This window comes from Heterodontus francisci, chromosome 16 (assembly GCF_036365525.1).
Source record: "Heterodontus francisci isolate sHetFra1 chromosome 16, sHetFra1.hap1, whole genome shotgun sequence".
In the NCBI taxonomy this organism is placed as follows: Eukaryota; Metazoa; Chordata; class Chondrichthyes; order Heterodontiformes; family Heterodontidae; genus Heterodontus; species Heterodontus francisci.
In genome coordinates this window covers 54130673-54259456 of record NC_090386.1, presented here as the reverse complement: position 1 = coordinate 54259456, position 128784 = coordinate 54130673, and the positions used below count along the sequence as shown (strand labels likewise).

The window sequence follows — 128784 nt, the reverse complement described above, 5'->3', positions numbered from 1 at the left end:
TGGTAATAGACTTCAAGAGGACATAGGCTGGTGGAATGGGTGGACATGTGACTGATGAAATTTAATGCGGGGAAGTGCAAAGTGACACATTTTGGAAGAAGAATGAACAGAGGAAATATAAACTGAAGGGTACAATTCTAAAAGGGGTGCAGGAACAGAGAGACCAGGGTGTATATGTGCACAAATCTTTGAAGGTGACAGGGCAGGTTGAGAAGGCAGTTAAAAAGCCATATGCAATCCTGGGCTTTATAAATAGAGGCATGAAGTAAAAAAGCAAGGAAGTTATAATGAACCTTTATAAATCAGTGGCTTGGCCTCAACTGGAGTATTGTGTCCAATTCTGGGCACTGCACTTTAGGAAAAATATGAAGGCTTTAGAGAGGGTGCAGAAAAGCTATACAAGAATGGTTCCAAGGATGAGGGGCTTCAGTTACCTGGAAAAGCCAACGTTGTTCTCCTTAAAGGAGAAAGCTGAGAGGAGATTTGATAGAGGTTTTCAAAATCGTGAGGGGTCTCGACAGGGTGAACAGAGAGAAACTGTTCCCATTGCTGGAAGGGTTGAGAGCCCAGAGGACATAGATTTAAGGTGATTGGCAAAAGAACCAAAGGCAACATGAGGAAAAGCTTTTTTTTTTACGCAGCAAGTGATTATGATCAGGAATGCATTGCCTGAAAGGGTGGAGAAGGCAGATTCAATCATAGCTTCCAAAAGGGAATTGGATTAGCACCTGAAGGAAAAAAATTGCAGGGCTCCGGGGAAAGGGTGAGGGAGTGGAGCTAGCTAAATTGCTCTTTCAGAGAGTTGGCATGGGTTTGTTGGGCCATTTGCTCTCCTTTTGTGCTTCTATAATTCTATGATTCTATAATTGATTCAATGTTCAGTCATATTGAGTTCCAGCTGTGTATGCAATATTACTTTTCATTCACCTGACATTGATCCCTGTCACAAGATTTGAACTCCTGGTTACTTGGATTTACTTCATCATGCTGTTCTTTTGAAGCAAAAAAAGGTTTGTTCCACTGTGAAAATGTATTTGCTCAATACAGACTTGCAAAGTATTCATATTCTCTGGTACTGGATCAGCACAAGTTTTCTCCAATTAAACACTGGGAAGACTGCAACCATTGTCTTCAGTCCCTGCCACAGTGAGTGAGTGGGCAAAAATTTGGCAGAAGGAGTATAATGTGGGAAAATGTGAGGTTGTCCACTTTGGCGGGAAGAATAGAAAAGCAGAATATTATTTAAATGGAAAGACTGGAGAATGCTGTGGTAGAGAGAGATTTGGGTGTCCTTGTACATGAATCACTAAAAGTTAGCATGCAGGTACAGCAATTAATTAGGAAGGCTAATAAAGTGTTGGCTCTTATAGCAAGAGGATTGGAGTATAAAAGTAAAGAAGTCTTGCTACAACTGTACAAGGGATTCGTGAGACCACACCTAGAGTATTGTGTACAGTTTTGGTCTCCTTACTTAAGGAGGGATATACTTGCTTTGGAAGCAGTTCAGAGAAGGTTCACAAAGCTGATTTCTGGGATGAAGTGTTGTCTTATGAGGAAAGGTTGAGCAAGTTGGGCCTATACTCGTGGGAGTTTAGAAGAATGGGAGGTGATCTTATGGAAACATTCAAGATTCTGAGGGGGCTTGACCGGGTAGATGCTGAGAGGATGTTTCTCTTCATGGGAAAATCTAGAACTGAGGGTACAGTTTCAGAATAAGATGGAGATGAGAAGGAACTTCTTCTCTCAGAGGGTTGTTAATCTTTGGAATTCTCTTCCCCACAGATTAGTCGAGGCAGGGTCAATGAATAAATTCAATGCTGAGTTAGACAAATATTTGATCTACAAGGGAGTCAAGCATTAACGGGGTGGGGGGAGGTGGGGGCAGCAGTAAAGTGGAGTTAAGGCCACAATCAGATCAGCCACAATCTTATTGAATGGTGGAGCAGGCATAAGGAGCTGCAGAATTCCCAGCCTCTGACCTCCTCTCCTTCTCCAAGACCACCTACTTCGACCAAGGTAGCATCACTGTATCCAGCCCTGCCTCAGCTCAACTGCTGCTGAAACTTTGATCTGAGCGTTTTTTTAACTCTAGACTCGACTATTCTAAAGCTCTCCTGGACAACCTCCCACATCGCACCCTCCATAAACTTGAGCTTATCCAAAGATTTGCTGCCTGTATCCTAACTTGCACAATTCACACATCACCCCAGTGCTTACTGACCTACATTGAGTCCCAGTCTGGAAACACCTTGATTTCAAAATTCTTATCTTTGTTTTCAAATCCCTCATGGCCTCACCCCTGCCTATCTCAGTTACCTCCTATAATCCTCCGAGATCTCTGCATGCCTCCAATTCTGACCTCTTATGTATCCCCAATTTCAAGTGTTCCACTATTGATATCCGTGCCTTCAGCTGCCTGAGACCTGAGCTCTGGAATTCCACCCCTAAACTACACCACTTCTACCCCTCTCCTCTTTTAGAACACTTCTTAAAACATTCCACTTTGACCAAGCTTTTGGTCACCTGTCTTAATATCTCCTTATATGGCTCAATGTCAAATTTTGTTCGTCAACACTGCTATGAAGTAAATGCCTTGGGATGTTTTCCAAAATTAAAGGCACAATATAAATGCAAATTGTTGATGTTGATTGCAAAGGTCATTCAGAAATTAAGATATTCAGAATCTTGCACCAAATGACAGCCTTTATTTTTTAAAATCTGACACAGTAGGTTGAGCATGGCCTTTCCAAGAATGAGGTACTGGAAATAGACATTAGAGCATGGCTATCCGATCCAAACCAGACGACATGTGCCGGGTTCAGGTCAGGTCTCTCTTCCGGGTCTGGCATTCGAGCTTGGGTCGGGCCGGACCGGACCGGGTCGGACACAGTGCTGCCTTTTGGTCAGGGAGAGAAAAGTTTCAAAATTTGCACAGCCAGGATGTCAAGGTGGGAAATGTGCATCCAGACTCCGCACTAGTCTGCAGTGAGTGATTCCATCCAAGGTAGAGCACAACCTCTTTGATTTAATCAACTTCATTCTGGTAGTCTGGTCGGGTTGGGTCGGGCGCGGGAAGAAAATCAAAGGACTCGGGCCGGGTCGGGTTTCAATTGCAGACCATTACTGGTGGATCTTCTATGGCATCACTTACTGTAAGTTGCAGGATATGCATCTTATCTGATGTGGACTTTGTCCAGGAAGCTTCTACTGTCAAAAATTTAAAGTAAGTGCTGGTTTTGACATGTGGTTAAAAGCAGAAGCTTTAAAACACAATATTTGCTATTCTGAAAGCAGGCACCAAGAAGCTTACAAAGAAAATAGAAATACTTATTGGCCATCTTTTAAATTAGATGGGGTGGAGGCAAGCTAATGTCTGTGCTTAAGAACAGACAGGATAATGCAAGTGATCAGAAGCAAAAATACATCATCACAAGGAGTATCAAAATTACTGAGTGCACATTTATGTTGCTGGTCCGGCTTTGGGAGAGCAGCACCATACCAGCTTGTCAGCACTGTTTTCTCCTGCTTACAATGCTACATACCATTCTTTTTCAGACATTGACCTGTACAGCTGCTATATCTGGTGGAAGTTTACAAGATCCATGAAAAAGTATGTCTCTGCTGTGCCCAAGACAAGGTAAGTTGCACATTTTATATTTCAAAGTGTAGCCAACAGCAGGAGAATCAGGTGTATGCTGATTGCAAATGTCTTGCAATTTTAGAATATAAACATGCCCAGAACACAGAGATTAGACAATCAGATAAAGACAATTAGGGGGCAAAGACTAAAATTAAATGTACTGCCTATAGTGTTGTTCAACTAGTGAAGTCTGAGAAGAAGCATAACTGCATGAGCAGAGAGCAATCTAAAAGGACTTAACATTAGCCTCCTGGATTGAGTATAGCAAGTCAACAAGATAGGAAAATCCATGACATTCTCTGACTGCATATGTGTAATGAGAAAGCTGCAAGACAACATTCTTCATTTGCTGCAGACTGTCAGGACAAATTAAGGAAAACACGTTGCCACTTCATCAATAGATCAGAAGGGTGACCGAGAAAAGGAAAATAGTATTGATGGGGGATTTGAGCCTGCCAGGCAAGATTGGGCATGTCCACATGGGAAGTACTCTGAGCTGTACTGCACAATTACATCCTGATTCTATGCATCTCTATCTTCTTGTGAAGGAGTTAAACACTACTCAGGAATTAGAAATAGTTGAACTATTAGTCAATAGGAATTGCAGTACTATAACATTCAAACTGACATGAGAATGTTTTTTGCACCAAGCTACTTAGAAAATTACATCGGTAGTTTATGTTTGCCATATGGAACACCTGGTCTCTCCCTGCAAGGATACACTTCCTTTACCTAACTCCAGTAGTTAAGGCACATTCAGTTCATCAGCAAAGAACACTGATAAATTTCCATTGTTTCTCTATTTTGGAAACACTTTACTCATTGGTATGATGGTTAACATGGTCATACAGGAGCAAATTAGCAGTCATTTGGACAAATGTGGATTAGAAAGCCAGCAGATTTATTAAGGGGAAATCGTGTTTAACTAACTTGATTGAGTTTTTTGATGAGGTAACAGAGGGTTGATGAAGGTAATGCGGTTGATGTGGGGTACATGGACTTCCAAAAGACATTTGATAAAGTGCCACATAACAGGCTTGTCAGCAAAGTTGAAGCCCATGGAATAAAAGGAACAGTGGCAGCATGGATACAAAAGTTGGCTAAGTCACAGGATGCAGAGAGAACTGGTGAATGTTTGTTTTTCGGACTAGAGGAAGGTATTTAGTGAGGTTCCTCAAGGGTTGGTATTAGGATCACTGATTTTCTTGATTTATATTAATGAGCTAGACTTGGGTGTGCAGTGTACAATTTCAAAATTTGAAGATGACTAAAAACTTGGAAATATTGTGAATTGTGGGGAGGATAGTGATAAACTTCAAGAAGACATGGATAGGCTGGTGGAATGGGCGGACATGTGGTAAATGACATTTAATGCAGAGAAGTGTGAAGTGATACCTTGTGGTAGGAAGAATGAGGAAAGGCAATATAAAATGAAGGAAACAAATCTATAAGGGGTGCAGGGCAGAGGGACCTGAGGGTATATGTACACAAATTATTGAAGGTGGCAGGGCAGATTGAAAAAGCACTTAATAAGGCATATGGGATCCTGATCTTTATAAATAGAGGTATAGAGTACAAAAGTAAGGAAGTTATCATGAACCATTCTAAAATACTAGTTCAGCCTCTCAACTGGAGTATTATGTCCAATTTTGGGCGCCACACTTCAGGAAGAATGTGAAGGCATTGTAGAGGATGCAGAAAAGATTTACAAAAATAATTCCCAGATAAGAGACTTCAGTTTTGTGGATAGATTGGCAAAACTAGGGATGAGAAGGTTGAGAGGAGATTTGGCAGAGGTGTCCAAAATCATGAGGGATCTAGACAGATAGGGAGAAACTGTTTCCATTGGTGGAAGGGTCAAGAACCCAGAGGACACTGATTGAAGATAATTGCGAATGAATGCAGCGAGTGATTAGAATCTGGAATGCACTACCTGAGAGCGTGGTGGAGGCAAGTTCAATTGAAGCATTCAAAAAGGAATGTTGCCACCGAGGCAGGAAGCGTGCACTGTTTATTTTAGTTCCATTTCTCCACAGGTCACAACATATATTTAAATTTTCCCACTTACTGATATTGTCAATCATATACAATATTTTTCCCAGAATAAAACACACTAACCACGTTTCTTTCATGAACAACAAAATTATCAGTTTATTATGAAACAAGTCTTAGCCAGTAATGAAGTAAAGTATAAACACACAGGCTGAAATTTTAAAGTTCCCTTTTTACCCTAGGCTGTCACCCTCTCTCACACACACACACCTGTTAACTGGGAAAAAGGGATTTTTGTTCTGAGCTGTTACAGACAAAAATACACTTGGGCTGAATACTTGCTCATTCCTGAAGAAAACAGCAGATGAGATATGTTGTGTTCCAAAACTGGCATAGTCTAGCCTCTGAGTACACATAGACGGGTCCCTGGGATCTTTTAGAACAGTTCTTTTCAGGCAGCATTGAGAATTAATTTAGCAGGCTTTTCTTCAAAGACAGGAGACGAGATGAGTTGACACAGTGGACTTCTCAGGGTCTTTTAGAGAGGTACTGGAAAGCTGAGCTGGGTTGTGGTCTTCTCTCCTCCTTCTAAAGGTTTGACTCTTGAAACATTCAGCAAGAATCTGCTCTCTTCCTCGATGACAATTCTTCAGCAGCAGGCACTAACTTTATCTCATTCTAGAAGATAGACACTGACACTACAACCAAAAGCTTGCATTGCTGCTCCTGGGCTTGTCCTGTCAAAGGGTGCACACTGTGACTTCTCTGCCCACATCTTCCCCAGTTACCATGGTTTCTATTCTATTTTTAACTTGAGTCATGTGACAACCAGTAAACATTGTTGCCAAACCAGTTCTTTCAATATCTTTTGGTGACCCTCTTGAAAAAAAACTGCTCCAACATTTCTTCAGCTTGACTATGAATTGCTCATAAAATATTTTAACAAAAACAGAATCACTTTCATAACAGGAATTAAACAGTTATATGAAAAGGGTTACGGGGAGAAGACGGGAGTGCGGCACTAGGTGAAATGCTCATTAGGAGGGCCAGTGTGGACACAATGGGCCATATGGCCTCCTTCTGCATGGTAACAATTCTGTGAAGCAGAGGCGACATGAGGAAAACCTTTTTTTGATACAGTGAGTGGTTAGGATCTGGTATGCACTGCTTGAGGGTGTGGTGGAAGCAGATTCAATCGTGGCTTTCAAACGGTTATTGGATAAGCACCTGAACAGAAAAAACTTGCAGGGCTTCAGGGAAAAGGTAAGGGGAGTGGGACCAGCTGTTGCTCATGCAGAGAGCCAGCGTGAGCACGCCGAACCCAACCATGCTCTGATTCTATACATACTAGCCAAGTGCAAAGAATCGCAGCCCTCTATCGCAAGTCTATTCCATCAAGTCCAATGAACAGAGCAATAAGTAATCCAGTCTTCCAGCGGCCAGGCTGTCAGAACAGACCAAGGCCTCTCAGGTAAGTGATGTATGAGCAGCCCAGGGCACTCTGGGACTTGTAGTTCCTCTTCCGGCAGGCAGACTACAATCTCCCGGCAGGCTGTGCTGAAACTGGAAGTGCTGACGCAGTCAGGAAGGGGATTGTGTGATTGATGTGAAGAGTGAAGTTCCACAATACCTGCAGAACATCATTGAAGGGGATGGTGGCTGGCATTAACCTTGTGGTGGTTACTCTCTTGCTAAATGCTTGTTGCAGCAGCTGCGAACTGTTGAGTGAGCGTGAGGCCAGGGATGGGCAGGTAGCCTCTGGTCCTGGGACAAAATCTTCGTTGAGCACCAGCGACAGTCAGCAGCGAGATGATGCTGCAGCCCGGCGGGACCCCGGTGATCCTGGATCTACCAACAATGGCAAATCTACGGAAGGTGGAAGTAAAGCTTCGAAAGGACAGCAAGACAGGTGAGGTAGAATGGACAAGTTTAAAAGGGTCCAAAGTCGCTGCTGCCGGGTTGGTTGGACTTCTGTATCTGCTTATGGTTTGGAAAAACATTGTCAATCTTTTAAAACGAGATGTAGGCTTTTTGAGGACTTTAAAAATATACAAAAGTGCATTTTTAAAAGGTGAAGGTAAAGACACTTATCAGTGCTAATTAAAATTTTAAGATAACTAATGTATTCGGCAATGCAGAATGCTCTGGTTCCTTTATATTAAGTTAATACCCAGATCATAGGAAATAGGAGCAGTAACAGGCCATTCGGCCCATTGAGCCTGCTCTGCCATTCAACAGATCATGGCGGATCATCTACCTCTGCCATTTTCCCCCTCTATCCCCACATCCCTTGATGTCATTAGTATTCAGAAATCAATCGATTTCTGCCTTAAACATGCTCAATGATTGAGTTTCCACAGCCCTTTGGGGTAGAGAATTCCACAGATTCACGACCTTCTGAGTAAAGAAATTCCTCCTCCTCAGTCTTAAGTGGCCTGCCCCTTATTCTGAGACTGCATCCCCTTGTTCTGGACTTTCCAGTTAGAGGAAACATCCAATCCCCATCTATCCTGTAACACCCTGTAAGAATTTTGTAAGATTCAATGAGATCACCTCTCATTTTTCGAAATTCTAGAAAATATAGACCCAGTTTCCTCAATGTCTTTTCATAAGACAATCCCACCATCCCAGGGATTAGTCTGGTGAACCTTTGTTGCACTCCCTCTACGGCAAGTATATCCTTCCTTGGATAAGTAGATCAAAACTGCACATAATACTCCAGGTGTGGTCCCACCAAGGCTTTATACAATTGAAGCAGTACATCTTTATTCCTGTACTCTCATCGCCTTGCAATGAAGGCCAATATTCCACTTGCCTTCTTAATTGCTTACTGCACCTGTATACTTGCTTTTAGTGACTCATGAACAAGGACACCCAGGTCTCTTTGGACATCAACACTTCTCAACCTCTCCCCATTTAAGAAATACTACCTTTCTGTTTTTTCTACCAAAGTGGATCACTTCACACTTATTCACATTACATTCCATCTGCCATGCACTTGCCCATTCACTTAGCCTGTCTAACTCCCCTTGAAGCCTCCTTGCATCCTTCTCACAACTTGCATTCCCTGCTAGTTTTGTGTCATCGGCAAATTTGGAAACATCACAATTGGTCCCCATATCCAAATCATTTATATAGATTGTAAATTGCTATGGCCCAAGCACTGATCCTTACGGTACCCCACCAGTAACAGCCTGCCAAGCTGAGAATGACCCATTTATTCCCACTCTGTTTTCTGTCTGTTAACCAATTCTCAATCCATAGCAGTATGTTATCCCCAATCCCACGTGCTTTAATTTTGTTTACTAATTTCCTGTGTGGGACCTCCTTAACAAAAGCTTTCTGAAAATCCAAATAAACCACATCCACTGGTTCTCCTCTGCCACATAGAAAATAGGAGCAGGAGTAGGCCATCTGCTCCGCCATTCAAAAAAGATCATGGCTGATAGTCTAATTCAGTACCCGGTTCCCACTTTCTCCCCATATCCCTTGATCCCTTTGGTATTAAGAAATATATCTATCTCCTTCTTGAATAGATTTAATGACTTGGCCTCCACTGCCTTCTGCAGTAGAGAATTCCACAGGTTCACCACCCTCTGAATGAAGAAATTTCTCCTCCTCAGTTCTAAATGGCATACCCCGTATCTTGAGACTGTGTCCCCTGGTTCTGGACTCCCCAGCCATCAGGAACATCCTCCTTGCATCTAGCCTGTCTATTCCTGTTAGAATTTTATAGGTTTCTAGGAGATCCCCTCTCATTCTTCTGTACTCTAGTGAATATAGGCCTAGTTGACCCAATCACTCCTCATATGTCAATCCTGCTATCCTAGGAATCAGCCTAGTAAATCTTCTTTGCACTCCCTCCATAGCAAGAACATCTTTCCTCAGATAAGGAGACCAAAACTGCACACAATACTCCAGATGTGGTCTCATTAAGGCCCTGTATAACTGCAGTAAGACATCCTTGCTGCTGTACTCAAATTCTCTTGCAATGAAGGCCAACATACCATTTGCCTTCCTAACCGCTTGCTGCACCTGAATGCTTGCTTTCAGCGACAAGTAACATCCTCAAACAACTCCAGCATGTTTGTCAAACATGATTTCCCGTTCACAAATCCATGTTGACCCTGCCCAATCATATTTTCCAAGTGTCCAGTTATCTCATCCATTATAATAGATTCTAACATAATGCCTACTAACATGTCTGTAGTTCTCTGTTTTCTCTCTCACTCTCTTCTTAAATCGAATTTGCTACTTTCTAGTCTTCAGGAACCCATCCAGAATCTATAGAATTTGAAAGATAACCACCAATGCGTCCACTATCTCTACAGCCACCTCCTTCAATATTCTGTGATGTAGCTCATCTGGTCCAGTTCAATCCAATTAATTTTTTGAGTGCTACCTCTTTATTGAATCACAGAATCGTTAAAGTGCAGAAGGAGGCCATTTGGCCCATCATGTCCACACTGGCTCTCTGAAAGAGCAATTCCCTCAGTTCCATTCTCCCACCTTCTCCCCGTAACCCTACACATTCTTCCCTTTTCATATAATTCCCTTTTGAATGCTTCAGTTGAACCTGCCTCCACCACATCCTCAGACAGTGCATGCTAGACCTTAACCACTCGCTGTGTGAAAAAGTATTTCTTCATGTCACTTTTGTTTCTCTTACCAAATACTTTAAATCTGTGCCCTCTCGTTCTCGATCCTTTCATGACTGGGAACAGTTTCTCTTTATCTACCGTGAACATCAACGCAAGCTCGAAGAACAGCATCTCATCTACCGATTAGGCACACTACAACCTGCCGGACTGAACATTGAGTTCAATAATTTCAGAGCATGACAGCCCCTCATTTTACTTTCATTTTTAGTTGTTTTTTCTTTTTTACATTCTTTTTTACATTTTTTTACAATCTTTTTTTTGCATTTATTTCATTTCATCTTAGTTTGTTCAGTTTGCTTACCCACTATTTTTTTTTCAGGTTTGCACTTGCTGCTGTTCAATAATCAGTGCATTAACACCTAATCTGTACTAATGCTTTGTCTTTCAACACACCATTAACATATTGTTTGCCTTTGCTCCATGACCTTTTGGTCAGCTATGTGGCCTGGTCCAATCTACACCTCCTTTGTTATCTCTTGCCCCACCCCCACCTCACTTGCTTATAACCTGTGACTTTTCTAATATTTGTCAGTTCTGAAGAAGGGTCACTGACCCGAAACGTTAACTCTGCTTCTCTTTTCACAGATGCTGCCAGACCTGCTGAGTGGTTCCAGCATTTCTTGTTTTTATTTCAGATTTCCAGCATCCGCAGTATTTTGCTTCTCTTTATCTACCGTGTCCAGACTCATGATTTTGAATACCTTTATCAAATCACCTCTCAGCCTTCTCTTCTCCAAGGAGAACAGTCCTAACTTCTCCACTCTAGCTTCATAACTGAAGTTCCTTATCCCTGGAATCATTCTTTTGAAACTTTTCTGTACTCTCTCCAATGCCCTCACGTCCTTCCTAAAGTGCAGCACCCAGAACTGGATGCAGTACTCCAGTTGAGGCCGAACTAGTGTCATATACAAGTTCAACATAACTTCCTTGCTCTTGCACTCCATGCCCCTATTAATAAAGCCCAGGATACTGTATGCTTTATTAACCACTCTCTCAACCTGTCCTGCCACCTTCAGTGAATTGTTCACATATACACCTAGGTCCCTCTGCTCCTGCACCCCTCTTTAGAATTGTATCCTTAATTGGTACTAATTAATTTCAGTTTCTCTTTTTATAAATCCCTTGGTTCCCTAGTATTTCTGGGAGGTTTTCTGTGTCTTCATCTGTGAAGACGGACACAAAGTAAATGTTTAGTCTCTCTGCCATTTCCTCATTCTCCACCACAAACTCCCTTGTCTCCACCTGCAGTGGACCCACATTTGTCCTTGCTAATCATTTCCTTTTCACATACCGAAAGAAGCTTTTACAGTCCATCTTTATGTTTCTAGCTAGCTTACATTAATAATCTTTTTTCTCTATCAGTTTCTTGGTTCTCCTTTAGACTCTAAATTGCACCCAATCCTCCGGCTTACCACTTTTTCTGGCGACCTTATAAGCCACTTCCTTTGACCTAATGCAATCTTTAACTTCTTTTGTTAGCCGTGGTTGATTCACCTTTCCTATTGGGTTTTTATGTCTTAAAGGAATGTATATTTGTTGTAAGCCATGTAATATTTCTTCAAATACTAGCTATTGCCCGTCTACCATCCAACTTGCCTCTCGTACCTTCATAGTTTCCTTTTGTTCAGATTTAAGACCCTCGTTTCAGAATGAACTATATCTTTTTCAAACTTAATGTAGAATTCTATCATGTCGTGGTCACTATTTCCTAATGGCTCCTTTACAGCAAGGTTATTAATCAGCCCCTCTCATTGCATAATGCTAAATCTAAAATAGCCCGATCCTGAGTTGGTGCTTCAACATACTGTTCCAGAAACCCATCTCGAACACACTGCAGGAATTCATCCCCCACAGCATTAGTGCTGATTAGGTTTACCCAATCTATATGTAAATTGAAGTCACTCATTATTACTGTATTGCCCATGCTACATGCAGCTCTAATTTCCTGATTTATACCATGCCCAACATTACCATTAAAGTTTGGTGGCCTATAAACAGCTGCCATCAAAGTTTGCTGCCCATTGCTTTTTTTTTTAGTTCCACCCAAACTGATTCAACATCTTGCTCCTTCAATCTAAGATCCTCTCTTACTAATGTACTTATTTCGTCCCTTATTAACAGCATGACCCACCTCCTTTTTCCCTCTGCCTATCCCTCCTAAATGATGAATATCCCTGAATATTCAGTTCCCGGCCTTTGTCACCCTGTAACCACGTCTCCGTAATGGCAATTAAGTTATACCCATTTACCTCTGTGCATTCAAATCATCTACCTTGTTGCGAATTCTGCGTGCATTCAGATAGAGTGCCCTTAAACTTTGTTTTAACATTATTCCTCATTCTGATCCTATTTCATGTTTGCCTTCATCTCGTCAGCCTTCCAGTTTTGCTTACTATTTCTCTACTTCATGTTACCAGTTTTGCTTCCCTCCAATCTGAGGTCCCTCTTAGGTTCCCGACCCCCTGACAATTTAGTTTAATCCCTCCCCAATAGCACTAGCAAATCTCCCTGCGAGGATGTTAACCCGGTTCTGCTAAGGTGCAACCCGTCCATCTTGTACAGGTCCCACCTACCCCAGAACAGATTCCATTGCCTCAGAAATCTGATGCCCTCCCTCCTGCACCAATTCTCCAGCCATGTGTTAAATTGCTTAATCCTGCTGTTCTGATGCTCACTAGCACATGGCACTTGGAGTAATCCTGAGATTACTGCTTTTGAGGTCCTGCTTTTTAATTTCTTTCCTAACTCCTTAAACTCTGCTTTCAGGACCTCATCCCTCCTCTTACCCATGTGGCTGCGGAAATGTCTGTCTGTTCCTCTAACTAACGAATCCCCTATTGCTATTGCCCTTCCACTCCTCTTCCTCCCTCCTGTGCAGCTGAGCCTTCTGTGGTGTCGTGGACTCGGCTCTTGCTGCACTCCTCTTGGTTTCAACAGCAGTACCCATGTCCAGTTTACATGCCTGTGGATCTCCCTTTCAAAATGTTAATGTTTATTGTATGTTCATGCCTATAATCTGATATACAATAATTCATACACTATAACAGTACAGAATTATGAAGACTTTAAGATCATATTCATTTATAGACTATAGAAGGAGGCCCTTCGGCCCATCGAGTCAATGCTGGCTCTTCATGGAGCTATGCAGTCATCCTGCTTGATCCCCTTAGCTCTGCAAGTCTCTTCCTCTCAGGTGGCCATCCAACTTCCTCTTGAAGTCAGTGATTGTCTCATCTTCCACCACCCTGTGGGCAGCAAGTTCCCAGTCAGTACCACCTGCTGCATAAAAATAGTTCTTCCTCATATTCCCCCTGCATCTTTTGCCCAAACTTTCCATCTGTGTTCCCTTGTCCTTGTACCATTTGTTAGTGGGAACATTTTTTCCTTGTCTACTTATCTAAGCCTGTCATAATCTTGCACACTTTGTTACGATCTGGTGAGAAAGGGGTCTAGGGGTTCCCTTTCAGCCTTTTCCTGGTTTGACTGTAACAGGATTTAATTTTTAGTTTTTAGCTTCCCCTCAGTGAATCCTTGTTCACTGCTCTCAAATTGTAATGGCAAAGAAATCAACCAGACAGGTTTTCTGTGATTTTAAACAAGAAAGGTGTAAATTTATTAACCTTAAAACTCTAACTCGGTTAAAACTACTAAAAATATGCGACGCGACCATGCTAGCATACACATGTGATAAACACACACAGATAGGGACAGAAAAGGAGAAAAGAATCAAGGAGAAAGGTTAGAAGCAGTAGTTGGAGTTCATTTACTGTCTTTTGAGTTTGATGTAAAATCGTTGACTGCAGTTAAATCTTGCCATCTTGTTGGGGCCCAGTGCACCCTTTCAAACTTATTTCGATGGTTTTCTGTCTTGGCTTAGTTTCTTCCATGGGTCCCTGTCTTTGCGTGAGAGGGAGGGAGAAAGAGAGACATGGAGATGCTGTCTTCCTTCAAGTTCAGTTGCAGTCTGACTCAAACTGTTCTGTGAGCAGAATTCAAAACTCCAAGTTGGCCAGCTGGTTCGTCATGTGACTAACCCCTTATTTGGAACAACTGCGGTTGTGGATTGTCCATCTTAACAGACTCCCTCAGTGGGGGGCGGGGGGGAGGTGTGGGGAGGAGGGAATGGAATGCTGGCTTTTTATGCATTGTGTCTGGTGATCAAAATCCATTTGGGTTAATTGAATCAGGGAGCAGTTCCATTGTCTTCTCCAGGCAACTATCTCTTAGAATGCAAATGTTTCCAGCCACTGTCCTTTTAAAATGCAGGTACAGCCATATTTCAGTCTAGTAAGAGTTTAAAATTAATGTTCCATATGACAAAATTAATATGCCTCATTCTTGGCAGGTGTGGTTTTCCTCCCAACTTATTTAAATTTCCCCTCAATCTCCTTTTTTTTTTCAAAAGAGAACAAACCCAGTTTTTCTAACCAACTTTTTAATTAAAATCCTCCATCCCTGGAATCATGGTGGTAAATCTCCTCTGTAACCTCTTAAGGACCCTCACATTCTTATGCTTTACTAACCACTCTCTCAATATGCCTGCCATCTTCAAAGATCTGTGCACATGCATTCCTGCACACTCTTTTGAACTGTGCCATTAGGTATATATTGCCTCTCCCTATCCCTTCTGCCAAAATACATCACCTCACACTTGTCAATAATAATTCTGTGCGCTTTCATATTTGTTAATCTCTTGTGTGGAACCTTATCAGATCATTCCTGGAACATCCATTGATATTCCCCTATTCATCATGCTAGTGACCTTCTCAAAAAATTCAATTAGGTGAGTCAGACATGATCTACACATAAATTCATGCTCTCTGTCTTTGATCAGTGCATATTTGTCCAAGTACACTGTCAATTTGTCTCTGAGAGATTCCATTAACTTCTCCACAACTGTTGTCAAACTGACAGGTCTGGTTTCTCCTTTTATCCCTTACAGTTTTTCAATCCAAAGGCTCTGATCCTGAATTTAGAGTGTTTTGGAAAATGGTATCGCATCTCCAATTTACTCATCTATTTCTTTTAAGACTCGAGTGGAAACCATCAGCTGGCGGAGATTTGTATATCTTAAGTCCCATTTTTTTTTTACTCTGTTACCGTTTCATTTTATATAAACTTCTTATCTTTAAATACATATAGTTGTTTATTATTTCAGATGGACTTGGTATCTTTATTACCCTTGCTGATCATATCTCTGTCTCCTAACCATCTACTCAGCAGTTCTGGCAGCATGTGTGGTGAGAAATAGTTGATGTTTCATGTTTGATATGACTCCGGGTTCTGAAAAAAAGTCATATGAAACATCAACTCTGTTTCTCTTTCCATAGATGCTGGCAGACCTGCTGAGTACTTCCAGCACTTCTGTTTTTATTCCTGCTAGACCTCAAAGCTGTGGAACATATTGCATCCCTCAGTCTTTCCTTCCTACTACGATCAAACATCAAAGCTTGGAAGCACTTCTTGATTTAGCTGATGTTTCAGTCTTAATCAACCTTATGTCTTGACCCTTCATCCTTTTTTTTTAAACTTGAAAAACACCCCTTCTCTCGGACCCCTAACAATTTCTTTGTGCAAGCATTTCTTTTTGTAAAGCCATCAGACAGTTGATGACTTGCATCCACACACTTTAATTTTAGAGACTTCCATTCTCTCCAGCATTTGTTTCAAGCCAGCAAAATCAATCCATAACCATTTCTCTCTCTCAAGTTTTGTAGAGTGCACAAGGAAAGATTATCTACATAACATTCAATGCATATATAATCTTCAGTACGCCCCTTGTATAGAATCTCTTGAAATATGACAAATACAATCCCAAAACCTCTGCCTCCACAATCAGTGTTCCTGCAGCTAAAGTACTTTTAACAACCCTTTTTATGTTCTTTGCTTCCTAAGCGAAAGGGCAACATTGCCCATTTTCACCCATCAGAACTGTTATAAAACCAGCTGCACTCGAATACCCATCAGGAAGTATGTGAAGCATCACGAAAAATGATGAGTTTCATCATCTTTGGGAACTTAAGCACGCATTATTCCAGATTTATTTTTCTTAATGTTTATTTGCCCTTAAAACATTCTCGATTTTAGGGTGTTTCATTGTAGTACTTAATTCCAATGCATCAAAACTAGTGTCTGATCTCGTCTCAGTGCACAACCAGTTCAACTGACCAATGAAGCTTCACAATGGCTTTGTCTCTTCTTCAGATACATTATCTTCCTGTGATAACCTAGAACGATTAACCAGGATGGGAGTAACATAAGTAGGATTCTTGATTCAAAGTTATTGCAGACTTAGTTGCCCAGTTCCTAAACCAATATATTTAAAAGCCCCAAAAGCCTGATTCCCAATCTTAAATTCTACTCCAACCTTAATAACACATTTCTTAATTCATGCGATGGTACAGCATCAATGCTGTATCAATGTGCATCAAGATGCCTGAAAGTTTCCCTTTGTGGTACCAATAAAACACAGCGGGATCTGCTTTTAGTTGAACACAACCTATTTTCAGCAAAACAGATCTCTCCAAAAAATACCATGGCCTAGAAGCATCATTCAAGCCATAAATGCATTTGTTCAGTTTCCCTTCTGGATCTGCCTCATTGGGTGGTTTTGGAAATGCTTGTCTCTGAAAACTATCACCCTGCAGAAAATTGGCTTCTGTGTCAAGTGATCTATACCCCAGTGAAGATGTAGCTAAAATCATTTAAAATTACCTTTTCCAGCTGTGCGTAAGTCCACTCTAACATCTGTATCACCCAGTTGCTCTTCAAAATTCCTAGCAACTAACCTATCAGTCTGATCTGCAAGGACTTTTTCAGTACAAATCCACCTATGTGACAAGTCTGGTACCTCAAACTCCAAACTTTATCCAAATACCTTAATTCCTTTCGTTTTGCCTCTATCATTAGTTTATCCTCAAGTTTATTGATAGCCATCAAAACTTCACAGTCATGGGAACTTCTGCTTCTAGTTCTGTTCAGAGACTGTTCTGTAGGCTTCATTTCATTGTGTAATCTAATCAAGCTAAGGTCTGTACTTGCATTTGATGTCTATCTGGACTACTATTATGAGATCTCTTTCTTGCACTAACTGAGGCTCTTTTTTTTAAATTCTTTCGTAGGATATGGGCGTTGCTGGCTATGCCAGCATTTATTGCCCATCCCTAATTGCCCTTGAACTGAATGACTTGCTAGGCCATTTCAGAGGGAATTTTAAGAGTCAACCATATTGCTGTGAGTCTGGAGTCGCATGTAGGCCAGACCAGCTAAGGATAGATTTCCTCCCCTAAAGGGCATTAGTAAACCAGTTGGGTTTTTACAACAGTCGACATTGGTTTTATGGTCATCATGAGACTAGCTTTTTAATTCCAGATTTAGTAATTGAATTCAAATTGCACCATTTGCTGGAGTGGGATTTGAACCTATGTCCCCTGAGCATTAGCCTGGGCTCTGGATTACTAGTCCAGTGACATTACCATTACGCCACCACCTTCCCACCACCTCTCTGGTATGTGATAGTTTTCTGGCACTAGAACCACTTCCGGACCCACTATTAGAACTTGCACTGCACTTTCTTACTCTCCATTCCTTCACCCCATTCTGCCAGTCCATGGCCCTCACTTATTGGCCATCTTCCTAAATATTCAACCAATATTTAAACTCACCAGTAGCTTTTCCTGCACATCTTGTAATTGTCGCATCCCTCCATTCATTAGACTCTTCGGGAATGTGTCACCCGGGTGCACACTCTGGGGAGGCAGTGGCGTAGTGGTATTATTGCTGGACTAGTAACCCAGAGACCCAGGGTTACTCTGGGGACATGGGTTTGAATCCCACCACAGCAGAAGGTGGAATTTGAATTTAATTAATGAATCTGGAATTAAAAGCTAGTCTAATGATGACTATAAAACCAATGTCGACTGTTGTAAAAACCCAACTGGTTTACTAATGCCCTTTAGGGAAGGAAATCTATCCTTAGCTTATCTATCCATGTTGAACAGGAAGCACTGAGGGTGGGAAGGGCACAAAATGTACTCTGGGTGGGGGACTTCAATGTCCATCAACAAGAGTGGCTCGGTAGCACCACTACTGACCAAGCTGGCAGAGTCCTAAAGGACATGGCTGCTAGACTGGGTCTGCGGCAGGTGGTGAAGGAACCAACACGAGGGAAAAACATACTTGACCTCGTCCTCACCAATCTGCCTGCCGCAGATGCTTCTGTCCATGGTAGGAGTGACCAGTGCACAGTCCTTGTGGAGACAATGTCCCGCCTTCACATTGAGGATACCCTCCGTCGTGTTGTGTGGCAGTACCACCGTGCTAAATGGGATAGATTTCGAACAGATCTAGCAATGCAAAACTGGGCATCCATGAGGCGCTGTGGGCCATCAGCAGCAGCAGAATTGTATTCGACCACAATCTGTAACCTCATGGCCTGGCATGTCCCCCACTCGATCATTACCATCAAGCCAGGAGACCAACCCTGGTTCAATGAAGAGTGCAGGAGGGCATGCCAAGAGCAGCACCAGGCATACCTCAAAATGAGGTGTCAACCTGGTGAAGCTACAACACAGGACTATCTGCGTGCCAAACTGCGTAAGCAGCATGTGATAGAGCTATGCAATCCCATAACCAACGGATCAAATCTAAGCTCTGCAGTCCTGCCACATCCAGCCGTGAATGGTGGTGGACAATTAAATAACTAACTGGAGGAGGTGGCTCCACAAATATCCCCATCCTCAATGATGGGGGAACCCAGCACATCAGTGCGAAAGATAAGGCTGAAGCATTTGCAACAATCTTCAGCCAGAAGTGCCGAGTTGATGATCCATCTCGGCCTCCTCCTGAAGTCCTCAGCATCACAGATACCAGACCTCAGCCAATTCGATTCACTCCGCGTGATATCAAGAAACGACTGAAGGCACTGGATACTCCAAAAGCTATGGGACCTGACAATATTCTGGCAATAGTACTGAAGACCTGTGCTCCAGAACTTGCCGCGCCCCTAGCCAAGCTGTTCCAGTCCAGCTACAACGCTGGCATCTACCCTGCAATGTGGAAAATTACCCAGGTATGTCCTGTACACAAAAAGTAGGACAAGTCCAACCTGGCCAATTACTGCCCCATCAGCCTACTCTCAATCATCAGTAAAGTGATGGAAGGTGTCATCAACAGTGCCATCAAGCGGCACTTGCTTAGCAATAACTTGCTCAGTGACGCTCAGTTTGGTTTCCGCCAGGGCCACTCAGCTTCTGACTTCATTACAGCCTTGGTTCAAACATGGACAAAAGAGCTGAACTCAAGAGGTGAGGTGAGAGTGACTGCCCTTGACATCAAGGCAGCATTTGACCGAGTATGGCATCAAGGAGCCCGAGCAAAACTGAGGTCATTGGGAATCGGGGAAAACACTCTGCTGGTTGGAGTCACACGTAGCACAAAGGAAGATGGTTGTGGTTATTGGAGGTCAATCTTCTGAGTTCCAGGACATCACTGCAGGAGTTCCTCGGGGTAGTGTCTTCGGCCCAACATCTTCAGCTGCTTCATCAATGACCTACCTTCAATCATAAGGTCAGAAGTGGGGATATCCGCTGATGATTGCACAATGTTCAGCACCATTCGTGACTGCTCAGTTACTGAAGCAGTCCGTGTAGAAATGCAGCAAGACCTGGACAATATCCAGGCTTGGGCTGATAAGTGGCAAATAACATTTGCGCCACACAAGTGCCAGGCAATGACCATCTCCAACAAGAGAGAATCTAACCATCTCCCCATGACATTCAAAGGCATTACCATCGCTGAATCCCTCACTATCAACATCCTAGGGGCTACCATTGACCAGAAACTGAACTGGAGTAGCCATATAAATACCGTGGCTACAAGAGCAGGTCAGAAGCTAGGACTCCTGAGGCGAGTAATTCACCTCCTGATTCCTCAAAGCCTGTCCACCATCTACAAGGCACAAGTCAGGAGTGTGATGGAATACTCTCCACTTGTCTGGATGAGTGCAGCTCCAACAACACTCAAGAAGCTCGACACCATCCGGGACAAAGCAGCCCGCTTGATTGGCACCCCATCTACAAACATTCACTTCCTCCACCACCCCGATGCATAGTGGCAGCAGTGTGTACCATCTACAAGATGCACTGCAGCAATGCACCAAGGCTCCTTAGACAGCACCTTCCAAACTTGCGACCTCTACCAACTTGAAGGACAAGGGCAGCAAATGCATGGGAACACCACCACCTGCAAGTTCCCCTCCAAGTCACACATCAATATGACTTGGAACTATATCGCCGTTCCTTCACTGTCGCTGGGTCAAAATCCTGGAACTCTCTTCCGAACAGCACTGTGGGTGTACCTACCCCAAATGGACTGCAGCGGTTCAAGAAGGCAGCGCACCACCACCTTCTCAAGGGCAATTAGGGATGGGCAATAAATGCTGGCCTGGCCAGCGACGCCCACATCCCTGAAATGAATAAAAAAATAAATTAGTCTTTGGATGTGAAATCTCTGTCCTGTGCATCATGATCACTCGCATTACCACTATCCAGCCCTTGATCGGCCATATTCTGTTTCTCAGGAGCTTTACCACAAAACACGTGAGTATTTGATGTACAAGGTGCCTAATTTACTTCTACCAGATGCTCAGTCTGAAATTTTGTAATTAATTCCAATTGTGAGGAATATACTTTAACAGTTTGGTTGCCATGTTTGATAAGTACTTGCTTACCATCATGACCTCTTAGCTTACCAGGGCTTTTCCATCCTCTATGACCCTCTCTTTTAGAAGACAGCAAATCTCTTGCACTAAATTCTGCCTTTGATGGTCTTATACAATGACTCAGAGCTCTCTGAGTTTTCTCCGAGACCTCAGCCTTGTTGAAAGCTCATCTCCCTCTGTGAAAAACATTCAAACATGCAGAATAACATGGAACTAATTGTAGTACTTTCCAGAACAGGAGGACTATCACAAAGCACAGAGGGCATTTTGGGATTCCGCCCATGGACCAATTGATAGGGACTATACCCTCCAACCATCTGAAGTGAATTCTTCGCGTGAACCACCATGCCTGGCCACTTGTCAACTTGCATTTTGGTTGATCAGCTAAGATTTTATGCAGCATTTCATTGATCATTGCATGATTCCTTTTAGAGGCCATTGCTGAAAGATATTCATGACCATAATCTTCATGTTTACACAGATGTTTCTGAACTAGTCATTGACAATTTTCCCTCCATTATCAATCAGAAACTTACCTGGTGTCCCAACTTCAGTCCCTATCCATTTCTCCATGATTTTATCTATAATCACCCCCTTTTTGTCCTTGCTTTGTTTTATCGTAGGAAGACTAAATTTGGTTGCCAGGTCTATAACCTGCAGAATGAAAATATTTCTGTCGCTGTCTACCTTTAGGCTGAGATTTTGTAATTAATTCTGATTGTGAGGAATAAACCTTTGCAGTTTGATTGCCATGTTTGATAAGTAGTGACTTACCATTATGACCTCTCAGCTTACCAGCACCTTTCCATTCTCTATGACCCTGTCTCTTTAGAGCTACTTGTCAATGGTAGGCTCACAATAGGACATGGTGACGTCCTCTGATAGTTTTTACAAATTTCATCCTGCTTGCTAATCATAGGCTCGTATATTCTTCATCAGCCACACCTGCATCCTTTAGCAGGGTTTTTAATCTTTGACCAGTAGGGTGAGCAAATTGTCCTTGTAAGTTTAAGACAATTTGCTTTTTTTCTCTTGATTCTTATCATCTGATACCATTAATACTTGTCCAACACTCTGACGAAAAACATTAGGTTTCGTTAAGGGGAGACAATAATGTTATGATTGGGTAAACTGCAGATTTACTGATTTTCTAAAAACAATTGCCTTATGTTCCGTGTCAAGTTTCATTTGTGCCTTTTTAATAAGACAAGAGCAAAGGTATCTTACTAGAGACTATATTAGTACTGAGGAAGTGGCTTATTCCAGCTATTTTACATGGAATTACAAGTCTCTTTAGTGACCTCAATATGTTGTCACCACCAAACTTGAAGCAAGTAGTACTTCTATACTCCTTAAACTTGAGTTGATTGTCACGACTTAGTGAATCAGGACAACATTTTAACCAATCTGTTCCATGCATTTTGACAGTATAAGAACTATCTAGAACAACACAGTTAAATGTATTAGTGACGGTCTCATTCATCACAAGAATAAAACTCCTTGTACCTAGTACCAAATGGTTGGGATTCATCATTATTTTCATCTGCCTCAAAATTCTCTGTCATTTCAAGGGCCCTGCCTCTTCTCTTTAGGCAGTTCATCGCATAATTAAACTTTGAGTCATACTTGAAGCACCTATTAACTGTTCCTTGGGCATTCCTGGGATTCATTTGTCTATTATTGCTGTTCCAATTCTGTCTTCTGCTGTAATAGCCAGATCTGCTCAAGGTGCTTCCATCGTATTCCGCCTGTCTATAACCCTTTCATTGTACTGACCCCTACATCTGGTATCTGGACCGTTTTGAAATCCGGCAATCATTGAGTCCTCTGTTCTTCTTTAACTGTAGAATGTCCCATTTGTTCCACAAAAGCTGCAGAAAATGACAGTTTCCCCAGGAATTTTTTTTCAAGGCAGCAGACATCTGATCCAACAGCCAGTCTCAGTCTCGCAGTCTCTCTCTTCTCTTCTCCCAACCCCCCACCCCTGCCCACGCCCAAGAATTGAACATCAGTTAGAACCAGGAGTCTGTCCATATGTGACCCCTTTGTGCGATCCAGCAATTTAAATGCTGGAACTGAACCAGGAACCTCTAAATTGAATTTTCTCAATCTCTTATGCAGTCTGTTAAAATCCTCCATTGAATAACCATCTGTTTTCTGAAATCTATTCAAGTCTGACCATACCTCATAGGCATTTAATAGACCATCTTGTAAATTCACTAACTCTGATAGAAGATCCAAACCTTCGCAGTATCCAACTGACAGGTATCGAGATCACAAAACACTTGATTTCTGATTGTACTTTTTGTATGAAGCAACAATGCCATACCTTGTTTCCTCTTCGGTAAGGACGTAACCCATGTGGACATATCTAGTTAATTCCTCCAATGGTCATATGGTTCAGACTCTAAGAACATTGGAGGGTAATCATATCCTGACAGTTTACGCTTGCTTTCTGCTATTTCTCACAGTGGCCATCACAGTTATTCCTGAAGTTTTTTTTTAAGCTTCCAACCATCACCTTTAGGCAACCATTCTGTTACCATGTTGTATCTCAAAAAGCCAGTTGGTGAAGCATGATACTGGAGCAGACTTGCGTTTATTTAGAGTGAAACATTAGAAGCATACGCCCTCTAACTCAACAAATTTCAGTCAGTGTGTCTTTGTATGTGCGCAAGTGAAACCCCAATTAATGCTCCCCACCTGCATATAATTAAACACAATTGATATACAATTAACATTGCATGCATGCACACTTGCTTTCATTCAATGAATAGTACTTTTCAATCTCTTTCAAAAATGCTATTCAGTTTCTCCCCCTGCCCCAGTGTACATTGTGTACAAGAGTTCTTCTTTATCAATGCATACAATTTTTTTCTAAATCACATCAAGCTTGTGTTTTTAAAAATATTTCCGAAATAAGCATACTTTAACAAAATTGTAAATTAGATGGTGCCTAGAAGGTGCTTTCCTTTGAGTTGTTTGATAAAATGTGCTACAGCAACACTGAATCATCTTGTTCCTTCACTTTATTCTCCAGGACTTGTTGGAAATACACATATTTTACATATGCTAAGATTACTTTATTCACCAGATTATTGTTACTTTTAATGCTTGCAATCACTATGGATTCCAATCCTGCAATGTTGAAGTATCAAATGTCTCTGAGATTACATTGTACATTTCACTTTAGATAACTGTCAATATAACTATGGCAGTTACAATACCTCCATTGTATGGAGGTTCAAATGCAAACAGCTTACTTTTGAAAGGCAAAAAGTTAGATGGATCTTGGTTGCAACATTTGACCTATTGGGCCAGGGTGAGGGACTGGAAAAATTGTTTAAAATATCCTGGGTAGCTTTTCCTACCTGTCAATATTTCAGCCAATTAGCACGGTTAATTGAACAGATAATGATTCTTTAAAGCCAAACAGAAAAGTTGAAAGTTTTAAGCAGCATCTTTAAGGAGGAAAGAGGTAGAGGGTTAGGGAGGGAATTCCAGAGCTTTAGGCATAGGCAGTTGAAGGCAAAGCCATCAGTGGCACAGCAATTAAAATCTGGGGTGCTTAGGAGTCCAGAATTAGACAAGCACAGATATCTCGGAGGGTCGTGGGTCTAGAAGAGGTTACAGAGATAGGGAAGGGTGAGGCCATGAGAGAATTTGAAAACTAGGATGAGGACTTTAAAATTCAGGCGTTGCTTGACTTGGAGCCAGTGTAGGTCAGTGAGCACAGAGGTGATGGGTGAATAGGGCTTAGTACTAGATACTTTGGTTATCTGGTTTATTTAGACATTTAATTTGGGAGACAGTTGGTTGGATAAATATTCAACTTGTATATTGTAATCAACTCCACAAATAAGGAGCCAATTGTTTTCTAGCAGCCTTACTATTTCACTAATTTCAGGTCGTCAAATAATACTGCAGAACAAAATGACACGTTGCAGACCACCACAGTTCCCATTACAACCATCACTACTCCAGTACTGGTTCCACCAACTCCGCCAAAACCTATACTGCCTCTGCAGACAGGGGCTGAAGCACAACAAGAAGAACAGTCAAGTGGAATGACTATATTCTTTAGTCTGCTTATATTAGGTATGTCACTGCAAAAGACTAACCTGTTCTGAATTTTCATTTCAGATTTTTTTCTCCAGTCGTAATCATGAAACTGACCCTGAACTGGCCATTTTTTTCCAGCTCACAAACTAATCCTGAAACAAATGCTGATATTTCGTAACAAAGCTCCTCAGCTATTGGAGCAATTTTATTTCTATGAATATATCATTATTAAATGTTTTCTTTGAACTGATGTAGTCCTATTCTCATCTATTTTCCCCTTTTAAATAGTTATGATCCAGAATAGTTTACTGCAATGGACAAAATTATATGTACTGAAAATTATATCAGTGCATGAGTGACATTTACTTTTTCTCAAGCTGCATTCTTCAGTTACAGAAGCGAATAACTTTTCAAAAATGCTTCATATTTAGAAGCTTATTTATAAATGCTGTTTTTTTCTGGCTGATCAAATGCTAGAACTGTAAAAATTGTTGCATTGGCTTCATACCTGTAACCATTCTTTTTGTTGCATGATTTAAAGTAACTTTTCATCTCTGTGTCAGCTGTGGTACCGTTGGTAGCGCTCTTACCTGTGTCACAAGGTCGGGGTTCAAGTCTCACTCCAGAACTTGAGCACAGCCATCTAGGCTGACACTCACTGCAGTACTGAGAGAGTGCTGTGCCCGAGGTGCCGTCTTTCGGATGAGATGGTAAACCAAAGGCCCCATCTGTGCTCTAAGTGGATGTGAAAGATCCCATGGCACTATTTCGAAGAGCAAGGGAATTATCCCTGGTATTCTGGCCAACATTTATCCCTCAATCAACATCACCAGAAACAATATCTCGTCAGTATCACATTACTGTTTGTGATAGTTTGCTGTGCGCAAAATGGGCTGCCACATTTCCTACATTACAACAGTGACTACACTTCAAAAGTACTTCATTGGCTGTAAAGTGCTTTGGGATGCTTGTTGGTGCTATATAAATGTAGGTCTTTAATTTTGTAATCCTAATTCTTATCCATATTCAAGCCTGAAATGGAGCAGTGATTTTTGCCCATTACAATAATATATTCTGTAGCATAACTGTATATTTGACAGTTTATTTTGTGTTTCAGTAATGGTCCTGATGTTTTTTTGGCCTTGGGTCCTTGCCAATATTAATTTAGAGGCATAGCAATTCAAGCAAAATGCCAAACTAGTTATTGAAATAACATTAATTAAATGTCATAATTATGTGCCACATGTTTACATAATGTAATCTGTGACAGTTGCTGAATGCCATTTGCTAGGTGTGTTAACAGTGTTTGCTGAAAGATACTGCAGTTATTGAACAGTCTGTTGACTGTTTAGTCCCAGATGCAAAGATGCGTGAGTAAGTCAAGTAATGCTTGTTCACAGATATTTGCAAAAGTAAGGCATTGCCAGATGCTTCCATTTTAAGGATTATTGAAATATGTACTTTGTTATAGCCTGCAGGCTGTGGGCTGAATTTTACCAGCCACTCGACATGTGGGTCGTGGCTGGGGGCCCATAAAATTCTGCGGGGAGAGGCCTGCCTCGACCCCCAACATCAAGAAGGGCCCACCACATATTAACAGTGGCGGGGGGACCTTAGTACGCCCCCCCCCCCCCCCCCCCTGCTGCTTGGCGGCAGGGCCTTCATCTAAATGAACATAAATAAGATGCAGATGAACTTACCTGCTGGCAGTGGCCGTCTCACACTGATCGCAACTCACGCGCCTTCGGAACTCCGAGGCGAAACACTGGTGGCGAGGGCGGAGGAATAACATTATCAGGGCAGGAGGGGTGGGGGAGCAGGGAATACACTTTTTATTGGCTGTGGGGTTGGTGGGCCGGGAATAAAGTTAATTTTGGAGCGATAGGCCCAAAAACAAAAATGGGGAAGTGGTGGGAAAGGTCCTCCAGCTTTAATTTTTTAATTGCAAATTTAAACACTGTACTTTTAAAGATTAAAATTTTTTTCAAGGGCTTGAAGCCCTTTAAAAATGGTGCTGGCGCCTGCCCGGTGGCACCGGACGCCATTGCCGGAGATGCGGTGACTGCCCCCGATGACATCATGGGGCAGCCGCCCTGCCCGTCCATTTAAATCAGCCCCCGCGTGTAATATTGCGGGGGCTGTGCGGCGCGCTTCTGTGTCGGAAGGCCGCCGCTTTCATAGCACGCTGATAAAATTCAGCCCTATGTATCTAGCTATGTTAGGACTGTACCAAATTTAGGATAATGCCTGTTGCATACTTTTCCTTTTGGTTTACGTTTTTTTGGTTTCTATTCTAAGTTTAGTAAAATTTCCTTGGCAAATTTTGAGACTAGTTTTGAAAAATCATAATTAACTGTGTTTAACACTTGATAGTGCTATATTTGTGGCACGTATTCCTCTCTCCAGTTATGTTCTGCATACTTGTTCTGCTATTTGGTGGTTGTGTGCATCTAGTCAGAAAGAAATGTTCATATCTACAAATTTGAAAAATTAGTATAATCTAAAATTTTCACCATTTTAATATTTAGTGTAGTCTGAGAGGCTGCTTTCAAGCAGAGAACAATATTTGAACTTTTTGCAAGTTGATGCACTGAAAATTGGGTTTTAAAAATTCTGAGATCAATTTATTAAAAAGTAATACGTTACGTAGAAAGTAGAATTGGACTTTTGCCTTGAAAGATTTTTTACTCGTGAGACATCATGAGATTGACAGATGTATTATTCCTTTTGAATAAAGTAATATTCAGAACTATATTTTTTCCCCTGTAGCTTTGTAACAATATTATTTATGCATAACTTTATTTTATTTTCATTTAACAGCTATTTGCATCATATTGGTGCGGCTGCTGATCAAATATAAACTGCATTTTCTGCCAGAAAGTGTGGCAGTTGTGTCATTAGGTAAGTGAGCTGTTATTTTTCTTTAATGCATTGAACCAGATCATCTTTATTTTGTAGTGGAATGGTATGTTTGTGGCTACAGGCAGCATTTTTAGTATAAGCTGCTCTCCAGTCTGAAATTTCATAGTATTCTGCAGGATGTATTTGGTATTCGCAGTTCTTAACTTGGGCATTTCTAAATTGGGATCCATGCCATTTTGACACACCAAGTTCCACTTACTCTTTGAAGCCATACTCTCTCAGTGCCCGTGTGCGACCAGTGTAATTGGAGCATCTTCCCAATACAAAACAGTGGGTTTTCATGTAAAATAGCCTAGCTTCATTATGGCCTAACCCCTTTCTCAAGTTTTTGAAATGGTATTAAAAGGTGAATAAACAATGCTTCACAGTGGAACTCGAGATCTGGTTCATCCCCACCCCCCCCCCCCCCCCCCCACCCCCCACCCATTATCCAGCCCCTTTCGTTGTACAGAAGTGAAATATTGCAGATGCTGGAAATTTGAAATAAAAGCAAAATGCTGGAATTGCACACCAGGTCAGGCAGTATCTGTGGAGAGAGAAACAGAGTTAATGTCAAGACAAAAGGCTGATGACCTGCCTTTTGTTATACTAGTTTGAAATCCAGTGTGATTGCCATATCAGTTGGCAGTGGAATTTCACTTGCACCCCCATGCCCACATAATCCAAAGTCCAGGCAAGCAGGAGACCAGAGCACTGGCCTCTGAATGCAGAGCTGACATCCAGCAAGTTACTAGTATCCGGTGTGAGTAGGATGGTGACCACCATCACCCCCCCGCCGCCCCCCCCTCCCCCCCCACCTCCCATCGCAGTCCTTTGGGTTAGGCTATCAAGCTGTACATATGAAAAGGAGACTTCACCAAAAGAAAATCATGATCTGCTGGATGTAAAAACAATGCAAGAAATGAGTTGTCTCATGCTGCTAGCCATGGAACGTAGAATAAGAATTGACATGCTTGTGTGAAGTCTGGACATGTCTCATTTTAGGCACCTTGAACCCTCTGTTCATCGATCCGTAATGCTGATTTTAAGGTGCAGTATATCTTCTTTGGCCTCCTTATCTCGAGAGACAAGCGCCTGGAGGTGGTCAGTGGTGTGTGGATATATTTTGTCCACTACTATCATAAAATCCATTGATTTGTGGACATAAAATCAACAGGGAGGACAGTAATGTTCTCTGAAAGGAATTTTCAGTTCTCTGATTTAAATGATAGAATTGCAGCACCTTCAGTGTGGCTGACCTCCTTAGTGGTGCTCGGAAAATAAACTATATTTAAAATAAGCATAACAAAACTTGAGAATTGCTGAAAATAGAGACATGTTGTCTAAGCTTTTTGTCTTACACTCATCAGGACAATACTCAAGAATAACCAATGTAAGGGAAAACAACAACACATACTGCATGAGAAGAGAGTGCTGGTTGGTTGGCAAGTGAACTCTGATAAAGGCGTTGCCATGGAGAATGCACCAGTTTGTGGTGACTGACTGTTAACTGCCAAGCTTTGTTTGAAATTAAAACCAGGCATCTTGACTCTGGTCAAGGCATTGACCTGAGGAATGAACCAGCGAATGGCTGTCACTTGTTCAGCTGAAACAGGCGCAATGCATGTACATGTTCTTTCTGTCTGCAAAAAACAGGGCCCTGTGTATTAATATATGTAGTTTCCAGTACGTGCAAATGCGCCACACTGCAATCCCTGCTGACAATCTTAAATTGGTTATCAGCATAATTCTGAGCAGACTGCGGATTATTTAGCAAATGTTGTCCAGTCGTGGAATCACATCTAATGTTGAACACTGTGTTTTGAGTTTTGCAAGCACGGGCTGATTGGGTCTGGCCTGTATCTTGTCCATTGCGAACAGCAGAAGGGACATGCTGTCTGATACGACCCACCCGTCTTTGGGTCATATGGCCTATATACCTAGCATCAATGCTAATCTCTACCAATCAGAGTTCACTTGCCAACCATTCAGCAGTCTGTTCTCATGCAGTATAAGTTGTTGTTTTCCCTTACATTGGTTATTCTTGCGTATTGTCCTGATGAGTGCAAGATGAAAAGCTTAGACAACATGTCTCTATTTTCAGCAATTCTCAAGTTCTGCACTACCAAACATAACAAAGCTAGACAATCTAACAGTGTTTATTTTGCCAAGAAATACCAACTCCCTCCCCATTTTTCTTCACTTTTATGATTTGAAATGCTCAAATTTCAGTAGTATTATATGATGAGAGCGTGGGATTGTTAGGAAGGAAAGGAAAAAGGATCATCAGTGTAAGTTTATTTTTCCCATTGGTTTGCTGCCAAAATGTTGGTACTTGAAAGATGTTATAATCAAGCAATGAGAAGGGCATGATTGGTGATAATCTAACTACTCCTTTAAGCAAAGTATCTTTTGTAAACTTTGCTCAATGTGCACCAGCCGAAATTTGTTCTCAAACAAAATGCTTTGCTTCACAATTACAATAAACTTCCATCTGCTTTTCAAAAGTTGAAGGTTTTATGAGTTGGAGTCCTATACTGCCATTGTGAGCTGAGCAGTCTTTGCATTTCACAAGCTGATTGTTCTTAAATGTGAGAGATGCTGTTGTTTTGAGGTAAAAAATGTTATGGAGGAATTGCAGGGGAATGACAAAGTGGATAATTCTTGCGAAGAGCCAGCACAGGCAGACCAAATTGTCTACTCTATTGTAAAATTCTTTGTATACCTTAATTTCAATTTCTATGGTTTTATGTAATACCTGGCCGAAATCACCATTTAACACAATTGATAAGGAATTCGTGCAATGGCACAAATATATCTTTGCTTACACTTCTGAAGTTATACAGCACTGGGCAGCACTGTCAAAAGAGGAAGGAAGTGGGGGTTGTCTTAATTTCATCTGAAATCCAGGCTGGTTTATGATGGCTATGGCACTTGAAAATGAACTGTTAGATCAAAAGTTTAAGGTTTTAGAAAGCATGAATTGAATATAAGTATATTGCATTTGGTTTCATTATTTAGCACTGCTCCTTTGGAAACTAGGCGAGAGAAGAGGTGTTTTAATTTGTTGTAGATTCTGTGTCCAGTTTAGAACCAACTTAATTTTTTGAGAGGGCATTCATCTAACAGGATTGTGTTTGAATTGATGACTATGTATTTTTACTATTTTTTTCTATTTTCCCTCAGGAATTTTAATGGGAGCTGTGATTAAAATTATAGAATCACAACACTGGGCTAACTGGAAGGTAGGTTTTCAGCTGTTATGTGACAGAACAAAAAGCATCAAAGTGGATGATAATGATTTCCATAGCATGAAAATCATATCACAATCTTTTTCAGGTTGGAATTGATCTTTTTTATCTATCTACTTCCTCCACCACCACCCCAGCCACAACTCCAAACCTGGAAATCTTCAACCAGCAACTATGCCATCATTAACCAGCAAATTGTTCAAACAATTTTGTTGTAACTACTTCCTGTCAAAATTTGGGTGGAACCGTACATCACTGAAAGGCCAAATTTATTTAGTCTTTCATGATAACTCAAACCTCTGACACTAGAAATCACCCTCTTCTCTGAAGTGCTTCCAGCCCTCAAATGTCACCTTTGTGTCTTGATAACTGAACTTATATATAGTACTCGAGGTGTGCTCTAATTAGTGCATTGTACAGTTTCAGCATAACTTCTGTTTATTTGTACTGTACTGCTTTTGTTCTATAGTTCAGCATTCTGTATACTTAACTGATTGCTCTGGTTAGGCCGCATCCAGGGTCCTGCATTTAGTTCTGGGATCTTTCAGCATTGGAGGGAGTGCAGTGCAGATTCACCAGGGCTAAAAGGCTTAAATTATGAGGATGCATTGCATAAACAAGGCTTGAATGCCCTCACGTATCGTAGATTTAAGGGGTTATATAATCAAGGTGTTTACAATGATTGAAGGATTTGATAGGGTAGATGGGGAGAAACTATTTCCTCTGGTGGGGGAGAAGAACAAGGGGGCATAATCTTAAAATTAGAGCTAAGCTGTTCAGGGATGATGTCAAGAACTACTTAGGGCGGCACAGTGGCGCAGTGGTTAGCACTGCAGCCTCACAGCTCCAGCGACCCGGGTTCAATTCTGGGTACTGCCTGTGTGGAGTTTGCAACTTCTCCCTGTGTCTGCATGGGTTTCCTCCGGGTGCTCCGGTTTCCTCCCACAAGCCAAAAGACTTGCAGGTTGGTAGGTAAATTGGCCATTATAAATTGCCCCTAGTATAGGTAGGTGGTAGGGAAATATTGGGACAGGTGGGGATGTGGTAGGAATATGGAATTAGTGTAGGATTAGTATAAATGGATGGTCGATGGTCGGCACAGACTCGGTGGGCCGAAGGGCCTGTTTCAATGCTGTATCTCTAAAACTAAAAAAACAAAAGGTAATGGAAATGTAGAACACTCTCCCTCAAAAAGCTGTTGAGACTAGGTTAATTAAAAATTTCAATTTGAAATTGATAAATCTTTGGGCAAGGGTATTAAGGAAAATGGAACCAAGACATGTTATGCTAAGATGCAGATCAGCTATGATCTAATTGAGTGGCCAAACAAGCTCAAAGGGCTGATTGGTCTACTCATGTTCCTAGTGCTGCTCTGCAGTTCTTGGACATGTTGACTTTTGAGTCTTGTAAGACCCCCTCGATGTTTCAATTTCACCCTTAACTATTTGAGTCCTATTCTTGGAACATGTTTATCATTTTTCCTTTGTGAGAACTTTCCTGAGAAGCATCCACCTTGATCAATCAGTAGTCACGGTATTGCTGCTGAGCTTTGATTGGGCTGCACTGTCAGTCATTCAGTCAGACAGGTTGTGCACAAGGTCACCTGTTAAAGGTGCTTATTATTGGATATGTAGCAGTGGGCAGACCTATGTCACCGGCTGCTTCAAATCTAATGTGGGGAAATAAGGGGCAAATTTTTTTTTTTATTATCATGGAAATAACAAAAGAAATATTGCACAGGTGAGAAGAATACAGAAAATAAAGAATTTGTAATGATTTTATTTCTCTGCTGCCTACTGCCAAAATTTACGCACACTTCATTGAGTGAAATATTCAAAGTTTAACATTTCTCTGAAACTGATTGCCCCATCTTTACATAAGTTCAATTTCAGAAACTTGTACAAGCAAGATTTTAGAACTGCACAAATTATAGAGTACAAAATGCTAATCTCCATGAAGTCATTTTTTTCAATGATGGTACAGAAATAGTGTAAGGATAGTTCAGCTAATTATTAGGTTTCAGTAAAGTCTATACTGGAACCTATTTTGAGTGATCTATAATAATTAATATGGTATATGGCACCAAAGATAACCACTTATACAAGGTGTTTTCATACAGAGCACAGAAACCAAAAATACACTTTTGACTATTCCTGATACCCTTCATTGTGCCTCGGATCCCAAGTCTTCATCTTGATGGGCCATCAGCTTGCTATGCAATTTCCCTTTGGCCACACTGGCTTTTTGAATGATTTGCTTGCCTCACTGCTTCTGCCTCATGCTGCTTGTGTTTCTTCCCTGCTGTCCATTTAACTTTTCACAACAAATGTAAAGATCACTGGCACTGTATATAGGTCTCAGGAGCCACTATCCAGAAATGCTTGATCTGCCAAGGGAGCACATGGTCACTCTTGTGGACGTTTCCATTTGATGGCTGTGGGTTAGAAAAGTAAATAGCGTCCTAGCATAGCATCATTACAGTGTGGAAGGAGGCCATTTGGCCCATCGAGTCCATGTGGCTCTCTGCAGAGCAATCTAATCAGATCTATTCCCCTGCTCTATCCCTGTGACCCTACAAGTTTATTTCCCTCAAATGTCCATCCAATTTCCCTTTTGAAATCATTCATTCCCTCTTTTTGCACCACCCTCATAGTCAGCGACTTCCTCACATTTCTCCAGATTGAACTCCATTTGCCACTTCTCTGCCCACTCGATCAGTCTGTTGATGTCTTCCTAGAGTCTACAGCTTTCTTCCTCAGTATCAACCACTCAGCCAGTTTTTGTATAATCTGCAAACTTCTTAATCATGCCCTCTACGTTTAAATATAAATCATTGATATATACCATGAGCAGCACAGGACTCAGCACTGAGGCCTGCGGAACCCAAGAAAGCAAGAAATAGGAGCAGGGGTGGACCATATGGCCCATTGACCCTGCTCCGCCATTCAAAATGATCATTGCTGACCTTGGGGTTCAACTTCACTTTCCTCCCACTCGCCATATCCATTGATTCCCTGAGAGACCAAAAATCTGTCTATCTCGGCATTAAATGTAGCCAATTACAGAGCATCCACAACCCTCTGGGGTCGAGAATTCCAAAGATTCACAATCCTTTGAGGAAATTAATTTCTGCTCATCTCAGTCCTAAATGATCGACCCCTTATCCTGAGACTGTGCCCCCGTGTTTTAGATTCCCCGACCAGTGGAACCAATCTCAGTGTCTACCCTATCCAGCCCCTTCGGAATCTTGTATGTTTCAATGAGATCGCCTCTCATTCTTCTAAACTATAGGCCCAATTTACTCAGCCTCTCATCATGGGACAACCACATCATCCCAGGGACCAATTTAGCGAACCTTCGCTGTACTGCCTCTAATGCAAGTATACACTCTATTAAATGTGGCGATCAAAACTGCACACAGTACTCCCAGATGTAGTCTCACCAAAACCCGGTGCAATTATCGCTAGACTTCCTTATTCCTGTACTCCAATCCCCTTGCAAGAAAGACCGACATGCCATTTGCCTTCCTAATTGCTTGCTGTACCTGCATGCAAACTTTCTGCATTCCTTGTACAAGCATACCTCAGTCTCTTTGAACATCAACACTTACAAGTTTCATACCATTTAAAAAATATTCTGATTTTAGATTCTTAAAACTGAATAACTTCACACTTCCCTACATTATATTCCATCTGCCATCTTGTTGCCCACTTACTTAACTTGTCTAGATCTCTTTGCAGTCTCTCTGTCCTCCCCACAGCTTACCTTTCCACCTACCTTTGTATCATCAGCAAACTTAGATATATTACACACTGATCTGTACTAATGCTTTGTCTTTCAACACACCATTAACATATTGTTTGCCTTTTCTCCGTGACCTTTTGGTCAGCTATGTGGCCTGGTCCAATCTGCACCTTCTCCTTTGTTATCTCTTGCCCCACCCCCACCTCACTTGTTTATAATCTGTGACTTTTCTAATATTTGTCAGTTCCGAAGAAGGGTCACTGACCCGAAACGTTAACTCTGCTTCTCTTTCCACAGGTGCTGCCAGACCTGCTGAGTGATTCCAACATTTCTTGTTTTTGTTTCAGATTTCCAGCATCCGCAGTATTTTGCTTTTATTGTTGTATTAGATATATTACTCTTGATGCGGTGCCCCCTGAGAGGTGGTCCCCTCATCAGCCTCTTCGACTGCCTCAGCCCTTTCACAATACCCTTGCATGCTGGATGAGGCCACCAAATGGGATGCAGGTGGCATGCACTCCAAGCATCTCTGCACCATCAGCAACTCTAAGCGGTCAGTGTTACAGAGAATGTCACGCTTTCTGTGCATGTCAGTGCACTGTTCCTGCATCCAGTCAGTGGTGCTGCATTTGGCTCTCTAAGAGGATGGCCACTATTTTTCAATGGAGGAACTCGAGCACTCAAAACCTGAGTCATCACAGAGCATATGCACTGCATGGAATCCTCTATTGTCTGCCCGTGGCTCCTCAATGCCTCGAGGATCTCCCTGCCTGTGTGGGACACCTGAGGCCCAGCATCTCTGCCCAGTGGAGCATGGCTGTGTATGTCCTCGAGGGGGACTGCCCACAGCTGACTCTGCCTCCCTCTCTTCAGTCGTGAGGTGTGGTTCATCCAGTGCTCCCCGTTCTAAGCTCAATTGAGGCCCAACTGAGGTGAATGTGTCTGCTGATGTAAGGTGCAGAAGAATGATGTGACAGTGCTGCCTCAGGGACATCTCTCCCCGCTGCGGAGGTCAGCAATGACAGGGCTAGTACATTCTGCTCCCCCTTGACGACTGACCCTGTGGGAAACACAAGAAGGTGGTAATGAGAACTCTGGCTACTCTGCAGAACCAACCCAACAAATGACAGTGATTCTAAAGTCACAGTACGAATTGGGCAGTAGTGACCTGCATGCTGTTCACCTGCAGATTGAGCTGTAAAATGCCCCTGTTCTTGACGACCCCCATTTCACCATTGCCCATGGCTTAACACAATGGCACCTTCGCAATCTCAAGCCCTGCTTCCTCCACAGGCATCACAGTGTGGAGCCGCAGCACACTGCTACAGTCCGAGATATCTTTCTGGAATTATGCGTTCTCTCTACTTAACTGACAATGCTAAGGACAGCTGTGGGCACTCAGTCTGCTCAGCTCATGTAAATGTTGGTTTATGCAGAGTTCAAGACCTGTCACCCAGATGTCACTTGCCACTCTCCTTCCTAGAACTGATCAAATCATTGAAGTGCTTTCTGCACTGCACTCACATCCTCCTTAGAACTCCCCAGCGGCTAACCTTTGTGGCCACCTCCATCCATGCCCTTTTGGCCTCTCTTGGAGGATTTCTTCTGGATTGAGGGAAGAGCACAGCTTGCCTCTGGGAGACTGTGTCCGTCAAAACCTCAAGGGAGGCATCTGAAAAGCATAGGGGTGCCAAGGGATTCCTGCCAGGCCATTGCTGGCCCTCTGAGCTCCCTTTTGCTCCATACCTTTAATCAGTGGCAAGCCCAGTCATGGCTGCCGTTTGCCTTTTAAAATGGTCTGATTCTAGGTCCTGCCTCCAGGTTGCTCATGGCGCCTCTATGGTTTTGCATTTGAAAGTTGTGTCTCCGGTAACTATTGTTCATTCTGATTGTTAAGGAGACACACTATTGCTTGCCCTGTTCAGAGATCCTGGATCCCCTATAGCAGGTACCATGGTGCTTTTGCTCTCGTAATCTCAAGTTCCAGTGCAAAAGCCCCCAAAGTCTGCTCAAAGTCTGGGAAGTCATGGGTGTTTTAACAAAAAAAAATGGTTTTATTCTTTCATGGGATGTGGGTGTCGGTGGCTAAGCCACCATTTATTGCCCATTCCTAATTGCCCTTGAGAAGGTGAGGGTGAGCTGCCTTCTTGAACTGCTGCAGTCCACGTGAGGTAGGTACAGCCCCAGTGCTGTTAGGAAGGGAGTTCCAGGATTTTGACCCAGCGACAGTGAAGGAATGGCGATGTAGTTCCAAGTCAGGATGGTGTGTGGCTTGGAGGGGAACTTGCAGGTGGTAGTGTTCCCAAACATTTGCTGGCCTTGTCCTTCTAGTTGGTAGAGGTCGCGGGTTTGGAAGGTGCTGTCTAAGGAGCCTTGGTGCGTTGCTGCAGTGCATCTTGTAGATGGTATACACTGCTGCCACTGTGCGTCGGTGGTGGAGGGAGTGAATGTTTTTGGATGGGGTGCCAATCAAATAAGTGGGCTGCTTTGTCCTGGATGGTGTCGAGCTTCTTGAGTGTTGCTGCACCCATCCAGGCAAGTGGAGAGTATTCCGTCACACTCCTGACTTGTGCCTTGTAGATGGTGGACAGGTTATTGGGAATCTGGAGATGAGTTACTCGTTGCAGCATTCCTAGCCTCTGACCTGCTCTTGTAGCCACGGTATTTATATGGCTATAATAAAAACAAGAAATGCTGGAAATACTCAGCAGGTCTGGCAGCATCTGTGGAGAGAGACGCAGAGTTAACGTTTCGGGACAGTGACCCTTCTTCGGAACATTCGAAGTTCCGAAGAAGGGTCACTGACCCGAAACGTTAACTCTACTTCTCTCTCCGCAGGTGCTGCCAGACCTGCTGAGTATTTCCAACATTTCTTGTTTTTATTTCAGATTTCCAGCATCCACGGTATTTTGCTTTTATTTATATGGCTACTCTAGTTCAGTTTCTGGTCAATGGTAGCCCCGAGGATGTTGATAGTGGGGGATTCAGTGATGGTAATGCTATTGAATGTCAAGGGGAGATGGTTAGATTCTCTCTTATTGGAGATGGTCATTGTCTGGCAGTTGTGTGGCGCGAATGTTACTTGCCACTTATCAGCCCAAGCCTAGATATTGTCCAGGTCTTGCTGCATTTCTACACTGACTGCTTCAGTATCTGAGGAGTCGCGAATGGTGCTGAACATTGTGCGAACATCCCCACTTTTGACCTTATGATTGAAGAAAGGTCATTGATGAAGCAGCTGAAGATGGTTGGGCCTAGGACACTACCCTGAGGAACTCCTGCAGTGATGTCCTGGAGCTCAGAAGATTGACCTCCAACAACTACAGCGATTGTCCTTTGTGCTACGTATGACTCCAACCAGTGGAGAGCTTTCCCCCTGATTCCCATTAACTTCAGTTTGCTAGGGCTCCTTGATGCTATACTTGGTCAAATGTTGCCTTGATGTCAAGGGCAGTCACTCTTACCTCGCCTCTTGAGTTCAGTTCTTTTGTCCGTGTTTGAACCAAGGCTGTAATGAGGTCAGGAGCTGAGTGACCCTGGCGGAACCCAAACTGAGCGTCACTGAGCAAGTTATTGCTAAGCTAGTGCTGCTTGATGGCACTTTTGACGCCTTACATCATTTGGCTGATGATTCAGAGTAGACAGATGGGGCAGTAATTGGCTGGGTTGGACTTGTCCTGCTTTTTGTGTACAGGACATACCTGGGCAATTTTCCACATTGCCGGGTAGATACCAGTGTTGTAGCTGCACTGGAACAGCTTGGCTAAGGGCACGGGAAGTTCTGGAGCACAGGTCTTCAGTACTATTGCCGGAATATTGTCAGGGCCCATAGCCTTTGCAGTATCCAGTGCCTTCGGTCGTTTCTTGATATCACGCGGAGTGAATCGCATTGGCTGAAGTCTGGCATGTGAAATGTTGGGGATTTCAGGAGGAGGCCAAGACGGATCATCAACTCGGCACTTCTGGCTGAAGATTGTTGCAAATGCTTCTGCCTTATCTTTCGCACTGATGTGTTGGGCTCCCCCTTCATTGAGGATGGGGATATTTGTGGAGCCACCTCCTCCAGTTTGTTTAATTCACAGCTGATTGTGGCAGGACTACAGAGCTTGGATCTGATCTGTTGGTTATGGGATCGCTTAGCTCTTTCTATCGCCTGCTACCTACGCAGTTTGGCACGCAGATAGTCCTGTGTTGTAGCTTCACCAGGTTGACACCTCATTTTGAGGTATGCCTGTTGCTGCTCTTGGCATGCCCTCCTGCACTTTTCATTGAACCAGGGTTGGTCCCCTGGCTTGATGGTCATGGTAGAGTGGGGGACATGCTGGACCATGAGGTCACAGATTGTGGTTGAGTACAATTCTGCTGCTGCTGATGGCCCACAGTGCCTCATGGATGCCCAGTTTTGTATTGCTAGATCTGTTTGAAATCTATCCCGTTTAGCACGGTGATAGTGCCACACAACACAATGGAGGGTATCCTCAATGTGAAGGTGGGACTTCGCCTCCACAAGGACTATGCGCTGGTCACTCATACCAATGCTGTCATGGACAGATGCATCTGCAGCAGGCAGATTGGTGAGGATGAGGTCAAGTATGTTTTTCCCTCTTGTTGGTTCCCTTACCACCTGCCGCAGACCCAGTCTAGTAGCTATGTCCTTTAGGACTCGGCCACCTCGGTCAGTAGTGGTGCTAGCGAGCCACTCTTGGTGATGGACATTGAAGTTCCCCACCCAGAGTATATTCTGCGCCCTTGCCACCCTCAGCGCTTCCTCCAAGTGGTGTTCAACATAGAGGAGTACTGACTCATCAGCTGAGGGAGGGTGGTCGGTGGTAATCAGCAGGAGGTTTCCTTGCCCATGTTTGCCCTGATGCCATGAGACTTCATGGGTTCCGGAGTCGATGTTGAGGACTCCCAGGGCAACTTCCTCCCTACTGTATACCACTGTGTTGCCACCTCTGCTGGGTCCGTCCTTTCGGTGGGACAGGACATACCCGGGGATAGCGATGGCAGTGTCTGGGACATTATCTGTAAGGTATGATTCTGTGAGTATGACTATGTCAGGCTGTTGCTTGACTAGTCTGTGGGACAGCTCTCCCAACTTTGGCACAAGCCCCCAGTGTTAATAAGGAGGACTTTGCAGGGTTGACAGGGCTGTGTTTGCCTTTGTCGTTTCTGGTGCCTCGGTCGATGCTGGGTGGTCCGTCCGGTTTCATTCCTTTTTATTGACTTCGTAGTGGTTAGATACAACTGAGTGGGTTGCTCGGCTATTTCACAGGGCATGTAAGAGTCATCCACATTGCTGTGGGTCTGGAGTCGCCCATTCCACCAGCCTTTCTATGTCCTCTTGAAGTCTATCAAAATCCCCTCACAGTTCACAATATTTCCAAGTTTTGTGTCACTGAAAATTTTGAAATTGTGCCCTGTACACCCATTAATACATAACAAGAAAAGCAGTAGTCCTAGCACTGACTGCCGGGGAATACCACCTTCCTCCAGTCCAAAAAAATAACCCTTTACCACTACTTTCTGTTTCCTGACTTAGCCAACTTCATATCCATGCTACCACTATTCCTTTTATTCCATGAGCCTCAACATTGCTAACAAGTCTATTATGTGGCACTTTTTCAAATGTCTTTTGGCAGTCCATAGGGGCGGCGCAGTGGTTAGCACCGCAGCCTCACAGCTCCAGGGACCCGGGTTCGATTCTGGGTACTGCCTGTGTGGAGTTTGCAAGTTCTCCCTGTGTCTGTGTGGGTTTTCCCTGGGTGCTCTGGTTTCCTCCCACAGCCAAAGACTTGCCGGTGATAGGTAAATTGGCCATTGTAAATTGCCCCTAGTGTAGGTAGGTGATAGGGAATAAGGGATTACTGTCGGGTTAGTATAAATGGGTGGTTGTTGGTCGGCACAGACTCGGTGGGCCGAAGGGCCTGTTTCAGTGCTGTATCTCTAAATAAAAAGTAGGCCAGACCAGGTAAGGACAGCAGATTTCCTTCCCTAAAGGACATTCGTGAACCAGATGGATTTTTACTACAATCGACAATGGTTTCATGGCCATCGTTAGACTAACTTTCTAATTCCAGAATTTTTATTAATTGAATTCAAATTCCACCTTCTGCTGTGGTGGGAGTCGAACCCATGTCCCCAGAGTAATACCGCCACGGCCTCCCCATGCGTCCTAGACGAACACAACTGCAGGAAGTGTCACCGGCTGTAGAAGCTTGAGCTCCGGGTTTCAGAACTCGAGCGGCGGCAGGAGTCACTTTTGTGCATCCACAGGGCCAAGAACTACATGGATAGCACGTTTAGGAAGGTCATCACACTGCAGGTTAGGAGCATGCAGACAGAGAGGGATTGGATAACCAGCAGGCAGTCTAAGCGAACCAGGCAGGTAGCGCGGGAGTCCCATGAGTCTATCATGCTTGCTAATTGGTTTTCCATTTTGGATACTGGTAAGGGCGATGGTTCCTCCGTGGAGTGCAGCCAGAGCAAAGTCCGTGGCACAGGAGGGGAGGAAGAAGAGTGGAAGGGCAGTAGTGTTAGGTGATTCGATAGTCAGGAGATCAGACAGGCGTTTCTGCAGCAGTAAACATGACTCCCAGGATGGTGTGTTGCCTCCATGGTGCCAGGGTCAAGGATGTCACAGAGCGGCTGCAGGAGATCCTTCTGGAGGAAGGTGAACAGCCAGAGGTCGTGGTCTACATTTGTACCAATGGCATAGGTCGGAAGAGGGATGAGATCCTGAAAGATTTTAGGGATTTAGGAAGGAGATTAAAAAACAAGACCTCAAAAGCAGTAATCTCAGGATTATTCCCAGTGCCAAGGGCTAGTGAGCATAGGAATAGGAGGGCTGATCGATTGATCTAATCTAATCTAATCTAATCTAACACATGGCTGGAGAATTGGTGTAGGAAGGAGGGCATCAGATTTGGTTCTGGGGCAGGTGGGGCCTGTACAAAATGGACGGGCTACACCTTAACAGGACCGGGACCAATATCCTTGCAGGATAGTGCTGTTGAGGAGGGTTTAAACTAACTTGTCGGGGATGGGAACCCAATGGGTAGCTCAAATTGGAAGGAAGTAAAGCTGGTAACAGGAAGTAGAAAAGTAGCAAGCAAAATTAGAAGGCAGGTGAAACAAAGGTGAGTATCAACAAGACTTGGAATGCAGAATAATGCCAAAAAGACAAGGTTAAGGGCACTCCACCTGAATGCATGCAGCATTTGCAACAAGGCAGATGATTTAAAGGCACAAAGAGAGGTAAATGGGTATGATCTAATTACCATTACAGAAATATAGCCACAGGATGACCAAGACAGGAACTGAATATTCAAGGATATTTGACATTTAGGAAGGACAGGCAAAAAGGAGGTGGCGTTGCACTGATAAGGGAGGATCTCCGATCGGAAAAACAAAATGTGGAATGTGTTTGGGTGGAGCTAAGAAACAGCAAGGGGCAGAAAACATTGGTAGGAGTTGTTTATTGACTACCAAACGGTAGTGTGGGGCATGGTATTGATCAGATTAGAGAAGCATGTAGCATGGATAATACAGTAATCATGGGTGAGTTCAATCTGCATATAGACTGGGTAAACCTAATGAGCACTAATGTTGTGGAGGACAAGTTTCTGGAGTTGTTAAGCATGGTTTTCTAGAGCAGTATGTTGAGGAACTGACTGGACAATTTTAGATCTAGAATAGACTATTTTAAATCTAGTATTATGTAATGAGAAAGGGCTAATTAATAACTTTGTTGTGAAAGAACCTTTAGGGATGAATGACTATAATATGATAGAATTTTACATTATGTTTGAAAATGAGGTAGTTCAATCTGAAGCCAGGGCATTAAATTTGAACAAAGGAAATTATAAAGGTGTGAGGGGTAAATTGGCTGAGGTGAATTGGGTAAATACATTAACAGTTGTGACAGTACATAGGCAATGGATAATCTTTAAAGAATTATTACATAGTTTACAGCAACGATACATTCCTTCAAAGCACAAAAACACAAAGTAAAGGCAGCCAACCGTGGCTAACGAAGGAAGTTAAGGATTGTATAAGATTAAAAGAAAAGGCTTATAAAGTTGCCAGAAATAGTAGTAAACCTGAGGATTGGGAGGATTTTTAGCATACAGCAAAGGAGGACCAAGAAACTGATAAGCAGAGAATAGAATATGAATGTAAACTAGCAAAAAAGTATAAAAACGGACAGTAAAAGCTTCTATAGGTACATAAAAAGGAAACGTTGGCTAAGACAAATGTGGGTCCATTGCAGGCAGAGTCAGCAGAATTTATAATGGGGAATAGAGAAATGACAGAGAAGCTAATTGATTACTTTGTGTCTGTCTTCACTGAGGAAGATACAAGAAATCTCCCAGAATTAGAGGTCCAAGGGACTAGGGAGAATGAGAAATTGAAGGAAATTAGTATTCGTAAGAAGGTTGTATTGGAGAAATTAATGGGGATGAAGGTTGATAAGTCCCCGGAACCTGATATTTTACATCCCAGAGTGTTGAAAGAGGTAGCTGTGGAGATAGTTGATGCATTGGTGATCATTTTCCAAAATTCTATGGATTCTGGAGCGGTTCCTGCAGATTGGAAGGTCACAAATGTCACCCCACTGTTTAAGAAGGGAGGGAGAGAGCAAACAGGGAACTGCAGACCTGTTAGTCTTTTATCAGTAGTTGGGAAAATGCTAGAATCTATTCTAAAGGATATGATAAATGGGCACTTGGATAATAATTGGTCTGATTGGGCATAGTCAATGTAGATTTATGAATGGGTAGTCATGTTTGAAGAACCTGTTGGAGTTTTTTGAGGATATTACTAATAGAATTGATCAGTGGACATAGTATACCTGGATTTTCAGAAGACTTTTGATAAAGTCCCCTGAGGAGGTTGGTTAGTCAAATTAAAACACATGGGATAGGAGGTAATATACTGGCCTGGATTAAGGATTGGTTAACAGGCAGAAAACAGAGTAGGAATAAACAGGCCATCCTTGCGTTGGAAGACTGTGTCTAGTGGGGTATCGCAAGGATCAGTATTTGGGCCCTAGCTGTTCACTATATATAACAATGATTTGGATGTGGTAACCAAATGTAATATTTCGAAGTTCACCGATGACACAAAACTAGGTGGGATTGTGCATTGGGGAAGATGCAAAATGGCTTCAAAGAGCTTTGGACAGACTTAGTGAGTGGGCAAGAACATGGCAGATGGAACCTAATGTGGAAAAATGTGAGGTTATCCACTTTGGTAGGAGGAACCGATGTGCAGAGTATTTTTGAAATGGTAAGAGATTAAAAAGTCCAGCTGGACAAAGGGACTTGGGTAATAAGTCCCTTATCAATAAGTCACTGAAAGCTAACATGCAGGTGCAGCAAGCAGTTAGGAAGGCTGTTATGTATATTAGCCTTGATCGTGAGAGGATTTGAGTACAGGAGTAGTGAAGTCTTGCTTCAATTGTATAGAACCTTATTCAGACCGCACCTGGAGTACTGTGTGCGGTTTTGGTCTCCTTACCTTAGGAAAGATATGATTGCCATGGTGGATGGGGTGTTCAGATAGAGGTAGTACCCTTGTATTTTCAGTCAGCTGCTTCCAATTTGTAAGATGGACTGGAATCACTGGTCCTCATCTACACCTAGTTCTCAGTGCTGGCTCCAAGCGCCACACCCCGGCACACCCTCTCAGCTGACAGGCGAAACATAGTGAGGTGAGAAATGATTAACCTTGCACCACCTGCGCGGATGTCTTAATTGATAAAGGTAACAGCCAGGGTGGAAGGATTCCAAGTGGCTCAAGTGACCATGTTCTAGACCAAAGACATGCCACACCATATTGTGTGGACTACCGTTCTTGGTATACCAGCTATGGATAAAATAGCAAGGGAAAGAGGGTCCCTTTGAGCTTTGGTCGGCAACCCACCTAGGAGGGAAACTCTGAATCCAAACCCACAGCTTGGAGACCTCGCTGCTGCCGACCTAGTTCACTGGATCACGACAGATGAGCTCCAGACTTAAAGGGTGGGGTCAGTCAGCGCACACTGTACTCCACCTTAAAGCACCAATGTGCAGGCAGGAAGGAAATCCACTCCCAACTACAAATAATGTGAAAGGGGCGAAAACGGCAGGTGCAAGATTGCACTGGTAGCCACATTTGCAATCATACATGCAGGCGACTCAGGATATTGTTCGTTTTGGTGATGACCTCGAGACGACATCACCCAGTAGCACCCTGAGTGACCAAGCAGCTTATTTGAAGGACAGCACTGCTTGCTCCTGAATTGGAGAGGGGCTTAGAAAGGGTGGCCTAAATGCTCGTCTCCCCACTACCCAGTTGGCTTGCCGCGATCAACGGGCATCTCTTAATGCAGTCAAACTATGCCGGAGAAGGAAACGTGAACTCCTAACCTCGCTTCGAAAGGTGGGGGGGGTGGTCGGAAAGGGAAGAAGAAAAATTCTGAAACTCACCTGCTGGAATGTGAGAACAATGCTCGATTCTGGTGACAACAGCTGCCCCCAACGACGCTCAGCCCTGGTGGCCCATGAGCTAGCCAGACTAGACATTGATACAGCAGCCCTGAGTGAGTTTTGCTTCTCGGAGCAAGGCAGCCTGACAGAACACAATTCTGGCTACACCCTCTATTGGTCAGGTATACCTCTAGGTGAACAACGCCTCTTTGGTGTTGGCTTCATGGTGAAGAAGATTATTGCCACTAATCTTTCAAGCCTGCCAGTTGGCCATTCTGAACGCATCCTGTCTCTGCACCTCTTCCTCCAAAACCAGCAGCCTGCAACTCTCATCAGCGTTTATGCTCCAACCCTGAAGGCTAACCCAGATCTCCGCAAACTCATCCAGAAAGCCTCTCCCAAAGACAAAATTGCCGTCCTTGGCAATTTCAGGGCCAGAGTGGGCTGTGACAACCTGGCATGGAAGGGAGTTCTTGGAAACCATGGATTTGCAAACCAATGAAAACGGACATTTACTCTTGGAAGTCTGTGCAAAATAGCAGCTGTCCGTAACCAACACCTTCTTTCAACAAAAAGATCGCTTCATGACCACATGGATACATCCCTGCTCTAAACACTGGCACCTGGTTGAGAGACTACATCTTGGTGCACCAGTGTGACCTAAAGGACTTCCTGCATACTAGAGTCATGCCCAATGCTGACTCTCATGTAGCCCACCAGCTTGTTCGCTCAAAGCTGAACATCCATTTCAAGCCTAACTCCAAGAACAGGCCTAGAGACAACCATCAAAGAAATTTCGAGTCAGCAACCTGCAAACTTCCTCTTACAGAGATAAATATCAAGTAATCTTACGGATTAGATGGGAACATCCTGATCTCACTGCTGATTCCACTGCAGAAGAACTCTGGGAACACATCAAAGCTGCAGTACTGAATACTTTCAATGAGATCATCGAACCCAGCACCAAGAAGAATAAGGACTGGTTTGATGAAAATGACAAGGAAATTCAAGATCTGCTAAAAATAAAAAGGTCAGTTCATCAGGCTCAGCCGGCGAGCAAAGAGAAAAAGACAGCCTCCTGTCAAGCATGCAGCACCCTTCAAAGTAAACCGAGGAACGTTCAACATGGTTGGTGGATCACACTTGCGGAAAAAACTCAACTGTTTGCTGATGCTGGCAACATAAGTTTCTATGAAGCACTAGAACCTGTCCATGGACCAGCACACCAAACACAATACCTCTTGAAGAGTGCCGATGGCAAGACCCTGCACACCAACAAGGAGTCAGTCCTGGATCGCTGGTCAGAGCATTTTGAAACACTCTTCAGCGCCAAGTGCACAGTGCATGATACTGCTATCAATCGCATCCAACAACAACCCGTCAAAGAAGAACTGGATAAGAGCCCAACTCTGGAGGAAACTCTGACCGCCATCAACCAGATGAAGAACAACAAAGCCCCCGGAGTTGATGGAATTCCACGCGAAGCCTTGAAGCATGGTGGCCCTGCCCTGTACACCAAGCTGCATGAGTTTTTCACGTCATGCTTGGAACAGGGCAGGATTCCACGAGATCTTTGTGATGCTGTTATAATTGCCTTGTACAAAAACAAAGGAGAAAAATCAGACTGCTCCAACTAGCATGGGATTGTCCTCCTATCTGTTGCTGGGAAGGTCCTGGCTAGAATACTTCTGAACAGGCTTGTGCCTATATTGCGGAAGAAAACCTCCCAGTGGGAGTGCAGTTTCAGAACAAACAGAGGCACCAGAGACATGGTATTTGCACTCAGACAATTACAAGAAAAGTGTCGTGAGTGAAACAAAGCCCTGTATGTCACTTTCGTAGACCTCACCAAGGGCATTTGATACTGTGAGCACAGATGGACTTTGGAAAAATCCTTGAAAAACTTACATGCCTACCCAGGTCCCTGGCCATGGTGAAGCAGTTTCATGAAAATCAGTGCGGACAAGTCAAGCAAAATGGCGACCTCTCAAGGCCCTTCCGAATCTCCAGTGGCGTGAAGCAGGGATGTGTGCTGTCCCTGATCTTATTCATCTTTTTCAGCATGATGCTGCAGCAGGCACCAGAAGACCTTTAAGGAGGGAGTTTACGTACGCTTCCAGACTGATGGCGGCCTATTCAACCTTGGGCGTCTTCAGGCTCGCACAAAGACACCAGAAAAACTCATCCGTGAACTTCTATTTGCTGATGACCGTGCTCTCCTAGACCACAGTCAATCAGACCTGCTGAGGTGGCGCAACTCTTCAGACTAAAAATCAGTTTAAAGAAAACTGAAGTCCTGCATCAGCCTGCGCCCTAAGAAGAATATAAACTACCAAGCATTGTCATCGAAGGAACTGAGCTGAATGCTGTCAAGCAAATTACTTATTTGTGGAGCGCCATCTCGTTTGAAGCCACCATGGACAAGGAAGTGGACAATAGGTTCTCTAAAGCAAACTGTACATTTGGCAGACTCTACAACTAAGTGTGAAGCAACCACAGCCTCCGAGCACAGACCAAACTCCAAGTGTACAAAGTCATAGCCCTCACCACCCTTCTGCCCTTGTGTATGGCACCAAGTCATGGGTCCTATACCGCCATGTACACAGCATCCTCAAGATCCACTGGCAGGACCGCATCACAAACCTTGAAGTCCTGGAAACAGCCAACATCACCAGCATCGAGGCCATCCTTCTGCAAAGCCAACTGCGTTGGGCGGGTCATGTTGCCCAAATGGACAACAGTCGCCTGCCCAAGATTGTGTTGTCTGGAGAGCTGCCCACTGGTAAAAGGAACAGAGGGGCCCCATGTAAACATTTCAGGGAGTCCCTGAAGTCCCTCTCTGTGTGCCACATCGACCATCGCCAGTGGGAAGCATAGGCCATAGATCGTGATGCTTGGAGATGCTACATCAGGAGGGCTACAGACACCTTTGAGACTTGGCGAAGAACCAGCATGCAAGAGAAAAGGAGGAGAAAGATAGATCCATTTGCCCCCAGCAGTGACTACACCTTCACTTGCACCTACTGTGGGAGAATCTGCTGGTCACACGTAGGCTTGACTAGCCACCTGTGGGCCTGCAACCAATAACGACAGCCTCCCCAAAATCTTTGTCCGCGAAGAAATGCCAAGAGAGATTGCCATAGAGAGAGTGCAACGAAGGTTCACCAGACACGTTCCCTGGAGGGTGGGACTGCCCTATGAAGCGCCATTAGAAACATAGAAAACATAGAAAATAGGAGCAGGCATAGGCCATTCGGCCCTTCGAGCCTGCTCTGCAATTCATTATGATCATGGCTGATCATCCAACTCAGTATCCTGTTCCTGCTTTCGCCCCATACCCTTTGATCCCTTTAGACCCAAGAGCTATATCTAACTCCTTCTTGAAAACACAATGTTTTGGCCTCAACTGCTTTATGTGGTAGCGAATTCCACAGGCTCACCACTCTCTGGGTGAAGAAATTTCTCCTCATCTCAGTCCTGAAAGGTTTACCCCATATCCTTACCCCTGGTTCTGGACTCTCCCATCATCGGGAACATCCTTCCTGCATCTACCCTGTCGAGCCCTGTTAGAATTTTCTAGGTTTCTATGAGATCCCCCCTCACTCTTCTGAACTCCAGCGAATATAATCACAAACGACTCAATCTCTCCTCATACGTCAGACCCACCATCCCAGGAATCAGTCTGGTAAACCTTCCCTGCACTCCCTCTATCTGAGGAAGGATGTTCTTGCTATAAGGAGACCAAAACTGCACATATTCCAGGTGTGGCCTCACCAAGGCCCTGTATAATTGCAGCAAGACAGCCCTGCTCCTGTACTCGAATCATCTTGCTATGAACCTGTTGAACCTGCATGCTTACCTTCAGCGACTGGTGTACGAGAACACCCAGGTCTCGCTGCATATTCCCCTCTCTCAGTTTATAGCCATTCAGATAATAGTGTGCCTTCCTGTTTTTTTGCTACCAAAGTGGATAACCTCACATTTATCTACATTATACTGCATCTGCCTTGCATTAGCCCACTCACTCAACCTGTCCAAATCACCCTGAAGCCCCTCTGCATCCTCCTCAGAACTCACCCTCCCACCCAGTTTTGTGTCATCTGCAAATTTGGAAATATTACATTTCGTTCCCTCATCTAAATCATTCATATATATTGTGAATAGCACCAATCCCTGCGGTACCCCACTAGTCACTGCCTGCCATTCGGAAAAAGACCCATTTATCCCTACCCTTTGTTTCCTGTCTGCCAACTAATTTTCTGTCCATCGCAATACACTACCCCCAATCCCATGTGCTTTAATTTTACATGCTAATCGCTTATGTGGGACTTTGTCGAAAGCCTTCTGAAAGTCCAAATAAACCACATACACTGGCTCCCCCTCATCAACTCTACTAGTTACATCCTCAAAGAATTCTAGTAGATTTGCCAAGCATGATTTCCCTTTCGTAAATCCATTGGGGAAACTGGGCCTGTATTCTCTCGAGTTTCGAAGAATGAGAGGTGATCTCATTGAAACCTACAAAATACTTCAGGGGATAGAAAGGGTAGATGCAAGTAAGATATTTCCCCTGGTAGGGGAGTCTAGAACCAGGGGACACAATTTCAAAAGCCACTTAGGAATGGAAGGAGGAGAAATTTCTTTCCTCAGAGGGTTGTGAATCTTTGGAATTCTCTACCACAGAGGGCCGTGGAAGCTCAGTCATTGAGTATGTTTAAAGCAGAGATTAACAGATTTCTAAATACCAATGATGTAAAGGGATATGGGGATAATGTGGGAAAAAGGCATTGAAGTGGATGATCAGCCATGATCATATTGAATGATGGAGCAGGCTCGATGGACTGAATGGCCTATTTCTGCTCCTATGTTCCTATATCTGTTGGAAAGCATAAGTGTAATGAACGACCAGTGCCGTTCGTTTGCTGCTGCCCACAAGGTTTGGGCCAGTGCTCATTTACATTTCCCCTGCCGCTGTTCTGAGATTATTTTGAAATTAAATAAATACTTGACTGTACTTCTGTGACATTTTGAAAAGAGTTGATGCCCCCTCCCTCTAATTAGTGGCTGTGATTAGAACTTTGTAGATATGTTTCGGTATGCATGCATAGTGTTTGTGTTACCGATTAGAGGGTGATATATATGTAATGAAGAAACTGAGTCCTGTTCACTCTGGCTGATCTAAAACAGGTGCTAATAGTCTGCAGTAAAATTGAGAGAATAAGTGACCACTGAAAGGTGGTCAACAAGAACAACTTGCATTTATGTAGTGCCTTTAAAGTAGGAAAAAAAATCCCAAGGTGTGGGGCGGGGTAGTGAAATGAATAGCAAAGAGCTACCTACAGCCATATTCTTACAGCATTTACACTTCCCCTTCCCCTAATCCACTTAGCTTTTGTGAGTGATAAATACAAATATGTTGAAAGAATTCTTTTGAAGTTAGTGGACCAGGAACAAAGTGGATGATCAGTAGATTCTGTTCACCAGAGCTTCCAGTCCTATTCTGCTCTACTTAGACCTGTAGGCCCATTGATCTTGAGCCATTATATTTTTGATTTCCCTTTCTTCACAGGAAGAAGAAATGTTTCGACCAAACATGTTCTTTCTTTTGTTACTTCCACCCATTATATTTGAGTCTGGATACTCATTACACAAGGTAAGTGAAGAATTGTAAAGACATTGTTTGCATGTGGCATTTTATTTTGTAAATATTTATTAAATCAATTTGGAAAAGTTTTTACACAATGTAATTCCTGTATTTTTTACTTAATTTTACAGCAAATTTAATATAGGATGATAATTCTGGGGTGAATGTACTGTGAATGTTTAATATGCAGCCTTAGCTCAATGTGTTCCTGCTTTTTCTCCTAGCCCCCGTATAATTAAATCTGAATCTTGAGCACCACATCTGCTTAACTGTTTCAAATGTAGTGCTTTCAAGAATACAGAAAAGCCTAAATTTTATGATTGCAATTAAGTTTAGTTGCCAGATAAAAACACAGCTCAGGTTTAGGTTTTATTCTGGGCTATGTACTTTTGAATGTTATCCCATGCTTCCTATGAGCAGATTTCATACTTCACAGTTAGAAAGTGCTTGCAAAGATAATACAGCTGGATCTAACAACCGAATTGTGTTGAGTTGGTTACGAAACTTAATGTAATCTTGTACTACTGCCTGAAGCACTTTGGTTCATAGAATATCATTGCACAAATCAGACTTGTACTACCAAAAGTTATTTATTCTTAAATTGTAAACAAAGGTGCATGTGAATTTGTTGCATAAAAAATACAATACATAAGATTTTGTGAAACAATGCACTAAGGGTTCTTTTAATCCTTTTTAAAGTTCTCTGCAGAACTTGGAAATAAACCTCTAGTTTTAAAAGTTCCCTGAAAATGTAGATTCTGGGGTGGTTGCAATTTGGGCTTTACTAACAATTAATTAAAATGGCAGAAAATGATTTTCTGGAGTTTCTTGCTGCAACGTAATCTATTTGGATGAATTGAAATATTACAATCTTGATGTACTAAAATTGTTTATTTCACAAATTCCATAATATAGCCTAGCTCTTCGATTTATAAGCATAATGAGATATGGCCATTCTTACAGCAGAGAAGTTCTCTTTTGACACATATTTTCTTCAGTAGAAAATGTAGTTTTCATGATGGGAACAGTCTAATAAGCACAATTCCTGCAAAGTCATTAAGTTTTCTGTGACTTCCTTATGAGAACATAAAAAGATGCAGTAGTCCATACAGCTCCTCCAGCCTTCTTCGCCATTCACTGAGATCATTGCTGCTATTCTACCTCAACTCCACTCTCCTGTCCTATCCCATATTCCTTGATTCCTTTAGTGTCCAAAAATCTGTGGAATATTTAAACCTGTTTGGAAGTGGAGCTTTTCTTTCTAATAAATGCAGGTTTACTGTTCTTGATTTACAATCTCAATTTCAAAAAGAAAGAAAAAATCTAAGTGACAGGTGGAAGTCCCTAATATTTCTCTAACATTACAGTATAATCTTGTATCACTAGCCAGTAACAACATCACCCAAGAAATATCAATGTAGCAATCCTGGACTCTGAGACTGCACTGGCATGCCTAGCAGCCAATGTTAGTGGGGCTCAAATTGAGGATAATACATTGGGTGAAATATTGCCAACCTGTTTTATTCTACCTTTTCTCTCCAAGTGTAGTGATAGGGCAGCAGGGAACTGGCAGAGTCTTTCTTGGATCAATTTCCCATAGTAGTCTGAAGTTGCATTGAAGAGCCAGCGTAACTTCAGTGGAAAATCCTGAATGTAGTGGTCCAGTTTAGTTTAGTTTAGAGATACAGCACTGAAACAGGCCCTTCGGCCCACCGAGTCTGTGCCGACCATCAACCACCCATTTATACTAATCCTACACTAATCCCATATTCCTATCACATCCCCACCTGTCCCTATATATTTCCCTACCACCTACCTATACTAGGGGCAATTTATAATGGCCAATTAACCTATCAACCTGCAAGTCTTTGGCATGTGGGAGGAAACCGGAGCACCCGGAGGAAACCCACGCAGACACAGGGAGAACTTGCAAACTCCGCACAGGCAGTACCCAGAATTGAACCCGGGTCCCTGGAGTTGTTGAGTAGTTTATGGAAGGTGGAGGATGGGATATTGACAAGGAAGACATTAGAGAAGTCAAGTATGGAGATGGGTTAGGGTTTCAACAGCTCCTTTTCAAAATGTCACAGAAGTACAGTCTAGTATTTAATTTCAAAATTTTCTCAGAGGCAGTCATTGTTACAGAGCTGTTGCTGTTCCCAATGTTCGGTTTGGAAATTGTAGAGAGAGAGCTTGTTGTCATCACGCATCTGGAAGCTTGCCTGGTTTCTGAAGAAGATGTCATTGAGCAATAGATGAGAAGGAGGGAACCCACTTTAGATCCTTGAGCAAAGTTCAAGATGATGAGCCGGGAAGACAACTCATTTGCTAAACATGTGCTGGTACATTTGAACAGGCATGACCAGCAGCATGTGAGGACAATCCCACAGAGATGTATGTAATGGAGAGGCAATGTGAATGATGTGGAAATGGGTATAAAATATTGTGAAGAGCATGAGGAAGGCAAGGGAGTGTGCTACATCATGGTTAAAGTCATAGAGGATATCACTTGTAACTTTAGCCAGATGGTCTTAATACTGTAAGCAAGGCAGAAGCCATGCTAAGGCATTTGAGCAGAAAGACTTGGAGGAATTGGGTGCAGAATTGAGAGGCAATGATGCATTCAATCTGCTTAGAGAGGGAAGGGAAATGTGGTAGTTTTTGTAGAGGATGATGGGTCAAGGTAGACTTATTGAGGAGGGAATGATGGTGATTTTGACAGGAGGAAATGGCTTATAAAATGTGTGTGGGGACCAGGCGGGGTATTTCAATGCTCAGGAGTTGAGTGAAAAGGGATTCAAAGAAGCAGGAGGTGACCACAATCGTTCAATCACTTTTGGACAGTGAAAAAACAAAACTGCATTTTCAGTTGGAAAGGAAACTTGATAATGTAAGAGCATCAGAACAGCAATGCATGTTGGTTTCACAGATCAATTTTTAAATAAGATGTAGACTGTCCTCTCCACACCCCTCCCTCCACACCCCCAGTCAGGCAGATTTGAAAAATGTAATATTAAAGTGTTGGAAATTCATCATAGCAATTGGATGCAATAGTACTTTATGGCTTGAGGTTATAAATAGAAAAATGGAAAGCCCTTCATTTATTTAGCTGCAGTTTGATGTGGGGGATGGGAGAAGTGAAAGAGTAGGAATGGGACAGGATCTGATACTGTGGTGGTACCCACTTTGGAATACCTTGGCAACATTTGCTATCTCGTCTCACTCGATGGCTAGCAATTTGACAAGGTACCAGAGCACTGCGCTGCTCTCTAGATTCTTCTTGCAGAATGAAACACTGCCTGAAGACAAGGGAAAATTGGAAAAGATGTTACTTTGTTTATAAATTATAGAATATACTTTGTCAATTATGTTTTGGTGCAATTTATTTTCTTACTGTTTTCATTTTCAGGGTAACTTCTTCCAAAATATTGGATCCATTACCCTTTTTGCTGTGTTTGGCACAGCAATATCAGCTTTCATTGTGGGTGGTGGCGTGTACTTTCTAGGTAAGGTGAGTGTCGACTACAATATGAACCTTATAACCTTGGTTATATCTTAATTTTTTGTTTGAATTTATGCTTTTAGTAGAAGTTCAGAACATCAACATGAATGCACAGACATGTGCATGCATGCTTACATTTCCCCTGCACTCGGAATTTAGAGAACACTAGAACATGTAACTGCGTATAGCTGGTCTGACCTGAACAGTGGTAAAAAAGAAATATTAATTGTCTCTCACCCTATTTTAACAAATGCATTACTTTGAGTTTGTAGATCCATTATTACTGCTGTAACAAAAAAGTGTACAAGGGGGAATTTCTGATGGTATGTACAGGTAGTGCATGTCTGTGCCCAGCACATGGAGAGGAATGGAAGCTTTATGCCTATCATGTGCCAGAATCATGCTGCTTGTATTTATGGTATCACATGAGGTGCTTGCACTACTGACATACATGGGCTTCATTAAGGCTTTGATAATGCAGCTAGTTTCTTTTAAGTTGTCTCATTGACTTCAACCACTAAATACATTAACTGATAGCTTTTTTTTTTGACCAGGGCTAATGACTTTCTCGTTTCTCCCATGATGAGCAGCAGGAGATAACACTGCACTTTTTCAGTCTGTGTTCCTAAAAGTGCAAGGCCTTACCAGGCATGAGGCTCCTTTCAACAATATCCTGTCTTTATAACTACAGGAATGGCTTCCACTCGGTTAGCGTACAGGCTGCATATAACCATCAGCATTACATCAAACAAATTGATGCTAAATATCCTTGAGGTTATATTTATTCTTTGACAGTCAATAGTGCCACAACGATTTACTGGTATGTCTCTCAGAATCGCAGAATTGTTCCAGCACAGAAGGAGGCCATTGGGCCTAATGTGTCTGCACTGGCTCTCTGAAAGAGCAATTTATCTAGTGCCACCCCCCTTCACCACCTCCCCTGTAGCCCTGCACGTTCTTCCTTTTCAGAAAACAATCCAATTTCCTCTTGAATGCCTCAGTTGAGCCTGCCTCCACTACACTCTTAGGTTGGGCGTTCCAGATCTTAACAACTCGCTGCATGAAAAGGTTTTCCTCATGTCGCCAGTGCTTCTTTTGCCAATTACCCTAAATCTCTGTCCCCTTGTTCTTGATCCTTCCACCAATGGGATCAGTTTTTCCCTATCTCTGCTGTTCAGATAGATATTTTGGAATCATTGGGATATCCTTTTAATCTATTGTTTATAAGTGAAGCAAAGATGCCACTGTTTGGTCAGGTCTGAGAGTATCCTATTGTACATCTCTGCAACACTTTCCAAAGTGATAATGGTGTGCAGTTCAATTATACTTTCAGGAGAGGAGGCACCCTGCTGCTGGTCAAAGAGGAGGATTAGGCAAACCCTGAAAAGGGAAATGGGAATAAATCTGATGTTAGAATGGCATATTGTCGTTACAACAAGGCAGATAAATCCAGCAATGTCCAATTTCAGTTATGAATCAGTCACCTTAGTTCAGTTATTGCTGAATAAATGTTCCCAGTGATATCCTGCAATTTGACCTGTACTATTGTGCCCATCCATTCATCATCTGTAACAGAAATTCTGCACAGTACCTAGTGAAAAAAAGATTGCATTGATATAGCACCTTTCACATCTTCAGGATGTCCCAAAGTGCTTCACAACCAATGTCATACTCCTGAACTGCAGCCACTGTTGTTATGCAGGCAAATGTGGCATCCAATTTACAGGCAGCTAGGTCCCACAAACAACTGTAAGGTAAATGACAAGTTAACCTGATTTTTTGGTGGTTGAGGAAAGAATGCCGGTCAGGACGCTGAGAGAACACGCCTAGTCTTTTTCCAATAGGCCTGTGGAATATTTTATGTCAACCTGAACAGGCCTGCATTTAATGTCCAATCTGAAAGATGCCACTTTCACTGTAATACCATTGAACTGCTGTATTGCTTTAAGTTTTGACCTGGATTATCTGTTGAGGTTGTGCAGTAAAAATTGAGTCAGAAGTAAATGCCATCACTAAGCCAAGTTGATGCTCGTCTCAATCATTCCAGATAGACACTTATTCACAATTTTAATCCCTATCTCACAGCTCTGCTTTATTGGGAATTTAACCTCTTGAAAGCTAAATTTAGCTTAAAAGTCACATTTTAATATAAATCACATCACTATCATACTGTGGCATAATAGTCAGAAAACTTAGGTTTTAAAAAGAGAACATGCTTCTGAATTTAAACTTCTGGTCTTCATTTACTTCCACATTAACACTTTTCTCTCATTTTAGGCTGAAGTTATCTATAAACTCACAGTGACAGACAGGTAATTATTTTGCAAATTATCATTTCTCTAGTTGGACCATTCTGTATTTTGTGAAGTAATGTTTGCAATTGTGAACTTGACATTTTAAATAATTTCCAGGTCCTAATATTGCCTACTTCAGTACTTTTAGAAACAAATGTATTCTGTTAGTAAGATATAACGTTTTGTTTCCAAGAGGTGGGGTGTGAAGATGAGAGTTATTCATTAATCTGAAGATGGTTTTGCAGAAGCCAAAACACATTGGAGAACTCTCTCTCAACTTCTGTTAATTGTTACCTCCTGTGGCTTCATAGCCACAAAGCTTTAAGCATTTCATGAGATAATCCTCACAATATACCAAATTAAAGATTCTGATTATATGAAGATTTATTTTTTTCTTTTGGTTATTCCTCTTCTCCTGAAGACACTGAGTGATACTGAGGTATGATACTACAAGTGCTGGTTGATCTCTCGTAACTTGCCAGAATCCGTTCATATAAGCTAAGATGCTGAGCAGAATCTTATGCGGACTTTGGGGATGGGAACGCAGGCTGGGTTTGGGGGGGGTGGGGGTTGCATTAAATCGGGATGGGAGTCTAACGTCATGACATCCCATCCCAATATTATGCATGGCACAAACTTGGGCAGAGAGCAGACATCGACATGGCGGGCGGGCAATTAAAGTCATGAAGCAATTTTTATTCTCTGTTTTAAATGATTAACTGCGCTCGGGAATCATGAGCTTCAGAGCCTCATCTGGTTGAGGGAAACGACGTGGAGGCAGGAGCTCATTGTTGGCTGCAAAGGGAGGTCATTGGGAGAGGCAGCGTCAACTGCCAGGCAGGGTGGAAAAGGGAGGGAATCAGCATGGTCTGAGGAGTGGAGCCAAAGGAGCCAGCACGGTGGGAGTGCTGGGGGGCAATAAACAAGTGCTACCTCTTCAGAGCTGACAAGTAGGGGGAAGGGGGTGGGGAGTGGCCATTGGCAGTGAAGGCCTTGAACACGGGGAGGCACCACCTATCATGGGCCTCATTCATCCAGGCTTTGGGGACCCTTCTGGAGAGGAGGCGGTAGAGAGTATGAGGGAGGTCCTGGCACCAGCAGCGGCAGCACACGATCTGTGAACCCACAGGAGGGTCAGTGGTGGCCTCCAGACGGTGGAGATGGGTGTAGACGGGAAAGCCAGCAACCTCCTCTGCGCAGAAGAAACTACCCTCCAGAGAGTCCACCAGTTAAGGCTCAACTACCTACAGTAGGGGCGGCACAGTGGTTAGCACCGCAGCCTCACAGCTCCAGGGACCCGGGTTCGATTCTGGGTACTGCCTGTGCGGAGTTTGCAAGTTCTCCCTGTGACTGCGTGGGTTTTCGCCGGGTGCTCCGGTTTCCTCCCACAGCCAAAGACTTGCTGGTGATAGGTAAATTGGCCATTGTAAATTGCCCCTAGTGTAGGTTGGTGGTCGGGAATATGGGATTACTGTAGGGTTAGTATAAATGGGTAGTTGTTGGTCGGCACAGACTCGGTGGGCCGAAGGGCCTGTTTCAGTGCTGTATCTCTAAATAAAAATAAATAAATAAATAAAGATGACTTCACCATTCCAGGGAGGCCATCACTGACCTATGCGCCGTGCTGCAGGATGTGGTTCCCCAGGGGACTTGGTGGAAATCCAGTGCCTGTGGTGCTGAAGGTCACAGTGGCCCTGAACTTCTATGCTTCTGGATCATTCCAGGGATCTACTGGGTACGTGTGAGATCGTAGTCATCGGCACATTCGTGCATCAAGAAGGTCACCGACGCCCTTTTCAGGAGGGCCGGTGACTGTGTGCACTTCTGCACAGATCCCAAGCTGAGGGGTCTATCGGGTTCGGAGCCATCGCCCAGGTGCATGGTGTCATCGACTGCACACCAGCCAGCAGTCTTCTTCAACAGGAAGGGCTTCCATTCCCTCTGCGTGCAACTGGTCCGCAACCACCGTAAACAGATGCTGCAGGTCTGTGCACGCTTCCCGGGAAGTTGCCACGATGCCTACGTTTTGAGGCAGCCTCAGGTGCCAGAGCTTTGCCAGCCACCCACGTGCCTTCAGGGACGGATCCTTGGAGGCAAGGGCTACACATTGAGGCCATAGCCACTGATGTCTGTGAGGAACCCTTGCGTAGATGCAGAGCAGAGGTACAACACATGCCATGGGACAATGTGAGCTACCATTGAAGAGGCCATTGGTCCACTCAAGATGAAATTCAGGTGCCTTGGTCCATCCAGTGGAGCCCTTAAATATGCCCCAGCGAGGGTCTTGCGTATCGTGGTGGTCTGTGCACTGCACAACCTGTCACTGCAGAGGGGTGAGGATAGCAAGGAGCATGCTATCTCATCAGAAGATGATGTAGAGGAGGAAGCTCAGGCTGATAGGAAAGATGCCACGAGATGGGTGCAAGGGAGGCTCAGAATACCCTTATACATTTGCATTTCCTTTAATCCTGACTGCCAGTTGTAGGTTGAGCAATAAAGACTTACCTTTATGCAGCACTGTTGTCTCCTTCCTTCAGGAGTCAATTGGTCAGCGCCCAGGCATGCAGGGCTCAACTGGAAAGGCTTCAGACCTGATCCCTTGCCTCGAGCTCTTGACAGAGGCAGGGTTGAAATGACGTGCCAAAGGCCATTTTAAAGAAGAGAGATCTAGTGCGTTAGAGATAATAAAGATTATTTTCTGACACCAAGCATTACCCCTTCTATTTACATTGCACATTTCACCTGTGAACCCCCATGCGTCTAGGCACTCTTCTTTATTCTTTTGTGTCCATTCTTACGTGGCACTCCCTGTACTGTCAGCTGAAGTGGAGGCAGGCTGCTGGCCTTGCTGCTGCTTGGCTAAGGATGACCTTGGCGGTCGTTCTCTGGATGCCTTAGACCTGGAGGGTCCTGGCATGCTGAAGGCCTCCTGCACAGAAGCAGTACCACCCTCTGTCGTCTGGGATGGAGAAGGATCTGGCATCACTGGCAGAGGCCTACACCAGGAACACTGAGAGGAGCCCCCAGCTGCAGTTGGCAGCCATCCTTCCCTCTTGCAAGGTAGACTTCTGCCTCCCTGCTGACCTGAGAGGGTAGAGGACCTGGTGGTGATTCCAAGTCCTCTGACCCCCTCTCACCTTGCCACTGCTGTTTTTAGCTCATGTTCAAGGCAAGGGTGTGCAGGAGTATTTTGTGGGCAATGAGTGTTCTGCTGGATGTGGCTTTCCAGGAGAGCCACCGATTTCTCAATGGAAAACGCCACTCTGCACCAGTCAGGGACAGTGCAGCACTCGAGGCCTGGATGGATTTCTCCATTGTCTGTGCTTGGGCATGCATGGCCTCTAGTGTCTCTGCCATGTGCTATCTGATGTCTCACTGCAGTTGCAGCATTTCCCATGAGATGCTGGTGACACCAGAGGCATGGCGTGGGCCTGGCCTCCCACAGTCCTTCGACTGTCAGACCTCGGCTGTCTTGGCCTCCGTCAGCTGCTCCGTCACATCTATGCTGTGTCCACCAGATTGTGTGCCCGAATTTAACCACGAGTGCATACTCACTGATGTGGGAGTATCTGTGGCAACGCGGGGAGGGTGCAGGTGTATGAGGTGACGATGCACCCTCTGAGGCTGGAGACCCCTGTAGGCACCGGATGCCTCTTCAGCAGCATAGCTCCAACACTATTGATGCACCCTGTGTCCCATAGTAACGTTACTCACTGTGAGAAGGTACCTCTGTCTCTCTGTCTACAACGTACTGCCCTAACTGCAGCCATGCCAGCTCCACGGCCGCCGCCTCCATCGGGCTCAGGACATGGAGATTTGGCAGTCCACTGCAGGTCTTGGCCCGCTTTCTGCGATTGTGTACTATCTTCTCCTGCAGGCAAAAAGATGAATGTTGGGACAGTGCGTTGCAGATGGAGAGGCAGAGGCACCTTTTTAAATGAGTACGGTCACCATGGGACACAGGGTGCATCAATAAAGATGGAGTTATGCTGCTCAAGAGGCATCGGTGCCTACAGGAGTCTGCAACCTCGGGGTGGTTTGCTATGTGGGGAGGGGAGGCACCTGAACCTTCAATGTCCTCCATGCAGGTCACAGAGAACACCCACAAAGAGACTGTGGGAGAGCTTGCAACCTCTGGGGGAGAGGACAGAGCCTCAGAGGGTGCATCATCACCTCATACACCCGGACCCTCAGCTGCCACAGATACTCCCACATCAGTGAGTATGCACTCACGATTTGATTTGGGCATACAACCTGGTGGACAAGCCTGAAATATATGCTGCTGATAGTCCGTTGGTTATTAATGGGGGCAAGCAGATGCCTCCTGCATGCGGTCCCTTTCCAGGGACCTCGTGAGGGTCTCCAATGACAAAATGCTGCCTTTCAGCGCCCTTTAGCCATGCCCCAGGCAGCTTCTCTGTATGCCTTGACTTTTTGTCCACGTCAGGGTGGGCACTCCCTTGCGAACCAATGCACCCATTGCCTCTGACAAATGCAACTCCCAAGGGCTGAAAGCTTTAGGAGGCATTCCCTTTTGCTGCCAGGATGAGGTCATTGAGCTTCTTGCGGCACTGGATCCAGGTCCTTGATGTGATTCCATGGTTGCTGACCTCCTCCACTATCTACAGCCAGGCTTGCTTCGTCAGGTGCCCAGCTCTCTTCCCATCTCTAGGGAGTAGAATCTTCTGCTTTTCCTTGGTAGCCTGTGAGAGAACCTGGAGGGAGGCATCACTAAAGTGTGGGGTCACCTGTGCTCTTCCTTCTGCGATCGTTCAGCAGCCTTTCTACCCTGATGAAAACCTTTTACTTGACAATGCAACATTGATTGCAAGGCTGGCAACCGTTTAAATATGATGAGAGCTGAGTGAAATCCTCACCACCTTTTGTACATACTTTCTAGTTGGCACTATTGGTTAACTTCTTTCCCTTCTCTAAGGATACTGAGTCCTATTGTATGCAATATTCAGAGTAGCAAACATAATCCAGATCACTGGTCAAAGCTGAGAACGATATATTCCATATGGCTCAGCACATCAAGCTGTGCATTTACCCACTGAGTGAGAAAGGAGATTTCATTAATTAAAATATTTTGAATACTTTTTATTCAGTGCCTTCATAATGGTCAATTAGTGCCTGTTAACTCTTGTGCTTGTACATTCACAAGTAAATTGAGTGAGTTTCATCCTTTAACAGTGGGATCTATTTGATAGATAAATCATGTGAAATGTTTTCCCTAAATTTGTTAGCAACCTCACATGTCTTCAGAGAAATTATCAGCCTTTTCCTATCTTTGAGCATTTGCATCGTTTGGTGAGATCAAGAATATCTACCAGTCCTGGAAGCAATATTTTGTTTGGAAATAAAACTCTACTTAATACGCAATACCATATAGCACAATTACATTTTCTTGGGTTTTAACTAGTCACAATCCATACAAAGTGGCTATGCTCAGTAATAAACATCCTTCAAAAAACATTGCTGAGTGTTTACATAGAACGATGGACATTTTGTGCTGTTCTGCGCCAAGCTGGTTTTGAAATGAAACCTAGTCAACACCATGGTTATTGTAATAGTTCCATAGAATTCATCTGTACCTAAAGGTGAAGGGAAAAATGTTCAGTAACCTGCTGTATCTTAGTTGGTGGAACTGGTGTCTCTGAATCAGAAATTTTGAACAACACAGATGAGTAAGAACCAAGTTGCAACCCAACATTGCTGCTTGTATATGAGTAAATGAACATGCGTCTTGTAGGTTAGCTATGCGTAAGCTTGCTTTGTACGGTCGGCTTTCCAAGTGGTCAAATGACTGCCATTGCAGTTTTAAGTCACTGCAATCAAATTGCCCTGCAGCAGTATGAATATGCATGTTACGCTTGGAGAGAACTGTTTTCTAAGCCCCAATCAAGTTGTGGCAGATGATGGAAAAATGTGTGCGCTTTGTCCATTTACTCGCTATAATCCAGTGCTGGCTAACCTCTCCTTGGCAGACTTGCTAAGGCTTGTAAACCATTTCCTCATCGGTCTCCAGCTCCCCTGGATGTTTGAATGTATATTTACTCTGACCATTATCTCCTGTCGAGCAGAAACACACTTCTTCTGAGAGGATGGTGCACTGGATTGACAAAGTGGGCAATCTTTCTTTCCAGGACCTGTTCAAAGGGTACCTCAAACCTGCATCCAACATGAGCCCGATTCCCTTCTGGCAGCCTTTCCCCCTCTCTGCCCAGCAACAATTAATTCTGAGTTGTAGCAGCATGCTATTTCCCTCAACAGTGAGCTGTCACAGATAGGCTCACTCTAGTCTGGAAAGTTGTCTTAAATATATAACTAGCCAATCTCAGGAAGTCTTGAAAGATTGGCCAGCAGGATTTTGAATAGCATATGCTCTAATGCCATGACTCAAATATTTCCAAAATATGCTATCAGATTATCGCAATATCTCCACATGTGTAGAACCCTCTGCCACAGTTTGAAAATGAAATGGCATCTTTCAATTTTGTTTCTGTACTGAAAAAATAAGCTGTCATTCAAAGCTGTCACATTCACAATTTTTAGAATAAATATTTCTCGTGTAAAAAAAATCTTGAACAAATAATGGATGATGCTTGAAGTTCTTTTATTGTTTCTTATCTGTGCTATTGTACTGTTTATATTTTGCAGTTTTGCTTTTGGTTCCCTAATATCTGCTGTTGACCCGGTAGCTACGATTGCCATTTTTAATGCTCTGAATGTGGATCCTGTTCTAAACATGCTGGTATTTGGAGAGAGCATCCTTAATGATGCAGTTTCTATAGTCCTTACAAAGTAAGCTTTTATTTCCTCTCCCTCCATTTGTATACCCCTCTTATAGTGTGTTGAATGTATGTGTCATTTTATTTAGCAGTTGAGTTGTTACTAAATATGCAACATACTTCTAGCAGATACTTAGAGAACATTAATTGTCAGATAATTTCGCAATCTGATTCGTGCGGTCTCTGCTTATTTCCATAATACTTGTTTCTGTTAATTCTGGTCTCTAGTTTCTATTTTACATGCCATATTTGCCAGAATTGATTTCAAATGTAATACACAAAACGTTGCAAATAATGAATCATATCACATTGTTTTAATAGTGTATGTTCAAATGCTGTATTCTAGCACGGCAGAAGGCTTAGCCAGAGAGAATGCATCTGATGTGAGTGGATGGAAAACTTTCCTACAGGCACTGGGCTACTTCCTCAAGATGTTTTTTGGATCAGCAGCACTCGGAACACTCACTGGTCTCATCTCTGCATTGATATCTTTTTTTTGTTTGGGAATATTAATATTCTAGTTGATGAATACTAGACTTTCAAGAATCTAATAATTAAAAAAAATTAATAGAAATGACTTGATAAGAGATGAACATGTATACTGAACGTTCTTGCCAAACTAACTGAAGCAACACCTTGTATCTACAGAATCCCAAAAAACAATACTATCCTCTTGACCTATCATTAAAATATTTTTTTTAGTCAGACAATACTATAAATAATTGTTGTAAGCTCTCCATATGGCTCAATAGGGACACACTAGGTGAAAGCTCAAATTTCATTTATCTGCTATTGTATGGCACCGAGATCTGTATATTCTATAATGGTATGTTTTTCCTACCATACCAGAGGTTGTATTGAAGAACAGGACAGACTGCTATGATATTTTGAACACCTAGGCTTTGAACTTGTACCATGGGATGCTGGCATATGATCACTTAAGATGTTTGTCTGAAGGCTGTTTTAGTGAAGACTTTAACCCATTAAAATAAGTAAATTAACACTTCCTCTAAAATATTAGAAATTTTAAGCATTCATACTATCACAAAAGTTCAGACTCCTGGTATTTACATAACTACTCTGGTTACATCAGTCATCTAATCTTGCATATTTAGGCTGTCTGTATATACAGCATCAGTATTTCATACGATCAAAGTAAGTAGTAACAGCTTTGTCAATAGAATTTTGAAAGCAGTATGAACCCAGCCAGCTGTCCCCACCACCCACCCCCCCCCCCCCCCACCCCCCAATCAAAGGAAAATCAGTCTTGGGTTTGGATTTCAGATTTGCTAAACTGGGAACTGAACACAATTCATGAGATGAAATTGCTTGTTTATATGTGTGTACCTGAATAAGTGAGCCTTTGCTTTTCTTAATATTTAAGTATTTACCTGTTAAAGCACATAGACCTCAGGAAGACTCCATCACTAGAGTTTGGGATGATGATAATCTTTGCCTACCTTCCTTATGGACTTGCAGAGGGTATAAAGTTGTCTGGTAAGTATTTTTATTAAATTGGTTATAAAGAGTGATCCTTTGATCTTTGCCCTAATTTACATAATTGGGAGGATGTAGGTTTGTTTGAAGAGAGTCACAGAGCACTCTGCCCAGACCCCTCATGATTTTGAATATCTCTATCAAATCTCCTCTCGGCCTTCCTTTAAGTAATGGTAACAAAGCCTGTCGCAACTATTAAAGCACTGGCATAAAGGATTTCAAATACTGAAACATGCAGATTGACTTGTGTTCATTTACTGCTGTTTAAAATCATCTGAATATGCCAATTATGTTAAAATGGTTAAAAGTATCTTAACTGACTTCCTCAAGGATCTGTATTGAGTTAGTTAAAAGCAGCCTGGGCAGCAGTAAGGATGTTGCAATTGACCTCAGCACCGTTTACTTAGGGCAGGAGAATTACCCAGAATTATTCTTCCTGATTGCTATCCTTGGACCCCTGTTGGTAGTGCACATATACAAGCAGTAGGTGAGGACTGGGTTAGGCTGCATAGCAATGAAAGAGCCTGCCAACTCTGCAAATGTTTACACATGAACCTTGCTGTCATGAAAACATGCTATGTCAAATTATTTTTTTTTAATACACTGGCTGGAAACCTGCTTATTAAACTGGTGGAGACGAACTACTCAAACCTTGCAAGCTTTGAATTCTGCCTGCTGATTCTGATCACCGAGGCATATTCCCTGCAGCTGTCTGTTCAGTGGTTTAATTGATCTGTGTTTGATTGTGTTATTCTGTTCACCGATCGATACTAACTGCGCTTAATTACTTAAGCCTGAGGGTAGAGCTATATAGAGTTTGAGGAGGTTCCAGAAAGAACAGACTGTGACCCCCTTGAAGGAAATGAGCTGTCTTGCTGTCTCCCGGAGAACCACCGAATCAGCCATCCACATCTTCAAACTGGAAGCCTCAGGACCACCGAAGGAAAGTTGCATAACCATCGAATTTGGGCTGAAGGCAGCAAAGTCACCAACCCCCACAGACTATATATCCCTTTTATTTCTCTGGATTCTAATTCGACCAATCTATCCTTCCCCACTCTAACCTATTTTTGTGTGTGCGTGTGTGTAAGTTGGAGCATAGTTTTATTTTACTTAGATGGGTTTAAGTACAATAAAGCTAACCTGTTTACTTGTTAAACTCAAAAAAAAACCTGTCCGATTGGTTCTTTTTATGATCATATGCATCAACAATTAAATGCTCACTGAATTGGCAAGTATATCCACTTCAAAAAAGAAATAAAGCTGTTATGATCAAATAGGGAGAGGGAAAAGAGAGGAGCCTTCGACCCCTCCTCACCTGATTGTAACACTTGGCCATTTGAGTGACATACCAAAGAACAATTTGAGCTTGTGAAATAATAACCCAATGATGAGTCGAGTCTGAAGGGAGGGGACAAATTAACATTGAACGAAGTACTCTTCCTGCTGAGCAAGAAACTCTCAACCTGAGAATTGGACAGTAAATTCACTGACTGTTGAAGTAGCTGTTCCTTTTCTTAGGATGAGAGATGAAAGTTTTTTTTTAAAATATGGGCCACTGAGCTGTTGGCATCAGTTTGTAACCACTCCAGTAGTGAGATTGTTGGAGCCAGAAGCGCAAAATATCCATTATGTCTAGATGCAAAATTGGAACCTTGAGGAGCAGCTTTCCTCTGACCAATGATGTCTCTGCAATCAACCAAGTAAGTACTTGCTGGCTGCTGGCATAAATGAACATGCAAATACATAAATGTATGTATTATCACAACCAACACAATGTTGGGCTAATAGTTTAAAATTCTCAGAATCTTGCCTTTTTGAACTTACAACTTTACTGGGTGCATGTTGAACCCAAATCACATTGAGCTGACCCACACCATTCTTTGCTGTTTTTGCTCAGGGAAGGTTTTCTTGCCCATATTTGTCGATACCACGAGACTTAGTGGAGTCCAGAGTCAATGTTGAGGGCTGCCTGGGCTGCTACTCACTTTGCCACTACCTCTGCTGGGTCTGTGCTATCGGTGAAAGAGAATACCCCAAGGCACTTTTTTTATTCGTTCTTGGGATGTGAGGGTTGTTAAACAGGCAGATATCCATTCACCAAAATGAGGAAGCTGATGACGGTCTCTGATCCACAACTGTTTTATTGTCAATTCATGGTTCAGTCCAAATACCAGTTCCCATTCTTCCCCTTTGGACTAACTCTCTGTCCAGAGGCAACTCCCCCACTGGCCAAAAACCTAGGCCTTAATGCAAAACTATAATGAGCATCACCTGTTCTTTATTAAGTGAAATGAGTCCTGTTTAATTAAAGGGACCAGCATTTTCAATATTATCTAGGGTTGCCAACAAGGCCAACATTCATTGCCCATCCCTAATTGCCGTTGAGCAGGTGATGGTGAGCTGCTGTCCCACCCCCAACCACCCCCTGAACCGCAACAGTCCATTTGGTGTAGATACACCCACAGTGCTGTTAGGGAAGGGAGTTCCAGGATTGCGACCCAACGACTATGAAGGAACGGCAATATAGTGCCAAGTCAGGATGGTGTGTAACCTGGAGGGGAGCTTGCAGGTGGTGATGTTCCCATGCGTCTGCTGTCCTTGTTCTTCTAGGTGATAGAGGTCGAGGTTTGGAAGGTGCTGTTGAAGGAGCCTTGGTGAAATACTGTAATGCATCTTGTAGATGGGATGCAGTGCTGCCACTGTGCATCAGTGGTGGAGGAAGTGAATGTTTAAGGTGGTGATTGGGGTGTCGATCAAGTGGGCTGCTTTGTCTTGGATGGTGTGAAGCTTGTGTGTTGTTGGAGTTGTACGCGTCTAGGCAAGTGGAGAGTATTCCATCACACTCCTGACTTGTGACTTGTGGTCAGGCTTTGGGAGTCGAGAGGTAAGTTACTTGGTGCAGAATTCCCAGCTTCTGACCTGCTCTTGTTGCCACAGTAATTATGTGGCTGGTCCAGTCAGTTTCTGGTCAATGGTAACCCCCATGATGTTGATGGTAAAGGATTCAACAATGGTAATGCCACTGAATATCAAGGAGATGTGGTTAGATTCTCTCTTGTTGAAGATGGTCATTGCCTGCCACTTCTGTGGCGTGTATGTAACTTGCCGTTTATCAGCTCAAGTCTGAATGTTGTCCAGGTCTTGCTGTGTGCGGGCATGGACTGGTTCAGTATCAGGAGTTGCAAATGGTACTGAGCACTATGCAGTCATCAGCAATGTTACGACCAGGTGGGAAAGGGGTCTAGGGGTTCCCTCAGCCTTTGCCTGGTTTGGTTGTAACAGGGTTTAATTTTTATAACACTGTTTTAAGCTTCCCCTCAGTGAATCCTTATTCATTGCTCTCATTGTAATGGCAAAGAAATCAACCAGACAGGTTTTCTTATATTTAAGCAAGAAAGGTGTAAGTTGATTAACCTTAAAACTCTAATTCGGTTAGAACTACTAGAAATACGTGGCACGACCACGCTAGCATGCATATGCGATAAACACGGACGCAAATAGAGACCAAGGAGGAGAAAGAAGGAGTAAGGTTTAAAGTAATATCTGGAGTTCAGTTACTAGCTTTTGGGTTTGAGGTAAAGTCTTGGATTGCAGTTGTCTTGCAGTTCCCGTTGGGGCCCAGTGCACATTTTCAAACTTGTTTAGCTGCAGGAATCTTCTTTCTTAAGGTTTAAGTGGCTTCTGTGGGTGCCAGGAAATTCATGAGCGAGGGAGAGACCTTCCTTCTCTGTTGTCTTCAAATTGCAGTCTCTTTTCCAACAGTTCTGTGAGCACAATTCAAAATTCCAAGCTGGCCAGCAGGTTAGTCATGTGACTAATCTCTTATTTGGAGCAAAGTGATTATTGACAATGCAGCCAGCAGCGGACATCATCAGACTGTGCCAATCTGTGCACATGCGCAGACAGGCTCCTGCTCTCTGCTCTCAATGCATTCTGCATTGCCAACACTGGTTGGCGCATGCACAGATGACGTCACCGCGTAACGCGGGCCGAGAGCAGGAGTGGGGGAAGTGGGGAGAGTGCAGGGGGATGGGGGTAGTAGGGAGGGGAAGCGGGCCCCCCCAAAGAAAATACCTCTGAGGAGTAGAATGTTGAAGAGACACTCCATCACTCCCCTGGATTAGACACTGAGTTAGAGCTGTGTCCATGTTGTGAAACACAATGCATTATTATGCCCTGGATACAAGTGAAGCCAGCCACTGCTGCAAATCTCAGCGCTCTCATTTTGTTGGCAACCATTGCAAAGTTTATGGCTTGCTGTGGAAAGGAGAGCATTGGTGACGTAGGTGATGACCCCTGTAGCAGGCTGGAAAGAGTCTGTGGGTTAAAGTAATGGCATTGACAACTACTGGCAAACCAGCCCGCTGGTCCAGCAGGCAGCAGCAGATAATTCCGCAACAGGCTGTGGAGGTCAACAACAGACTGCATGGTGAAGTACAGGCTGCTCCTGCATTGCTCCTCAGAAATATTGACAAAAATAAGTTTTAATGCCAAAGTTTTATTCAATGGGTTTGCTACTGCATGGGATTTCTGACCTGCCGTACTGGAATCATGTCAGAGTCCGAATCATGTCGTCGTACCTAGAGTTGAATTTATTCTTGAGGCACTCGACTATCTCTGGATGCATGCCTGATCCAAGTCAGCTCCGGAATAAAGATGGCATGTGGCAGGTTTCCAGCAGGAATGGGAAGTAAGTCAGTTTTCGCTATTTTAACCACTTACCCGTTCCATTCCTACGAGGCAGATTGGATTAGAATCAGAGCCTTGGGTTTGCAAAAAAAAACTCTACCTCCCATCTCTTGTTCTTTTCTTCCCACTTCCTGTTAAGTTTCTTAGAATCTTTTCTGCTGCCTCATTACCTACAAATCTAAACCTTCTTTACCCTTCTAAGCGGGTTATTTCAGATTTCCAGCATCCGCAGTATTTTGCTTTTATTTCGTTCTAATCTCCTTACTGCTCCCTACATCTGCCAAATTAGTTGAAACCCTACTCTGTAGCTCTCGGTTACCTGTTGCATATGCATCACGGCTGAATTTCATTCAAAGTGTGAGGAATACGCTCCCTATAATATGGAACAACCATTTTGGATGACTGAATATACTATATTTCAGGAACAGGCAAAAAACTGTTTCAGTTAAATATCTGGTCAGTGTGTGATCTTATCACTACAAAGCACTTCCCATTTCTGGAACAAATGATGCAAAATATAGTTTTCATCTTTTCATATCATTTAGGTCAGTGTACTTGATTTCTTTTGGGCCTCCTTATCTCGAGAGACAATGGATACGCGCCTGGAGGTGGTCAGTGGTTTGTGAAGCAGCGCCTGGAGTGGCTATAAAGGCCAATTCTGGAGTGACAGGCTCTTCCACAGGTGCTGCAGAGAAATTTGTTTGTTGGGGCTGTTGCACAGTTGGCTCTCCCCTTGCGCCTCTGTCTTTTTTCCTGCCAACTACTAAGTCTCTTCGACTCGCCACAATTTAGCCCTGTCTTTATGGCTGCCCGCCAGCTCTGGCGAATGCTGGCAACTGACTCCCACGACTTGTGATCAATGTCACACGATTTCATGTCGCGTTTGCAGACGTCTTTATAACGGAGACATGAGACATTGATTATCAGCAGCAAATTACTCAAAATTCCACAATGTAGAGCAATCCAGTAACAATATACAAATACGCATGATTAATTTGGGATCTCAATTATGTATTACGACTGACTTCTCCAGTTAAAGCCCCCAATCAAAATATATGATTCTGATTGTGGTGGGAAAGACGCACTGATAATTCAATCCCGTCGCTCCACAGATAGCCTAACATATCATTTAAAACTTTCCAAATTAAGGAAAGACCCAGCAAATTGTACCATCTATTAACCCCTGAATGAGACTAACAAAACCAGGTGTCTTTAAATCAACAAATTAACTCTTTAATTAGAAGAACTAAATTGTTAAACACTATGAAGATATAAACAACACTTAAAATAGAAAACAATTAGAGTCCTTGCAAATTTACAGTTCAATGTTGCTTGAGGTCCTCACAAAATGTTGCTTGCCTTCTCCAGTGAATTTCAACAATTAATGACTTGCAAACTCTTTCAATGGAATCAAGCTGACTTTAGAGTTTTTGCGGGATAAAAGATTGTCACACTCGAACTTCCCTTTCTTCGATTTAAGTTACCAGAGATCTCTGTTTTGGCTTGACTTTTTTTAGAATTTTGAGAGATAATTAAACAGACTAAAATTCCTATTTCTTCAGTTTAAATGGCTAAGAGCTCCTTTTGCAGGTGCTGACACCACAGCTGTGTCCTCTGTCTGTGTGTTTTGTTCGAACAAACTGTCTTCAAGTAAAAGCCGGTTCAGAATTGAATTGTAACAAATGTATCGCCTGAGACTCCCTCCCAGTGGCTGTATCTATGGTAACGAGAATGCACCCTTTGAATCGCAGTCTCCAAATGGCTGTTTCTAAGGCAATGAAAATGCACCTTCCTATAACTCCTGAGGTTCGCTGTTTCTTAAAGCAATATTGATTGCTTGCAAACCTTAAAGGCAAACCGCATATTCCGGGAAAAAAAACTACAGGACATGTGAAACAAAAACAAGAAATGCTGGATTCACTCAGCAGGTCTGGCAGCATCTGTGGAAAGAGAAGCAGTTAACGTTTCGGGTCAGTGACCCTTCTTCGGAACTCTCAGTTCCGAAGAAGGGCCACTGACCCGAAACGTTAACTCTGCTTCTCTTTCCACAGATGCTGCCAGACCTGCTGAGTGAATCCAGCATTTCTTGTTTTTGTTTCAGATTTCCAGCATCCGCAGTATTTTGCTTTTATTACAGGACATGACATATTGTTTTCCACGGATTAAGTATCTGCTTAGCGTGTTTCTTGTAATATAGTCAAATTAACTTCCGAAGGAGTACATTTGGTTTCCAGCTTGAGTGTGCTAATAATATTGTTAGTCAGGATGTGATGATTTTTCATCAATGTGCAAGTAAAATGATCTTTGAGTCCAGGAGGTCCAAAGTAGTAATAATTATTATTCCATTCCGTTCAAATGGAAGCTTGAAGTAAAACTCCCAGGTGTTAGAAATAATAAGCAATCTTTTCAATAATTTCAAAATTCTTATTGCAAATCACTCAGTATCAACCAGGTTCATATTGTAATACAAATTAGAAGTTTTCTTCAATATTTCCAGCTGCTGCCCAGTAATTTCAGGAACGATGGCACAGAATAGATTAAATGGAGTCCAACATCTTTTGCACTGCCTTCCAGTTTTGTTCACAGATGTGGTCCTGTATGTAAGAATAGACGCCAAGAAATTTAGCTAACCAGTGACTGTATTTAAGTGATAAATGGCTTCTTGTATTTGAGGAGAGAAGGAGGAGGTGAAAGGGCAGGTTTTGGGGTTACTTAAAAGTGGACCAGGATGTTGAAGAGGGAGCCGTCCGTTTGGAATGCTGGGAGGGAAATATGTGTTTGGAGGTGGCAGAAATTGTGGAGGCTGGGTTAGAAGGTGTGGACAAGGAGAATCCGATAGTGGTTGTGGGAGGGAGGGGCCAGGTTAAGGGCAGAGATGTGGGAACTGGGACAGATATGGTCGAGGGCCCTGTCAACCATGATGGAGGGGAATGCTAGGTTGAGGAAGAAGGAACATGTAGCAGAAGAACTAGTGTGAAAGGTGGCGTCATCAGAACAGATGCAATGGAAAAGCTGGGAAAAGGGAATAAAGTCTTTGCAGGAGGCAGGATGGGAGGAAGTGTAATCAAGGTAGCTGTGGGAGTCAGTTGGCTTAGATATTGGTTGACAACCTATCCCCAGGAATGGTGATAGAGAAGTCAAGGAAGGGAAGAGTCAGAAATGAGCCATGTGAAAGCTGCATAATGTTGCTTTTTTGTGTGTTTCCATACTTGGATCACACATTTTCAAGTAGAAATTTTATCCATCATTTTAGTTCAGTATGAAGTATCAAGTAGTAATTTAGTCTTAGTACATTGAAACCTTTAGTCATATCTCCTACAGTTTCCATGATCTGTCTTTATTAGTACATTTTATAACAGTCATCATTCATATCAAAACTGGAAGATTGAAGTAAAATTAGTGCTAAAATACTTCAATTAACTATGTTGTCACAATTAAAATCAATTGGTTTGGTTCTTCCAACCACATTACTGTGACAAACAACAAAAACGGTAGATTTTATCTTGGTTTTGCCAATCTTTAATAGTTTAAATACTGAAGCAGTAATGGGCAGTCGCAAACAATAGGAAACTATTCTTTATGGTTCAAGCCAATCTCATTCTAGGCTCTCGAACACTACCAGTGCTCATCTCTGATTTAAAGCTGTTAACTATTTTGGGAGGGGAGAGACTGTTCCACGTATCTTCTACAGTCAATTGTTTGCTTGCGTAGGTAACCTATATTTCTCCCAATGCAGAAATTCATGACTGACACTAAAATTTAGTTCCTCAACTAAGAGCACAAACTGGAAATGAAATCTGGGATTTTCCTTATTTTTTTGGTTCAGTTACTCACCAGCCTTAAGTTGAGCCATTAGAGCTGGTAATATAAAAGATTAATGTTATAAGGAATAGAATATATTTAAAGTCTTAATATCTATATTAACTTAATTGAATAGTTATGTTTCCAGCTCAAAGTGGTGGTGGTATAGTCGCTGAACTAGTAATCCAGAGACCCAGGCTAATACCCTGGGGACACAGGTTCAAATCCCACCACAGCAGCTGGTGGAATGTAAATTCAGTTAATAAAAATTTGGATTTGAAAGCCAATGCTAGTCTCAGCAGTGGTGCCATGAAGCTATCATCGATTATCGTAAAAAAAAAAATCTGGTTCACTAATGTCTTTTTGGGCAGAAAGTCTGCTGTCCTTACTTGGTATGGCCTACATGTGACTCCAGATCCTCAGCAATGTGGTTGACTCTTCTTAACTGCCCTCTGAAATGACCCAGCAAGCTACTTAGTTGTTAAGGGAAATTAGGGATGAGCAACAAATACTGGCCTTGCCAGCAGCACCCATGAAAAAATAAAAATCAACTTAAAAATTGCTGAACAGTAGAAATAAGCCAGTTGGATAAAACTATCTTACCACCTTTTTTGGTATTGCTGCTTAAATACTTCAACTAAGATTTCTTTCCTTTTACATGTTTTACAATGTTGCCTTTCAGGTTTTTGATTTTTTTTTACTGGGAAACCATTCAGTAACCTTTCAATTATGTATGTGGTGCAGTAGATTTAATGCAAACCAAGATCTTCCATTCTTCTTAGTCTTGTGTTATTTTCTTACGTGGAATAATATATGCTTTGACCAAGTATTCCAAAAATATCAAGGTGAGCTGGGTATTTTAAGATATGCAGAACACAATAATAAATTGTACTTGCCAGAGCATAGCTCGTTTTGGTTAATCTTGGACAGTTAAAGAAATGCTACATTAGGGAAATTACTATGTTTCAGTTGTCTTATAAGTATTACTTTTCCTGTTGAAATCATAGGGAGTTGGTTAAAAGATGTACTTGATTAAGATAGCAGCTTGCTAATTTTCATGTCTGGAAGAGCTAGTTCAAATACGAAGTGGAAAAATTAGACCAAGGTCTGTCATCGCTTTGAGGAATACAAGTGACGTGAGTTCTGAAAGTCACTGGTTGAGCTTTGTAAAATATGATTCCCACATTGCAGGAATGATCCTGATTTAATATTCATGTATGATTACATCTTTTTGTGGAGTGGTCTAGGGATGGGAGTGAGACTGTGGCCCGGATTTTGCAGTTGGAATAATGGTAAGGTTTATTGGCGCTCACCATTATTAAACAGTAAATCAGACAGCAACTTCTGGCGTCCGTGCATGTACAGTTAAAATATGGCAATCTGCAAGTTGCTCTCCATTTTTTTTTCTCCCTGCTCTTCCAGAAGTTTTGTTATAACAGTATCACATTGACAAACTCTGCATTCAAACACATGGAAGGGCATGATGATGCAGTATTTACCCATTAAACATGGCAAAAAATTTAGGACTTGTCCATTCAAGTGTAAATGTTTTTTTTTAACCATATGATCATTTTTAACTTGTGCCAAACAGCCTGTCTGGCAGTAGGGTGCAGTCTCATTCCTTCACATTTTAAATGTTGGAGACTTAATTTCTTTTTTAAGTTTTACTTTTTCTTTGTCTCATCTCTTTCTCAATTCCCTATTTCTTTGCCTTTCTACTTCATTTTCTGTACATGCTTTTATACTGAATTAAACATTGTAAATTACACCTCCTAGTTTAAACTCTGCAGGCCTCAGTAAGGATTCTTAAATCTGGTTGAGAAGAATGTAAGGTCCCAGACTCCCTGTGGAACATACCATGCTGTTTTGACTGTCTGATAACTGCATATTGCAATGTGAAAGCCCACAGAAATTCTTTGTGCAAGTGTAGGCATAATAAACGGCAAGTGCCATTCATTCACAGCTGACCACAAAATCCAAACCAAGACTTTTGAAGCCATGTTTGAGTACTTTCACCTTTCATCCATTTCACAGCATAAAAAAACCAATGTTCTGAATATGAATCATTGTTATTAATTGTGCTTAAGTTTCATAGTTGCAGTTGTTCATAAATTTAAGTGACTGACATTTCAGGTTTTTTTGTTAAACACAACCTCTTGTGTCAAAACTTTTTATTCTTTTGTTTCTTTACAGGAATCATGGCTATTCTATTTTCTGGTATTGTGATGTCACACTATGCTCACCATAACCTCTCCCCAGTTACTCAAATCCTTATGCAGCAAACATTGCGGACTGTTGCTTTTATGTGCGGTATGTATACTCCAGTTTTTTAAGATTGCAGTGTGGAAATGCTTTTAAAATTACAGTAACATGGTTTTGATTTGGCTCAATATCTAACATTAATATAATGTGAAAAATGACTAGACTATTCAAGAGTCACGTGGAAAGTTTGACTTGCTAACTGTCTGGAAAACTTAGTGATAATAGATGGAAAGTTAGGCGAAGAATATGACTGCAGTATGGCACAGTAGGCTATAAGGGTGTGATAGCATAGCAGTTATATTACTGGACTAGTGATTCAAAGGCATGAACATGAACTCAAATTGCACCATGGCAATTTGAGAATTTGAATTCAGTTTTATTTTAAATCTATTAGTAAAAGTGACCATGAAGCTGTCTGATTATTGTAACAAAAAATGCACAACCAGTTCACTAATCCTCTTTTTAATAAAGAAAACCTGTCTCTCTCTACCAGTCTGGCATATATATGACTCCAGTTCCATACCAAAGTGGGTGACTCTTTTCTGCCCTCAGTTGTTTCAAACAACTAGTGTCTCAAGAAGGAGGCCCACAGGGATACACAATAAAAGCCTGCAATGCCATATGCCGAGAATTAAATTTTGAAAGAAAAGGATGCAGAGTGGAATAGGCAAGTGTTACATTGGTGACTGATGCAATCCAGTAGTGTAGGCTGGGCATTTGAAGTGGACTGATAGCTAGTCTCCATAGTGGAAAAAGTTTAGTAATTCAAAGTAACAGAATTTCTCAAAACAGGCATTGGGTGTTTGTTTTACAACAAGAAAAAGCAACTGGAGAAATGAGCAGAATGTGCAATGGTTTATTTATGTGTCGAGCAGAGGCACTTCATTATCTGGATGGATCATGATTTCAATGAGCAGATCATGATATCTGAAACTTAAATTTTAATGACAAGATTTGGTTCTATGTGCCACTAAACTTCTAAGGTGTTTTTATGGAAAGCAGCTTGAAGCAGGTTCATCAACTTTTATATTTATGGAAGTTGAGAGAACTTTTAATTCAAATAAAATTGTCACAGACCCAAGAATAATTCAGAAAAAATGTAGTAAGTTTAGTTTGGCTTACTCCTAGTGAGCTTATATATCTAGAACTCTCAAAATGACTCTCATTTGGAATTTTGGAATTTTCTACAGTTGATATTTTTATGCACTTAATGGTTCTGGCAGATTATTTTCTGAATCACTTTTCCCAAACTGTATAAAATTTAGAGTCAACAATAATGGGAAAGATTTCCACAGTGGGTGCAAGGTTTGACAAAATTGTACAAATTGTTTCCACAATATTTACTGCAGCAATAGGTATTCCAGTAGCAGTTTTTATTTTACATTTGTGAACTCTTGAGCTAATTTAATTGACAGTGATGTCCATTTCCCGAGAATGAACAAAAAAAAAGACCGCTTGAGTTTTTATCCCACACCCTCACCTCAAAATCACGTCATTGCACGGATAACATAACATGCTTTTGTCATTATTTGGTCTGTTCAGATCTTCCATCAACAAAGAAGCAGCATGTGTCCTTGACAAACACATCTGCAGGAAGTGTCACCGGCTGCAGAAGCTTGAGCTCCAGCTTTTGGAATTCAGGCGGCGGCTGGAATCACTGTGTGGCGCATCTGCGAGGCAGAGAACTACTTGGATAGCATGTTTCAGGAGGTAGTCACCCCTGGAGCTTAAGAGAGCACAGGCAGAGAGGGACTGCATGGCTGCGAGACAGACAAGAAGATCAAGGCAGCTAGTGCAGGAGTCCCCGGAGAGCATCCCACTTTCTAACTGGTATTCAGTTCTGAATGGGTGGCTCAGCTGTGCAAAGAGGGAGAAGAAAAGACAAGAGAGCAATAGTAATAGGGGATTCTAATGTGGTCGCAGACATGATTCCAGGATGGTATGTTGTCTTCCTGGTGCAAGGGTCATGGATATCACTGAGCGGCTACAGAGAATTCTGGAGGGCGAGTGTGCACAGCCAGAGGTCATGGTCCACATTGGTACCAACGATCTAGGAAGAAAGAGGGATGAGGTCCTGCAGGCTGAGTTTAGGGAGTTAGGAACGGGATTACCAAGCAGGACCTCAAAGGTAGTAATCTCTGGATTACTCCCAAGGCCACGTGCTAGTGAGTGTAGAAATAGGAAAATAGACCAGATGAATGCGTGGCTGGAGAGATGGTACAGAAGGGAGGGCTTCATATTTCCGGGCATTGGGACTGGTTCTGGGGAAGGTGGGACCTGTACAAGCCAGACGGTCCACACCTGAACAGGACTGGGACAAATATCCTTGCAGGAAGGTTTGCTCATGCTATTGGGGATGGTTTAAACTAGTTTGACAGAGAGATGGGAACCTCAGCACAGTCTTAGATAGGACAATTTCAGGGCAGTGAACGGGAGGCAGAAAATTAGCATGTGACTCTGAAAGACAGAAGAAGCAAAGGTTAAAAAGTGTGCAGCGCAGGAATTTGGCTCTGTTAAAGGGTATTTATTTAAATGCATGGAGTGTAGTAAATAAAGCCAATGAGCTGAGGGCACAGGCAACACAATATCATTGCAAACATGGCTTAAAGAGGGGCAAGAATGGCAGCTCAACATCCCTGGATATAGAGTTTTCAGGTTGGTGGGGGGGGGGGGGGGTAACATTTTTAGTTAAGGAATCAATAACAGCTTTGAGGAGGGATGGTATGCTAAATGAATCATCAAACAAAGCCATATGGCTGGAGCTCAGAAATAAAAAAATGGGGCAGCAACACTACCAGGAGTGTACTATAGACCCCCAAATAGTGAGAGGGAGATAAAAGAACAAATATGCAGCCAAATTTCTGAGTGCAAAACTATAGGGCAATGATAGTTGGGGATTTCAATGACCCCAATATCAACTGGTAAACTGTGTGAAGGGCACAGCAGGCACAACATTATTGGACTGCATTCAAGAGAAATTTTTTAGCCAGCCCATAACAAGCCGAACGAGAGGGGGCACAATTCTAGATTTAGTCTTCAGTAATGAAGCTGGGCAAGTGGATGAAGTAACAGTGGGTGATCATTTTGGAGATAATGACCATAATACAGTTAGTTTTAGCATAATCCTGGAAAAGGACAAAGATAAAACAGGAGTAAAGACTCTAAATTGGGGGAAGGCAAATTTTAGGAAACTCAGAGGTGACCTGGCAAAAGTGGACTGGATACAGCTACTTGAAGGAAAATCAGCGGCAAACCAGTAGGAGACATCCAAAAGCGAGATACTACAGGCACAGTGTAGGCATGTCCCCACAAAGATAAAGGGTGGTACTGCCAAATCTAGAGCCCTCTGGTTATCTAGAAGCTTACAGGGTATGTTAAAACAGAGAAAGAAAGTTTATGACGATCATAAAAAACTTAATATTTTTGAAAGCTTAGGAGTATAGAAAGTGCAGGGGTGAAGTAAAAAAAGGAAATTAGAAAAGCAAAGCGAGGACATGAAAAATTATTGGCAGGCAAAATCAAGGAAAACCTGAAGATGTTTTATCAGTACATTAAGAGCAAGAAGATAACTAAGGAAAGGGTAGGGCCTATCAGATATACAAGTGAACTTATGCGTGGATGCAGAAGATGTGACCGGGTTCTTAATTAGTTTTTTGTCTCTGTCTTCACAAAGGAGAGGGTTGATACAGACATTGTAGTTAAAGAGGAGTGTGAAATATTAGGTATGATGAGCATAATGAGAGAGGAAGTACTAGATGGTCTGCGAACGTTATACCATTGTTTAAAAACGGTGCGAGGGATAGGCCATCAGTCTGACCTTGGTGGTGGGCAAATTATTCGAATCAATTCTAAGGGATGGATAAACTGCCACTTAGAAAGGCACGGATTAATCAGGGATAGTCAGCATGGATTTGTTCAGGGAAGGTCATGTCTTGCTAACTTGATTGAGTTTTTTGATGAAGTAACGAGGAGGATTGATGAGGTTAGTGCAGTGGATGTGGTCGACATGGATTTTAGTAAGGCATTTGATAAGGTCCCACATGGCAGGCTGGTCAGTAAAATGAAAGCCTATGGGATATAGGGGATTGTGGCAGATTGGATCCAAAATTGGCTGAGGGACAGGAAACAAAGGGTAGTAGTCGACGGATGTTTTTGTGAATGGAAAGCGGTTTCCAATAGCGTTCCATAGGGCTGCCTTGCTATTTGTGGTATATATTAATGACTTGGACTTAAATGTGGGAGGCATGATTGGAAAATTTGCTGATAATACAAAAATTGGCTGTGTAGTTGATGAAGAGGATAGTTGTAGACTCCAGAATATCAATGGTTTGGTTGAGTAGGCGGAAAAGTGGCAAATGGAATTCAATCCAGAAAAGTGTAAGGTAATGCATTTGGGGAGGGCAAACAAAGCGAGGGACTAAACAATAAACTGGAGGATATTAAGAGGGGTAGAAGAAGTGAGAGACCTTGGCATGCATGTCCCCAGGTCCCTGAAGGTGGCAGGACAGGTAGACAGAGTGGTGAAGAAGGCATATGGAATGCTTTCCTTTATTGGCTGAGGTATAGAATACAAAAGCAGGGATGTAATGCTGGAACTGTATAAAATGCTGGTTAGGCCAGAGCTGGAGTATTGCGTACAGTTCTGGCCACCACATTACAGAAAGGACATAATTGCTCTGGAGAGAGTACAGAGGAGATTTGCAAGATTGTTGCCAGGGCTTGAAAGTTGCAGCTGTAAGGAAAGATTGGATCGGCTAGGGTTGTTTTCCATAGAACAGAAGAGGCTGAGGGGTGGCATAATTGAGGTGTACAAAATTGAGGGGCCTAGATAGAGTAGACAGGAAGTACCTGTTTCCCCTCGCGGAGAGGTCAGTTATTGAGGACACAGATTTAAGGTGATTGATAGAAGGATTAGAGGGGACATGAGGAAAAATCTTTTCACCCAGAGGGTGGTGGGTGTCTGGAATTCACTACCAGGAACGGTGGTGGAGGCAGAAACCTTCAATTATTTCAAAAGGTACCTGGACATGCACCTGAACTGCTGCAACCTGCAAGGCTATGAACCAGGTGCTGGAAGGTGGGATTAGATGGGGCGGCTGGTTTTTACAGCCAGCCCAGGCATGATGGGCTGAATGGCCTCCTTCTGTGCTGTAATTTTTCTATGGTTCTAAAACAGTGGCTATAAGCTGCCAGCATCCTGCAGATTTGGTACCAAGAGAACCAAACTTTTGTAATATGAATGGAATGTAAATCCATTAATTTTAAAAGTCATTGCTATGCCAAATTTGAGGATGTAGTTGTTAATTTCATTATTTTACATAAAACATGAAGTCAGGTATCTAACAACTCTCTTTAGCAGCCAACCCTTGTGGAAATAGAAAAGTGCAACTGTTCATCCTGATCTATGTAAAATAGATCTTGAAGGAATTATTTTTTTCCTTGTGTGGAAAAGATGTAATATTTTGCCTTTGCATATGCATTTTTTTATAACCTAGAGAAATGGATTAATAAAAAACTAATCTATGCAAGGTGGTGAAAGAATATTTGAACAAAATTGTTTATTTTGTGGTTCTTAGTGTATTCTGTTTATTTGTTGTGCTTTGAGTAAAATATTCTTTTTTGAATTCAAAAAGGAATTTAAAAATTGAAATTAACACCTTTGAAAAATGGAGGACCTTTTCCCATGTAAATCATCTATAATTTTCATATGAACATAATGTTCTTTTAGTGATATTTATGTAAAATGATAAGCTACCTTGGATGCCTTTTTTGTGTTAAGTTTCTTGTTTTTTTTAATTCATTCATGGGATGTGAGTGTCGCTGGCTAGGCCAGCATTTATTGCCCATCCCTAATTGCCCTTGAGAAGGTGGTGGTGAGCTGCCTTCTTGAACCGCTGCAGTCTGTGTGAAGTAGGTACACCCACAGTGCTGTTAGGAAGGGAGTTCCAGGATTTTGAGCCAGGTTTATACTATACTGTGCACAATTTCCCAGCCACTGGGGTAGGGGAAGTGCTATAATGCCTGTACCAATAGCACATTTGAACCACAAAAAGGTGCATAGGCTTTTAGTCTCCATGATGTGCTTCCCACAGTGCCATGATCAGGGCCTTTCCATATATGAAGTTGAGGACTTCAACACAGTACAGCAACATTATGCTTTTGGAATTTAAATACAGTTGTTTAAATATAAACATTTTTGAGGAAGCTCTGCAATTCAACTTTGTGCTATAAAGAGAACAATTATTTTTCTTTCTGAAGCAGTAGCTATATGTCAGGTATGGCACACCAGGTGCTGAGTAAATCTATCTCAACTGTGCCCAACAATATGCCTCAGCCTCAGAAAAGTATCAATTATCACACAATGAGATGTCCACCTCACATCAATCATCTTTCCAACTGATCTGTACTGAACTGCATATGGTTTGTGCTGTGAACCTATGTCCTCTTGGAAGTGGGTTGAGATGAGCCACAATTTTCATGTAGGCAGGCCTCTTACACTTGGCAGAAGAACAAGAGGAATTTCGTGTTCTCAATCTGAACAAGATTTCAACCCAGGATCCTGGACAAAAGGGCAGTGTGCAAAGCGTCACTTGGTCTCATTACTGTCTTTAAAACTTTTAATAGTATTTTTATCCAATAACATGAAACCCATTTCTTTTCAGAGACGTGTGTTTTTGCTTATATTGGGCTGGCAATATTCAGCTTTCCTCACAAGTTTGAGATCTCATTTGTTATCTGGTGTATTGTAAGTACATATTTTAACAATTCTTTATCGTAACTTAATAAATCTGTTTAATCCAGTACAATTTGTCTCATTAACTACTGATGTATTACTGAAACAGAATAGAATAGATGTGGGTTGTAACAATAACATTGTGCATTGGAAGTGTATACTGATTTCATTCAAAATAGTCATTTGAAAAGCTGATCCACTTTTAAGAGTGGTTTATTTGCCAGTATCTGACAAAAAAGCCATAACCTATTAGATCAGCTGTTTTCTTTTTACCTATCCACTCTCATTTCCTCAAACAAAAACTTCAAATTAAATGAGCTCATAACTCCGTATTCACTCGCTTTATGCCATGCTGTAGACTCCAGCTTACCTAAAATAATTGAGGCCTATAATTTCCTGCATTATCCCTTTATCTTTACTTGAACAGGGGTGTAATATTTGGCACCCACAAATATTTTGGCACCAATTCTGTTTTCAAAGGTTTTTGAAAAATTAAAGTTAATACCTTTATTGTCTCCTCCCAAATCTGAGTATTCCAAGGTGCACATATTCTGGACCTAGTAACTCTTTCAGTTTCAATCCTTTGCTTAACCTGCTCGGCTGTCTCTAATTTTAAATTGGTGGGAGCTTGAACTGAAGGCAGAAGCCAGGAGGGACTATTGTTTAAATATTACATTGCAGGAAGAGTGACCAACAGCTAACAAGATGGCACTGATGCAGTAATAAAAACAAGAAATGCTGGAAACACTCAGCAGGTCTGGCAGCATCTGTGGAGAGAGAAACAGAGTTAATGTTTCAGGCCAGTGACCCTTCTTCAGAACTGGCAAATATTAGAAATGTAAAAGGTTATAAGCAAGTAAAGTGGGGCTGGGGCAAGAGATAACAAAGAAGGTGTAGATCCTATCCTAGTCCCAGGTGTAGGTCCTATCTACACCTTCTCCTTTGTTATCTCTTGCCCCACCCCCACTTTACTTGCTTATAACCTTTTACATTTCTAATATTTGCCAGTTCTGAAGAAGGGTCACTGACCTGAAATGTTAACTCTGCTTCTCTTTCCACAGATGCTGCCAGACCTGCTGAGTGTTTCCAGCATTTCTTGTTTTTATTTCAGATTTCCAGCATCCGCAGTATTTTGCTTTTAATTTGGCACTGATGCAGTGCTACTTCAGGGTCCATACACTTTGATTTATCTCCTAGTAGGCAATGTCTTTAATCAGGAGAGAAAATTGTGGAAGCATATGACACATGTATAAGACTGCCCCCTACTTTTAACCCCAAACTTGGTACCATGTCAAGTTACAGTGGATCAGCAATCAACAGAATGAACATAATGCTCAAATTCATTGCTAATTCAGTAAAAATACGTTAGAGTATGTTGTGCTGAAACTGTTCTGGTCAGACTGCATCTCTGTTTTGCTCATCAAGACACAAAGGAAATATTGTCATAGAAAATAGGAGCAGGAGTAGGCCATTATGCCCTTCTGGCCTGCTCCGTCATTCAAAAAAGATCATGGCTGATTGTCTAATTCAGTACCCTGATCCCGCTTTCTCCCCATATCCCTTGATACCTTTGGCATTAAGAAATATATCTATCACCTTCTTGAATATATTTAATGACTTGGCCTGCACTGCCTTCTGTGGTAGAGAATTCCACAGGTTCACCACCCTCTGACTGAAGAAATTTCTCCTCATCTCGCTTCTAAATGGCATACTCCGTATCCTGAGATTGTGACCCCTGGTTCTGGACTCCCCAGCCGTCGGGAACATCCTCCCTGCATCCAGCCTGTTCAGTTCAGTTCCGATGAAGGGTCACTGACCCGAAACGTTAACTCTGCTTCTCTTTTCACAGATGCTGCCAGACCTGCTGAGTGGTTCCAGCATTTCTTGTTTTTATTTCAGATTTCCAGCATCTGCAGTATTTTGCTTTTACTTACATTTTGGCAAACTGTACAAAGGCTAAAACTGGTGAGAGGTGAATTTAAGATTGACGTCAGGAAGGATTTCTTCACCGAAGTAACCAACACTGGGACTAACTTCCAGATAGAACACTGATGTTGAAAACTTTAGATCCATTCACCAGACTTTTGGATATTGTGACAGGAGACTAGGTTTTTCTTTCTGGACATCTGTCATTAGTTTGAAATATTGTATTATTACTCTTATAGAAGTTAGTCAGTGATTATTAATGTGGTTTCTGTCTTCAAGCAAGCTTTTAAAACTGGCTGCACTGTACTTAGTATGGTTGTCTCATCAATGAACTCCAGCAGATTAAAGAGGCATAATCTATTGATTCTAAATCATGCTGACTACTTATGAGTACTATGTCCTTTTGATTATTGCTAGTCCTTCAAATAACAAAGATATCCATTCTGTAGCTGTAATGCCACATGCACTGTTAATCCAGCCCTCAAAGTGCTTATTTGTGCTTATTTGCTGACTTTTCCAGGAAGTTTCAACATGCATATTTTTAGTGTTAACTCTCAATAGGAGATAAATCCTCAACTGGAACACGAGTTGTGTTTGTATTAGCAATTTGAGATGTATGTTCCCATTATTTTACACAAAGAAACTTTTTCCTCCTGAGACCATATGCAGGTCTCAAAGGCCAAACTTTCATATAATGCTCCCAAATTTTCTGTACTCTAGTTGAGGCTAATTAGCCTGCAAGGTTTACGCTTCATTTTATTTTGAGTATGTGTTAGGCTGACTTTCAACGTTATCCATTCCCCAGTTACAGCTTTGCTGTCCACTGATCTCTTAACGATACTTATCAGAACCCAGCCCATTTCTCCCTTAGGAATGTCATTTGAGCATTTTAAGCAATCAGCTGATATTGCTAACAATAATTTCAATGCTTTTGTGCTATTAAGGGGAAATGTATTTTAGCTGGCAGGAGAGAATGCAGTGCTGGCATTTTGTGGAATTCATGAACAGTCTGATAATGGCTGGTACTCTTAACCAACCAAATTTATTATGTAAGTTACATCAGTTTGCATAAATATAAGTCCCTATTATGTCCCAAACTTGTTAAAGGATATTGAGGGTAATGTTACCCTAACTGGCTGGACAGGAAACTGGTTGATTTGGATGGAAAGCCTGTTTTACATCTTAGGTCCTTCGACAGAGATTGGGTAAGATTGGTTGCTGCATTAGGTTAAAGTTATCCCCAGAATCTGGAGGAAATATAGGAATTGCTACATGAGAAAGGTCCATCTAGTTTGCCTTCTACCATCATGGTAGTCCTATCTTAGAATAATAATGGACTTGTTGACTAATCATAGCAATCTCTATCAATCAGTCTACAACAGATCCAGACATGACATGAGGAGATCCCCCAGCCGTGGAAAGCTTTGGGAACCGCAGCCTGTAAACGTGGCTATGCAAGCTCCCTTCTTTCGAGCGTTAAGCAGCTTACTAAACCCCCAATGTGGTGGCCAGGAAGCTCATGCATTCTTCTGGCCAGAATTGCACTGGCCACCAAATTAGTGAAGGAAAACTAGGCGTCAAGGCCCATGCCTAAATTAGGCGTTAGGATCTTCACATTTGCAAATAGGGAGCCTAAGGCCTGTTTGGAGCCCCCATGCAAGATTGATTTGTCCTGAGGCAGATGACACTAGACCCTTGGGACTGCCACTACCAAAAAGTCTCTCTGAAATTTACTGACCTTAATGTGGTGTTGGGAGGAACAGGAGTAACCCATTTAAAGATCCACATTTGGAGAACCACATTCTCTCCTTCCCATCTGGCCTCCACCACTACTTGAAAGTTTTGTCCATCTGCCGTACAGAAAGCAGTTATAAGCAGTTTTAAGATTTTAGTCTAAAAGGGAAATTTTCTTGCAAAAGACCATTTGGCACAATTATTTGCATACATTGTTTGTGTTCAGTTGTCTTAATGACTACTGCATGTTATATTTAACATTACACTTAAATATTAAATGCAAATCTTTAAAATATATGTTTGAACTTTTATATTAAACTGAAGTTGGACAAGAATCGAATAATATAAACACAATGGTTTTAAATTATGCTTTGGGAATATTAGTTTGTAAAGGTTTTATGCAATTCCTTTTATTTAAAGATCAGTGTTAACCTAGTTAAGATAAATTGGTTAACTCTTCTGTAAAATAGCATGCAAAGGAATTGTATAGAATGTGTGTTCTGAGTTAACATTTATGTGTTCATGTTTGTACGACAAAATTTCATTATCTGCATTGTTTAAGCATTCAAACTGTGCATTTTTTATGTGTTCCACTGAGTTTCATTCAAGTTAGTTAAGCTATTAGGATTGTTAATACATCTACGGGTTATTATAGTATTGGGTCCTTACAACCTTCGTTATAATCAGCATAGCTTTAGAAGTGAAAAAGAATCAGTTTATTCACCAAATCTCAATTGAGGTAGATGCTGATACCAAAACAAAACTAAATTATAAATAATAAAAGCAAAATACTGCAGATGCTGGAAATCTGAAATAAAAACAAGAAACGCTGGAAATGCTGAGCAGGTCTGGCAGCATCTGTAGAGAGAGAAGCAGAGTTGACGTTTCAGGTCAGTGATGCTTCAGAAGGGTCTATATTCTGTTTGCAATCAGTAAACCAAATATTGGGGCAGATGCATTACTGACCGAGTATTTAGCACATTTTTTTTAAAAAGTACTGTTTATTATTCATATTTAATTCCACTAATAAGACTTTGATTTACAGGTTCTTGTCTTATTTGGCAGAGCAGTGAATATCTTTCCCCTCTCCTACCTTCTGAACTTCTTTCGAGATCATAAAATTACCCCAAAAATGATGTTTGTTATGTGGTTTAGTGGTAAGTGGATATCAGATAGTTATTTTAAACTATTGGTTACAGCATATCTAAATATAAATTTCAGATTTAAAATCTTAAATGTTATAATATGAAGTAATGAAAATTTATCAGATGTAGAAAATTTTGTTTTTCTGATTTTGCTGTGCTCTGGAAATAAAATTATGCTATACCCAGATTGATGCAACTAGAATAAACTTGCAGCAAGGATTGGTCACAGAAATTTGTTGTAGCAAATGACAGAGCTTCAAATTTCCAATAACAGCTTGCATTTGTGTCATGTCGTCAATGTAGAAAAGCCATCCCAAGACACTTTACAGAAGTGTAATCAGACAAAAATGAATGCTAAATGAAAGAAGGCAATATTAGGAAGGGTGACTAAAAGCTTCGTAAATTGGATTTTAATGTGGGCCTTTTTTAAGGAGGAGAGGGAGGTGGAGAAGTCAAGGGATTTAAGGAAAGAATTCCTCAGCCTTTCATCTCCCTCATACCAAACACAGCTAAAGCCAACTTTTGGTAATTAGCTGCACTGTTCCCTGACGTCAGCATTAGCACCTTTCCTGCCCTAATCTGACTACCTCATTCTCACCAAAAGGGGGGATAAGTGCCAGCCTTGGCTCAGTGGTAGAATTTTTGCCTGAATCAGAAGGTTGTGGTTTTAAGACCCACTCCAGAAACTTGAGCACATGATCTAGGTTGAAACTTCAGTACATTACCGAAGAAAGGGTGCAGTGTCAGAGGTGCCATGTTTTGGATGAGGCCTTGTCTGGAGGTGGAAATAGAAGAACCCACGGCACTTTTCAAAGAAGAGCAGAGGAGTTCCCTCTTGTGTTTTGGGTATTGTTAATCCCTCAACCAACACTATCAGTGGGACTTGCTATGTGCAAATTGGCTTCCATGTTTCCTAGTTACAATAGTGACTACACTTCAACAGTACTTAATTGGCTGTAAAGTACCTGCAATGTCTTGAAAGGCGTTATATATCACAATGGAATCCTCTCTATCATTTCTATGATGAACACCACTGCTTCCTAACCGCTGCTTCTCTAAACTTTCATGATTCATCTCAAAACATTTCTCAAATCGCAAAATCAACCCTTGCTGATTGCCACATTTAACCTCCTTAGTGTAAACAATATTAAACAAGCAACCATTCAGTATATTATAACTGTAGATAACTTAATCACATTTTAATCCAAGTGTCTATCTGTAATTACCGTTTACTATATAACCATATGTTCATTATTACAATTCACATGTTTGTTTCTATTGCAAAATCTTTAAGATAGTGTTTTTTTTAAACAAAGCCTCCCCATACTGCTTGAGTTGAATCAAATTAGCACCAATCAAAATCCAAAGACATAATAACAATATGATTTTACCTTTTAGTTCCTGCACAAAGTCTTCAAATTAATTTACTCTATTTAATGTTAGGTCTACGTGGTGCCATTCCTTATGCCTTGAGTCTACATTTGGAGATGGAGCCAATAGAGAAACGTCAACTTATTGGAACAACCACAATAGTCATTGTGCTTTTCACTATTCTGGTTTTGGGTGGAGGAACTATGCCTCTCACCAGACTGATGGATATAGAAGATCCCAAAACACGTAGAAGAAACAAGAAAGATATTACCCTCAGCAAAACAGAAAAGATGGTATTTGATTTGTCTTATTTCTCTTCATGTCTTTTTTGCACTTTGTGCTTTAAACAGGAAGCTTACTATCTATAGGTATCAGACCAGAAAATTGAAGGCAACAGAAATTTAGATAGGATGCCCTAAACATAAATTTGGAAGAGAAAATCTGAATGCTTGTTTTATAACTAAATGCGTGGTTTGCAACTAAAACAGAGCTGCAATACAGCATTTTCCTAGTCACTGTTTGGTTTGAGCTAATCCTCTGTGGTAAAGCCTGGCTGGGGTATAAAATTGAAACCTGATCCGGGCCTGACTTGACAACAGCCAACCCAAACCCAACTCAGGCCCAAGTCCTTTAATTTTTTTTGAAATGCCCGACCTGACCCAAACTGAACCCGACACTTGTAGTCGGGTTTGGTCGGGTAGCCAGGCTTTACTGCAGAATGCGGAGTCTGGACTCCATGTTTTCCACCTTGACGTCCTGAATGTTAATTTGACGATTACTTCCCGGAACAAGGCAGCACTGTCCTCGTCCAGCCCGACCCGACCCGGGCCCGAATGCTGGACCCAGAAGAGAGACCCGACCTGACACATGTCGTCGGGTTCGGGTCAGGAGCCACACTTTATCTGTGGTGGTTATTTTCACTTAAAAATTCTTCGACTTATTACCCATCTTGCTTTTTAGTTAGAGTTAATGTGCAAGGTTCGAAGTAGTACAATTTAGAAGTAAAAATTGCAGTACTAGTTGCAGGATTCAATCCAACTCATTATAAAGTCAAAGTCATAAGCATATAGATCATTCTAATTGGTTGCTGTTGTTTCTAGGGAAACACTATTGAATCTGAACATCTATCCGAGCTAACAGAGGAAGAGTATGAGGCACAGTACATCAAACGTCATGATCTCAAAGGTTTCATGTGGCTGGATGTTAAATATTTGAACCCTTTCTTTACACGAAGACTTACGGCAGAGGTTGGCCATTCTCATTTTCTCTTAAAATAATGATTTGTTATTCTAATCGGGTCTCCAACCTTTTCTTTAGGGAAGGATGCTTCTCAAACAAAAAATATCACGAGTTAATTCAACATATATTGAACAAATATTAACAAATAAATGCAAACTAAATATGTAGCTATTATTACATTATAATATATTTAATATGAAGGAAGACTGATCTTGACTTTATTTCATTGCGACACTTGACATTGCATGCAAGCCTGGTCAAGAGATCATCGCACTTGCCAGTGTCCAGAAGCCCAGCAGCGCCTTCATTGAGCGGCTGGTGTCTGTTCAGCAGCGTCATTTCCCCTAGAATCTACCTCCCTTGATGATCTCACATTGGAAATAGTTGGGCCTGACTGGGCTCAAAGGTACTTGGGTTTAAACCCAGCAGCATTTCCTCCATCAGCACTCCAGCTCAAACTGATGCAACAAAAAAGACCTACACAGGAGGCCAGGGACCGAATTCTGCATCCAATACCCACCCCGATACAAACAGGTTGTGTTTCTCAACTCAGTTTTGTGAGCAACGCCTGCAATAAAATAAAAGCAAAATACTGCAGATGCTGGAAATCTGAAATAAAAGAGAATATGCGTGAAATACTCAGCAGGTCAGGCAGCATCTGTGGAGAGAGAGATAGAGTTTCAGGTCTGTGACCTTTCATTAGAACATGAAACATTACAGACCTGAAATGTTAACTCTGTTTCTCTCTCCACAGATGCTGCCAGACCTGCTGAGTATTTCTAGCATTTTGTTTTTATTTCATATCTCGAGTATCCGCGGTATTTTGCTTTTATTTTTATTGGGGGTTTTGGAGGCCTACACCAGTTGTTTATGAAGCCTCCCCACCTATCCACCGGCTCCATTCCTCTCTTGCACTCAGTGATTTCTCACCCGTTGCGGATCCAAAATGACCGCCTCCATCCAGCACCCGCACTGCACATGCTGCAGTCACTGCCAATGAGCTGCTCAGAGACTATCGGCAAGCTACTAATAGCTCACGATTGACATGTTGGCAACCCCTGTTCTACGTAATGTAATGCAGAAACCTGGTATTGTGTGATAAACTAACAGTAAATTCTTGTACTTAACAGTGGATTTGAAAGTAGAAGGTTATGTTAAGTGATGACTAAATTCAGAAAGATCCATCCTCTCCCAGTCATTGGGAAAATGCTAGAATCTATTAAGGAAGCCTTAACAATGCACTCAGAAAAGCACAGTATGGTTTTACTAAAGGGAATCCTGGTTGACAAATTTATTACAGTTTTTTGAGGATGTAACTAGTAGGGTAGATAAAGGGGAACGAGTAGATGTAGTATACCTGGATTTCCAAAAGGCATTCAATAAGGTGCCACACAAAAGGTTTATAGGCAAGATAAGGACTCATGGAATTGGGGGTAATGTATTAGCATGGATAGAGGATTGTTTAACGGACAGGAAGCAACAGGTAGGCATAAATAGGGCATTTTCAACTTGGCAGGCAGTGAACAGTGGTGTGCCGCAAGGATCAGTGCTATCTATATTAATGACTTAGGTGAAGAGACAGAGTAATGTATCTTATTTTGCTGCTGATACAAAGATAGGCAGAAAGGTAAGCTGTGGGGAGGACATAGGCTGCAAAGAGATCTAGACAGGTTAAGTGAGTGGGCAACAAGATGGCAGATGGAGTATAATGTAGGGAAGTGTGGAGTTATTCACTTTGGTCATAAGAATAGAAGAGTAGAATATGTTTTAAAAGGTATGAAACTTGCAAGTGTCAAGTATTCTTGTACAAGGAACACAAAGTTAGCATGCAGGTACAGCAAGCAATTAGGAAGGCAGATGGCATGTTGACCTTTATTGCAAGTGGATTGGAGTACAGGAATAAGGAATAAAAACAAAAGTACTGGAAATATTCAGCAGGTCAGGCAGTATCTGTGGCAAGAGAAAGAGTTAACATTTCAGATCTGTGACCTTTCATCAAAACTGGCAAAGGTTAGAAAAGTATTAAGTTTTAAGCAAGTGAAGTAGGGGTGGTTGGTGGAGAAATGAACAAAAGGGGAGGTGTGTGATAAGGCAGGAGAGATTACATAACAAAGATGTCATGGAACAAAAGCAAAGAGAGTGTTAGTGCTTGTGGTGACGACAAGGCATTAGTCCAGAGGGAGTGTTAATGGCAGAATATTGAACAGCTCTGTCTAAAAGCACAACATAGAAAACAGGCACGTGGTTAAAATGAAAATAAAATAAATAAATAATTAAGTAAAAGGCCAGTCATGCTGAGTGAGGATTTTAAGTGTTATCTTCATAAAAGTCTGGTCTGTATTTGGCATTTAACTGGGATTTACCCTCTAAAGTAGGGTTAAGAAAGTAAAGTAAGTTTCTTGCAGTCTTAGGCAGGGATTAACAGGCTCTACTACATAGTAGCTGATTAGTTAAGTAGCTGGCCGGTCAAATCTGTTTGCTGCAGTTTCAGCTTCAAAAGGTATAAATATAGAGGTCAGGGTGCAGCCTGCAAATGGTGTGCAGATTGCAAGCTGAGTTCAGAGATTCGAATTTGGTGAAGGGGGAGGAGGTGCTCCATTTTTCTACTTTTCTTTCTACTTTTTTTAACTCTCCAGTAATTGGTTCCTACTTCGGTGCAGTGGAAGGAGCTGTTTGGTGAGTACATGGTAAGCTATTCTACTTATCATAAATAGTCTGTAAAGTTAAGGTATGGCAGGGCAGCTCTGCCGATTGGAATGTACAGCCTGTGGCATATGGGAAGTCATGGATGCACCATGTGTCCGAGAAAAACACATCTACAGGAAGTGTCACTGGCTGCAGAAACCTAAGCTCTGGGTTTCGGAACTCGAGCAGCGGCTGGAATCACTGTTGTGCGTCCATGGGGTGGAGGACTATGTGGATAGTGGAAATCCCCTGATATGATTTCACTCGCTAATTGGTTTTCCATTTTGGATACTGGTGAGGGTGATGGTTCCTCAGAGGAGTGCAGTCAGAGCCAAGTTTATGGTAATACAGGTGGCTCAGCTGCACAGGAGGGGAAGAAGAGGAGTGGAAGAGCAGTAGTGATAGGGGATTTGTTAGGGGAACAGACAGGCGTTTCTGTGGCAGTAAACTTGACTCCAGGATGATGTGTTGCCTCCCTGGTGCCAGGGTCAAGGATGTCACTGAGAGGCTGCAGGACATTCTTTTGGAGGGAGAGTGAACAGCTGGAGATCGTGGTCCTCGTTGGTACCAATGACATCGGAAAGAGGGGGGCGGTGCTGCTGGTGAGGTCCTGAAAGCAGATTTTAGGGAGCTAGGAAGGAGATTAAAAAGTAGGACCTCAAAAACAGTAATCTCAGGATTATTGCTAGTCCCATGTGCCAGTGGGCATAAGAATAGGGGAATTGAGCAATTGAATACGTGGCTGGAGAACTGGTGTAGGACGGAGGGCATCAGATTTCTGAGACATTGGGACCAGTTCTGGGGTAGGTGGGACCTGTACAAGATGGGCAGGTTGCATCTTAGCAGGACTGGGACAAATATCCTCGCAGGGAGATTTTCTAGTGCTGTTGAGGAGGGTTTAAACTAAATTGTCAGGCGGTTGAGAACCTGAGAGGGAGCTCAGATTGGAGAGAAACAAAACTGCTAACTTGTCTAGGGTGTGGGAACCAGGAGCAAGTGTTAGAGAGGAATACCAAGGTGCACAGAATACTGGGGGAGATAGCACGAGAGTAGGAAATAGTACGTTATTGGATGAGGTCAGAGTAAGGGAGAAAGTAATAAAGTCTGAATCAGGGTTACTGTGCCTGTATGTGAATGCACGGAGTATGATTAAAAGGACTGGTGAGGTACAGGCACAGAATGCCATGTGGAAATATGATGATGTTGCTATAACAAAGACCTGGGTCAAGGAAGGCCACGACTGGGTGTTAAATATTCCTGGATACAAGGTGTTCAGGCAAGATAGGAAAGGGAAAAAAGGAGGAGGGGTGGCGGTATTGATTAAAGAAAGCATTGACATTCTGGAGAAAAAGGATATCCCAGAGGGGTCGAGGACAGAATCAATTTGGCTAGAGCTAAGGAACAAAAAAGGTGCAGCTACGTTGCTCGCTGTTGTCTATAGGTCACCAGCTAGTGGGAAGGACATGGAGGAATAAATTTGCAAGAAAATTACAGAGAGGTGCAAAAATTATAGTTATAATGGGGGACTTTACGATTATCCCAGTCTATGTTTGGATAATTAGTGTGAGGGGCAAGAGTTCCTAGAGTGTTCAGGAAAATTTTCTGCGTAGTATGTTGCTAGTCCAACAAGAAAGGGGGCACTGCTAGACCTGATTCTTGGGAATGAATTGGGCCAAGTGGATCAAGCAGGGGAGCATTTAGGGAATAGTGATCATTGTATCATAAAGTTTAGGCTGAGTATGGAAAAGGATAAAGAGAAATCCAGGGTGAGAATAATTAACTGGGGGGAAGGCCAACTTCAGTGGGGTAAGAATGGAGCTGGGGCGAATAGTTTAGTTTAGTTTAGAGATACAGCACTGAAACAGGCCCTTCGGCCCACCGAGTCTGTGCCGACCATCAGCTACACATTTATACTAATCCTACACTAATTCCATATTCCTACCACATCCCCACCTGTCCCTATATTTCCCTACCACCTACCTATACTAGGGGTAATTTATAATGGCCAATTTACCTATCAACCTGCAAGTCTTTGGCATGTGGGAGGAAACCGGAGCACCTGGAGGAAACCCACGCAGACACAGGGAGAAGTTGCAAACTCTACACAGGCAGTACCCAGAATTGAACCCGGGTCGCTGGAGCTGTGAGGCTGCGGTGCTAACCACTGCGCCACTGTGCCGCCCTGATACATTGGAGTTAAAAGCTGGCAGGAAAACTGGTAGATGAACAATGGGCTGCCTTCAAAGAAGAGATAGTTCGGGCACAGTCAAGGTATGTTCCCTCAAAGGGGAAGAGTAGAGCAAACAAATGCAGAGCTCCCTGGATGTCAAAAGAGGTAGAGATTAGAATAAAGAAGAAAAAGTGTGCTTATGACAGATGCCAGGTAAAAAATACTATTGAGAACCAGGCTGAATATAGAAGGTCCAGAGGGGAAGTGAAGAAGCAAAGAGAGCATGAAAAGAAACTGGCAGCTAGCATTAAAGGAAATCCCAAAGTTTTCTATTGACATATAAATAGTAAAAGGGTGATAAAAGGAGGAGTAGGGCCGATTCTGGACCAGAAATGGGATTTCCAAATGGAAGAGGGCATAGCTGAGGTATTAAATGTCTTTACCAAGGAAGAAGATGCAATCCAGGCAATGTTGAAAGAGGAGATAAGTCAGATACTAGAGGGGTTTAAAATTGATAGAGGAAGTATTAGATAGGCTGTCTGTACTTAAAGTGGATAAAGCACCAGGGCCAGATGAGATGCATCCAAGGATACTGAGGGAAGTGAGGGTGGAAATCGCAGAAGCACTGGCCATAATATTTCAGTCTTGCTTAGACTCTGGGTGATGCTAGAGGCACTGGAGAGTTGCAAATGTTACACCCTTGTTCAAAAAAGGATGAAAAGATAAGCCCAGCAACTACAGGTCAGTCAGTTTAACTTCGATGATGATCCTTCGCTGTAGCAATTCTGTGATTCTATGCTTTGAAATTGTTGAACTCAATGTTGAGTCCGCAAGGCTGTAGAGTGCCTGAAATTGTTGAACTCATTGAGTCTGCAAGGCTGTAAACTGCGTTGCAATTGTTGAAGGGCGGCACAGTGGCGTAGTGATTAGCACCGCAGCCTCACAACTCCAGGGACCCGGGTTCGATTCCGGGTACTGCCTGTGTGGAGTTTGCAAGTTCTCCCTGTGTCTGCGTGGGTTTTCTCCGGGTGCTCCGGTTTCCTCCCACAAGCCAAAAGACTTGCAGGTTGATGGGTAAATTGGCCATTATAAAATTGTCACTAGTATAGGTAGGTGGTAGGGAAATATAGGGACAGGTGGGGATGTTTGGTAGGAATATGGGATTAGTGTAGGATTAGTATAAATGGGTGGTTGATGTTCGGCACAGACTTGGTGGGCCGAAGGGCCTGTTTCAGTGCTGTATCTCTAATCTAATCTAAAAAAAAAACTCAATTTTGTTAGCAAGTCTGTAGAGTGCCTTGAAATTTGTAGTACTTTGTTTTTATTATATAGGAATAAGGAAGTCTTGCTAAAATTGTACTGCGTTTTGGTGAGACCACTTCTGGAGTACTGTGTGCAGTTTTGGTCTCCACATTCAAGAAAGGATATACTTGCATTGGAGGCAGTGCAGCGAATCTTCACTGAATTGGTCCCTGGGATGAGGGGGTTATCATATGATAGGCTGAGTAAATTGGGCCTATATTCTCTGAAGTTTAGAAGAATGAGAGGCGGTCCCATTGAAACATGCAAGATTCTGAAGGGGTTGGATAGGGTAGACACTGAGATTGTTTCCACTGGTCGGGGAATCTAATACACGGGGACACAGTAAAGCCTGGCTCGGGTATAAAATTAAAACACGACCCGGGCCCAACCTGACCACAGCCATCCCGAACTCAGCCCAAGCCCTTTAATTTTTTCTCATGCCTGACCTGACACGAATCTCCTTCATCTGTTCTGTCAGCAGGCTATTCCTGCAGCTGGAATTGTGGGGAATCGTGGGTAAGCTTGATCCTGTGACTGGAAGCAGTGTCCAGCCCAACCCGACCCGAGCCCGAATGCTGGACTCAGAATTTCGACCCGACCCAAACCAGACATGTAGTTGGGTCTAGTCTGGTTCTGGTCGGGTAGTCACCCTTTAGGCCAGTCTCAGGATAAGGGACCGACCATTTAAGACTGAGATGAGGAGAAATTACTTCACTCAAAGGGTTGTGAATCTTTGGAATTCCCTACCCCAGAAGTAATAGACAGATTTTTGATCTCGCAGGGAATCCAGGGATATGGCAAGCGGGCAGGAAAGTGGAGTTGAAGCCTAAGATCAGCCATGATCATATCAAATGGCAGAGCAGGCTCGATGGGCCATATGGTCTACTCCTGCTCCTATTTCCTGTGTTCTCCCATGTATTCATATGCTGTGAAATGCAATCCCAAATCATTTCTTACACTTCTAGTTAAATCTCATGTAAAACGGCTAATCAATTTTCAAGGAAATGTTTTCAAGTTATTAAGTAGAACTGATAAGTTTGGCAGAAAGAAACTATTTCCACTGATTGGGGAGTCTTGGACTAGGGGATGTAGCCGTAAAACATAGAGCCAGCTTTTCCCAGAGTGAAGTTAAGAAACATTTCTACACACAAAGGGTGGTAAAAGTTTGGAACTGTGTTTCACAAATGGTATGGGGCAAAGGCAAGTATATGGAATTGGGTCATAGCTCAGCCATAATCTCTTTGAATGGTGGAACAGGTTCAAGGGTCAAAAGGGCTAACGTCTGTTCCTGTCTTCCCGTGTCCATTAAACACAGTGCGATAGTGATAGTTGACATCTATTTTGTGGCTGTATTGTAATGGATTATTGACTGAGGAATTTTGAGTAACCTCTATAAAGATATTTATATTTAGTAAATTCAACTTGCAAGGGATTAAATGCACAGAAGCATCCACATGCTAGGAATGCAAATTAGACCCATTTGAAAATTCTGTCTGGAGTGGTGTTTCTTACATACCAAATCAGTTTGAAAATGCGCCTTGGCACATTGCAGAAAGGAAATGTTGGGTTTATACAGAATATTATCATACCTCCTTTACCTCTAAAACAAATTGAAGGGCTAGGATGCGTTCAAATGCTAGTTAGTATTCTTTATTAAATCATATCAATGAGATAATAAAACCGAAGATTTTACGTGCAGTGTATATGAGATAAAGGCACCAATTATAACAATATAAATCACATACCAGGGATCCGTTCAGGAAATTGAAAGTATGTCTTTAGTTGCTTAAGCTAGCCTCAGTAAGACTAGGAAAGCCCCCAAGAAGCTCCAATGTTTGTACCTTTTTTACATTTGTAATTACGTCCTGGCAATGTCATTATGTCAACACATTCTAACTACATTTGGTTAATCTCCCTTCAGCGAGTCTGCACAATAAGATCTGTTTTCTTACTGATGAGATTAATCAGTCACTAATGACACTCCTGTCCCTGACACTATTTCCACTAAAGTGCTGACCACCATTCCCTTCCTGGCTCCCATGTTAGCTGGTATTGTTAATGGTTCTCTTCAGGTACTGTCCCCTGTCCTCCCTGAGTGTGTGTGGCCTCTCAATTCTGTGCCCATCTTTCCTGGAACTCCATGCTTAAATTCCTCTGATCAAGTTTCCGCTGTGCCACGTTACCGAAACAACTCATAGGATGCATTTGTGACTTTGATATGCGACTATGTCAAAGATAAACTGTCCCTCCTTGTCCTCCTCAACCTGTCTGCAGCCTTTAACACAGTTGATTATACCATCCTCCTCCAACATCTTTCCACCATCGTCCAGTTGGGTGGAACAGGCACCCGCCTATTTCTGCACTTACCTATCTAATCATAGCCAGACTATCACCTGCAGTGGCTTTCCTTTATTACTTCTGATGCGTTCCAAGGATCTATCCTTGGCCCCCCACCCCCATTTCTCATCTACATGCTGCCCCTCGGTGACGTCAACCAGAAACACAACTTCATTTTCTACTTATATGCTGACAAAACCCAATTCTGCACCACCATCTCCCTCGACCCATCCACTGTCTGTAAATTGTCAGATTGCTTGTCTGACATTAAGTAGTGGATGAGCAGAATTTTCCTCCAACTAAATATTGGGAAGTCCAAACAGCCGTTGTTCCTGAGCTACCAGCTCCATCCCTCTCCCTGGCAGCTGTCTGAGTCTGTTCACAACTCAAGTGTCACATTTGACCTCTGAGATGAGCTTCCGACCACTTATGTATACCATTGCCAAGTCTGCCAATTTCCACCTCCATAACATTGCCTCAGATCATTTGCTGAAACCCTAATCCATGCCTTTGTTACTTCTAGACTTGACTATTCCAATGCACTCCCAGCTGACCTCCCATTTTCTACCCTCCGTAAACTTGAGATCATGCAAAACTACTGCCCGTGTCCTAACTTGGACCAGGTCTCACTCATCCATCACCTCTGTGCTTGCTGACCTACATTGGTTCCTTGTAAAGGAACAGCTTGATTTTAAAATTCTCATCCTTGTTTTCAAATTCCTCCATGCCCTCGACCCTCCCTATCTCTGTAATCTCCTCCAACCCCACAACCCTCCGATATCTGCGCTGTTCTAATTCTTAAGCATCCTCAATTTTAATTGCTGCCCCCAGTGGTGGCTATGTTTTCAGCTGCCTAGGTCCTAAGCTCTGGAATTTCCTCCCTAAGTATCTCGTCTACCTCACTTTCTTACATTAAGACACTCCTTTAAAGCCTACTGTTTTGACCAAGCTTTTGGTCATCTATCCTACTATCTCCTTATATGACTCCGTGTTGAATTTTGTTTGATAAACCCTGTGAAGTACATAGGACGTTTTATTACGTTAAAGGCACAACATAAATACAAGTTATTGTAGTTGAGAAACCGGGGATCAGTTATGGCCTTCCTCTTACCTCTTTCCAGTACAGTCATGAAACAAGCCTAACACTGTAGATTACCTAAATACAGTCACGTGACAGATTTACTAAATGCCTCCTGTATTTTTAAATATGGATGATTCATGAAGTAATGTTTCTACTGCTCCAGATCTGACCTGTGTAGATTAATATAGGAATATGTAGTTTAAAAGCATTGGATGCATGGTCTACCTGGCACACCTGTGGTTCTGTGTAACAGGTGGCAATGTTGGAATGGCTTCATTCATATGAGGCCAACAAGGGATAGCTGCTAGGGAAGCCCATTGCTAGGAAAGCAATACTTGGTTTGATTCGCCATGTCAATACCCAGAAATGGAGAACTGGTGGGAAAGTCAGAGGCCAAGTTGTTGATTCCCTTATTGGTTTGGCTCGAGCTGACAGTCTGCAGTTATCTAGAATGGAAGTCACATTATAGAGGGTAGAAATTGCTCATCAGTAAAGTATGTTTTGCCTGCTAACTGGGATAGTGTGGCATAATTTGTTACTTCTGATGTTGCGTGACACTTTATGAAATAGATTAAAATTCATTGTCAATTTAGTTTGTCTTCACAGAGTATGTAAACTAAGCCAATTTGGCTTCATCTCATTGGTGTTCATCAGTGTGCCTGCCAAAAAATTGGATGGTCACTAGGAAGCTCTCTGTATCAGTTGTACATAACGAGAAGTTTCATCGTCATGACCCGCAAGTCACAACTGTACGACTGTTGGGTATTTAAAGGTAACCTCTTCATTGTAAGGGTTGAGGGTCCCCTTAAAGGAGAGACTGGTAATGCTAAATCCAAGACAAGATCTAGAGCACACCAGAAATTTGTAACACTTGTGTTAAACATTTCAAATTTAATGCATTTCTATGGGATGATTAATTTTGTAGCGTGTTCCAAAGGATTTATAATACCTACTCGATCGTTAATTGTTTTTTACAAACATTGGGCTGGAATTTGTTGAGCTCCCGACTTCGGACTCCATGGCGGGGGTTGCTGGAAGATCGTACTGGCAGCGGCCTGCCACGGAGCCCAATGCTGGGAATGCCAGACCCGATCTTCACAGCGGCAGGGAAGCTCTGTGGCGGCACATCCGCCATTCTGCGCCGGGACCAGGATTTCAATATTCATATCAGCTATTTAAATTCATTTAAATAGAAGTTGGAGCGATCTTACTGGCAGTTCCAGATCTTCCGAGTGACATGCGGCGCTGTCCAGGAAAAGCTGGCACCACCGAGGTGGGGAAGGGGGGAACTCTGTATTTGTCATGGGAGGGGTGGTGGTCAACTTTGCATTGTTAGCGTAGTGGAGGGTGGGGGGGAAGGGTTAAATTCTGCACTTAAGTCAGTTGTAGGGGGTGAAAGGGGTCACCTCTGCACTGAGTGCAGTTGGGATGGAAAAGGGGTAAGCTGGTAGACCTGGCAGCCCTTTAAAAATGGCGCCAGCACCCACCCAGAAACCAGTGACGCCATTGACGGCGTCACTGAGGCCACCCCCGCCATATGATTGGAGGCGGGGTGGGGGGCGGCCGCCTGCATATTAGAATGAGCTGCTGGACTGAAGATAGCAGCTGCGTGCCGCCCATGGCCCGTGTCTGCAGGCCACCTTTTTTTTTCACCCGCTGCTGCTCCCGGCAGCATGAAATCAAAATTCAGCCCATTACATCTATTCATCCGCTACTCTTCCTACAAACAATTGAATGATTGAAGTACTTCTATGTCTCTGATGGCTTACATGCACAAATGTTTACAGCTGTTGGCTTATACATGCAGCTTTTCATAAAATGTATTATTGTCTGGATCCTAACTAAATGTACTGTTAATTTTACAGCATTTTGGGGCAGGGATGTTTTTGCACATGATGCAAATGTGACCAGAAGCCCACAAACAAGCTTATGCTTCAGTCCCCAAACCAATCTAAATGGAAATGTAAAATTTCAGTTTGCTTAATACAGTGAACATTTTCTCCCATAAGACCGAGTCCAGAACATACAGGTTAACAGAGCCAAAGCTGAAGGACCCCAAAGTGTACGCAGGGATATTGGAGGTTAATCAGCTAAAGCTATGAGGTTTACTACTACAGAGTAAGCTCCATTCCACTTGTCCAGCTGAGGCAACCCTGTCTGTTGAGGATAAAAACAGAAGATGCTGGAATTACTCAGTCGGTCTGGTAGCATCTGAAGAGAGAAACCGAATTAATGGGCTGGATTTTATCAGCCCCCCGACGTGAGTGGTTGTGGCAGGGGGGCCTGGAAAATACCTCCGGGGAGAGGCCCGGCGCATATTACTGGTGCCGGCGAGGCCTCGTGGCGGCCCCCTCCCCCTGCCACTCGGCGATGGGGACTTAATTAAAATATGGTAATCAATTTAAATTAGACGAATAATTACTTCCCTCATCGTAACAGCCTTCCCACGCCAATATTCCAGCCGATTGTCGGAACTCCTACGCCTTCGGATTTCCATTCAGAGATCCAAGGCGGCACACTGGTGGGGAGGGGGGAGGAGTGAAGTTTTCAGGGTGGTGGCGGTGGGGGGAGAAGCGGGGAAAACTTCCTATTGGTTGAGGGGATAGTGGGAAGGGGTTGAGGGTCAAAGTTAATAAAGTTTGGGGGGAAAGGTCGGGATTGAGAGTTTACTTTTTTGGTGGGGGGAGGGTACGAGAAATAAACTGATTAGTCATTGGGCAGGTGGGAGAGGGGGTTGGCACCATGAATAAATGTTTAATTTTATTTTTCAGAAAACTGACGGTAAATATTGAAATGAAACGGAAGGGCCTGAAGCCCTTTAAAAATGGCGTCAGTGCCTGTGTGGTGGTGCCAGGTGCCGTTGCCGAGCACAGAGCGCTCACCCCCTCCATGTCATCGGGGTGGGCACTCCCCCACCCTGTAAATGAGGTGCGACGGTTCCACACGCATATCTCATGAGAGCGCCGGGCTGTTTTTGAAGCTTGCCACCAAGATTGTCGGCGAGCTTGAAAAATTCAGCCCAATGTTTCAGGTCTGTGACCTTTCATCAGAAATTAAGCTCACAGACCTGAAACATTAACTCTGTTTCCTTATTCACAGGTTCTGCCAGACATGCTGAGTATTTCCAGTATTTTCTGCTTTATATTTCAGACTTACAGCATCTGCAGTATTGTGCTTTTGCCTACCTGTTGGGGCATTAAATCCAGATAACCCTGCAATTTGAGTGTGAAGTTTCCCGAGCCCTAGTAACAAGTCTAGTCCTTGTAGATTCTATTAATAAAACAAGCTGACTGATGAATCATCATCAGTGCTGCAGAGTACTACCCAACTCCGGTATTAATTAGAAAGTCTACCACAGAGTTTGACTTAGTTTTGAACTCCCATTACACCCTGCACGTCTGCCCGCATAGAACATGATTGATTGCTGATCATTATTCTGTTTAACTCCAAGGAGTTGTATAATTTGATGTTGAGCATGGCAAACCAAATGTTAAAGTCTATAATTACAGCCAGGCATTCTTTCAAGCTAATATACTATGGTAATGTTCTCCTATAGATGCAGGACAATTGTTAAAATTGAGATATGATGAATAATTTTGCTTTCATTTCAATGTCATTTTGTTGTCAAAATGTTGCTGCTATTTAATGCTTATGTCGTTTACAAGATCAAATGGTTGCAGTAACTATACATGTTTTATTTATGCGTGTGAAAGGAAACTCAAAGCAACCAACAGAAGGCAAAAGGCTTGTTCTGGAGGAACTGCACCACTTGCAGTTTGGAGAGAGGTTCTAAATAAACATCTTGAGTTTGTTTAAATCAAAAGTTTAATTTATGTAGGTCCTTTTAGTTATACTAAATACTGGTGCAGACATAGTAAGGAAGAAAGCTACAAATTAATTTACATTTTCTCAAGTTTTGTATTTCTTGGTCATTATAAAAAAATCAAATCCAAAACACATGTAATTATTTGTCTATTTAATGTTATAGGTAGCAAGTTGCTGTGAGCAGGCCTTTCTCAAAAGGGACATGTAATATGTATTTTTGATTAAAGTGTATTTTATACCTTTAAATATGAAAGAATCATAGCAATAGAACTGTAAAATATTAATGTTTAAAGCTCAATGTTGAAATTGTAATTTTCTTTAACTGGAACAGTAATGTGGTTTGTTACTTTAGTTTATATACTACAGCCCAGGTAAATGTAGATCTATATACTGTACATCTGTGATTTTGGTTTCCTGAGAAAATATCTATTTTCCAAGAATTATCATCTGCCCTTTGGTACCCAAGCTGATATCATGCAATTCTGTTCTGATGATTTAAAACAATTCTTTTCACCAAACTTAGCTGACACCCATTGCATGATTAAGGAACATGTCTACTTAAAGGAATAGCTACCCAGCACATTGTGGTATGCTAAACTGAAAGGTCAAGCACTTGGAAATCTGCAGTGTCTTCTCCCTTTGACAAATGTGTGATACTTCAGGCCTCTTTCTATGCCCAGTGTTAGTGCCCAATAGAATATTGCCCTTGCAGAGATCTGTTTCTGCACAAATTGGTAAAAGGTTCAGTTTCTTTCATAGAGCTCAGCTGAATCGAACAGCACATATAAATAGCTTCAGCTTTCTACATATCAAGATGTATTTAGTAAAGAACATAAGTACATAATTTCACGTCAATTTTCATGTGACTAATAGTCGCGATAAAAATAGAAAAATCTAACTAAATGCAACTTAAGGATCTGCATTTTATATCAATAAATTGTTGGTAGAGAACTAGGAAACTTGATTAAAAAGTCAAACTCTTTCTAAATCTATAAGGATTCTCATATTTGTAATTTTACATATGTACTGTAGGACCTCCATCATGGACGAATACAGATGAAAACGTTAACCAACAAGTGGTATGAGGAGGTGCGTCAGGGACCATCAGGCTCTGAAGATGATGAGCAGGAGCTGCTTTAGTTTATGGATTGATTAAGCATCTGGGCTTTACTCCAGATTTTGCACCACAGCATTCCATAAAGATTCAGGAGAAAGGCTCGCACCAATTGGGTTCAATTTCACAGCATTGCATTCTCATTTTCTTTAAGTATACCTTGTGCCATCTGTTGGCTGTTCTAGTATTTCTAAAAATGGCAAAGTCTGTGCACTTAATTCATCTAGATAATATTTTGCATGTTTAGATTATCATTATGAAGGTGCACATATAACTCTAATGAGTATTTATTTAAAAACACTAGATGTAAATGAACATTTGTATCACAAGCGGACATGCACTTTATTGTATATAAGATCACAATATTACATTATTACTTTCTTTGAGCATTCTGATACTGCAGAGATTTACAGTCTTTGTGGTCAGTCCATATAACAATTGAATAGGAAGACCTGCTTTTTTCCCCCTCCTGTTAGATGGTTTGCTTTGTTCTTTTTTGCTTCGTAAAATCATCTCAAGATGCCCCCATCAGTAATTTGACAAGTGGTACACCAGTGTAAATTTTAACTCTGGTAGGGTTCAAACTCAGTTCTCCCAGATTGTAATGGGTTATGTGAATTTGTTGCATCACCAGTTTGCCCTTATAACTTTTGTTTGATGTAAAATTAGACACATATTGGGCTCAAATATAAATTACAGTTTCAGTGATATTTCAGTTTGAAATTTTGAGCTAATTATTATGGACTTTCTGCACTTATTTTAGCAATCTCACCTGAAATTACATTTGAAATGTGATTTTTGATTTTAGGAGCAATAGATTTAAAACTAGAATATTGTGAGGCATTGCAGATTTAAGTATACCATCAGGATGTGCACATTCCATCTTGCAAATTTTCCTGACCAAACAAGGATTTAACTGTTTGACCTCAGCCTGTGTTTACTTCAGAATAATTCAATCTTTGTGGCTTTAAAGGGGCACCAGTAGTATATATGTATGAAAATTTTCTGAATTCTGTCCATAGAAATAGAATGGAAAAACTGGCAGGATACCTGTGTCTGAAAGTTTGCACAATGTATTTGAAACTGAGCATACAAATTTCAGGTTGATTCAGACCAGTATTTTTAATTTGTTAGTGTTTATAAGTGACAGCTTTATCTCTGATTAGCCTTAATGCAAGTTTCACACTAGTCTAAAGATGGTGAAATGTTTATTGGCAGAAATGTATTATTAAAGCATGAGATGGAAATATTTAAAAGTAAGGGTTGCAGAGCCAAGTTATTCATATGGAGCATTTATCATGCTATACTTTGCATAGCAATTAATAAAGCAAGCAGATTTTCAAAATTGCTTTTAAAGAAGGGTCTTTATTAACCTGAAGTCTAGAATCATGGTGACGGACCATGAAGAAAATAAGATACCCCAAATAAAAAAAATGCTTTAATTGAAAAGGAGAAGAAAATTTAGTTCATGCACTGTATTCTCAGTCACATTGGAAACCAAGATAAATCACATACTTTATTTCAATCATTTATGTCTTTAGCACTCCCCCTCTTTCAACCTCTGCTACAAATCCTTGTGCTTCTCAGAATCTACCAGCTTTTGGCATTAGATTTGTTTGCTCTTAAATGAAAATATTACATTTTAAATAAAATAATAAGTGCTATAGCCCCTTTCAATTGATTAAAAAGTTTAAGAATTTGAAAGTGAAGGCTGCATTGTCACAGAAATCCTGTTAATGATGTGGTTGAGTTATTGGATGTTGTTTTCACAGTGCTACTAACAGGAATATCCAAATAGTTGTGAATACCCATAATTTCATAAACGAGAAAGTACAAATTTTTGGTGAATGAAGTGTATGGGATCTTGAGTAGACAAATTTCAGTATTAAACCATGCTCAAGGAATATTATAATATATAATATGGTCTTATTCACCATACCGCATTCTATAAATGAGTTGGTTACTGAAGCATTCTTTAAAATAGCTCAGACTTTTCCAACAGAAAATATTTATCAAATGCTCTAATACATACAAAGCCATTAAAAAGTTTGAGTTAAATGGTTTCCAATTTAGGGTCTTGGACAATAAAGCTTTAACTTCCTTTTAATACAAATTCATTTGGTTTACATTTTCATGTCCTGACTGGAAGTTTTGCTAGTTTCTTGCAGGAGGCCTTCCTAAACATTCTGCATCTCCTTAAAATAAAACTTTTGCCCAAAGAACAATGTAATTTCTCTTTCTCAAGTTTCCACAAGTTTCATTAAGCATTTCCATCTAGAGAGACACAGCGTACACAACAGTAAAATACTGCAGATGCTGGAAATGCTCAGCAGGTCAGGCAGCATCTGTGGAGAGAGAAATAGAATTAACGTTTCAGGTAAGTGACCTTTCAGCAGAACTGATCTGAAACGTTAACTCTGTTTCTCAGAAGCTGCCAGACCTGCTGAATATTTCCAGCATTTAATGTTTTTATATTCGAGAGACAGCTTTCCACCCTTAGTTGCTCTCGACAACTTCATCAGATTTTATCTTGTGTTGGTTCATTCATGCCTGTCCAAGACTCATTACACAGCTTTCCATCAACTCATTTTCTCAAAATGTAGAACTGATTACCTTCAGTCATTCTCTCCTCCTACAACCCGACAACCTCTTCAGGCTTCAAAACCCAAGGCATCACTCAATCACTGCATATCACTTTGGTTTCCAAATTTTAAAATACTGTCTTATGGGCAGGGTTTTATTTAAGAGGGGCATCATACAAGGAGGCCTCACAAAAACAACACACTATTTTCAGCTTTATAGTCAGTTGCTGTAAATAATGAACCCAAGACCCTCCTGTAAAGTTGCTGCAATGAATAATAATGTATCACCATTACTAGCACAACAACAATTTAAATGGTAGTTGTATATAGTTCTCTACCATATCACAATTAAGTGTCTGTGATAGTAGATTTAATTTGCTGTTGATTGCATTTTTAATTTGCAGTGTATTTTTTTGTACATTAAAATTTATATTGTTTAACAAAAGGACATGATCTGTTGTAAATATTCATGAAGGGCATGCACTGTAGTTATTTTAAATTCTGATGTCAATATATTTTTAGAATAGCAGTACTGAAGTAATTAAAGCCCAGATTTGTTGAAACAGCTGAACACTGGACAATAAATGTCTATGGAATCTTTATGGAATTGTTTTATGAACACTACATCATATTTGTGAAATATATCAATACCAATAAGCATATGCTCAAAAGAGGAGTTGATTGTGATGTTGGTAATCTTTTGACTTACGAGAAAAAGAGAAATCCTCTTACTGTAATACCTCCAATATCAATGTGAAGTTTCAGTTTCTGGAACACAAGAGGGAAACACAAGACATGTAGAGCATTTAGCTAATTTAAGATGTGGTTAATTTTTACCACTTCCAGCAAAAATCTTGAAAAATAACTTTAAATTATAAAACTGCTTCACTTAAGATCAAATGAGCTAGCAGAAGAGCGGATGGTTGCATATCACTTTGGCTTGTCAAGGTTGCTTCGTGTTTCCTTAGTGTTTGGCCATGTTAAATGTTGGAACCTTTATGATAGTACAGGCCATTAGAATTTTATAGGTGGAAAGAATTCCATAATTCCACTGCTTCAGCTACAAAAAGAACTTGTATGGAGTGCTTACAGGCAATAGAGAATCTTATAGTTGAACTTCCTGACACCTTTTTGTGGTTGAAAGCAAATCCACAAAAGCAAGAGGTCCCATGTACAGTAAAGTGAAAAGGAATTAAAGATTAGAAATTGAATTATTAACTGGGATATTACTAAAAATTGAAAAAATGACAACTATCGAAATTAAATATGTATTCTGAATAAGCAGCGTATCTTATGCATGACCCCTCTCATGCTTGTTTTTCTAAAACTTCCTTCCTTGCTATAGACTTTGAGATTGTATTGTCCCTTCTAAGAATTATTTCTGGTGCCAGTACGAATCTTTTTGCCTATAGTGTGCATGATTCAAACATGCAGAAGTTGTACAAAATTACCTAAGCCTAATCAGAAATAAAAACAAAAACGGCAAATGCTTGGAATACATAGCATATCAGTCAGAACTGTCACAAAGGGGCATGCCCTAACATGTTTTTTTTAATGCATGCTGACTGACCTGTGCATTTACAGTATTTTCTGTTTTTTTTTTTCTTATCACCATTTGGTTTAAATAGACAGGATCATTTTTTGCTAAATTAAAATTATGCTCATTAATATTGTAATATACACTATTTTGATAATATTTGATTAATGGGGAAAAATTGTGAAACAATATTTTGTAATTCAATGTTTTGGGCCTTATGAATGGGAAAATAGTTGGTGAACTTTAATGTTTTATGAAGATGCTCATCAGAAGGCAGGCTTACTGTATTTGTGGCTACTTTGGAGTTTTACCTTGCCTATTAGGACGATTATGAACGAGTCACTTTGTTTCCTAGTACATCTAATGTTAATAGTACTGTAATAGTTGAGCAATATTGAATTACATGTTAGCATATAACAAAATGGATTATTGGTTAACAATTTATAAATTAACTTACAAGTATTCCACTTCCCCAATATAGGTTGGATTTTTTTTAAGTCTAAACTTTTTGCTTGGACCTGAAAGTGAGCATTAATCTTTCCGTAAAATCTATTTGTATAGCTTGGGGTATTTACAAGTGTCGAGTGGCTAGACTCTCCTTTTGGTTTGTTTGGAATTGCAGCCTCTGTTATCACTGACCTGTGTTGCATTCTGCTTTATGTCTGAGGTAGAGTGCTCCATCTAGTCCATTGGAGTACAAACAAAGCTCCTTACAGTATTCTACACACATTAAATTTTGGAGCAAACTGGAAACTCAAAGCTGCCATTGCTCTAATTGTAAAATTGCCACCATTGCTGCACAGCTTCTGGCTGATTTTTTCTATTTACACTCATTTGCAATTAGTTGTATGAATGAATCTAAGATTTATAATAAAGATGTTGGTTGATCACTTTATCAACATTTTATTTTGAAGTCTTTTACCTTCTACATACAGCATTGTGGCTAGTTCATACCTTTGGCTAACGTGCATCTCGAAGATTTAGGCCTTGTGAATGGAAAAAGTTTAAAGTCAGTTACATATATGAAATGTTTTGTCTATACAAGAAATGTTTCATGGTTTGTATATTTATAAGGTATTTTCATGTTTCACGAAATGTTGAATATGGGGGTATACAGTTTAAAATAAATCTTTACATTACTAATTCAGTGCATTTCTGATTTTCCTTGATACAGAACCATAGAATGCTGTGCACAGGAACAGGCTTTTTGATCCTTCAGTTCTGTGTCAGTAGCGTTTTCCACATAATTCATTTGTTGTAATTCCATTCTTCTCCCGCTGAAAGTTATGATAAAAATTGATGTTACTATATTTAAATTTCCTACTGAAAGCTGCAGTTCAAAAATTACTAGTTATAATGAATAAAACTCTTTTGAGGGCTTTCAAGATTAATACATTTACCAAAAAAAGACTTTCTGCAACCACAAAGCACCTAAATAACTACATTCTATATTGTTGTAAGTAAATTACACTATTGAAGTTGAATAGCAAAAACTCCATTCAAAAAGTAAACTTGACTTGATTCAAGCTTTAATAAAAGCAAAATACTGCGGATGCTGGAAATCTGAAATAAAAACAAGAAATGCTGGAACCACTCAGCAGGTCTGGCAGCATCTGTGGAAAGAGAAGCAGGGTTAACGTTTCGGGTCAGTGACCCTTCATCGGAACTGACAAATATTAGAAAAGTCACAGGTTATAAGCAAGTGAGGTGGGGGTGGGGCAAGAGATAATAAAGGAGGTCTAGATTGGACCAGGCCACATAGCTGACCAAAAGGTCACGGAGCAAAGGCAAACAATATGTTAATGGTGTGTTGAAAGACAAAGCATTAGTACAGATTAGCTCTGATCTATATAGGAACTTTGATAGCATGTCATAAAATGCTTTTTTCTTCACTGATGTCAATTGGTCTATTATTTACAGGTTCATAATTAACTCCATTCTTCACTATCTGGAATACATTAGCTATTCAATCCTAATGCACAGCTTTGGTACTTATGAAAGAGGTAACACCTGATAGTATCCACATCCATGTCCTGTACCTCCCTGTCAACTCATTGATTTAGCATGTGGTACCATTTTTATTGCCTTACTCATACTTATTGCCTGTGCACAACTACTGTATACTCTAGTATCCTCTCACCAGCAAACGGGTATCTGTATAATATCCCTCGTCTTAAACTCTGCAGACCAATTTCATACTTAAATGTATCACTTACATTTTCATTGGCATTTTCAATGATTGTTGGACTAATGCAAGTAATATTTTTTTCGTTTTGCACTTCATTTAATGCTATACCATTCCTCGTGTAATACTTGCAATTTTATTTCTTCATTGTGTTTCAAATTTTAATTTCTCAACTGACATCCATTTACTTAGTTATGTCCAGATCTCTCCTTTAAACAGGTGTCAGCCTTATTTCAGTGGTAGCATTCTTAGCTGAGTTAGAAGCTTGTGGGTTCAAACTTTACTCGGTATTTGAGCACATTTTGTAAGCTGAAACTTCAGTGCAGTACTAAGAGCACTGCACTGTTGAAGGTGCCATCTTTTATTTTTGATGTAAAAAATCCCATGTGTGTTATTTGAAGAAGGGTAGAGGAGTTCTGGTTTTGAGGCCTTAGCCCTCAGCTATGATTATCAGCTGTGGCTCAGTTTTGTCTGAGTCACAAGGTTCCAAGTTCAGGTCCATTCCAGGACTTGAGCACAAAAATGTTGACGTAAAAGATCCCATGGCACTATTTCAAAGAAGAGCAGTAGGAGTTATCCCCGATGTCTGTGTTAATATTTATCCCTCAATCAACATCTCAAAAATAGATTATCTGGTCGTCGTCATATTGCTGTTTGTGGGAGGTAGCTGTGTGCAAATTGGCTGCCACATTTCCTACACTACAACAGTGATTACACGTCAAAAGTACTTCATTTGCTGTAAAGTGCTTTGAGATGTCTGGTGGTTTTGAAAAACACAAAATAAATGCAAGTTTTTCTTTCAACTAACAGCCTTAAAACAAATTATCAAGTCATTAATTTTAGTACAAAGAACAAAGAAAATTACAGCACAGGAACAGGCCCTTCGGCCCTCCAAGCCTGCGCCGATCCAGATCCTCTACCTAAACATGTCGCCTATTTTCTAAGGGTCTGTATCTCTTTGCTCCCTGCCCATTCATGTATCTGTCTAGATACATCTTAAAAGATGCTATCGTGCCTGCGTCTACCACCTCCGCTGGCAACGCGTTCCAGGCACCCATCACCCTCTGCGTAAAGAACTTTCCACGCATATCGCCCCTAAACTTTACCCCTCTCACTTTGAACTCGTGACCCCGAGTAATTGAATCCCCCACTCTGGGGGAAAAAGCTTCTTGCTATCCACCCTGTCTATACCTCTCATGATTTTGTACACCTCAATCAGGTCCCCCCTCAACCTCCGTCTTTCTAATGAAAATAATCCTAATCTACTCAACCTCTCTTCATAGCTAGCGCCCTCCATACCAGGCAACATCCTGGTGAACCTCCTCTGCACCCCCTCCAAAGCATCTACATCCTTTTGGTAATGTGGCGACCAGAACTGCACGCAGTATTCCAAATGTGGCCGAACCAAAGTCTTATACAGCTGTAACATGACCTGCCAACTCTTGTACTCAATACCCCGTCCGATGAAGGAAAGCATGCCGTCTGCCTTCTTGACCACTCTATTGACCTACGTTGCCACCTGCAGGGAACAATGGACCCGAACACCCAAATATCTCTGTACATCAATTTTCCCCAGGACTTTTCCATTTACTGTATAGTTCACTCTTGAATTGGATCTTCCAAAATGCATCACCTCGCATTTGCCCTGATTGAACTCCATCTGCCATTTCTCTGCCCAACTCTCCAATCTATCTATATTCTGCTGTATTCTCTGACCGTCCCCTTCACTATCTGCTACTCCACCAATCTTAGTGTCATCTGCAAACTTGCTAATCAGACCACCTATACTTTCCTCCAAATCATTTATGTATATCACAAACAACAGTGGTCCCAGCACGGATCCCTGTGGAACACCACTGGTCACACGTCTCCATTTTGAGAAACTCCCTTCCACTGCTACTCTCTGTCTCCTGTTGCCCAGCCAGTTCTTTATCCATCTAGCTAGTACACCCTGGACCCCATGCGACTTCACTTTCTCCATCAGCCTACCATGGGGAACCTTATCAAACGCCTTACTGAAGTCCATGTATATGACATCTACAGCCCTTCCCTCATCAATTAACTTTGTCACTTCCTCAAAGAATTCTATTAAGTTGGTAAGACATGACCTTCCCTGCACAAAACCATGTTGCCTATCACTGATAAGCCCATTTTCTTCCAAATGGGAATAGATCCTATCCCTCAGTATCTTCTCCAGCAGCTTCCCTATCACTGACGTCAGGCTCACTGGTCTATAATTACCTGGATTTGCCCTGCTACCCTTCTTAAACAAGGGGACAACATTAGCAATTCTCCAGTCCTCCGGGACCTCACCCGTGTTTAAGGATGCTGCAAAGATATCTGTTAGGGCCCCAGCTATTTCCTCTCTCGCTTCCCTCAGGAACCTGGGATAGATCCCATCCGGACCTGGGGACTTGTCCACCTTAATGCCTTTTAGAATACCCAACACTTCCTCCCTCCTTATGCCGACTTGACCTAGAGTAATCAAACATCTGTCCCTAACCTCAACATCCGTCCTGTCCCTCTCCTCGGTGAATACTGATGCAAAGTACTCGTTTAGAAACTCACCCATTTTCTCTGACTCCACGCATAACTTTCCTCCTTTGTCCTTGAGTGGGCCAATCCTTTCTCTAGTTACCCTCTTGCTCCTTATATATGAATAAAAGGCTTTGGGATTTTCCTTAACCCTGTTTGCTAAAGATATTTCATGACCCCTTTTAGCCCTCTTAATTCCTTGTTTCAGATTGGTCCTACATTCCCGATATTCTTCCAAAGCTTCGTCTTTCTTCAGCCTCCTAGACCTTATGTATGCTTCCTTTTTCCTCTTAGCTAGTCTCACAATTTCACCTGTCATCCATGGTTCCCTAATCTTGCCATTTCTATCCCTCATTTTCACAGGAACATGTCTCTCCTGCACGCTAATCAACCTCTCTTTAAAAGCCTCCCACATATCAAATGTGGATTTACCTTCAAACAGCTGCTCCCAATCTACATTCCCCAGCTCCTGCTGAATTTTGGTATAGTTGGCCTTCCCCCAATTTAGCACTCTTGCTTCGGGACCACTCTCGTCTTTGTCCATGAGTATTCTAAAACTTACGGAATTGTGATCACTATTCCCAAAGTAGTCCACTACTGAAACTTCAACCACCTGGCCGGGCTCATTCCCCAACACCAGGTCCAGTATGGCCCCTTCCCGAGTTGGAATATTTACATACTGCTCTAGAAAACCCTCCTGGATGCTCCTTACAAATTCTGCTCCATCTGGACCTCTAACACTAAGTGAATCCCAGTCAATGTTGGGAAAATTAAAATCTCCTATCACCACCACCCTGTTGCTCCTACATCTTTCCATAATCTGTTTACATATTTGTACCTCTATCTCATGCTCGCTGTTGGGAGGCCTGTAGTACAGCCCCAACATTGTTACCGCACCCTTCCTATTTCTGAGTTCTGCCCATATTGCCTCACTGCTCGAGTCCTCCATAGTGCCCTCCTTCAGTACAGCTGTGATATCCTCTTTGACCAGTACTGCAACTCCTCCACCCCTTTTACCTCCCTCTCCATCCCGCCGGAAGCATCAATATCCTGGGATATTTAGTTGCCAATCATGCCCTTCCCTCAACCAAGTCTCAGTAATAGCAATAACATCATACTCCCAGGTACTAATCCAGGCCCTAAGTTCATCTGCCTTACCTGCTACACTTCTTGCATTAAAACAAATGCACCTCAGACCACCAGTCCCTTTGCATTCATCATCTGCTCCCTGTCTACTCTTTCCATTAGTCACGCTGACTTCATTATCTAGTTCCTTACAGGCTTTAGTTACTACCTCCTTACTGTCCACTGACCTCATTTGGTTCCCATCCCTCTGCCACATTAGTTTAAACCCTCCCCAATAGCGTTAGTAAAAGCACCCCCAAGGACATTGGTTCCAGTCCGGCCCGGGTGTAGACCGTCCAATTTGTAATAGTCCCACTTCCCCCAGAACCGGTCCCAATGTCCCAAAAATCTGAACCCCTCCCTCCTGCACCATCTCTCAAGCCACGCATTCATCCTGACTATTCTTTCATTTCTACTCTGACTATCACGTGGCACTGGTAGCAATCCTGAGATTACTGCCTCTGAGGTCCTACTTTTTAACTTGGCTCCTAACTCCCTAAATTCTGCTTGTCGGACCTCATCCTGTTTTTTACCTATATCATTGGTGCCTATGTGCACAACGACAACTGGCTGTTCACCCTCCCCTTTCAGAATGTTCTGCAGCCAATTGGAGACATCCCTGACCCGTGCACCTGGGAGGCAACATACCATTCGGGAGTCTCATTTTCGACCACAGAACCGCCTATCTACTCCCCTTACAATCGAATCCCCGATGACTATAGCCCTTCCACTCTTTTTTCTGCCCTTCCGAACAGCAGAGCCAGCCACGGTGCCATGAACGTGGCTACTGCTGCCTTCCCCTGGTGAGCCATCTCCCTCAACAGTATCCAAAACGGTATACCTGTTTTGGAGGGAGATGACCGCAGGGGACACCTGCACTGCCTTCCTGCTCTTTCTCTGCCTTTTGGTCACCCATTCCCTTTCACCCTCAGCAATCCTGAGCTGCGGTGTTACCAATTCGCTAAACGTGCTATCCACGACCTCCTCAGCATCGCGGATGCTCCAAAGTGAGTCCATCCGCAGCTCCAGAGCCGTCATGCGGTCTAACAAGAGCTGCAGCTGGACACACTTCCTGCACGTGAAGGAGTCAGGGACATCAGCCGTGTCCCTGAGCTCCCACATTGAGCAAGAGGAGCATAACACAGGTCTGAGATCTCCTGCCATTTTCAATCTTAAGCTTAAGTTAGTCTTAACTTAGATAAATGAAAAAGGAACGAAAAGTTTTTACCAATCACACGAAAAAAAAACAAATAGAAAAAGCCTTACCTTATCTGCACACCACCGAGTCCTTTTTTTTGGTTAGAGGAGGAGGGCGGGTGGGAGACACTACAGGTGTAGTGTCTCGGGTTCAACAGCTGCCCAAATATATAGGACTTACTTACCCAGCTGAATCCTCGCTCTCCCTGTCGCCGCCAGCTGCCACCTCGCTCTCCCTGTCGCCGCTGCAAAAAGAAAGTAGTGTTTGAGATCTTGCTGTGAGCAGATTAGCTGGCATATGTCCCTACATTACAACAGACAACACTGTACTTTTGTACTGTGAAGCACTTTGGGATGTCCCAAAGACATGGAAAGTGCTATATAAATAGAAAGATTTTGCATCAGTATGAAGTACTTGCCTGTTTGAAGAATAGTCCACAGAACAGCAAAGATCCTCTCTCAATTCATCTGTTGGTGTTGCATAGCTCTCATAGTTGGTTGTGCACATATATATCCTTTTGGAGAGTCCACTTTTCTCGTCTTCAGTTGTCTTTGCTGTGATAATAGAGAATTGTCTAACCAATGCAATCTACAAGTAAACAGCTAATAAATATTCAGCATAATCCCACCTATTTGTTAGGTTCCCCTCCTTTTCTACTTTGTAGCAATGGAAAAAAATGTGCATCCTTCACCACAGCAGATGGCAGTATTTAGGCATTTTTAGCTTTAAATTGCAAAACTGTCCAGCAAATTACTCTGCTAATAACTATATGGCTCTATATGAAGTACTGCAAGTTACTATTTATTATGCAATGGCATATCTATTTTATTAAAAGGGACAGAAATTCTTGGGGGATAACATTTTATTCAAAGTAGTTTCCAACGTCATCTGTTTGAGGCCCCCTACAGCTGAACTTCCTCAGCGTTAAGTAATCCTGTATTAGTTAGTGAGGATCAGTTGGGCCTTGGCCCTGCTATTCACATGGTGCCACGAGAAAGAAATGTTCTGTCAATGATTCCCCTTGCAGCAGCCACGCCTGCAGCTAATGATAGCAACAGACCCAAATCTCTCAAGATCCGGCACTCATCAGAGGAAGATTTACTCTGAGCAAATGAATGAAGGAATAGTACACCCAGCATATCAACCAGTTGGGAAATGAGGCAGTAAATTTGGTTCTGAAACATCTCTAGGCCATAGTGCAAGATAAATCAATTTGCATATAGACAAATAATACTATAGTAGTCTGTTACATCGACAAACAAAGGGACTTGCTTGCTGACCATCTGGTTCACTGGTGCTAGGATCCAAGATAGCACTGTAAGGTAATACCTTGCTGAAGTAGAGAACATACCAGCAGATGCTCTGTCATCTCACAATTCACCTTTACAAGTCTAAGATCCATCTGGTGATGATTTTCAGGATATGGGGGTGGCCAAAGACCATATTCATATTAACAATGGATTCTCGTTTTCTGGAATATGAAGGTTTCTGTTTGTGTCTCCTCCATTTTTTCTGAAACCACGAGTAATACAAAAGATACAAGAAGAAATGAGCAAACATTGTCCTAATGATCCTTTTATGGTTTCTCAAGACGAGGATATTTGAAATCATGACAATCAGAAGGGATCATCTCTTACCATTGGGATGGGAGATAGTTTGAAATATGCCCAAAATTCAGAATATTTGAGTTGACAGCCTGGCTATTGAAGAATAATGAACAAACAAATATTGAAATGACTTATTAAAAGTTGATCCTTGCCTTTGATGTTGGATACCAAAGTCAACATGTGCAGAGTGACTTACAGAATAAAATGGAAAAAGTTCATCCAATAGCACTCTGCAAAGCCAATTAACCATATTTCATGTGATGTCCTGCACATTCTGGAATACATCTATTATTTGAAGCTGATTTAAAACTAAATTCTGTTTAGGTTCATATTGTTACTAATTTGGTCAGTCTTAACCTGTAAATGTTTGGCTTGTTAGACAACCTCTTTTTAGTGTCCTATTTTATGCAACTAATTTGGAAATTATGCCTAGCTATACTTTCACTATTTCCCAAATAGGACCTTACTTTGGTCTTCCACAAGTTGCTGTGTTCGCTGTTTAAATTTGTCCATTTTCTCAATATCCTGGTCATATCTTTTCAATCTCCTGATTCTGCTTCGTTATTTCTTAGTTCCATCCTTGCGATATCCTGGTTTCATCTTTATCAATAATTGACCCGAAACGTTAACTCTGCTTCTCTTTTCACAGATGCTGCCAGACCTGCTGAGTGGTTCCAGCATTTCTTGTTTTCATAACAATTTATTGATTGGCAGCCAATTCCCCAATATATGTGCGCAGAATCACAGAATTGTTACAGCACAGAAGGAGGCTAATCAGCCCGTTGTGTCTGCACCTGCACTGCAAATGAGCAATTCCCTAGTGCCATTCCCCCACCTTCTCCCTGTAACCCTGCACATTCTTCTTTTCAGATAAGTCTAATTCCCTTTTGAATGCCTCGATTGAACCTGCCTGCACCATACTGTATGCTTTATTAACCACTCCCTCAACCTGTCCTGCCCCCTTCAATGACCTGTGCACATATACAGCTAGATCCTTCTGTCTCTGCACCCACTTTAGAGTTGTGCCCTTTATTTTATATTGTCTCTCCATGTTCTTCCTACCAGAATGTATCACTTTATATTTCTCTGCATTGAATTTCATGTACCAATTGTCTGCCCTTTCCACCAACTTGTCTATGTTCTTTTGAAGTTCTACGTTATCCTCCTCACAGTTCACAATGCTTCCAAGTATCACATCAACTGCAAATTTTGAAATTGTGCTCCGTACACCAACATCTAGGTCATTAATATACATCAGGAAGAGCAAGGGTCCCAACACTGAACCCTGGGGAACTCCACTACAAACTTTCCTCCAGCCCGAAAAACATCCATTATCACTTCTGTTTCCTGTCACACAGCCAATTTCATACCTATGTTGCTAATGTCCCTTTTATTCCATGAGCTGCAACTTTGCTCACAAGTCTGTTGTGTGGCACTATTTCAAATGCCTTTTGGAAGTCCATGTATACCACATCAAAAGCATTGCCCTCATCAACCCTCTCTATTACCTTTGCAAAAATCTCCAGCAAGTTCATTAAGCACGATTTTCCTTGGACAAATCCATGCCGACTTTCCTAATTAACCTGCATTTGTCCATGTGCCTATCAATTTTGTCCCGAATTATGTTTCTAGAATTTTCCCCACCACTGAAGTTAAACTGACTGGCTTATACTTGCTGGGCTTATCTTTACACCCTTCTTTGAACAAGGGCGTAATATTTGCAATTCTCCAGTCCTCTGGCACTACTCCTGAGTCTAAGGAGGACTGGAAAATTATGGCCAATGCCTCTGCAATTTCCACTCTCACTTCCCTCAGTATCCTTGGATGCATCTCATCCGTCCCTGGTGTTTTTACCTATCTAACCTATCTAATACCTCCTCCTTATTAATTTTAAATCCATCTAGTGTATTTATTACCTCCTCTTTCACCATGGCCTGGGTAGCATCTTCTTCCTTAGTAAAGACAGATGCAAAGTATTCATTTAATACCTTAACTATTTCTCCGGCCTCCATGTGTAAATCCTCTTTTTGTCCTATTCTTTTTACTATTTATATACTATAGAAAACTTTGGGATTCCCTTTTATGTTAGCTGCCAGGCCAAAGAAGGACAAGACAGCCTAATGAATGGTCTTGATCTTGGAGACAAAGAAACCCAGGAGATTCTCACATTGGAGCTGTCGTGCAGGACCCCACCTGCCAAGAATGAGGGACATATATTTCGCCACATAGACATTAAATTTAAAAATTGTTGCTGGGAAGAAGAGGCCTATTACAAGCGGTTGCCAAGCCCCTGCTGGAAAGACATTTTTTTTCATACTAGCAGACAGTGTTGGAACAAAGGAACCAGTCCCTGCTCCCCAATACAGAGAAGAGACCTGGTCATACCAGTTGATCACGTGACCACCTGCTGGCCAATTCAGGGAGTTTTAAATTGGAGAAACAGTGTTTGAAGATAGAAAGCTCTTTGCTCCTGGACTGAGAATATCTCTCCCCTGTCTGCTGCCATCAGTGAAGACCCATTGAAGACGCATGAACCCCAAGAGAGAAACGTCTACGACAGTGAACAAGGTTTAAGAAGAATACTGGGCCCAACGACAAGCAAGACTACAGTTATGACCAAGTGAGAAAGATGTCCAAGGGTCTGTTACTGTCTTCACCTGGTCTTATTGTAACAGGGTATTATTTTCAAACACTCTGTGTTTTGAGCACCCACGTTGTGAATCCTTGTTCACAGCTTTCCAATTATAAGGCAAACAAATTAGCATAAACAGGCTTTCTTCGGTTTAAAGGAGAAAAGTGAAATTTATTAATCCTTAAACTTAAACTCTAATACGGTTAACGTCTATGGATATATAACAGCCTACACTAGCATGCACATGCAATACACACACTCAAATAGGGATAGAAAAGAGCAGAAGAAAAATAGAATGGAGAGGTTTGAAGCAGTCCCTAGAATGGGGGGTTTCCCAGCTCGCTGTTGAGTCCTTGATTGTAGACAGACTTTCTTGTTACTGTGCTATGAGCTCACTACAGTCCTTTTGTAGGTAGATCTTGCTTTTCGTTGGGGCCTAGTATTCTTCTTAAACCTTGTTCACTGTAGGAGACTTTTCTCTCTTGGGGTTCATATGTCTTCAATAGTTTCCAAAGCTGGTGAGAGCAAGATGAGAGCAGACAGGAGAGAGGTCTTCTTAGTCCAGGAAAAAAGTGAGTTCAAAATTCTGTTGGAAGTAAGTTCAAATTCAAAAAACTCCAAGTCAGTCAGTCATATGACTAAAACTGGTCTGACCACTTCGTCTGTGTATTGGGGAAACAAAAGACTGGGTCCCATTGTTCCAACACTGTCTGTTACTATGCAATTGTCTTTCCAGTCAGGGGCTTGTAATTTTAAGATTTAATGTTCATGTGGCAAAATAATGTCTGCCTCAGTCTTGGCAGGTGGGGGGCTTGCCTCACACCTCCATACTCAGGGGTATGAAATGTGATTTGAGGAAAAACAGCGCATTTCATTATAGGGTTTGAGAGAAATATAAGATACAGAAAGAAAAACCATGCATTACTCTCATTCATTTCCATTCATTCACCAATCCCAAAGCCTATTAAAAATGGTCTTTTCTGGGTGCCAAGACTGTTTTAATTCCCCCCTTTTTTCCAGGAGAGATGGTAGTGGGCGGGTCTATCCTGAACTCTCTGAATCATGCAAAGACCTTTGACTTCAGGGGATGGGTGGTTCCTGTTTCCTCTGACTGTGGGGGAGGAGTCTTTGTTACTCTCCCCTTTGTTCTCTGGGGCACTCTTACCTGTAGGTATTTGTGCAGACTTGGCTGCACTCACCTGTGGCACTTCGACTAGGTGAGACATTACCCTCACAGTTTCTGTGCCTCCTAGAGGTCTCTTTTTGTCTCTGCAGGTTCCTGTAAATGTTGTTAGCAATGCTGGTGGGGTGCATCTAGAGTCTGCATTCACATAGGACGATGTGGGGACTAACCTTTCACATTTTTCGGGGTTGGTTGACCAGACAGTAGGGGTTTTTATCCGAGATTCTTCCTGGACTTCCTTTAACCTGCCCTCTTAGTCATTTTTTCCCCTTCTCTTTCGAAACCTTTGCCAGCCGTGTGCCCGCCTGTCCTCTTTTAATCTCGGTGGGGGACCTTTACAGTTCACCAGCCCTCCTAACACTGGTACAGGACTTAGGGGTGCAGGTTTCACTGTAGGTTGGGGTTTCCCCTCAACCTGGCACATGTGGCAACTCCTGCAATACTCCACCACATCTTTGTGGAGTTTTGGCCTGTCAAACTGCTGCCTTATGCGGGCTTTGGTCTTTCATATACTAATATGTACAGCCACTGTAGTCTCATGGGCCCTTCTTAATATTTTTCCCCGGTACCTCTGTGGCGTCACTAACTGGTGAACTGCTGTCCACTCCTGCCCTCAGGTCTGTGAGGAGAACTCCATTTCCTCATCAATACCTCATTTTTAAATTGTAGCAATCAGGGACTCCCTCTGCTTCACTTTCAGACCGGGCAGCCTGTGTTAACTCTTGCAGTACTGGGTCTGCTCACTGAGCCTCATCTAGGGAAAATCCACTTAATTCATTCCCTGGGTCTGCTAACTTTCCAAAGAAAGTCTCGGACAGGCAGACCTCATGGTCATTTGCCTGCAGTACCAATGCAGTTTCCTCTGGGGGAGTTGGTTTGATCATGGCCTGACCCACTACACATTCAGGGACTCTGCAGGGGACTGTCCACTGCCACTGACCTGTCTCTCTGACCTCCTGCGGTCTTTCACTACTGGGGAGGCTACCACCTTCACCCCTGCCAGATCATTACCTAAGAGCAGGTCAACTCCGTCCACAGGCAAACTAGAGACAATCCCTACGGTCACTGGTCCCGAAACTCGGTCGCACTCCAGGGGCACCCGGTGTACAGGTACAGGCATACACTGCCATCCAATACCATTCACCACCATTTTGGTGTTCACTGCCTTTCTGGGGGAAAGGTCAGGCCTTTTCCCAGTGAAAGGGATCTGGTGGCCTCTGTGTCCCTGAGAATTACTATGGGCTTGCTTGCCCCACTCAAGGGGTATGGGGTTACTTTACCTTCAAACACAAAACCCTGGTAACCTTCAGGAATCCTATTAACCTTTCCTGCACTGGCTGTAGTAAGCTTCCTGGGTTGCACTCTTACTGCAGTTAAAGCCACAGCTTATTCTGTGTTTTGCATCAGGCCCTCGTCTTCACTTAGTGGGTGTGACCTCACTAACTCTACCGGTTTCCCCTTTACCTTCCAGCAGTCAGCTTTTAAATCCCCTGCCTTATTACAATGGAAGCACACAGGTCTCTGAGTCTCACTCTTGCTCACAGCACCACCTGGAGGAGGGCCTTCTGTGTCTCCTGCTTTCCTTTCTCTTCCAGGACTGCCTGGACTTCTATCACCTTCCCACCCTTTGTCCTTTTCGGATTTGTGGGGGCAATCAGGAAAGGTTCTCCCCTGGGAAACTGACATAAATTAAAGCAAACTCACCAGCCAGAACGGCCATTTGTCGGGCTCCCTGAACCCGCTGCTCCTCTACATAGGTCTGCATTGAGAGTGGGAGAGAGTGTTTAAATTTCTCTAACAGAATTACTTCTCTGAGAGTCTCATAGCTGAGCTGTATTTTTAAAGCCCTCAGCCACTGGTCAAAAGCCAGCTGCTTACTTCTTTCAAACTCCAGCTAAGTTTGATTGGCTTGCTTTTTGAGAGTTCTAAATTTATGGCGATAAGCTTCGGGTACTAATTCATATGCCCTAGGATAGCATTTCTGGTCAGTTCATAATTTGATGAACTCTCATCTGGCAACAAGAAATAAACATCATGGGCTTTTCCAGTTAGTGTGCTATGTATTAAAAGGGACCAGGTCTCAGCTGGCCATTTTAGCTGCCTTGCCAGTTTCTCAAAAGACACGAAAAACGCTTCCACATCTTCCTCATTGAATTTTGGAATTAATAGAGTGAGGTTTAGCAATCTTGTACCCAGTCCTGAATTGTGCTCCTCCATATTGGCCATGTTTTCACTGGGGTTACTGTGTCACCCCCTAGCTAACTCAAGCCACTTCAGCTCTCTCTCTCTTCAGATTCTTTCCGCAATATTCTTTCTCTCTCTCTCTCTCCTGCCTTTCATTCTCTTTTTCCTGTCTCTCCCTTTCTCTTTCCTTGTCTTCTAATTCAAGTTTCTTTTGTTCCAATTGTATCATTGCTAACAGTACCCTCTCTGGGTCTGCTTCTAACCCTGCTTCTTCAGATTCAAGGGAAAAATGTTTGGCCACTAACCTTAGGAGTTCCGACTTACTAGCCTTGCCACATACAGTGATCCCACACTGCTCAGCCATTTTCCTCAACTCCTCCACAGACAGTGCTTTTAACTTATTCCGTTACTTCACCCTGGCTTGGAGAGCTACTAGCTTCAGTTGCAGACATGTTGGTATTCAATCACACAAAGCCACAAGAAAACCTGTATTGAAATGTTGCTCTTTTTTATTGGGAGCAATTTGGCTTCCCACTTCCAATTTCACTCATTTGTCTGTGGGTAAAATCCCAGATGAGCCCCCAGATTTCTGTTACATCCAGGTGAGAAAGGTGTCCAGAGGTCTGTTATTGTCTTCACCTGGTCTTATTTTTAAACACTCTGTGTTTTGAGCTCCCATGTTGTGAATCCTTGCTCACAGCTTTCCAATTATAAGGTAAAGAAATGAGCATAAACATGTTTTCTTCAGTTTAAAGGAGAAAAGTGAAATTTATTAACCCTTAAACTTAAACTCTAATACGGTTAACGCCTACGGATATATGACGTGCCCATGCTAGCATACTCAGGTGATACACACATGCAAATAGGAACAGAAAAGAGCTGAAGAAAAATAAAATGGAGAGGTTTGAGGCAGTCTCTAAAAGTGGGGGGTGGTTGTGGGAGGTGGAGATGGTGGGGGTGCGGGTTCTTTTTACTGTTTCTGTGGTTCCAGCTCACCATAGAGTCCTCACTCGAAACTGGCAAGGCAGCTAAAATGGCCAGCTGAGACCTGGTCCCTTTTAATACATAGCACACTAACTGGAAAAGCCCATGATGTTTATTTCTTGTTGCCAGATGAGAGTTCATCAAATTATGAACTGACCAGAAATGCTATCCTAGGGCATATGAATTAGTACCCGAAGCTTATCGCCATAAATTTAGAACTCTCAAAAAGCAAGCCAATCAAACTTAGCTGGAGTTTGAAAGAAGTAAGCAGCTGGCTTTTGACCAGTGGCTGAGGGCTTTAAAAATACATCACTCGGTCAAAATCCTGGAACTACCCACCCAACTTCATTGTGTGAGCATCTCCACCATACAGAATACAGAGGTTCAAGAAGAAGGCTTACCACCACCTTCTCAAGGACAACCAAAGATGGGCAATAAATGCCAGCCTTGACATCAATGCCCACATACCAAAAATGATTTTTTTAAAAACCTTCCATTTTCTATATTCTGCTTGATTTTCTTTTGTATTACTAGAATTGTCATGTACTTCTTTTTAACTCTCATTTTAATTAAAACTTCTTTATGGCATTTCATCTAGTTTGCAGCCTTAGCATCTCTTGTTTGAACATTTCCCATTGTCCACATACCTCATAATTTTTCCAATTTATCTGGGCTAGGCCCCTTTTCATTGAAATAGTTTTTGTCTGGTCAAGTGTGTGTATCTTTGAATGTTCTGGCTCTTTTTCAGGTTGAATAACAAAGCTATGTCTGGCAACAAGGCTGAACCACAATTCCCTCAGCTGGGCAAATATTATTAAAAAGAAACTAAACTAATTTCTTCCTCTTTAATTTGCAAAACAAATTACAAATTTGTGCTTTGATTCGAAAATGTAATTTTTTGATCTCTCAATGCCAAATCACCACCAGAATCTAAAACTGAGGGTACGTAAGCCTCTTTATGCCTGTAAAGATGTTAGGTAGTGTACGAAGTTATGAGCAGGGATGATCAAGAAAGTACAAGTGCTGGCAATATGAAACAAAAACAGGAGATGTTGGGAATAAACATCAGGTCAATTGTTTAGCTTAAGGAGAAAAGACGAAGGTTATAAGCCCTACCTTAGCCTGTCATTTCTGTTTGCTGAGACTGAATGAGCAGATGTGAAATGCTAGCATTTTTCATTGCTACTATGAAATAAAATTGCCCTTGCAAGTCAAAAAGCGTTAAACACATGTAAATAGCTTTAGATAGATGCAAATTAATCTGGCAGGTTGATATTGGAAAAAAAGGCAGCTACAGCAGAGCCAGGTCTTTCTATTAACACTACCCACCCGTACACTACTATTTTACAAAGATATTAAACTTCTTAGAAAACTGGCAAAATTAATTCCCAATTTTCATTTTTTTCGATTACATTACAGTATGCTCCTAGTCAATTATTTACCCATTATTTTCTCAACACCTATATTACAATTTGGATCTATTATGGGCACATTGTTCCATGGCTGAGTGTCTCAACACAAAACAATGAGTAAGCCTCATTAGCTATTTATCCATACTTACAATGTATTAATTAAAATCTGAAGCTATAATATAAATTACAAGTGAACAGTTTACCCTGGCAATATAGTTTATACGTTGTCAAGCTAATCTGTTGCTGGGAATATTTTTAATCATTAAGCTCTTAAAATCTAACAGTTGCAGTGTGATTCTATTATGTGTATTTAATTGTGATAGTCAAATGAATAAAATACAGACATTTCACTGCATATAACCTTTGTTGTACAATATAGGGATATTATTGTTGAAATTCTTGATGCTTTTGAAAGCTATTCTGAAATGTATATGTGACTTTCAGAATTCTATTCTATTTGATGGCAGAAATACATTGTCACATGAGAAATTGCCAGTTCTTGAAATTAACATTTGCCTGGCATATGTTAATTGCATGCTCAGTAAATTAGAAGCCAAAAATCAAATGAATAAAATTGCCAGCTTTTCTGGGCAGTTAGTTGATTGCAGGTTATCACATGAAAGAGATCAAAGAAGAAATGTCAATTTCTAGGTAGTAGGGCATATGGGATTACTGTGGGGTTAGTATAGATGGGTGGTTGTTGGTCGGCACAGACTCGGTGGGTTGAAGGGCCTGTTTCAGTGCTGTATCTCTAAATAAAAATAAAATAAAAGTGTAGCAAAGAATGTACAATTTGAGCTCAATACTCAAACAAGTGAGTCCTTCTGTTCCTGAACTTTTATGAAGTGAATCCCCAACAAAATGTATTCTCGAGAAGGACTTTGATGCTGTGCCATGATTTTAAATATAGAACAAAGTGGAATCTACAAGAATGCTCGTTTTTTATGTTAGAAGCCTGAGTTTTGAAAATAAACAGTGATTCTGGTAGCCGTATGGTGACTGCTTGGAAATTAATTCAGGATGCTATTGGCAATTTACTAGTGTTGTGTGAATGTGTTTTTTTTTGTTTCACTGAATGCAGTAATTACAGTGGCATTAAAGTATGTTGTTCAAACTGAAATGAGCCATGTGTTAAATATTAATAATACTGGAGTTGTTATCGTTAGCAATTACATGGCAAAACCATGTTTGAGAAAGGCAAAATGAGACCTGAATATCAAGGAAATGAACAGGGGTAATCTTGGCCAAAAAATACCTTACAACAGCAGTATCTAGGGTAAAATTACACCCAACAAAAACTAGAGGAAAGCAGAGGAGTGCTGACTGAACTAAAACTGCACTATTTAAAATATGCTGCAAGGAATAAAATCACTCACAAAAATTATTAATAATTAATAGCAAAGGGAAATCAGTGAACATGAAAATCCAATTGCATACAGAGAGAAAGCTGCACAACAGAGAAAATAACACGACCACTGTCAGCGAAATATTTACCTCTGTTATGCAATTTCTTGAATTGGATGAGCTGAAGATTTTAAAATTGACAGCATTTTATTTTCTTTACACAGATATATAATTAGTGCCCTTGACCACATAATGACCTAACTATTTTGCATCACTGTGTGAAAGCCAGCTGGCGGCAGATTATTGAATAAATTGATGCTCTTGGCAGCACATTAACATCAGCGGCCTATCATCTATTTCTGTCATCAGCTATGTTACGTGGAAGACTTCCCTCAAGGCATGCAACTTCTGAAAATATGGGATTGATGAAGAACCCTTATATGCTTCTCCACTAGTAGTAACGACCCTGAATTTGCTGGAGTGGGACGCCTCACAGTGAGCACCTGAAGTTGGATTTGTTCCTCACCCTTCAGCTCCAATTAATCAAGTGCCACAAATTGCTGGAAGTGCAAATTGATAATGGTCAACTGGGCATCAGTTTAACTTGCCACCTGGTTGCATGCTTTATGTGCAGAACAATTAATTGCTAACTGATTTAAAATTAGAAGGCCATTGGAAAATTAATCTCTTTAATGATCCTTACACCGTGAAATAGCAGCCCTAACTGTCTAGAGTCATAGAGTTATACAGCACAGAAACAGGCCCTTCGGCCCATCATGTCCGTGCCAGCCATCAGGCACCTAACTATTATAATCCCATTTTCCAGCACTTGGCCTGTAGCCTTGTATGCTATGGCATTTCAAGTGCTCATCTAAATACTTCTTAAATGTTGTGAGGTTTCCTGCCTCTACCACCTCTTCAGGTAATGTGTTCCAGATTCCAACCCCCCCGGGTGAAAAATCTTTTCCTCAAATCCGCTCTAAACCTCCTGCCCCTTACCTTAAATCTATGCCCCCAGGTTACTGACCCCTCTGCTAAGGGAAAATGTTTCTTCCTATCTAACCTATCAATGCCCCTCATAATTTTGTATACCTCAATTATATCTCCCCTCAGGCTTCTCTGCTCTAAGGAAAACAACCCTAGCCTTTTCAGTCTTTCTTCATAGCTGAAATGCTCCAGCCCAGGCAACGTCCTGGTGAATCTCCTCTGCACCATCTCCAGTGCAATCACATCCTTCCTATAGTGTGGTGCCCAGAACTGTATACAGTACTCCAGCTGTGGCCTAACTAGCATTTTATACAGCTCCATCATAATGTCCCTGCTCTTATATTCTGTGCCTTGGCTAATAAAGGCAAGTATCCCATATACCTTGCTAACATCCTTATCTACCTGTGTTGCTGCCTTCAGTGATCTATGGACAAGTACACCAAGGTCCCTCTGACCCTCTGTACTTCCTAGGGTCCTACCATCCATTGTATAGTCCATTGCCTTGTTAGTCCTCCCAAAATGCATCACCTCACACTTCTCAGGATTAAATTCCATTTGCCATAGCTCCGCCCATCTTACCAGCCCATCTATATCGTCCTGTAATCTAAGGCTTTCCTCCTCACTATTTACAACACCACCAATTTTCGTGTCATCTGCGAACTTACTAATCATACCTCCTATATTCATGTCTAAATCATTAA

The 128784-nt window shown here is 42.0% G+C and overlaps 1 protein-coding gene across 1 annotated transcript; it reads left to right on the top strand.

The window, feature by feature from the left end:
• The first annotated feature begins 7185 nt into the window (after positions 1-7185).
• On the top strand, positions 7186-107615 carry slc9a8 (solute carrier family 9 member 8). Its single transcript, XM_068048204.1, has 16 exons — positions 7186-7541; positions 24921-25111; positions 27896-27976; positions 31163-31221; positions 51013-51096; positions 54497-54598; positions 56867-56901; positions 63544-63687; positions 64021-64159; positions 65066-65171; positions 75858-75974; positions 82589-82671; positions 87365-87476; positions 88908-89128; positions 89936-90082; positions 104507-107615. Exons 1-16 carry the CDS (start codon positions 7285-7287, stop codon positions 104612-104614), a joined length of 1986 nt encoding a protein of 661 aa, XP_067904305.1. The 5' UTR covers positions 7186-7284; the 3' UTR covers positions 104615-107615.
• Positions 107616-128784: the final 21169 nt, after the last annotated feature.

Excerpts from the sequence above, each read along its gene's own strand:
- slc9a8 (XM_068048204.1), top strand. The coding sequence starts at position 7,285 with ATGGTGGCTGGCATTAACCTTGTGGTGGTTACTCTCTTGCTAAATGCT. Across the intron at positions 51,097-54,496 it reads CTGGATACTCATTACACAAG|GGTAACTTCTTCCAAAATAT; the intron begins GTAAGTGAAGAA and ends TTTCATTTTCAG. Across the intron at positions 56,902-63,543 it reads AAACTCACAGTGACAGACAG|TTTTGCTTTTGGTTCCCTAA; the intron begins GTAATTATTTTG and ends TATATTTTGCAG.